Source organism: Dryobates pubescens, chromosome 19, assembly GCF_014839835.1.
Source record: "Dryobates pubescens isolate bDryPub1 chromosome 19, bDryPub1.pri, whole genome shotgun sequence".
NCBI lineage: Eukaryota > Metazoa > Chordata > Aves > Piciformes > Picidae > Dryobates > Dryobates pubescens.
In genome coordinates this window covers 22,674,973-22,796,868 of record NC_071630.1, presented here as the reverse complement: position 1 = coordinate 22,796,868, position 121,896 = coordinate 22,674,973, and the positions used below count along the sequence as shown (strand labels likewise).

The 121,896-nt window shown below is 51.0% G+C and overlaps 3 protein-coding genes across 4 annotated transcripts in view; 1 reads left to right on the top strand and 2 right to left on the bottom strand.

Moving 5' to 3' along the window:
- The first annotated feature begins 2,507 nt into the window (after positions 1–2,507).
- On the top strand, positions 2,508–6,015 carry SLC38A8 (solute carrier family 38 member 8). The gene is made up of 10 exons (XM_054170167.1): positions 2,508–2,684; positions 3,167–3,365; positions 3,570–3,723; positions 3,860–3,964; positions 4,278–4,335; positions 4,574–4,688; positions 4,828–4,975; positions 5,057–5,253; positions 5,424–5,481; positions 5,919–6,015. Exons 1-10 carry the CDS (start codon positions 2,508–2,510, stop codon positions 6,013–6,015), a joined length of 1,308 nt encoding a protein of 435 aa, XP_054026142.1.
- Positions 6,016–6,703: 688 nt separating this feature from the next.
- NECAB2 (N-terminal EF-hand calcium binding protein 2) lies at positions 6,704–100,404 on the bottom strand. The gene is made up of 13 exons (XM_054170015.1): positions 100,173–100,404; positions 90,910–90,934; positions 58,628–58,736; positions 33,582–33,607; positions 29,443–29,540; positions 13,156–13,292; positions 9,423–9,541; positions 9,186–9,265; positions 8,344–8,400; positions 8,134–8,246; positions 7,501–7,578; positions 7,054–7,145; positions 6,704–6,903 (listed from the first exon to the last, which is right to left on the bottom strand). The coding sequence occupies exons 1-13, from the start codon at positions 100,368–100,370 to the stop codon at positions 6,875–6,877; spliced, it is 1,161 nt and encodes a 386-aa protein (XP_054025990.1). The 5' UTR covers positions 100,371–100,404; the 3' UTR covers positions 6,704–6,874.
- An 18,485-nt stretch (positions 100,405–118,889) lies between these two features.
- The window catches only part of OSGIN1 (oxidative stress induced growth inhibitor 1), a 5,668-nt gene continuing 2,661 nt past the window's right edge, over positions 118,890–121,896 (bottom strand). Inside the window, exons 3-5 of one of the 2 annotated variants that reach the window (XM_009899142.2) lie at positions 121,728–121,896; positions 121,313–121,404; positions 118,891–120,700 (exon numbers count right to left, since the gene is read on the bottom strand). The exon at positions 121,728–121,896 is cut by the window's right edge and continues 23 nt beyond it. In XM_009899142.2, coding sequence (XP_009897444.2) covers positions 119,707–120,700; positions 121,313–121,404; positions 121,728–121,896 — 1,255 coding nt within the window. In that variant the 3' untranslated portion in view covers positions 118,891–119,706. Of the gene's footprint in view, positions 120,701–121,312; positions 121,405–121,727 lie in introns of both variants that reach the window. The other variant, XM_054170195.1, reaches the window with a different exon arrangement.

Below are 121,896 nucleotides of genomic sequence, written 5' to 3'. Positions count from 1 at the left end.
CTGTCCCTGACCACGGGATGTTGGTTAACATCATCTTTGAAGCAGCTTCTCTCTTGCAGCAGAAGTGCAAGGTTTCCCTGGCAGCTGCTTTGATCACGGCTCCAAATAGAAGTAGCTTCACCCAGGAGGAGCAGGGAGGTGGTGGCTGCCTCTGTGGGTGGCAGAAGTGACAGGCAGGGGAGTGATCTGTACAGATCCTGTTGAGCTCCCTCACTTGGCATCTGACTGCACCCATCCTGTTCAGGGCCTACCATCGTGGACAGGGCTTGCAGGCCTTGGGAAGGGCACTGCAGGAGAGAACATTTCTCCATGTAGCCTGGGGCAAACCTTCCAAGGGGTGACCATGGATAGGGTTTTGCAGCACAGAAGTATCCAAACCCCATCTTCCCTAACCTGGGGAGTGGGTGGCTTTGCCCAGCCTACCTCTTCCCTTAGGAAGATGAGGATGAACTGGAAGAGGCCACATCCTGCCGTGGTGCCCAGGGAAGGCACCAAGCACTCACTTTGAAGCCATTTTAGTGTAAGTTCATCAGGACTGAGGAGATGGACCCGAGGTGGGGCTGCTTGTGCCATCCCAATGAGGCTGGAGCTCCTCTTTCTGGCCATGTACCTATGCCAACAGGGGGGGGATTTTGTCATGGACTCAGAATGGTTTGTGTTGGAGGGGACTTTGAAAGGTGATCTAGTTTAATCCCCTGCAGTCAGCAGGGACATCTTCAACTAGATCAGGTCCATCTCACCCATGGCATTGGGGGTTCCCATAGGACCAACTGACAGCTTTCACAATGAGAGTGAAGGTGTAAAATCTCAAGGGTCTTACTTCAGAGAAGGGACTGCAGGGAGCAAAGTGCAGTTGTAGTGTGGGTTTTCATTGCCCAAAGCAAGGGCTGTCCCTTTGCACCTTTGTACCTCTGGCTATCTTCAGTGATAATGATGAGGAAAATATATCAGCATCCTTTTTTCCAGCAAATAGAAGGTAGGAGGGCACCAAGCAAGGGGACTCGGCAGTGCATCAAGCTGCCAACCCACAGGGACCCTCAAGTTACAGCTTGGGCCCCAGGGCTGCTCACATAAATGGGAGAAAGGGGGTGGTGGCTGTGTGTGTGGAAATGGAGTGAGGGAGCCTAGACCCCCTGAGCAGAGAAACCACCTGGGGCTGCTGTGCAGTGTGGGAGGTGGTCTGTGTCCCTTTGATTTCAGGGAGCCTGGGAAGAGTTGGTGGTGCTAATGAGAGATTACAGCTCCACCACAGCCTCCAAACCAGAGTCAAGCTGTATCCAAGCACCAGTCCGAATTAAGAGCCTTTCCCAGTGGCTGGTATTTTACAGCCCAGTGGCCAATTTCTAAATTGTGGAGGCCAATTATTTCCAAAGCCTTTGGTGTGCAGCTAATGAATGCCTGGAAGGGGCCAACTAGATGGTCATAAGCCCTAGAGGCGCTGGAGATGTAATGGAGGTGGCAGGCACAATTAGCTGTCCATAATTCCTCCTACCAGCTGATTAAAGTCTCTTTATCCCTCTTAGCCAGATCAGAAGGCCACATATTTGGGAAATAAAAAATGCATTAGGGGCTGTAAGCCAGCCTCAGGAGCCTGTGCTCGGCGTGCTGGGGCAGTGCCACAGAGCTGCTGGGGGGCTCCTGCTGCGTAGGGCATGGCCCCCTTGTCCCCACGGGATGTAGCCTCTGCTGGGCAGCACCACTCACCACATCCTGTTATCCTGGCACCTCCTTTCCCTCGATGGAGCAGGGGAGGGGATGGGACAGCATGGCTCCTGGTTAAGCTCTCACCACAGCAGGAGCATCCTGGTGGGCTTCAGCCTGCTGCAGAAACACCCAGGGGCCCTGACCTCACCCTGTGCCCGAGAAAGGGTGAAGCATCCACCAGCCAAATACTCTGAAGGGCTGCAGCTGCCTCTGCTCACCCTCCCCACCCCAGCACGCTTGAACAGGTCCCATGGTGGGAATTTCCTGTATGGAGTGAAGAGGAGCCCTCAGCCTGCCCAGCCCGAGTCCTGTACTGGGAGCTGCTGGTTTTCCTAGGGTCTGGCCGAGCGCTGTGAACCTCGGGGCTGCCCGCACAGAGCAGGAGGGCTGGTGCCAAACCACGAGGCTGCACAACCCGCGGTCCCGCCCCGTGCCCCACACCACTCGAGCCGGAGTGGGAGCTGGAGTGCTTGGGTGGGGGAGAAACTATCCACAGCCGGCTCTGTCCCCGTTCCCGCGGGGGCCGAGCGGCCCCGGCCTCATCTGCGCCCGCCCCCGCGGGGCCTGGTGGAGGGCACGGGGGGAGGAGGGGCTGCGCGCCCCCTGCCCGCCCCGGCGGAGGGAAGGGAGGGGGCGGCGGAGGGGCTGCGCACCCCCTGCCCGCTCCGGCGGAGGGAAGGGAGGGGGCGGCGGAGGGGCTGCGCTCCCCCTGCCCGCCCCGGCGGAGGGAAGGGAGGGGGCGGCGGAGGGGCTGCGCTCCCCCTGCCCGCCCCGGCGCAGAGCGCTGCCAGGGAGGCGGCGGGATGGAGCGGGGCGAGCGCCGGCCCCTGCTGCCGGCGGCGGCGGGGCGCAGCGCTGGGCTCTCCTCCGCCGGCGCCGTTTTCATCATGCTGAAATCAGCGCTGGGCGCGGGGCTGCTGAGCTTCCCCTGGGCCTTCGGCAGGGCCGGCGGGGCCGTCCCCGCCCTCCTGGTGGAGCTGGTAAGGGGAGCACCGCGGCGGGACGGGGGCGAGGGGCTGCGGGCAGCGGCATCCCCAAAGGGCGAGGGGAACACTTCTGGCTTGGGGAAAGGGATGAAGGGACGGAGGGGTGCACCTGCTCTGGGGTTTGAGGGTCTGGGGGGAATCCTCCTCTTCGGGCCCACCCAGGCTGAAAGGCAGAGCAGGGCTGCCAGAGCCAGTACCGCTCCTGGGACCCTGTAGGCATCGAGAGCCACACTCCCAGCTCAGCCTAACGTGAAACTGGTGACTGGTCCCCTTCATGCTCTCAGACCCCAAACGAACCCCGAAGTGCCACACAGGGCTGCTTCTCCATCCTTTCGCTCGTCCCTGTTCATAGTGTTACCCGTGCCACAAGGTGACCCAGCCAGCAGCCTGCCCTGGCCATGCCCCGCTGGGTGTCCCTGGGTCCAGGGGGTGTTGGAGGGTCAGCGTGGTGCTTCTGCTGGGTCCTGTCCCCACAGGGCTCGCTGGTCTTCCTGGTGAGCGGGCTGGCGGTGCTGGGCTACGCTGCGGCGCTCAGCACCCAGCCCACCTACCAGGGGGTCGTCCGGGCAGTGTGCGGGGCGGCGGTGGGGAAGCTCTGCGAGGTTTGCTTCCTCCTCAACCTCTTCATGATCTCCGTGGCCCTCCTGAGGGTGGTGGGTGACCAGCTGGAGAAGTGTGAGTTGTTTCCCCTCATCTCATTCGGGGCTTGCTCAGGGCTAGCGCATCCTGCCAATAAGGGGAAGGGTTCCCATGTGGGCTGGGGACTGCCCCGGGGTTTTCTTGTGTCCCCGAGGACACAGGGCTTGCTGGTCTGATGCTTCCAGCCCCCGGTGGGCCAACTTTGGGGATGCAGCTGACCCACCCTGTTCCCCCTCACAGTGTGTGACTCCCTGTACCCCAACGGGACGCTGAGTGAGACTCCCTCGGCTCCCCCCTGGTACGTGGACCAGCGCTTCACCCTCTCGGCTCTCTGCGTCCTTGTCATCTTCCCGCTCTCTGTCCCCAGGGAGATTGGCTTCCAGAAGTACTCCAGGTACTACCTGGGCTGCCCCCCGTGGTGGCCTGTCCCTGGGCACCCTGTAAATGAACCACACCAGCTCCTCCCGGGTGCCTTTGGGACCTCCAGCTGCCGGGGGTCGGTGTGCTGACGTTCTCTCATGCCCTGGCAGCATCCTGGGCACGCTGGCCGCCTGCTACCTCACAGTGGTTATCATCCTGAAGTACTACCTGCAGGACAAGACCTTGGGCTCCTCTGAGCCTTCCCAGACCTCCAGGTAGTGGGGGTGGGGGTCAGCCCTGTGTCCCTCCCACCCCATCCCCCATGGCATCATCAGTGGCATGGGGCAGGGCCGGAGGAAGTGCAGGGGTGGGGGCTGAGCTGGGGACAGAGCTGGCACATTGATGGGTGGGTGGCACCCCCAGCCCCAGCTTACACCACAGCAATCCTCCCTTCTCCCAGAATCGCAGGGTGAGAGATTCCCAGGGTGAGAGATTCCCACAGTGGTGCCCAGGCTTCATAGTTTATGCCACGGTCCCTTCTGCTTCTGGCAGCCTCATGCCCTTTGCTTCTTCCCACCCATGCCACAGCGTCTCCTCCTGGGCCTCCATCTTCAGTGTCATCCCCACCATCTGCTTTGGCTTCCAGGTAGGTCACCCTGGCCCCCCTGGCCCTGGCCCCCTGGTAACAGGGTCATGGAGCCAACATCCCTTGCAGGGGGGTTTGCAGGCAGGGGGACCCATCAGCGTCACCAGAGGTACCTGTGGGGAGGGACACAAGCCCCTGGGAACGGGGGAGAATGGGACAGGGCACCCATGGGTGGGAGCCAAGGCATGGGGGGTGGGGGCTGTCCCTGCACCACCCCTCCTCCCGCCATGCCTTGCAGTGCCACGAGGCCTGTGTGGCCATCTACAGCAGCATGCACAACCAGAGCTTCTCCCACTGGGTCGCCGTCTCGGTGCTCTCCATGCTCATCTGCCTGCTCATCTACTCCCTCACCGGTAACCCCAGCACCGGAGCCCTTCGTCCTCTCCTTGCCCTGGGGGGGTCTCCTGTCCCCGGGGCTGGTCCATCCTCCTCGAGGTCCCTCTTGCGGGGAGGATGGGGTGGGAGCATCCCACCTCCACGCTCTGCTGGCAGGGCTCTACGGCTACCTGACCTTCGGCAAGGCCGTGGCCTCTGACGTGCTGATGTCCTACCCGGGGAACGACCCGGCTGTCATCGTCGCCCGCCTGCTCTTTGGCGTCTCCGTTGTCACCATCTACCCCATCGTGGTGCTGCTGGGCAGGTGAGGGGCTTGGCAGCGAGGCAGGGCTCACCCCCTCCCCCCGTAGCCCCTGTCCCATCAGCCCCCCCAAACCTGCCTCAGGTCGGTGGTGCGGGACGCCTGGGCACCCCCCAAGCGCAGAGCCAGGACGGCGCCCGCGGCGGGGGAGCGGTGGAGCAGGGTGGCCCTGACGGTGGCCTGGATGGGCACCACCCTCATCATCGCCCTCTTCGTCCCGGACATCGGCAAGGTCATCGAGCTCATCGGGGGCATCAGCGCCGCCTTCATCTTCATCTTCCCAGGCAAGCGTGCGCGGCGGGAGGGAGGAAGGGACTGCCGCTGCCAGGGGCATCGCTGCAGGAAGGGGCTGTGGTGGTGGGTGGCCTCTCCTGCTCCCCTTCTGAGGGTGCAGGCCTGTGCTGGGGGGGGCTGGGTGCTGGATGATCGTGGTGCTGAACCTCTGCCTTGGCGGCAGGGCTGTGCCTGGTGTGCATGACCGGGACCTGCACCCTGGGGCCACGCAAAAGGTGAGTGTCTGCGGCGGGCAGGGGCAGGGTGCAGCACCTCATGACCCATGGCCTGGGTAGGGTACCTGGGGGTCACACTGGCCCAGGTGGGAGGCCTGCGAGGAGGGGGATTCAAAGCACGTGTAGTCCCTGGAAGCAGGGGGCACTTGCTGTGGGACATGGAGTCTGCTGTGGGGCTGAAGAGTGGGCATGGAGGGATGCACCTGGGTATGGAGGGATGCACCTGGGTATGGAGGGATGCACCTGGGTGTCAGGGCTGTGCCCAGGTGATGGGGATCTGCCTGGGCACCAGAGGTGTGCTCGGTTATCAGGGATGTGACCAGGCAGCGGGGCTATGCCCAGACACAGGGGATGTGCCCGGACGCCAGGGAGTTGCCCGGGGGTGGCATGTTGGTGAGGCCAGCTCTGCCCCTGCGGCCCCTCTGGTGTCCCCGCAGGGCTGCTCTCGTCGCCTGGGGAGTGCTCTCGGTGCTCGTCGGTGCCTTCGTCTGCGGGCAGAGTGCTGCCCTGGCCGTGCTGGGGCTGCTGCGCTGAGGGGCCGTGGCACCTCCACCACGCTCCCCACCGTGCCCCCCACCCTGGCCAGCCCCCCGGACGCTGCCACGCCGCTGGAGCCCACGGTGGTTTTATTTGACATCACTGTGGCTGTTGCAGAGTGGCAAATAAAGACAGGACAGGGTATGGGCCGCGCAGCCTGAGCGGCCCCGGCAGGGCGGGCTGGGGGCAGGACGGGCCGGACAGACACACAGACAGACCTACAGACGCCAGGAACTGGGAGGGGGAGCCGTCACCCTCACGCCTGCAAGGCATCCACTGCCACCCCACGCACACCGAGGACGCCCCCGGGGACCACCCCCACCCCACAAGACTGGGAGCAGGGATACCCCTCTGCCACCAGCCTGAGCCCCCTCCCGGGGACACAGGCTCCTGTCCCAGCAGGGATGCACACTGGATGCAGCCTCACTGCCCCCTCCCAGGCCCCTGTCCAGGCTGCCCTGGGGGACTAGCAGGGACCCCCAGATTGCACCCCGCAGAGGGTACTCCAGCCTCCCCCTCCCATCCCTTATCATCAGCTCCCTCCCCATCACCTGCCTGCCTCCACCCTGGCTCCCCTCCATCCCCGCCTGCCCATGCCTGGGGGATGCCACCCCTCACCCCAAACCCTGCCAACCTCTCCCTGGCAGACCCCACGCCCCCCCAACCAGAGACCATCCCACAGGTGACAGGGTAGCTGGGAGAGGGGGACCCATGGGGTGCTGGGGACACACACAGGGGTTTCCTTCACTGCAGACAGATCACACCAACACCTCCCACCGCCCAGCCATGCAGGGGGGAGGTCACAGCCACCCTGCAGCAGGGACAGGCGCTGGCGGACCCCCCGCCCCCAGGGTGGTCACTCTCGGCTCAGGGTGCACCAGGCAGCTGCAGGGGAATGGCACCAGAGGGTCACTGATCCACCCTGTCCCTCCCACGCTGGTCCCCAGTCCATGGCCCCTGCTCACCAGCAGTGGGAGCAGTGCTGGCCACCCGAGGGTCCACGTCCCCCACCCTGTGGGGCTGCCACTTTCCTACCTGGCACAGCCACGCTAGAGATGGCCTCAGGCTGGCTCAATGTGTCCACCTTGACGTGCTGGAAGCCCTTGTAGATGGCACTCTGCAGGTGCCTGTGCCCAGCAGGAGAGAGTGAGTGACAGCAGCCACCTAAATCACCCTCCCAGCCCCCTGCAACTCCCTGGGCTCTGGCAGGGGCTGGGAGCCTTCTCACCCCTCCCTCGGGCAAAGCCCCCTGCCATGATTCAGGACAGTGAGACCTCCCATCCTCCATGTCCAAAGGCATCTTCAGGTGAGGGATGCACAGAGCCTTCCCAGGCCCCCCTGTCCCCTTTACAGTGACAGCCCCAGGACAGACAGATCCTTGCCTCTGCCATCAGACAGAGCCTGGGGCTCAGCAGTTCCAGCATCCCTCCATGCCTGAGCACCCCAACCAAGCGAAGAGCTTTTGTGCACCCCCTCCCCTACCTCTTCCAGTCCTCCTCAGTCTCCCAGAACTCATAGATGATGAAGGTGACCCCATCAGGCAGCTTCACCCCGGTGACACTGGCAGGAGCAGGGAGAGCAGTGAGCCTCAAACCATGGGGTATGCCTCCTGCCTCATCACCCCACCAAGGGGTGACCCAAACCCCAGCAGCCCAGGTGGGGTGGGACTCCCTCCCAGCCCTCCCTGCACTCCCCAGCCCATGCCAAAGAGGTTTTGTACCCCAAATCCTGGCTGGTTTGCCTCACACCTTCACTTGGTGGGGTACGTCTTGCTGCAAGGGCAGCTTAGCACCCCCTGCCCTGTGACCCCAGCTGAGCACCCCCTGCCCTGTGACCCCAGCTGAACCCCTCCTGCCCTGTGGCCCCAGCTTAGCACCCCCTGCCCTGTGGCCCCAGCTGAACCCCCCCTGCCCTGTGGCCCCAGCTGAGCACCCCCTGCCCTGTGACCCCAGCTGAGCACCCCCTGCCCTGTGGCCCCAGCTTAGCACCCCCTGCCCTGTGACCCCAGCTGAGCACCCCCTGCCCTGTGACCCCAGCTGACCCCCCCCCCCACCCTGTGGCCCCAGCTGAGCACCCCCTGCCCTGTGGCCCCAGCCCCCTGCTGGTGGTACCCACTGGAAGCAGTCCCGCTCCCCGGCCACGCTCTTCAGGTACTGCTTCAGGGAGCTGCAGAACTCGCTCAGATGCTTGTGTGACACGGTCATCTCATCCCGCACCAGGAGCAGGTACTGCCGGCCCCCCCAACACAGCAGCATGTGAGACACAAAAGCAGGGTGCCGAGCCCTCCCCCCCGAAGCTGGCGCCCAGGCTGCAGGGCGAGCTCACCGTGCAAGCTGCGCTCTCGCTGTCGGACAGCCGCTGGTGCAGGTCGAACCAGAGAGTCTGGAAAAGGCAGCACAGCGCTGGTGGGGCAGGGGGCTGAGCAGGTGTGTCCCTCCCAGGCCTGTGAGCTACTGTGCCCAGGGCTTGGCACAAGGGGTTGTGTCCCTTCTCTGCACGGGACGGCTGGGAGAGCTCTTTGCAGGTTCGTGTCAGGAGCCCCTGCAAAAGCTGCCCGAGCTCCCAGAGCAGCCAGCAGCCCCCACACCGTGTCCTTGCACCAGCCCCTGAGAGCTGTCACCTTTCCACAGTCCCCCTGTTGTCCCTGGGACGGCAGGAGCAGGGGTACCCAGCCCCTCTCGGTGCCCATTGTGCCTTCCCAGCCTCAGGCCCGGCCCCGTTTCCTCTGTCAATCATGACTGACACCGTCCTGCCCTCGGGCTCCCCAGCACCCCTCTGCCTGCAAGCGAATCACTGCCTTGCCCCTGATCGCTCTGCTCCGAAGGTGCAGCCCAGGAGGTTCCCAGGAACATGGCCTGCACTGCAACATCTTCTCCATCAGTCCCTGGATGGAGTGAGATTGCCTCTGCAAGGGATGCTGCCTTCCTCCTTCTGCTGCTCCTTGTTTAAACCCCCTCACAGCTGTTCCCCACCCAGCAGCTGCTGCCAGCTCTCTAGATGCTCCAACACCGGCAGCAGCCCAGCTCCCACCCACAGCCTGCTCACACCACCGACCAGGGATGGGCATGGCCACCTCTGATCACCTGCCTCCCAGCCAGGGCAGGGAGGTGGTGGTGGTGCAGGGACAGCAAAGGGACAGCCCCATGTGTGGAAATGCTGACCCTTACCTTGTCCTCCAGCCTGCCAATCAGCTCAGCCAGCCTGTTGATCTGCCCCTCCAGCCCCTCCGCCTTGGCGTCAGGGGAGCCTGTGTGGAGGACGCGATGGCATGAGAGGCGCCGCGGGAAGCGCCAAGAGCCCTGCTGCCCCACGGGGAGCTTGGGCATGGCTTCTGCAGCCCCCTCCCCCAAGCTCCCTGAGCCAGCCCAGGCAGCCAGCACAGCCAGGGAAACGCCATCACTTACCAGTCTGGAAGCTCTTCCCATGCTCCTTGGGGACCACCCAGCTGGTGGGAGGGTAGCTGGGCATGGGGCTGTCATACCAGGGATCCACCTGCCCATGGCCAGCCTTGCTGGGGTAGTGCCTGCAACCAGGGAGCACAGAGGCCATCAGGGAGGGCTGGGCATGGCCAGCCCAGCTTGAGCCAGAGCCAGGGAGCTGACACCAGAGCATCCCTTTGGCAGCTCTGCCACCAGCACCAGACCCCTTGGAGAGGGGAAGCTGGCATGGGGAATGGGGCAAGATGAGAGCACCATCACTGGGCTGCTCCAGATGTCACTTTTCTTTCCTGCTTCTGAAACACCCCAGCAGCCCCCCTGGCATCTGCTGCAGCCCCCCTGGCATCTGCTGCAGCCCATGGAGATCTTTTCTCCCCCAGCCAGGCACAGCTAGCATTGGGCATTTGGGCACTGAGAGGTGTGCCCAGCTGAGTGGCTGCACCTCAGCAGGGCTGGTTTTGCAGTCAGATGGCTTTGGAGACTAGCATGGGAGAAGTTGCCATCACTTGGACAGCACATGAGCTGCCCATGCCCAAACTGCTGCCCAGAAGCAGGGAAGGCCTGCCTGCCCGCCTGGCAGCCTGCCCATTTATGCCACCAACAGGCTGTGGTTCTCCTGAAGAATGGAGACACATCCACTGCAGCATCTTTTCCACCTTGGCTTCTTCCTCTGGGGCTAGGAAGTCCATCTGGCCTGCAGCACCCTTTGGAGCATGCATGCACATGAGGCATCAGTGACCATCCAGCTCCAGGCCCTCACTCGTTTGGAAGACAGAGACAAGGGTTTGCAGCTGCCATCCATGTGCAGTGAGATGGGAATGAGCTGTGGGAAGGATGAACCTCTCTTTCCTTCCTCCTCCACTGGTGGGAAGCCTGAGCTGCAGAGGGAGAGGCTGAGCTGCCCAAAGGGCTTCCAGCATTTCCTTCCAGTGAGAGCAGCTCTGTTATGCCTGTGTGCTGACAAAGGTTATCCAAAAGCCCTGGCTCCCCTTGGCAGCTCTGGCCAGCCACACAGCTCCTGGATGAGGGCACCATGCTGAGCACTGGGGAGCTGATGGGCATGACACCAGCCAGCATCAGCCCTGCTCTCCTGTCCCTCCCCAGGCACTCAGCTCCCTCTTTACCCTTCAGCTCTTAGACTAGACTAGACTAGACTAGACTAGACTAGAATTAACCAGGTTGGAAAAGACCTTTCAGATCATCCAGTCCACCCTATCACCCAGCACCATCTGATCAACTCAACCATGGCACCAAGCACCCATCCAGGCTCTTCCTAAACACCTCCAGGGATGGGGACTCCACCACCTCCCTGGGCAGCACATCCCCATGGCCAATCTCTCTTGCTGGGAAGAACTTCTTCCTAACATCCAGCCTGAACCTCCCCTGGCACAGGTTGAGGCTGTGTCCTCTTGTTCTGGTTGCCTGGGAGAAGGGAGCAACCCCCACCTGGCTACAACCTCCCTGCAGGGAGTTGCAGAGAGCAAGAAGGTCTCCCCTGAGCCTCCTCTTCTGCAGGCTAAGCAACCCCAGCTCCCTCAGCCTCTCCTCACAGGGCTTGTTGCCCTTTACCTCTCTACCCTTCCCAGCTACTCCAGGTGATTTCAGCTGACTTCTTTGGTGCAGAAGGAGCAATGCCTGGTGAAGGGTCTAGAGAAGAGGTTCTGGTGAGGAGCAGCTGAGGGCACTGGGACTGTTCAGCCTGGAGAAGTGGAGGCTGAGAGGAGACCTCATTGCCTCATTGTAGTTGTGACTACCTGAGGTGAAGGTCAGTCTCCTCTCCCTAGTATCAAGCAATAGAATGAGGTGAAATGGCCTGAAATTGTGCCAGGGGAGATTTAGGCTGGAAATCAGCACAGATGTCTTTGCTGCAAGAGTGGCCAGGCTTTGGCACAGGCTGCCCAGGGGGTGGTGGACTCACCATTGCTGGAGGTGTTCCGGAATGGTGTGGACGTGGCGCTTGAGGACACGGTTTAATGGCCACGGTGCTCTGAAGCTGATGGTTAGGCTTGATGATCTCAGGCTTCTTTTCCAAATGAAACAATTCTTTGATTCTAGTCTATGATCCTGTGTCCAGGCTGCTGCTCTCCCCCCAGAGCAGCCAGCGTGGGCTTGCCTGTGCACACGGGAATGTGACAGGAAGAGCTGGTCCTGGAGAACATCTCCAAGATAAGGCAAGAAGCACAGCGATGGAAGATGGCAGGAAACCCCTGGCTGCTGCAGGCTGTGCAACAATCCCACTGCCAGGGCTGAATAATCCCCTGGCAATAGGCAGGAAATTAGGCAAGAGCACACAGAGATTTCTTTTTAATCACAGCTTAATGAGGTGTCTCGGGCTCGGGTGCTTTGCTCTCCCACTTGGGTTTACAGCCCTTTATTCTGGTGCTTTTCAGCTCACCTCTTTGTCTTCAAACAGAGGCACCAAATCTTTTTGGTTTTTTTTTCTGCTGGGGGTTGATTTTTTTTTTTGCTGTTGTTGTTGTTATTAGCACCCTGAGAACCCAGCTACAGTGCTCCTCATTAGGGACTGGGCCCACATGGCTGCAAATGAAAGCCTGCAAAGTCTTTCACGGGCTCTAACTGCTCCGTCTGCTCTTGGGCTTCTTTCACCCTCTTATTTTTTCCCCCAGGTGTTTTCTACAAGGTTTGCCACAGGCCAGTGGTTTCCTCCTAAGATGGGAAGAAGGCAGGGGTGTAGAGTAATGGAATGCAGAGCATTCCTCCTAGGAAAGCTGATGAGATGTCACCAGAGCTGCCCAGGGGCTCCCTGTGTCCCAGCCAGCCACAGCTCCTGGCAGGCCCAACCCACTGTCACCTGGCCTGGATGCAACTGCTGCTGCTGTTCAAACCCAAACCACCAAGGTCTGGCTGCACTGTGGTCCTTGGGCTGTCCCAGCAGGGAGCTGGGGTCTTCACTCTCTGTGGTCCCTGTGCCTGGTCCCCTCTGCCTACCCACAGCTCGGGGAAGCCGAGGCATCCTCCTGAGCCTCCCAAGGCTTCCTGATTTGTAGGGATGGCACGAGAGAGAGCATCGCTTCATGAGCATCTAATGAACGGTTTCCGTGGCAACCTGTCCTGGCCACAGCTGCTGCTGGTGGTGCTCTGGGGAAGAGAGTGACACTGTGACACCAAGAGGGCTGTGCTGAAGTTTCAGCCCTGGTAGCACTCAAGAAATCTCGAAACTGTCTTCTCCAAGCTCAGTAGCACCTGCTCGGCTGCGGGGACGGTGAGTCCACTCACATGGGGCCAAAGGAGGAAGCAGCTTTTGCCTCTGTGGATGACTTTGCCTCGTGGGTGCCCCAGCAGGAAGGGCAGGGCAGCATCCCCAGCACTGGAAGCCACACAACATGGGCTGTCACCAGCACACCCCAGACACAGCCACCCTGCTGCTGGTGCCCATGGATGGGGCCAGCAGCTTTGTGAGGTGTGAGCCCTGAGCTCACACTGCCACCCAGCCTGGCTTCAGTGTGCTGCCCTTGTTTGCATCACTTGGAGAAAGAGTCAAGAGGGACCTTTAGGTCTGTGAGGGAGTAGGGGACAGGGCAAGACAGGGAGGTAGAGGAAAGCTCCTAAGCTGTCAGGAAGCTGGGAAGGGAGGCAAAGAAAAAGCAGCCGCTTGCTCCGCTGCGTTTTAGTTCATCGCAGGTAAGCATCCTCCCCCTCCACCCCCCAGGCAGCAGAGAGGGAATCAGGTGTGGCAGACCTGGCAGGGTTGGTTTGCTCATCAATGGCATCCACAGCACTCTCCACAGAGCTCAGCAGTGACTGGGTCTGGTTTGCAGTCTCCTTCAGCAGGAAGCGCGTCACAAACTGGTCCACGTTGCTGCCACTCTCATACACCTGCCAAGGCAGACAGTGAGCAGGGTGAGAGCCTGCACCCAGCCAGGGCAGCATCCATCCAACATGCCACTTGCAAGCTGGTCCCCTCTGTGTGCAACAGGAGGGCCATAGGAGGAAGGAACACATGCCCTCCCACCCCATGGGAAGCAAGTAACTCCTCCAGCATCTGTGGGTCACCCAGCACACAGCCCTCCAGCATCCATCAGCTCTGGGCCAGACTTGCAGAGGCTGTGCTGGGAGGGAGGTCACACTAGCACTGCTCTACTTACAGCAGGGCAAGGAGCTTACCCAAAGCCCTCAGCTGAGCTCTTTACCCTGGGCTTAAATGGCTTTGCTCTTGCCTGGCAGGGAGACAGCCAGCAGGTGCAGGTCTGAAAAGTGTCCCCTCCTGTGCTTTGCAGCCCCCTGCCCAGAGAGCTTCAGCATGTTATCCAGTGCCTTCATCCACAAGAGTATGGCCGAGCCAGTGCTCAAGCAAAAGCAGTTTGGGACAATCAACATGACTCTCAGCAGGGAGCTGCAAGCTGAGGATGCCTTCAAGCCAGCAGCAGAAGGCTCTGGCCGTCCCTCCCTCCTATCCCCCCCTGCGAGATGAGAGCCTCAGGGTTTCAGCTTTAGGGGGTTTCTCTGAAGAGGAAGGAAAGGAAAGCTCTGTCCATTTGGGCCCAGAGGAAGGATGCAGACAGCCTATAGAGAAGAAATGTCTTCAGCAGAAGACAGGCTGCTCCCAGGAAGCTTTGGTGGAGGAGGACAAGTTCTCCCAGTGACAGAAGCTCCTGAGGCAACCCAAAGGTGGAAAACAATAAAAGGTTTTACCAGCACAACTGATCTACCTGAAGAACCCCAGGGCCCTTCCCCAGCACAGTCCTGCTGTGCCCTGCCCAGGGCATGGTCCTGCTCCTCCAACTCCTGGCAGCCACTGGCAAAAGTGGGGCACTGGCACAACCACACAGACACTAGTACAACCAGAACACTGCCAGCACCACCAGAACACTGCCAGCACAACCAGTCCAGCACTGGCACAGCCAGTTCAATATTGGCCCAATGCCACTCCAATCAGTCTAACACCAACCCAGTTGGTCTGACCCCACCTCCACAAGCCCAAGCCCAGCCCAGCCAGGCCACTGACCACACCAGGTTTGTCTGAAGCCAACTACTCAGCATCAGAGCTCAAAAAAGGTGCAGTGATAAAACCATCTCCTCTAAGCCCCAAATCACTCCTATCCCTTTTCATTCCAACCCACCAGTGCCTGCTGGGACAGGATGTGGCCCAGGCAAACCCCTGCCAGGCAGCCTGGCCCTGTGTGCCAGCACCTCCTGCCATGAGGCTCCTGTGGGACTCAGGATTCTCAGCGCTGTGGCAGGAGAACAGCCACTCCCAGCTGCCTGCATGCCACCAGCAATGCCCGAACTCAGGGCTGAGACCAGAGCGGTCACAGCATCACCAGGTTCCTGGGTATGCAGAGGCACAACATGAGTACTGCAGGTCCCCAAAGCAAATGGCTCCTGGTTGATGGTGAAGCTATTAAGAAGGGTTATTTCCATGGCAACTGGAGCAGCTCTGCAGGAACCCGGAGAGCCTTTGTCTCCTGTTTTAAATCATAAAAGAAGAACGAGCTGAAGAAAAACACTTCTGGGGAAACTGGTGGCAGAGCTGATTTCTCACCCCTGATTTGGCAGAGGAGAATGAGCTTCCTGAAGGCTTCTTGAGCATCCAGGTAGGGCAGGGGTTAATGGTTTCTCCCTGATACAAAACACTCGCCCTCCTCCCCACCCCAGCCAGGGCGCTTGCGAGGGACACCCGTGGCGCGGTGAGCCTCACTGCCTGCTGCTGCTGGAGCAGACTGCCATGCAGCGTGCTGGATTCATGACCTCCTGACACACCTCTCCCTGGCACCATTGGAGACAGAGAGGGCAGGGCTCGAAGCATTGCTTTGCCCTTTCACCAGCACAGCTTGTCCCAGGAAACAGAGGTAGGACCAGCTCAGGGCACTCCACCAGCTGCAGCAGACCTACATGAGGACCTTCACTGGGATTGGGGTTGGGGGCGGGGGGGAGTGTGTGCAATCAGCAGCACACATGGGACCCTGCCACCTCCTGAGCCTTCCTCCAGGCAGGACCATGCTCCCTTCCATAGTCCCAGTGCTCCCCAGTGTGCTCCACCAGCAGACCACTATTCCATAGCCAAGGCAGAAGGAGAGCAGCGAGCACCAGGGCAGGGTATGGGGAGGTGCATCAGAAGACCAGGTAGGAGAGGGAGGGGGAATCTGCCTAGCTAGGGATCACCAAAGCCTTACAAACACAACCCTTAACACGGAGTGATCATCCCCAAGTGCCCTCCTCCTCCATGGCCTGGGGACGTTTGCAGACAAGGTCAGGCGATTTGGCAAACCCTGGTCACCAGCAGGTTGTCAGCAGTGAGATCTGCAGTGCCCCCAGCCCGGCGTGGCGCTGCGCCCCCAGGCGGCCGAGCACGGGACAGCGAGGGTGCTGCGGCAGTGTCCCCAGCCAGGCTGCCTCACTGGAGGGGCACTGCAGGTTGTCCCCCTCCCTCCTTCTCTCCTGTCTCCGTCCCTCTCTTGGACATCAGGAAAAATGCTTTCTCCAAAGGCCCTGGGAAGAGGCTGCCCAGGGCAGTGGATGAGTCCCCATCCCTGGAGGGATTTCAAAGCTGTGTAGATGTGTGCTGAGGGATGTGGTTTGGGGGTGACCTGGCAGTGCTGGGTTAACAGTTGGACTTGATGATCTTAAAGGTCTTTTCCAGCCTAAAGGATTCTGTGGTTCTGCTGGGGATTGCATCTTAGTCTACCAGGGAGCAGAGCAGCAGGTGCCACACCATGAGACTTCTGGGGCTGGCTGCACTGTCTTGCCTGATACAGAGCAAGGGCTGCTGGGCTTTTTGACCAGGAGCCCAGGGTCATGCTGAGCATGGACATTCCTGACAAGTCCTGCTGGTTTCCCCTCACCCTGTGCAGGCAGGGAGAGCAATAAAGAGGCAGCCTGGGACGATGGATGTGGCAGCTGGTGGAGCACGGCACCAGCTCCCCTCTGTGGAAGGCACAGGCACCACTGCAGGACAAATAAACAGCAGAGCCGGTGGAGCGATGGGAAAACATTTGCTGGGCTTTTGGATTGAGGGAAAAGAGAAGTAATTTGAATGCAGCCACGAATACTCCTGGACAGCTGGGAGATCTCTGTTCTCCCTAGCAAAATACAGCAATACATTGCATGTTCCAAGTGAGTCACAGAGAGAGACTCAGGAGTCTGTGATCCCAGAACATGCAATATCCCCAAGATACATGTGTGTGTCCTTTCCAAGCACCATATCACACAGCTCCAGGGAGGTTCTTCTCCCCCTCTACTCTGCCCTAGTGAGACCACATCTGGAGTACTGTGTCCAGCTTTGGGCTCCCCAGTTCAAGAGAGACAGGGACCTGCTGGAGAGAGTCCAACAGAGAGCCACAAGGGTGCTTACAGGACTTGAGCATCTCCCCTGTGAAGAGAGACTGAGAGCCCTGGGGCTGTTTAGCCTGGGGAAGAGAAGGCTCAAAGGGGATCTGATCAATGTCTACAGATATCTGGGGGGTGGGTGTCAAGTGGAGGAGGCCTTGTGGTGCACAAGGGACAATGGGTACAAACTGGAACACAGAAGGTCTCACCTCAACATGTGAGAGTGACAGAGCCCTGGAGCAGGCTGCCCAGAGGGGTTGTGGAGTCTCTTCCTCTGGAGGCTTTTAAACCCCACCTGGATGCATCCCTGTGCAGACTGCCCTGGGTGACCCTGCCCTGGCAGGGGGGTTGGACTGGATGCTCTCTGGAGGTCCCTTCCAACCTCTAAGGTTCTACGAGTCTATGCTATACACACAGACATGTCACACCTGAACAAGTCTTTGCAGACAGTATGTTCATTGTTGCACCACCTCACCCTTCATCTTCCTCTGCCAGGGAGGAGCCCCATACTGGGCTGGTCTCTTCTCCCAGGTAGGCAACCAGCACCAGAACAAGAGGACACAGTCTCAAGCTGTGCCAGGGGAGGCTCAGGCTGGAGGTTAGGAATAAGTTCTTGCCAGCAAGAGAGATTGGCCATGGGGATGTGCTGCCCAGGGAGGTGGTGGAGTCCCCATCCCTGGAGGTGTTCAGGAAGAGCCTGGATGGGTGCTTGGTGCCATGGTTGAGTTGATCAGATGGTGCTGGGTGAGAGGTTGGACTGGATGATCTCAAAGGTCTCTTCCACCCTGGTTAATTCTAGTCTAGTCTAGTCTAGTCTAACCCCACCCCTTCACCCAGGCAGTTATGTTACCATGTAATCCTCTCCCCACCCTGGCTGAGGAGGGTGTATTAAACCCATAAATCTCCTTGGCAAAGTCATGTCGTTGCATTTGGGATTGGAACAAGTTCCTTGGCAGTTCCTTCCCTCCATGGCAGCCCCCCCTGCTCACAGCCCTGCCTGCAGCCAGCAGCCTGCCCGTAACAAAGGCAGCAATGTATTAATCAGGAGCTCAGACAGGCTCTGTTCCAATTACAGCTAGGTTTTGATTAACTTTCACAGCCAGCCCAGCTCTGATTGCTACCACTAGGGATCTGATTGCTGCCTCGGGGTGGGGGGGGCTATTCCATGGGCCCTCGTGGTCTCCTCTGGGACCTGTCACCGATGAACATGGAGCTGGGGGGGGTGTGGGGGTCCTTCAAGGGGCTGATTGGGTTATTCTTCTAATTGAGTGCAGGTTGTCTGGGATGTGATTTGCCCTGCTGAGTGTAGGAGCTCAATGCAGGCGTGGGGCTGGCCAGAGGGGAGGGCTGCGCTTGTGTCCCCATGCCCTGATACCCCACACTGCTGCTCCAAGCACTGCTGCACACAGCAGCTTCTCATTGTGGTCCCTCCCCAGTGAGGTCTGCAGCACCCCTGCATTGTCCTCTTCTCTGATAGTCATCCAAGCCACGTGCCACATCCCCCCCAGACGCTCCCAGTCCATCAACTGATTCTACACCCACGCCACGCTGTTTATCCCACGCTCCTTCTCTGCTCCAGAGGTGCAAAGAGCACTCTCCTGCTTTGCCATTCCAATCCATGCCTCACATAAAGGGGATAATGTGCTGCACTTATTTACCTGCACTTCCCTGCTGCCTTCCAAGACTCTGTAGCTAAATGCTGGGATTTCATTACCCACCTACACCTAGAATCTTGGCTCAGCTTTAGGGGAAAAAGCCACATACAGGTGGTTCCCACACTCATTTAAACCAGGTTTAACTCCTGACCTGGAGATTTGTTGGATGGATGGATGGATGGATGGGTATTGGGTGTGAAGCTACACCAGCCCATGCAGAGGAACATTGGGCTGTCCATGAAGCTTTGATGCTTTTTGGCAGGCCAGTGAGTCCAGTGTATCTGAAATACAAACAACAGTGGGGTTTTAACCCTTGCTTAGCTAACTCTGGCCATTTGCCAGCCCAGCTGGCTCTCAGGAGCCAGGAATGAAACATTTGCTCTCAGAGGCTTTTCAGCAGCCCCTCCTGATCTCCTCTGGCAATTCCTTATTTAATGGTACAAAAACAAGTCATTAAGAAGATCAGCTCCAAAGGAATACTTCCCATCATCTTATTACAACATTTGTCAGTCTGTCCTAGGGAGATTTAATGAGGTTTGGTCTTATTAATTCCACCCTGAAGAGTTATTTCCTCCTTGCTTTGCTTGAGAAGTTGAAATATTTATGGAGATAATACAATAATTGCTGCTCAGTGAAGCTGCTTTGTGCCAGAAGCTCTTGGAGGGGCACATCTCCAAGCCTTCTCTTTTAGAATCATAGAATCGTTAGGGTTGGAAGGGACCTCAAGGCTCAGCCAGCTCCAGCCCCTGCCATGGGCAGGGACACCTCACACCACAGCAGGTTGCTCACAGCCACCTCCAGCCTGGCTGCAAACACCTCCAGGCAGGAGGCTTCCACCACCTCCCTGGGCAACCTGTGCCAGGCTCTCACCACCCTCCTGGGCAACAACTTCTTCCTCACATCCAATCTGAATCTCCCCACTTCTGGTTTTGCTCCATCCCCCCCAGTCCTATCCCTCCCTGACACCCTCAAAAGTCCCTCCCCAGCTTTCTTGCAGCCCCCTTCAGATCCTGGAAGGCCACAATTAGGTCTCCTTGGATCCTTCCCTTCCCCAGACTGAAGAGCCCCAGCTCCCTCAGTCTGTCCTCATAGCAGAGCAGCTCCAGCCCTCTGCTCCTCCTCGTGGCCCTTCTCTGGACACCTTCTATCACCTCCAGATCCTTCCTGTAATAGAGGCTCCAGAACTGGACACAGTGCTCCAGGTGGGGTCTCACCAGAGCAGAGTAGAGGAGGAAAATCACCTCCCTCGACCTGCTGGCTCTGCTTCTCTTGCTGCAGCCCAGGCTCTGGTTGGCTTTCTGGGCTGCAAGTGCACACTGCTGGCTCAAGTTGAGTTTCTCATCCACCAGCACCCCCAGGTCCTTTTTTTCAGGGCTTTTACATCCAGCTAGCCCATTAGTCCAAGGCTAGAATGACTCTGGCATCACAGACACTGCCCTGCTGCAGGGTGTTTTGCTGGCAAGCCTTTGTTGAGGAAGGTGGTCACCACAGAGGCAGAGGAGGGTGAAAAATGTCATCTCCAGCATCCTGGCCTTGATGCCTGCTACTGCAAATGGGTGGCTGTGTGCATCTGCAGTGAGGCAGCTCTCAGGAGAGCCTCAGAAAGCTTAAACAAACCAGGGCATGAGCCAGAGCCTGAGGAATAGGAGAAGGGAGAAGTGGGAAAAGGACAACGTGCTTTAGCCACGGATAACTGGGGAAATATTGCCCAGGGCTGAGGTCCAAGCCCCAAATCCCACTCCTTTCCTCACATCACAGACCTTTTGTGTGCCTGTGATGCCCTTTCCCAAGCACAGGGGGTGCACACCTCAAGGCACAGGCTGCCCAAAGCTCTGCCTCAGCTCTTCCAGCATCCCATTTCCATATGCCCCTGCCCCAAATCTGCCCAAATTCTGCCACAGATTATTGATGTGATTTTGGAGCTGTTGAGAGCTTGGACTTGCCCATACCAGTGCTGAGCAGCCCTCAGTGAGCATGGTAAACTGGTGTCCAACCCTGGACGATCATGGCCATGTTCCTGTGGGTATCAAGGGACTGGAAAAGGAGCTTCTTGATGCTGCTGAGCATCTCAAAGCTTCTTTGCTGGCATTTTGAAAGGTCACTATTTAGCTTGTTAAGCCTACAGGATGTAAAATATGAATGATTCTGTGCCACCCACAGACTCAGAGACCCCTGCTCCGTGACAGCCCCACACCTTGCAGCACTGCAGCCGGACCAGCCAGGCTTCCCAGCACTGCATTCCAGCGAGACTGGCCAAATTGGCTGACATTTACCAAGCCTGGGGACACTGGGAGCTTCTCCAGTATTTATTAACTCCAACCCTGGCCAAAGCATGCCCACACAGCAGCCAAACTGAGCAGGCTTTTCAAACAGAAACCAAAGACAATTCTCTGGCACCCACACCTTTCCTCCAGTTAAGAACACGCACACACCCCCAATAACAAACTCACTGCCATGCCATGAAACATCCCTGTCAAACCTCATCCTGAGAGGACAGAGAGAGGCTATGGAGAGGGACAAACCTCACTGCCATGCCATGAAACATCCCTGTCAAACCTCATCCTGAGAGGACAGAGAGAGGCTGTGGAGAGGGACAAACCTCACTGCCATGCCATGAAACATCCCTGTCAAACCTCATCCTGAGAGGACAGAGAGAGGCTATGGAGAGGGACAAACCTCACTGCCATGCCATGAAACATCCCTGTCAAACCTCGTCCTGAGAGGACAGAGAGAGGCTATGGAGAGGGACAAACCTCACTGCCATGCCATGAAACATCCCTGTCAAACCTCATCCTGAGAGGACAGAGAGAGGCTGTGGAGAGGGACAAACCTCACTGCCATGCCATGAAACATCCCTGTCAAACCTCATCCTGAGAGGACAGAGAGAGGCTGTGGAGAGGGACAAACCTCACTGCCATGCCATGAAACATCCCTGTCAAACCTCATCCTGAGAGGACAGAGAGAGGCTGTGGAGAGGGACAAACCTCACTGCCATGCCATGAAACATCCCTGTCAAACCTCGTCCTGAGAGGACAGAGAGAGGCTATGGAGAGGGACAAACCTCACTGCCATGCCATGAAACATCCCTGTCAAACCTCATCCTGAGAGGACAGAGAGAGGCTATGGGGAGGGACAAACCTCACTGCCATGCCATGAAACATCCCTGTCAAACCTCGTCCTGAGAGGACAGAGAGAGGCTATGGAGAGGGACCTTTCATAAGGACAATGGTTTTAAACTAGAGCAGAGTCGATTTAGATCTACACAGTCTCAAACTGGCCAGGGAAAGTTTAGGCTGGAGGTGAGGAGGAAGTTCTCCACAGAGAGAGTAATTGGCCACTGGGATGTGCTGCCCAGGGAGGTGGTGGGGTCACCATCCCTGGGGGGTGCTCAACAAGGGATTGGACGTGGCTGTTGCAGCCATGGTTTAGTAGTCATGAGGTGCTGGGTGACAGGTTGGACTTGATGATCTTGATGGTCTTTGAGGTCTTTTCCAACCTTATTGATTCTATGATAGATTAGACATTAGGAGGAAGCTCTTTACTATGAGGGTAGTGAGGCACTGGAACAAGTTGTGGATGTCTTATCCCTGGAAGTGTTTAAGACCAGGCTGGTCTAGTAGAAGGTATCCCTGCCCATGGCAGGGCAGCTGGAGCTAGATGATCTTTAAGGTTCCCTCCAACTGAAGCCATGCTATGATATCTTCCACCCACTCACTGCTTTATAAACCAGGCATGTGTTGCACTGTAACATCTGAGTGGCTGATTCCAGCTCATTACTCACAATTGCCTGTTTTCTTCCAAAAGATATTCTCTTACCATTAGAATAACACTCAGGCCTGCCTATCCCTCCTTCCCCTCCCCTCGACTCTTAACTTGCTTCAAAAGCAGAGCCCCAAAACTGATTGCCTGGCACATAATCAGTAGAAGAAACCTGAAGAGAACAGACACATCAAGAGTTGATAAATGAAAGCATTAACATATGAAAGACCCTCAGCCTTCCCTAAAGGACACCAAAAAGCAAATGAGACACCTGTTCAGGCAAAAAAAAAGTATTATGGTGGCCTCACTTGGGTTTTAGAAGTCTTTTGCTGTAAACCCTTCCTTTCATCTCAGTATTGGACCCTTCTCAGTGTTTGCCTTGTCTGGTCCTGAAGGTCTCCTGCCACAGACCCTCCCCACGCAACTCGTCACACAACCGCTCCGTTCTCCTGTTCTCATCTGGAGAGCCTCTCCTGGCTGCAATGGAATCTCATCATTTCTCATGTCAGCCCTGTGGGTGTGAAGGGCCCATGCCCATGCTGGCCCATGCAGGACAGCCCTGAGGGCACTTTCACATCCTGCCCTCTCCCTCAGACTTGGAAACAAAGTGTGGTCTCTCACTTCTGAACACTCGGGCTACAATCAGCCTTTTCTTCAAACAAGTTCCTAATTAGCTGCCTTTAGAATCCACAAGATAGTAAATTAATATGTGTTTTATTTCCCTTCAGCCAAGGAAACTACAGATTTTGTTTGCCAAACAGGACCTACTTAAAAGACCTTACAGATGCAACGACGTGGGATGGTCAAGCTGCTGAAGGCTCAGCCTGGTTGTGCCAGCTGGTTGTGTGTTGACTTGGGCCCTGCTTCTCCTTTTGGTGGTTCTTCAAAGCTCCTCTCAGGCTGTTTGGCAAGACCACAGCACTGATGGCTGGTGGAATTTACTCCCTTCACCGTGCAGTTTATCCAATCCCAGTAGCATTGGCCTTACAGCAGGAGGAAGGAGGAAGAAAACTACATCCTCCTACAAGAGGTCCATGAGAGCTGGAGCCAGGGCAGCATAAGCAGGACCTCTAAGAGATGTTCTTCCTTCTGAGAGCAAGAGGAGGAACACGAATTTTGCAGCAACAGAGAAGCAGAAGAGCAGTGAATAAACATCTTTGTCTAAAAATAAGCTCCAAGAGAGACCTTCTTAAGATTCATCTCCCTGCCAGCCCCGCTGTGCTCCCCAGCAGTCTGGCAGCCCGGCTGGATCGGGAGGAAATAGCTCCGGATGGCAATCAGCTTTGTGGTCCAGAGGCTGAGCAGGAAGGCTGGGGGGAACTCTCTTCTAGCACAAGTGGAGGAGCACTTTGTACTTTAATTTGCAGCTTGGTATTTTCTTAAATGAATGTCAGGGAAGCGTTGCAGAGATGCTTTCAACAGAAAGCGATGCTGGAATTGCTCAGAACGGTGTCATTCAAAATACATGGGGAGGATGACTCAGCCCTCGCCCATTCACCGCCCCAGCGCCACTCCTTCCTGCGCTCAGCCAAAACCATTCACCGAGAATGCAGCCTGAACTGTGCTTCAAAGCTGGGGCTTCCACGGAGCAGAATCACAGGATTGTTTTGGTTGGAAGAGGCCTTTAGGATCGTCAAGTCCCAGCGTTAACCCAGCGCTGCCAGGTCACCGCTAAACCGAGTCCCTCAGCACCACATCCACACGGCTTTCCAGTCTCTCCAGGGATGGGGATTCCACCACTGCCCTGGGCAGCCTGTCCCAGGGCCTGGCAGCCCTTTTGGGGAAGAAATTGCTCCTCATGCTCAAGCTAAGTCTCCCCTGATGCAACTTTGAAGCCATTTTCTCTTGAACTGGTGCTTGTGACTTGGGAGCAGAGACTGACACCCACCTCACTCCCACCTCCTTTAAGGGAGTTGCAGAGAGTGAGAAGATCTCCCCTCAGCCTCCACTGCCAGACTGAACAACTCCAGTTCCCTCAGCCACTCCTCACCAGCCCCATTCTCCAGACCCTTCACCAGCTTCATTGCCCTTCTCTAGACACATTCCAGTACTTCAATGTCCTTCCCATAGTGAGGGGTCCAAAAAAACCATACCCCTTTTCTTGCTCAAAGAAGAGGTTAAAAAGCTGCTAACAAGCCCTAAACCAATTCCCACCCTGTCAAGGTAGATCTCTGTGCTGCAAAGATGAGGATGCATGATGCTCTGAGCCCCCCAGCCAAGGCAGACTGGCCACACACTTCCAAGGGGGAAGATGATGAGAAGGTGTGCAGGATCCCCCAGGGTTCAGCCAAGCACAAAGTCCCAGAGGAGAAGCTGCTTCCCTGCTAGGTAGCAAGGAAGCCCAAGGCATGCTTCTGCAAAGAGAGCCTGGTGTGTGGGAAAGATGTGGCAGCAGATGTGCTGTGCAGCAGTGGCTCTCCAGGGGCCTCTAGTCCAGACCAGGACACCTCAGCTGATGTCTGTGTAACCCCCACAGCTCGGTGTGAGCAAGGCTACGACCAGACCATGATGTCAATGGGAAGCCCTGAGCAGCTCACCTTGCCTGGGGTGGGCACTACCCAGAGATGCTGCCACCGTGCTGCTGTTACACCCTGGCATGGGGCCAGCCTCCAACCACAGCAAAGCATTGCTCCAGGAGCCTCAGAACAGCTTGGTATCACCAGAGCAGGAGCAAACCTGCTCAAGCCAAATGGGAGGATGAGCTAAAGGATTAGCTGGAGGGTGGGAGGAAAGGATTATTTTTGAGGATTATTTCTACTGTTTTATCTTGAGGTGTCATCATTCAGAAAAAAGAGCAGTCTCATCTTTGGCAAGGCTTAATTTTGGCAGGTAGGAATGCAAATGTGAGCTTTCTGTATTGCTGTTCTGGACTCTGCTGTAAAACCATCCATCATTTTTAGCATCCAAGACTGGTGGCAGTTGGTGCTTTCTCCAGGGCTGTAACTGAGCTGCTCCAACAAGTACTCCTTTGCAGCTTGCTGCTGGTGGCTGAAAGCTGGGCAAGACCCACAGGCATGCCAGTGTGAGCAGTGAGGAGAGGAGGTCTGCTGCAGGAGCTCCATCTGAGCCCCAGGAGCCTGGCACCTCCTGTTCATTGTTGACAATGTGTCATAAGGCAGAGGCAAGAGGGGTGGGTTGTAGCAGGAACAATCCAACTCACAGACCATGGAATGGGATGGAATGGAATTAACCAGGTTGGAAAAGACCTTTGAGATCATCGAGTCCAACCTCTCCCCCAGCACCATCTGATCAACTCAACCATGGCACCAAGCACCCATCCAATTTCTTCCTAACCACCTCCAGGGATGGGGACTCCACCACCTCCCTGGGCAGCACATCCCAAGGGCCAGTTCCCCTCTGAGCTCCTGAGCACTGCTGGAGCAGCAGCAGCTGTCAGTGAAGGTCAGTACATCCAGTGTTGCCTTTGTGATTTACATGTAGGATGATCTATGTAAATCATAAAGGAATTTAAAGGTGATTCTGCTCCTCTGCTCTGATAAGACCTCACCTGGAGTACTGTGTCCAGCTCTGGAGATCCTCAACACAGGAAGGGCATGGACCTGATGGAGAGGATCCAGAGAAGGGCCACAAAGATGATCAGAGGGCTGGAGCACCTCTCCTATGAAGACAGGTTGAGAGGTTGAGGTTGTTCAGAAGAGAAGGCTCCAGGAAGACTTTATAGTTGCATTTCAGTATCTGAAGGGGACCTACAGGAAAGCTGGGCCCCCACTGAAGTGGAGTGGCCCAGCTTGCTCTGCACCCTGCCCACGGACACCAGACAGATCTGCCCCATTTCATTCCAGTATGAGCATGGAAAATCGTTTTGATTTCAGCTCCAGCTTTACCCTCCAAGCCCTCCCCTTCCAGCTGGGACAGGCCACATGTCAAAGACAGCCCCTAGCACGTCTCAGACCCAGCTGGTGGCCAACAGGAGCCTCTCCAGGAGGAATGATTTTGCTTTAATTCTGAGCTGCATTGTCCTTGAGAGTGTTCCTCACTCAGCACTTTTGGACCTTCTTTGCAGCTTGCTTTCAGTGTTTGTCTCACCACTAAAGGTCAGCTGAGCTCATGTTTCCAGGCTCAGCAGTGCAAAACACTTATTCGGCAAGAGCAGGGAGCAGGAGCAACCCCAGAACAGTGGGAATGGGGTGAATTAATCCTCTTGGCTTCAAATCACCAGATGTGCTTCCTTTTTATACCAAGGCAAAGCACATTTCCTGGGCTGTTTGAAGAAGGGTCTGTCCAGTGGTAACCACCACCCCAGCACTGGCCCTCTGGCCCTCGGGGACTGTCCCTTGCTCCTCAATCCCCACCACTCCTGGAGGCTGGCAGGGATGGTGGTGCCATTGCCTGGGCACTGACCCACAGTGGGAAAACCCAAGGCAAGTGGATCAGTAACAGAACAGGAGGGACAGCAGCCAGCTGGCTGTGCTCTGCCATACCCCACCCTTGGCCACCACACACACAGAGCACATCCCTCCCTGTCACGTTGGGTTGGGTGTTTACAGACTGCACTGGGAGACAGCGAAGGAGAATGCTATAAAAACATCTCCCATCCACAGCTGCTTTTTTTAGAGCCTGAAAGTTCATTTCCTCTCTCTCCAGTGTAACTTTGCCTTCCCCACCATCACTGGCAATCTCTGCAGCGTGCTATGGACATCTCCACATCAGAGAACAACTCCAGTGACAGATTTTGGTTGGCTGTGGGAGACCTTCCACTGCGGAATCTAATTACTGCTGGTACTTTAGGAGCTCCTCCAGCACGAGATAATTGCTGCTCTCTCTTTTCATGAGCAAGAAATAATCAGTTGTCTTTTGAGGTGAGAAATACAAACAGCAATTAAATACCAGAGGCTCTCCAGCCCCTCTCATCAGCAGGCACCTCTCGTCACAAAGCCAGCACAGGAGAAGGTTAGACTTGAGCTACTGTTTGTACTGGTAGTGGGGGGGGAGGGAGGGAATCAAGACCACTCCTAAATGATCAATAGTTCTCTCCATCTGATGAAATTCTTCTTCTAATGCAGAGCAGCAGGAGCATCTCACAAGCAAGCAGTTTGCTCAGAGTCGCAGCACTCAGCATCAGCACCAAGCCCTTTGCAGAAGCCAGCCTCAGGGAAAAGCTGCAGAGAGAGCAACAGGCTCAGGCACTGGGGGCAGCAAGCCACGTTTGATGGCTCCTACCAAAACCTGCAGCTTTGGCACTCTTTGTCCTGACCTGAGGTCTCTAGAAATCTATTTCTGTGTTCATGCCTCCTGAGCTCCCTGACATCAGCTCAGGGCCCTTGGTTGCAGCATCACACTGTGTGATGGAGCAGGAGAGCTGCATGGGAGGACCTAACAGACAACTGGGAGCTCACACTGCCTTTTGCAGCCCTGGGGCTGAAGCCTCGGCCTGCAGGTGTGGTCCCAGTGGAAACACAACACCCCTGTGACGTCCTCCAGGCTGGACTGGGCCTGGGAACGTGCATCATCTGGAAACTGCTGAGAAGACCTGGGTCAGATCTGTTTGGGCTGTGAGAAGCTGCCTTCTGACTCTCTGTTTTGGCAATACAGTGGGAAAGGAATATCATGTCCCAAAAGAGACCACTCATGGTTTGCAGTGGGGAAAAGCTTCTGAGGCTGCCTGAGTCTGTCCTAGCTGAACACTGGAGATAACTTTCTCCACCACCTACAGCAGCTTATTTTGGGGTTTGGGCTTTTTTTTTTCTCCCCCCCCCCTTCTGTTCTTTACTTGAACAAAGCACCTGTGTTTGAATAATTCATTGATGAGGTTTGTACCATTTTGTTCACAAAATCACAGCAGGGAGCAATGTTCTTCATGAAATGCTCCTCTGCCAGCTCCTCTCTGGGAAGGAGGCTTGCTCTGTTTGCTCACAGGCCAGAAGTCTGACAAGCAAGGAAGAGCAACACAGCCCCACAGGCTAATAAGATGGGGTGATGAGGGGATGCTGGGGTGGCCCTTCCTCATCTGGTCTTAGCCATCTAGAGAAGTCTGCATTTGAGATGAAGAGTGCTGGAACTCTTCGGTGTCACATGAAACAGGCACCTCCAGCACTCTGGATCTCCACAAGATCACGATGGAGGTGACCAGCTCAAGCTTAGGTCAACAACCTTTACCCATTACAACCAAGGCAGGTGAATCCTGCCACAAGTTGCTGGATCAAGGAGGGAGAAAGATGCTTTTCTTGTTAAGTGGTAGGGAAGGACAGGAAAATGGTTTCAGAGGAAGAAGAGTTCTTCTCCTGGTCAAACACCAAATGAGAGGTGAACCTCCCAGCAGGGATGTTCATCAGGCACACCAGCTCACATTTGCTAGGTATTCATAAACAAACTTCAGTGTGCTTCTTGATCAGCACCACTGCCAAGCAGCACATGTGAAATAGGTCATTAAGTTTGGGGTTGGTGCCTGTAGTCCTTTAAACACCAGCTAGAAGCTTCTAACACAGCATCTGCACACAGGAGCAACCATACTTCGGAATCCAGGATGCTCTCCAACACAGACTCTGCATTTAATGGCCACTCTATAATATGAAGCTTCCAAAAGCACTCCCAGTGGTGCTGACGAGAACTCATGCATTCAAATCCCATCTGAGACCCCCACAGGCCATGTAATCTGAAGACAGCTGAACCACCTTCACACTTCAGGCAACTCATAGAATCAATAAGGTTGGAAAAGACCTCAAAGTTCATCAAGTCCAACCTATCACCCAAGACCTCATGGCTACTAAACCATGGCTTCAAGTGCCATGTCCAATCCCCTCTTGAACACCTCCAGGGATGGTGGCTCCACCACCTCCCTGGGCAGCACATCCCAATAGCCAACAGCTCTCTCCTCACCTCAAACCTAAACCTCGCCTGGCACAACTTGAGTCTGTGTCCTCTTGTTCTGGTGCTGCTTGCCTGGGAGAAGAGACCAACCTCCTCGCTACAACCTCCCTTCAGGTAGTTGCAGAGAGCACTAAGGTCTCCCCTGAGAGCCAAGGCCACCTGTCAGACTTAGGATGGATGGTGTTTTGCCACAAAGCCTCCATGCCTGCACCTGCTACTGCCCATGACGTTGGCACAATGGTTCACAATCTGGCCAAGACTTTCAGGATTCATCTTCCTCTACTACAGAAAGAATTCTCTGTCATCGTGCTGCTGCTGTCATCCACTTACCACACCAATGCAAAAGCACAAGGAGACAACACTGCTGAAGAAGGTGGGGGCCTTCAGGTACAGTTAAGGTGATGCTTGCACTGTTTGCTCCAAGCCCATGGAGCACAAGGTGCTGTAAGGGGACTCACCCGCTTGGTGTAGTCCATCGCCTTCAGGATGGAGAGGTTGAGGGTCTCCAGTGAGGCCAAGACGTCTTCATAGTCTCCCATATGGTCAGCAAAATAGTCTGGGAAAAGCAAGATGGACAAGATGGGAACCACTGATGTAAGTGGAGACTTCAAGGCTGCTTGACAAAGCAAAGCCTGTTCATTGCTGCAAAGAACAACCTGAATGGGTGGGTTCAGCTATGTGTTTACATTCCACATCCTGAACCAAAGCCATCCTGCAGGGATGGGAAATGGTGCAACTCCTGTGAAGTCTGGGGCCACTGTAAAATAGAGCTGTAAGGCACAGTAGTTCCCACTGAAAATAACTCAGCAGCTGCTTTAGTTTCATGCCCACTTCGGTGTTTGACCACAGCTTGGCTCTCTCCCTCCTATTGCCAAGACAGAGGGAGAAGCCTCTGATGAAATCTCCTCTCCATTGCCTTGCCAGGCTTTACCACTCAATGCATTAAATAGCTGCCAGGCCCACCCCAATTTATGCAAGCTGGGACTGGCCTTACATCTTTCCTTACATTCCCACCACATTTGCACCTCAATGTGCAGGTTGCACAGGCTTCTGAGAGCAAAATACACCTCTTAAGGAAGTGAGCTACAAGCTGGGCCCAAATCCACACATTCCCCATGGAGAAGGAGTCCACATTTTCTCCATGCCATCCTCACTCTTCACTATTGCTGAATCCCAGACGACTTTGAGCTGGCCACACTGCTTTGGACGCAGCCCAGGACATGGGTGGTCTCTGGGCTGTCAGTACACATTGCTGGCTCGTGTCCAGCTTTTTACCCACCAGCACCTCCAAGTCCTTCTCCACAGGGCTGCTCTCCAGCCTGGAATTGCCCCAGCCCAGGTGCAGGACCTTGCACTTGGCCCTGTTGAACCTCCTGAGCTTCACACAGACCTGCTCTTCGAGATTGTCTAGGTTTCCCTGGCTGGATCCCACCCCTCAGGTGTGCCAACTGCACCACTCAGCTTGGTGTCATTATCAGACTTGCTGAAGGTGCAATCAATCCCATTGCCTGCATCCCTGATGAAGATATTAAACACCATTGGTCCCAACAGGGGACCAATGTCCATTTGTCACACATCCCCACCTGGACACTGTGCTATTGATCACTACCATCTGAATGCAACCATCCAGCCAATTCCTTATCCACCAAACAGTCCACTGGAGCCACAGCTCTCCAATTTAGAGAGAAGGATGTTGTGGGGCACCACGTCAAAGGCTTCACAGAGGTCCAGGTAGCTGATGTCCATGCCCCTCATCCACTGATGCAATCACTCCATCACAGTAGGCCACTAGGTTGGTCAGACAGGACATGCTGAAGCCATGCTGGCTGTATTGAATCACCTCCCTGTCCTTCACAAGCCTTAGCACAGTTTCTAGGAGGACCTGTTCCAGAGGCACAGAGGTGAGGCATGAGAAACGAGGTGTGGTGGTGAGGCTTGAAGTGAGCCCTCAGCCTGGGTGCAAATTCACTCCTCTCCTGGGTGACTGACACACAGCTGCTCCTTGAAAGCCACCAGTGCCACCCCGGTGGGTGCTGAGACGCGGAGCGTCACGCTGAGGTGACATCGCTGCAGCATGCAACAAGGCAGCAAGTCCAGGAAACAATCTCCCTAATTAGGTTCTCTCAGCTTAATTAGAAGAGCCTATAGCTATTTACAGCCCAGGAACATATCCAAGGGGAAGAAGATTTTGGCAGAAAGCAGAATGTCAGAGCGTGATTGACAGCAGCTGTTTGCTGCTCCACGCTAAGCCAGACAGCTGATTCTCACCACGGTGTGTTTGTTTGTGTCATTGCTTTCCTTGGCAAAGGAAAACTGAGCAGATCTTGAAGGCAGAGGCTTCCTCTGAGTCCTGGAATAAAAGGCTGGGGCCACACACCTCAGGAGAAAGGAGCTGCTGTGGGCAAAGCACAGCCCCCAAGGCTGACCAAGCAGCGACTGGGAGGAGAATGGCATTGACAACCAAAGAAATCAGTTCTCCTGTTGTAGCCTTATTTCTGCATGGGGACCTCTGAGATCAGCTCTTCCTGTCCTTCATGATTCTTGCTCCTGGCTCCTACACGTTTGCAGAGGGCAGTGGGATCGATGCTCAGGAGATGAGCATCAGCACAGCCCAGGGCTGGTGTGGGAGGAGGTGAGTGCTCCCCTCCAGCTCTCCCCAGCAAAGCCAGCACCCACCACGCTGGCTGTCCTCATGGGGTCGATGTGCATCTCCTGTTTGTTGAGCACACCTCAGTTCTCTGGACACCTTGCACCACTGCATGCAATGCCTGTGGTTCATTTCAACTGCAAGGCAGCAGGTGTAATCTGGCAGCTGTGCCCACGTTTTCTGGGCATATTAAGTGCTCCCAGCCATGACTGGGAGCTCCTCTGGGGGTGAGGACTGTGTTTCATTCAGTTTAGATGCTGGTGATTGCTGCATTTGGTGGCAGGGAACAAAAAAAGAGGCAGCCAGAGGTTTCAAAGATGCTGCCTGATATGGATTAAGCCATATCAGATTTCTCACATAAGCTGCAGGGCTCACAAAATCTCTTCTAAGATGCTCTCAACATCTTACAACACACAACTCATTTCAAGAGAGAGAGAGAGAGAGCATAGCTTCCATTTAGCCCAAATGAGGTTTGGTATCTAAACTAAGGCTAGGAAGAGTAGAAAGTAAATAAGAAACTGCAGGCAAGGGCAGGTATTCAGCAGATAAAGGATCCAGGCAGAATCTCATGCTGCTCAAGCCTTCCTCCAGCTTCCTGCGTGAGGTGATGAGTTTATCTTCCTCTTCTCCTGGCAGCTTCACCCTCAGATGAGGCAGTGAGGTGGGATCACACTGTGCTTTTCTGGTTTTATCAGACTGATGTGCAATCTGCAGTCCAGAAGCCAGCCAAATCCTGGTTGCATTCCCAGCACTGTGGGCAGCAGGTAGAGGGAGGGGATTCTGTCCCCCTGCTCCGCTCTGCTGAGACCCCAGCCGTGGCGCTGGGACCAGCCCTGGAGTCCTCAGCACAGGAGAGACACAGACCTGTTGGAGCAGGGCCAGGGGAGGCCACAGCACTGCTGGGAGGACTGGAAGTCCTCTGCTGTGAGGCCAGGCTGAGAGAGTTGAAGTTTCTCAGACCAGAGAAGGCTCCAGGGAGAACTTCTGGTGGCCTCTCAGCACTTAAAGGGGTCTCTAAGAAAGCTGGGGGCAGACTTTTGAGCAGTGCCTGTTGTGACAGGACAAGGGGTGATGGCTTGAACTGAAAGAGGTTTAGACTAAACAGAAGGAGGAATTACTTGACACTGAGGATAGTGAGACCCTGGTCCAAGTTGACCAGAGAGAAGTAGTAGTGGCCAATGTGCAGCCCCTGGCACTTGGATGTGTTCCATCTCCTGCCCTTGGGCTCTGCCCAGCCTGGCAAGGTCCCTCTGCAGTTAGTGGCAAAGTGATGAAGGTAAATGGTTAATGACTTTCCAAAGAGGCATCGTGGTTGTGGAGGGGAGAAGGGATGGGTGAGCCCTCTGCAAGGCCACACATCTCCCCAAAAGGCTGGGTGCAGGAAGCATTTCCCAGTACCAGCACACATGGGAAAATGCTCCCAAGGGAGCAGCAGGAGCCCCCTGCACAAGCCACCTCCCAGCCAGATGAGGCCCTTGAGAAATCCCAGCAGGAAATGTTCCCTTTCTAGTCAAGCTGTGGCACAAAGCCTTATCAGAGCTCTTCTTCCCCATCTGTAATGTCTGCAGTTCAGGGGAGGTGCAGAGAGGTGGTGCCTGCCTTTGGGAAGCACCCAGCTTTGCCTGAGGAGAAATAGGTTCTGGGTGCTGCAGAGGATCCTGGTTCACTGAACCTGAGAGCGGAGCTGGGGGCCATGACATCTCCAGAAATTGAACTGCAGCTTGTTACTGAAGGGGAGCCAGGCACTTGGCTCAGCTCTCACCCTCTCTGTGCTGCAAGAAACTGAAGCCAATTTGGAAAGCTTTCCTGTGGACTAAGGGGCAAAGCAGCAGAAGTACTGAGACCCACCCCAGCTCCACAGCTGCCAGCTGTGTGATGAGTGCCATGCAGCCTCTGAAGCACCCGTGCCTGCAACACCTGCTTGTACCCCAAGGGAAGGACCACACTTACCACACAGCTCCTTGGTGTCCACATTGCTGCAAGAGGCAGGCAGGGAGGAAGCGGGGGGGGTGGGGGAAAGAGAGAGAAAGAAAGATTTTAACATGAAAAGCAGACTAAGAATACAGTTAGGATTTCTCTAGGCTTAACCCCAGCTGCCCACCTGCAACGTCCCCAGGCACCACTGGGACGGCCTGAGGAGAAGGCAAAAGATGCTGCCACTCACACATTCACACACCTCTGCATCTCCAGTGTCTGCCCAGCCAGGATGGGCTCACACCTTATTTGGGCTGTTCCACTAGGGGGAAATGGGCCCTTGTGCACCCCCTCCAAGGGTGGACCCTGCACAACTGGCACAGGAGCTCCTCTGCCTTCCTCTCAATTACCCACCAGGGTACCACAGCAGTGAGGACCCCAGTGTGACACAAGGATGTGTTTCATAGCATCATAGGACCATAGAATGGTTTGGGTTGGAAGGGACCTTAAGCATCAAATTCCAACCCCACTGCTGTGGGCAGGAACACCTTCCACTGGAGCAGGTTGCTCAGCATGGCCTTGAGCACTGCCAGGGAGAGAGCATTCACCACCTCCCTGGGCAACCTGTTCCAGCATGTCACAGGATAGGATAGGATGGGATAGGATGGGATAGGATGGGATAGGATGGGATAGGATGGGATAGGATGGGATAGGATAGGATAGGATAGGATAGGATAGACCAGGTTGGAAGAGACCTTTGAGATCATCCAGTCCAACCTATCACCCAACACCATCTGATCAACTAAACCATGGCACCAAGTGCCTCACCCAGGCTCTTCCTAAACACCTCACTACTCTCACTGTCAAGAATTTCTTCCTGATCTCCAGTCTCAGTCTCCCCTCTTCCAGCTCAAAGCCATTGCCCCTCATCCTGTCACTCCCAGCCCCTCTCAGAAGTCCCTCTGCTGTAGCACTGGAAGGCTGCTCTAAGGTCTCCTTGGAGCCTTCTCTTCTCTAGGCTGAACAGCCCCACCTCTTGCAGCCTGTCCCTTAGTTTGTTATCCTTTGCTCAGAACAAAAAACCTGCAACATTTGCTTTCCTAGATGGACCAATCCTCCCCACTCTGCCCCCACGATGCATCCCTGGGGCCATGCACAGTTCCCACTTGGGACTCCCTCTGGGCAGAACTGCACAACTGCTGCTTGAACCTCTCAATCCCTGAACATCTGGTTTATATAACAGCATCTCACTCAGGGAGAAGAAAAGATTGCTGCTAATCTCTTTGTGCTTCAGATTCCCACACAATCATTAGAGCCATTCAAGCACTGGAATGATCTCTTAATAGAATTATGCTTTATCAATCCATTTGTGCTCTGGCAAGCTATTTCTTTGACTAAACTCACTGCTGACCTGTCAACATAAGCAGATTATGGGAAGAGATGTTTTCACTACTGCTTTCATTAGCAGCAGCAGCATCCTGCAGCCCTGAATCCAAAACCCTCCTGACCACTTGCCCATGCCTTGACCAGCAGGTCCACAGCACCTGGGTGTTTCCCTATCTCCATGACCTTCAGCTGTCACTGTCAGGGAGCTATCACAGAATCCCAGAAGAGTGTGGGTTGGAAGGGACCTCTGCAGACCATCTAGTCCACCCCCCTGCTAAAGCAGGGGTACCCACAGCAGGTTACCCAGGATCAGAATGTCCTGGTGTGCTTGGAATCTCTCCAGAGGAGACTCCACAACCTCTCTGGGCATCCTGCTCCAGGGCTCCAGCACACCCACATGGAAGATTTTCCTCCTGTTCAAGTGGAACTCCCTGGGTTCCAGTTTGTGCCCATTGCCATTCTGTCACTGGGCACCACTGGAAAGGGTCTGGCCCCATCCTCCTGCCCCCCAACTTTCAGCTCTGTGCAGAAACACTGCACTGCAGATGTCTGGGGAGGAAGCTCCCCAGATCCACAGTGCCATCTGTGCCCAGGCTCTCCCTAAAAGCAAAGCCTCAGGTGGTGGTACTGGGGACCTCTTCACTGCCACTCCCAAGCTGTTGGACCTGCTGGCTTCTGGAAGCAAACAGAAACATCTCAATCCCATGGGATGCAGGCTGCTGAGAAGGTGCCACCCAACCTGCCTGCTGCTGTGAATGCACAGTACCAGATCACACACCCTTTGGGGTATCTGATGCCTGCTATGGGATAAAAAAGCCATCTCTCACCTCAGACACCTTCCCTGGGCAGGATACATGGCACAGCAGCTGCTGGCAGCAAATGTGCTGGCACAGGCCCCAGTGGGAGGTGCAGGCAGCACTCTGCAGAGTGAGCTTTCCCTTCATCTTCATTCCCTCAGAGGTCTAGCATCTTTCTCAAACCCTAGAATTACTTCACTGTATCCTACAAAACTCCCTGGGGGTGCTGCAAGCTCAGATTCCCTGACTTGAGCTTCTCATGCCCAAATCCACTGGACACACAGATGAGAAACTCTGCCACAAGGACTCAGCTGCCAACCACACACACACAGAATCACCAAGGTTGGAAGAGACCTCAGAGATCACCAAGTCCAACCTGCCACCACAGACCTCGTGACTAGACCATGGCACCAAGTGCCACATCCAAGCCCCTCTTGAACACCTCCAGGGATGGGGACTCCACCACCTCCCTGGGCAGCACATCCCAAGGGCCAACAACTCTCTCTGGGAAGAACTTTCTCCTCACCTCCAGCCTAAACTTCCCCTGGCACAGCTTGAGACTGTGTCCTCTTGTTCTGGTGCTGGTTGCCTGGGAGAAGAGACCAACCCCCACCTGGCTCCAACCTCCCTTCAGTCCACAGTGCTTTGGCAGCATGGGGTTGGGAGCACCTCTCCTACAAAGACAGGTTGAGAGAGTTGGGGTTGTTCAGCCTGGAGAAATCGAGGCTCCAGGGAGACCTTAGAGCTGCATTTCAATAACTGAAGGGGACCTACAGGAGGGCTGGGAAGGACTGCTCAGAAGGGGCTGTGGTGACAGCACAAAGGGCAATGGTTTGAAACTGGAGCAGGGCAGATTCAGGTTGGACATGAGGAGGAAGCTTTTTGTGATGAGGGTAGTGAAATACTGGAACAGGTAGCCCAGAGATGTGGTGGAGAGCCCACCCCTGGAGACATTGAAGGTCAAACTTGATGGGGCTCTGAGCAACCTGAGCTAGTTGGAGATGTCTCTGCTCACTGCAGGCTGAGGGTCCTTACCTGCCCCATGAGTTCTCTGATTCTGTGCCTGCCAACACAGAGCCTCAGCTGAGCAGCTGAGAAAGAGTCACAGGCTAAGAAAATTCAAGTGGGAGACAAAACCCAGCAGATACATTTCCAGCACAGCCCCATGCCTACCCAAGGTCTGTGGCTGGTCCTGTACAGAGCCTGGGAAGTCCACCCATACTCTCAGGCACATGCACATGAGTAGTTTTTACACCAGCATCACCCACAAATTGCTTAAATAACCTTTCCCAGACCCCAGTGAGCATTTACAAACACCTCCTGAAGTGGTTCTGGTTTTGCACCTCAGGCACATTACCAAGGAAGAAAATCTGTTCTGTGTTCCAGGTGGGTTTGCATTGTACTACTGGATCTGCTGCTTCCAAAAGGGGGGGTGCTATTTCCTTACATCCCATCATCAGATTAATTTAACTTAATTGTGCTTGAATGCTAATGTGGCTGAGAAGCTGGTTTCAATTTTAAGCCATCTTGCATTAAGGATAAGCCCAATTAAAGAAATCACTGGAGTCATCTGCAGACTCAATAAAAACATGATCATGTTCAGAGGGAGCTTTGTAAGGAGAAACCAAAGGCTGCAAGAGCACAACCCAAGGCTTCCCTCAGAGCTGTGCCCACTGGGAAGGTCACTGTCACATAGCCATGCCCCCACCACTGCTAGGGGGGGGCTTATGGCCTGGCAGGGGCACTGCACAGCTGAACACTCAGCACAAAGGATGTGCAATACCCAGCTGCAAACCCATTTACCAGCTGCTCTGCTAGTTTGCTGTGTCAGGCCCTAACCACCCCATGGGACACTCCAGCAGGATGTTTTGTGATTCAAATACTCAGGATCTGGCTTTCAAGCCTCACAGAAGCATAGAATTGTTTCTGTTGGAAAGGACCTCTAAGATCATCCAGCCCAACCTGCAACCTAACACCTCATGGCCATCAAACCATGGCCCCAAGTGCTATGGCCACACATTTCTTGAACACCTCCCTGGGCAGCACATCCCCATGGTCAATCTCTCTTTCTATGAAGAACTTCTTCCTAACATCCAGCCTGAACCTCCCCTGGCACAGCTTGAGACTGTGTCCTCTTGTTCTGCTGCTGCTTGCCTGGGAGAAGAGACCAACCCCCACCTGGCTCCAACCTCCCTTCAGGGAGTTGCAGAGAGCAAGAAGGTCTCCCCTGAGCCTCCTCTTCTGCAGGCTAAGCAACCCCAGCTCCCTCAGCCTCTCCTCCCAGGGCTGTGCTCCAGACCCCTCCCCAGCTTTGTTGCCCTTCTCTGGACACCTTCCAGCAGCTCAACCTCTTTCCTAACCTGAGGAGCCCAGAACTGGACACAGGACTCCAGGTGTGGCCTGAGCAGTGCTGAGCACAGGGCAGGATGAGCTCCCTGCTCCTGCTGGCCACACTCTTCCTGATGCAGGCCAGGATGCCCTTGGCCTTCTTGGCCACCTGGGCACACTGCTGGCTCCTGTTCAGCTGCTGTCAACCAGTACCGCCAGGTCCCTTTCTGCCTGGCTGCTCTCAGCCACTCTGCCCCCAGCCTGCAGCACTGCCTGGGGTTGCTGTGGCCAAAGTGCAGCCCCTGGCACTTGGATGTGTTCCATCTCCTGCCCTTGGCCTCTGCCCAGCCTGGCAAGGTCCCTTTGATTAATGCTGAGCAAGAGCTAAGGGGTGAGGTGTGAGAGAAAGGAGCCAGACTTTTCAGGGCTGTTCAGTGACAGAAAAGGAGGCAATGAGCACAGTCTCCCAACGCCATCATAAACGAAAAAGAGAAATTGCAACAAGTTGTCCTCAGTTCTTCAGAAAAAAACACCACAACAAACCAAAACATCGAAATGAAACCTTCCAGAAGCCTTGGCTGTGAGTCAGCATTCCATTTGGAGCATCCTTACATTAAGAGCAGGACTAATTCCATGATTTAGTGAAGCCATAACCCAGCTAAGCAGGATGTAGTCATGTCCAAGTCCAGCTTTAACTGAAGGAATCATCAAAGCTGCCTGTGTTACAGAGTGCTTTCTGCACAGTAGAGGCCACATCTATTTGATCTCTTCCCAGAGCAAAAGTCTTTCTTTCACAGCAGAGAAAACAAAACAAAACAGCAAATCCAATCTGTTTGTTCCTTTGTTTGTTTTGGGCCTTTGACTTCACAGCCAAGGAAGCTGCAACATGGAGCAACAGAACCTCACATCCCCAACCTTGCTGTGGATGTGCAACCTTTGAGACTACTTTCCAAGGCAATTATATACTTGGGGGGATCCTCTGTGTTGCACTCAGGAAAGAGTGGGTCAAAGATGAGAGCTCAGCCTTGGACCCAGAGCATCCTCTGGAAGATCAGCGTTCAAGCCAAAAGCGAATGTGGACTCCAGAAGGGCTGTTTATTGCTCACCACCCACCACCAGTCAGACACACTGGGATCATTTGACCAGATGAACATCTTGGCAGCAGGGAGATAGTTTTCCCTGCTGGCTCACATCCAACTATTTCAAACCAGAGAAGTCCTCAAAGCATGACACTCCTCCCTTGTACAGGGGAGTTTGAAGAGCGGCGACCATGCTGTGAGAGCATCTCCTCAGCGGGCTGAGTTAATTGGCCCAGGGCGTAATTGCTGCCACATGCCCAGCCAGAGGAGCTCGCCCAGGAGTAATCACTGTGCCTCCTGAGTCCTCCAGAGGATTGCATTTCTGCCCCCAAAGCCCCACCCAGTGTCAAGATGCAGTTTGATGAGCTAATGAGGATCCCTGGGAAGCCACATCGTTGCCTTGCCATGTCCCTGATTGCAGGCTCTCCAGCAAAAGGGCTTTTATCAGAGCTGTCCCTCTACTGACTTCCTGCTGCTCTTCCATCAGTTCAAAGCACTCCTGAGGCATTTTTCTTCTCTGCCTGCCTTCCTTGTTGCCATCCTTGAGACTGTCTCCCATGGAATGGTGAGGTGACAGCACCAGAGAGAGAAGGCATGTTGCAGGGGGTAGCAAACAGCCCAGGGACTATGAGATCAAGCTGAGCATCACTGGATGCAGTGAGAAGAGTGTGGTCAAGGGGGATTCTCTTTCCCTCTACTCTGCCCTAGTGAGGCCACATCTGGAATACTGTGTCTAGTGCTGGGCTCCCCATTTCAAGAGAGATAAGGAGCTACTGAAGAGAGAACAGGGGAGACTGCAGAGAAAATGAGGGGGCTGGAGCATCTCTATGAGGAGGAAAGAGCCCTGGGGCTGTTGAGCCTGGAGAAGAGAAGCCTGAGAGGGGATCTGATTAATGCTCAGCAAGAGCTAAAGGGTGAGGTGTGAGAGAATGGAGCCAGATGCTTTTCAGGGGTGTCCAGTGATAGAAAAAGAGGCAATGAGCACAATCTGGAACCCAGGAGGTTCTGTTTGGACATCAGGAAGAAATTTCCTTTGAGGGTGCTGGAGCCCTGGAGCAGGCTGCCCAGAGAGGTTGTGGACTCCCCTTCCATGGAGAGATTCCAAGCCTGCCTGGCCATTGTGATCCTGGGCAGCCCTCTGTGGGTGACCCTGCTTTAGCAGAGGGGTTAGGCTAGATGATGTCCAGAGGTCTCTTTCAACCCCTACCATTCTGTGGTTCTGTGATCCCAGCAGCCAGGTCTCTGGGTGGGTGCTGATCTCTCACACAGCCCTCAGGTTTCAGGTCAGAAGCTTCAGCTATATTGATTCAACTTAGACCAACACTTTGCTTAAGCAAATGATCATTTTCCACCAGGAAAAAGGTATTTCCCCAAATTTCCCACAATGATTATTTGCTTTAGCTCTTACCAAGCAATGGCAGTGCAGCACAGCACTGCAAGGGTTTGCCCAGAGAGCAGCCCAGGAAGCCTTCAGGGCAGTATGGCAAAGCTAAAGCTGTCCTGGCCCTGTATTGGGACCCAGGGTGGGACCTGGATGTGCTGCCCAGGGAGGTGGTGGAGTCCCCATCCCTGGGGGTGTTTAGGAAGAGCCTGGGTGGGTGCTTGGTGCCATGGTTTAGCTGATCAGATGGTGCTGGGGGAGAGGTTGGACTGGATGATCTTTGAGGTCTTTTCCAACCTGGTTAATTCTATTCTATTCTACTGGGTCCTAGAAGTGGCACCATCCAGTGATGATCCAACTACTAATGACAGGAGCCATGCAGAGGTCCCTTCCAACCAAAATGTCCAAATATCTATGGCCCAGCACTTCTCCCTCTCTTTCCCAGCACCTTCCTTCCCTCACTGCCCAGCTGCCTTCAATGTGTTTCTCCAGGCTTTTCTACAATTCATAGAGAGGAGCAGAAAAGTTGTTTCAGAGTGGGAAAGATAAGGTAGAGGAGCAGAGCATAAAATCTCCTTCTTGTGTTCCAGCTCAGCCAAGGTGTTCCAGGCCCTCCCAACAGGGGATGCAATCAAAAGCATAATGGGATTTAGGAAGTTGCAAATACATCAAAGTCTCATCTTCACAGTGTATTTCTCATGCAAATAACTGCCTGGATGTGCTGCTCAAATACCACTCAACACCTGATCAGCTTCAGCTGAAGATAATAGGGCTTTTTCTTGGGCAGATGAAAGGTTTGCATCAGCAGCCACACAGCTTAGTTGCTTCACCAGCACAGAAAATGGAGTTCTGTCTGAAATCATGCTCTACTTTTATTTCCATCTTCTATTCATCACTTTAGCTTTGCTACAAGGCTTCAAATGAGCATGGAAACAAATTATCCTCTAGCATTAGACACCTGCAAAACTCATTTTCATTTAGGAAAGACTAAAAACCAACATGTGCAGCTGGAAAGTGTCGTTATATCTGATGATACAGCTTCTACTCCCAGCACTATGTTATCTCTGCACCTCAGAAGTGGAAATGTACATCCAGATGCTTACTAAGGGGCCACAGATGGTCACTCTTGATCATTAGTTTTGGAACTCAAAGAAACACTTTCACACAAACCCAGAGTGAGAGGAATAATCCCAAGCAGGGCAAGAGAAATATCAAACACTGGATGCCAGCCAGGAGCTGAATGACTCTAATTCTAAAGAAACTAAGCAACTTTCCAAGCCCATCCTCATATTCTTCTGCAGGACCCCAAAACCTTCCTGAAGCCTACCCAAGCACCTCCTTCACCTACCCACTCTCTTTAAAAGGAGCCCCAAAAAGGACTTCCAAAATCTGAGATTCCACATGCAAGGAAAGAGCACAAACCAGATGCCAAGGCTGGCCACAGCAGAAGGACATCCAGCCAGATACAGCTTCCAAGGACATAGGCAGACAAATACTCATAGCATATGTCTGCTTTGGCTCTAATTTCTTGAGCCATGGCAAGCTGGCAGTCAGGCCTCTGCAGCCCACCTTGCTCTTACTTTAAAGGATGGTCTTTGTCTCCTGACAAATGTCCCTTCTTTGGGGTCAGAGTGGCTGAGAGCAGCCAGGCAGAAAGGGACCTGGGGGTGCTGATTGACAGCTGCCTAAACATGAGCCAGCAGTGTGCCCAGGTGGCCAAGAAGGCCAAGGGCATCCTGGCCTGCATCAGGAAGAGTGTGGCCAGCAGGAGCAGGGAGCTCATTGTGCCCTGTGCTCAGCACTGCTCAGGCCACACCTGGAGTCCTGTGTCCAGCTCTGGGCTCCTCAGGTCAGGAAAGAGGTTGAGCTGCTGGAAGGTGTCCAGAGAAGGGCAACAAAGCTGGGGAGGGGTCTGGAGCACAGCCCTGGGAGGAGAGGCTGAGGGAGCTGGGGTTGCTTAGCCTGCAGAAGAGGAGGCTCAGGGGAGACCTTCTTGCTCTCTCCAACTCCCTGAAGGGAGGCTGTAGCCAGGTGGGGGTTGGTCTCATCTCCCAGGCACCCAGCACCAGAACAAGAGGACACAGTCTCAAGCTGCACCAGGGGAGGTTCAGGCTGGATGTTAGGAAGAAGTTCTTCATAGAAAGAGAGATTGGCCCTTGGGATGTGCTGCCCAGGGAGGTGGTGGAGTCCCCATCCCTGGAGGTGTTCAAGAGGGGATTGGATGTGGCACTTGGTGCCATGGTTTAGCTGATTAGATGGTGCTGGGTGATAGGTTGGACTTGATGTTCTCAAAGGTCTCTTCCAACCTGGTTAATTCTATTCCATTCCATTCTTCCCACATGAAATAAGTTGTATGTTGTGGTGTGGGAACAATCCCTGCCCTAGCCATGCTGGCCACATTAGTGCTGGTACAAGCCTGAGCACACTGTTGGCTCATCTTCAGCTGTCTGTTGACCAACACTCCCAGGTCCTTTTCCACCAGGCAGCTTTCCAGCCACTCCTCCTCAAGCCTGGAACATTGTGTGGAGTCACTATAACCCATCTGCAGGGCCTGGCACTTGGCCTTGCTGAACCTCATCCAGTTGACCTTGGCCCATCAATCCAGCTTGTCCAGATCCCTCTGCAGAACTTGCCTACCCTGGTGCAGATCAGCAAGTCCCTCCCAGCCTGGTGTCCTCTGACCTGTGAGAAACTGCATGGAAGACAACCAATTGCAGAAGCTGCTACAGGGCTCACCATTCACTCCAGACAGAGGTTCCTCCCAAAATCCAAGTCACATGGAACAGGTGCAGTTTTGCAGAGTCCATATGGTAACTGGGACAACTCCAGCACTGGAGCACAATGATTTACATTCAAAGACCTACAGGGAACAGCTCCCATGGGGGCTTCTGAAAAGGAGAGAGCTGCTGCCTTCTCCAAAGCAAAATGAATAACTTTATTCTTCCCTTGGCATATGCTCCATCATCAAGCACTTGGGGAGCACAGTGAGGGGTTCTGGAAGCCCAGCAGTGAATCATGTTCTCCTCTGAAGTGCTGGCACCACAGAGAATTAAAAATAGGGACAGAGAATTGCCCAGAAAGAGAAGCCAAAGGAGGAGTTTGCATTAAGTTTTTACATATAGATTTTGGGTTCTTAAAAGCCTCAACACCTTTGGTGTGTGATTTGGGATTGTAGCAGACTCTAGGTACTCTGGCAGACAATCTCTTTCCTCCTACTTGCCCTTGCTCTCAGCACTTCACCAGTTTGAAGGATGAATTCTAGTGTCCTCAAGGATGGGGAAACCTAAACCCAGGGTGCAGCTCCTCCCTGCTCCTTGCACAGCCTTCCTCTGGGTTTAGGCAAAGCAGGACCAAGACAGGGATGGTTTCACTTCTTTTCTACGCTGCATGGTCACTATGGTTAATGTTGTTCAGCAAGACAAGGTGGTGAGCAGCAGCAGAGCTGCACAGCCAGCCTCTGTCCAGACTCACTGACCATTACTATTTTTCCATGGCTCTGTCTGCAGCCCCTCACCTTGCTAAGCCATCTGCATTCTCATTAATGGAGACACTGCCCAGATCCAGTCTTTGAGCCATAGGCCTGTGTTCACTGGAGATGCCAGTGGCCAAAGCTGTGCCCTTGGCTCTGGAGCACTGGGGCAGGAGACTCCTCATGGTGAGCCAGGAACATGAAAAACACTGATTTCCCAGGATAAACTGAACTGACCTTCAGTACAAACAAAAATGGTGAATCTGGCAGGTTCAGGATAAAACACACTCCTTTGCTCATGCTGCTTCAAGGCTCTTCCCTTCCTACACAAGAAGTCCCTGTGAAGTTCAGGAATGTCAAGATGAACCTCCTCTGCCTGCAGAAACACAGAGAGAAACCATGAAGTCCTGGTTCCTCTGGCAGGTAGGACTCTTGCTGCCCAAACCAGACAAGAAGTGTCTTAGCTATGCACATCTGTGGTTTCAGCATCACCAGAGATGGTCCTTTAGGTGACCTTCTAGTATGGGGGTTGGAGAAGATTACTTTTGAGGCTCACCTTCAATCCCAGTGTATTCTAGGATTCTATGTTTCTATGATGGAGAAGACCAGCAGGAGATCTTCACTCCTTTCTTCTCCTCCTTGATATGGAAGCCCCTTGGTATCCCCATGAGACTGGCTGCTGGCTCTCCCAGGGATAGTTACACCCTCAGCAAGGTGCCACATTTCCTTACAGCCACAGCACAGCCCAGGGTATAAGGTTTACAAGCAGATCTGCTCACCAGAACCCCTCTTACCATGCTAGAAGACATGAAGTTCAGCTGGGAGCAGCCTTCACCCCTCCACAGTATGGTGTCTGCATTGTAAAGGCTACTCCAGCTCTGACTAGGAAGGAAAAAGGGGGCTGGGGACGGGGGGGAGAGGGCAAATCCAGGATGGTGAGCACTGAATACTAACTCCTAATGGATTCACCATGACGCTGAATCCCACAGGTGGGCAGCACAGCTTGGGAAGCAACAGGTCCAAAAAACCTTGGACCCTCTCCAGAAAGCTTGTGACAGCCAAGTGCAGATGTCCTGCACGGCAGCGCGGTGCAGCCAGGCAGCTGCCACAGCCCCCGGCGGGAGCGGTGCCGAGAGCCGTGATGGGAGGAAGGCTCTTCTCTCTCCAGGGACCTGCAACACAATTGTGTTGCCCTGGCAGCAGTAATAAACCTCGTTAAAATGATGCAGAGAGGCTGTTACACTTGCTAAAGAGAGTCTCTGAAGGCCAAAATCACCAAAGCTGGGGCATGGATGCAGCAGCCAAAGGCATCTCTGCCAGCTCTGATCCCATCTTGGCTGCTGGTGTTCTCCTAGGGGATCCATCCCCATAGAATCCTAGAATCAATAAGGTTGGAAAAGACCTCAAAGATCATCAAGTCCAACCTGTCACCCAACACCTCATGGCTACTAAACCATGGCTCCAAGTGCCACAGCCAATCCCCTCTTGAACACCTCCAGGGATGGGGACTCCACCACCTTCCTGGGCAGCACATCCCAAGGGCCAACAACTCTCTCTGGGAAGAACTTTCTCCTCACCTCCAGCCTGAACCTCCCCTGGCACAGCTTGAGACTGTGTCCTCTTGTTCTGGTGCTGGCTGCCTGGGAGAAGAGACCAACCCCCACCTGGCTCCAACCTCCCTTCAGGGAGTTGTAGAAAGCAAGAAGGTCTCCCCTGAGCCTCCTCCAGGCTAAACACTCCTGTATCCCCTGGCAGAGCATCTTACCTCCACCATCAGTTACTATTCATCATGGTCCTTGAAGAAAGGCTTTTCATGGGAATTTTCCTGAGTTTGGAAAAGAGAAAACTCTTCTCCCCTGATAGCTCAGGCTCAGCAGCTCCTGAGAGTGACCCCAGCAGCCCCCATGGCCCTTGCTCCTCTGCACAGGGCATGTGCACATGGCCCATCAGTGCCTGCTGGGGCTTCCCTTGGGGGTAACTCCTGCTAACAGCAGCACTCCTGCTTTTGCTCATGCAGCCAATAAAACCACCATGGATGCTATGTCTGGGCAGGGATGATTAAAGCCCCTCATTTGCATGGCTCTCTTCCTGCAGCACAACCCTCAGGGAATCCCTATCTACCATAAAGATGGAAGCCATTACAACATCACACATCATTTGCCTGGTTTCTCATTTTTAAAGACTCCCACTTGCTGCTGTATTTCAAGGCCAGTTCAGCTCCTCTCTCCCTTGGCAAACTGATTTGCTCTGCAGCCACAGCCAGTTACGAAGCACAGCTCCTACCCAGCTCCAGCCTGCCCTGTGCAAGCCTCCGTGCAACCTCATTTCCTACCTACCAGTGCAGGTGTGGCTCAGAAATAGCCATGCTGAAGACCCTGCCTCCTCTGAAAGTCCCAATCTGCAAACCAACCCTGATGCAGAGCAGATGCTTTATTTCACCAGGGGTTTCAAAACAACCCAAATAACTTCCACACAACAGAGGGTTTGACAGAACAAAACAGCCAGCTCTAATCACCAAGGGCACCAAGAGCAGCAACTGAACATGGATAAAAAATGAAACAAATAAACTGGATGCTGCTGAAAAACCCACTCTGAGCTCTCACTAGTTAGAAATGAATGTCACCTTGAGGAAAGGGCTGGGGCAATAAACTGGCACCTGTAGAGAGCCACACATCATCCATCAGCAACTGCAATAGGGCATCTCAGGCTGTCAGCTCTGCGTTGTCACACAGCTCTGGAACTGGGATCCAGGTACTGCCCATGAGATGAGCTGAGCACCACTGAGGCTCACAGAATCACAGAGTGGTCTGGGGTGGAAGGGACCTCCAAAGGTCATCCAGTCCAACCCCCTCTGCAGTCAGCAGGGGCATCCTCAACTAGATCAGCTGGCACAGAGCCCTGTCCAGCCTCACCTTGAATATCTCCAGGGCTTGGGCCCCAACCACCTCCCTGGGCAACCTGCTCCAGTATTCCACCACCCTCACAGTAAAGAACTTGTTCCTAACATCCAATCTAAATCTGCTCTGCTCTAGTTTGAGGCCATTGCCCCTTGTTCTATCACTACAGGTCTTTGGAAACAGACTCTCTCCATCCTTCTTGTAGGCCCCCTTCAGGTACTGGAAGGCTGTTATTAGGTCTCTCTGGAGCCTTCTCTTCTCCAGGCTGAACAACCCACTGACCATTTTCCTGGCCCTCCTCTGGACCTGCTCAGCTCTTCCTGCCCTAGCAGTTAAAGAAATTAATAGCAAAAATGCACCATAAAGGTGCAGTGCCCTCAAAGTGTTGATTATGAATCACAGAACTGCTTCAATTGGAAGAGACCTTTAAGATCACCATGTCCAACCAGCACTGCCAGGTGACCACTAAACCACGTCCCTCAGCACCATATCTATACAGCTTTTCAGTCCCTTCAGGGATGGTGCCTCCACTCCACCACTGCCCTGGGCAGCCTGCTCCAGGGCTTGACAACATTTTGAGGGAAGATGTTTTTCCTCATCTCCAATATAAATGTCCCCTTGAGGCCATTTCCTCTTGTCCTCCCCCAGGTCCTTTTCTGCCAGGCTGTTTCCAGCCACTCTTCCTTAATCACAGAGTGTTCATGGGGCTGTTGTGGACCCAGGTGCAGGACTCTGCACTTGACCTTGTTGAACCTCATCCCATTGGACTTGACCCATTGATCCAGCCTTTCCAGATCCCTCTGTAGAACCTCCCTGCCCTCAGGCAGACCAACACTCCTTCCTCCAACACACAAGCTCTGAGGGTGCCCTCAATCCCTTCATCCAGATCACTGATAAAGATATTAACCACAACTTGCTAGAGCACTGAACCCTGGGGAACACAACTAGTGACTGGCCACCACTCTTTGAGCCTGGGTAGCCAGATGGTTTATCAACCAGCAACAAAATCCCCAAATGCCATGGAGTACAGGAGAAGCCTAAGGCCGAGAGTCTGTCCTCTGCCACGGGGCTCAAGGACACTGCAGCCTTCTGCAACTCAATTCTGGACATGGGGATTATTTCCCCCCCCCCCCCTCTGTATCCAGCTGAGCCAATGGGTGGAGCTGCTTCTGGGGTGGTTAAGGCAACCTAATCAATGACTTCTCTGCTTTGTCAGAGATGGATGGAACCTCTAGCCACGTATCTGCAAAAGAAAAGCTCCTTGGAAGCTCATGAAATCCCTGACCAGGATGGCAACACAGTAAAATGTCTGTTTGCAGTGCAACTGATCTGCAGCACACTGATTTACTGAGCCTAATCCAACAGTTGGTTTCTAAGCACAGACATCACCTTAAATAAAACAGACATTTAGTGCAGTACTAAACATTTTCAAGTGCCAAATCCTTAATAAATGGCATCTAAACCCTCAACTTTTGTTGCCTTTTTTTTTATTGAGAGGGAAAGATGGATGGCTTGATCTTGAAAATATCACTCTGCCCACAAGTACATTGAAGAAAAGAGAAGACAGGTTTAATTACAGCCTAACTCAGCTGCTGGGAGGAATGGCACCTCCAAATCTGTTAAGGTATCCACAAAGATTATCAGAGGGCTGGAGCACCTCTTCTATAAAGACAGGCTGGAAGAGCTGGGATTGTTCAGCCTGGAGAATTAAAGGTTCCAGGGAGACCTTATAGTGGCATTTCAATATCAAAAGGGGACCTACAGGGAGGCTGGGGAGGGGCTTGGGATGATAGGACAAGGGGCAATGGTTTGAAACTAGAGCAGAGCAGATTTAGTTTGGACACTGAGAGGAAGTTCTTCACAATGAGGGTAGTGTCCAGAGATGTTGTGGAGGCTCCATCCGTGGAGACATTCAAGGCCAAACTTTATGGGACCCTGAGCAACCTGATCTAGTTGGAGATGTCCCTGCTGACTACAGGGAGGTTGGACGAGAAGACCTTCAAGAGTCACTTCCAAAGTAACTCAAAATTCTATGATTCTGTGATTGGCATCTGCTAGATTGAGTGCCCTTGCCTCATTGAGCTGGAGTGCTGGTGTCCTGGCCCTCCTTGGGCAAGAGAATAGAGTAGAGTAGAGTAGAGTAGAGTAGAATTCTTCCCAGCAAGAGAGATTGGCCCTTGGGATGTGCTGCCCAGGGAGGTGGTGGAGTCCCCATCCCTGGAGGTGTTCAGGAAGAGCCTGGATGGGTGCTTGGTGCCATGGTTGAGTTGATCAGATGGTGCTGGGTGAGAGGTTGGACTGGATGACCTCAAAGGTCTCTTCCAACCTGGTTAATTCTATTCTATCCTATCAAAAGAAGTAATTTATGCAGGTTTTTAACCTCATGTTTTTTCTTCTAGTCCCATTTCCAAAGCAAGCCATTAAAACAAATACTCTTTGCTTTTCTGGGGAGGAGAGAGCCTCTCAGGTGTTTTGGTTGGGGCTTTTTTTTGCACAAACTGCTGGCAGTGTGAAGCACTCAGACATGGCCCTTTTTAGATGAAAGGATATTCACCTTCTGCTCATTTCCTGGACAGACTGCACTAATCTGATTTCTGTTTGTAGTCTCTGTAATATTGAGCTCCTAGAGAGACAGGGACAAGCTCGCCCAGCACTCGCATGAATGATTTGCTAATTGCCAGAAGCAAATGGTAAGACCTCGAGGGCATGAGCTGAAATCAAATAAGCTTCCTCCTCCTTTCAGATTTTTGCAAGTATCCTGGTTATCACCACAGTCATGTGTAGGAGAGGGAAAAATAGAGCACCAAATGAGCAGGTTTGGTTGTGTGACACAGCATGGAGAGGGAACTAGCAGAAGGATAGTAAAGTCAGAAATCCCTGTTCTCTGTTGCCTGTATTCTCACAACCCCCTTTGTTTCTTGTGTATTTTTACCTCCTGCCACCAAAAAAGGCTCTCCCCAAATACAGTCCCAAGGCAGGCAGCTTGTTCTGCTCACCTAGCAGCAGCTGGGCACATCAGCTGCTGGATGGTGGTGTCCAGTTACCCAGAAAAAAAGCTACACAGATGAATTTGTACGACTGGAAGTTAACCAAAATGCTACAGCCTCTTGGCCTGCCTGTATGACTCAAACACAAGTGGCTGATTAGAACTGAAAATCTTAGTCACTTCTCTGTGTTTAATCAATGATTTTAGCATCATTTCACTGCCTAACATTTCATTGCCTTGAAAAGAAAATCTCTGCTACTTGTGTCACACAGACTGGGTTGGGTTGAAAGGGATCTTTAAAGATCATGCAGTCCAACCCCCTTGCAGTCAGCAAGTACATCTGCAGCTAGAGCAGGTTACTCAGAGCCCCAAACAACCTGACCTGCAATGGTTCCAGGGATGGGACATCCATCATCTCTCTGGGCAACCTGGGCTGGTGTTTCACATCCCTCAGTGTCAAACATTTCCTCCTTCTCTCCAGTATGAATCTGCCTCTTTCAGTTTAAACCATCACACCATGTCCTCTTCCAACAGGCCCTGCTAACAATTCTGTCCCCAGCTTTCTTAGAGGCCCTTTTAAGTGCCAAAATGCTGCAAGAAACTCTCTCTGGAGCCTTCTCTTCTCCAGGCTGAACAACCCCAACTCTTTCACCTTGGCCTCACAGCAGAGGGCTTCCAGCCCCTGCCATCATTGCTGTGGCTTTCTCTGGCCATGCTCCTGTCCTGAGCACTGCAAAGCTGTCCCCAGCACTGCAGGTGGGGTCTCAGCAGAGTGCAGCAGAGAGGCAGAATCCCCTCCCTGCCCCTGCTGCCGGGGATCAGCCCAGGACACAGCTGGGGCTGGGCTGGCAGCGCACGGCACCAGCTCAGGTCCAGCTTTCCATCCACCAGCCCTGCCCAAGTCCTTCTCTACAGAGCCTTCATCCCCCAGAGCCTGGATTGATACTGAGGATGAAGAATGGCCTTGCACAATCTGAAGAATAAGAAGATAAGACCCAGTTCCAGCTAGAAAATTCTCCAGCATGCTCTCTCTCCTCTCTGTTCTCCCCACCCCCACCGATCTTTGTCCTCCTCAGCAAACACCTAGCTCCAATCTGCCTTGCTGCCAGTATCAAACAGGCTCCCTCCAGGGAGCCTGCCAAGAGGCTGCCTGGGAAAACACCTGGGAAATATGATTAGAAATAGAAAAATGTTCTCAAATGTTCCTTCAAACAAGTTTCTGTGCTGTTTTTCCCAACTTTGTGTTTCTGCCAATGACCTTCCCAGCGAAGGATTTGCTTTTAACACCCTTCCCTTTGTTGAGCCTGAGATGTTTTGTAGCTCTAGCAGAGCACAGCAGCTTTGGCACCGAGCGTTTCGGCACTTAAATGAGAAGTAGAGCAGAGGGTAGCGCAAGAGACGTGTCAGCACGGAGGAGATTAAGCTAGGACTCACAAAACATCTTCCACAGAAACAGAAAGAACAAAATCCACCAAAAGCCCACACTCTCGAGAGCCAGAAATTAAAGCCAGACATATAATTTTTGTGCAATCATCTCGTCCCTTTCATGAGGGGACAAGAGCTATCTCTTGAATCATTTAATCAACATCTCAGCTGATTATACCATCCACAGTTTGTTTCCTGGAGAGCTAATTGAGAACATTCAATGCTCAAAAAATTCAGTTGGTTTTGGTGGGCACATCCATCCCCACTGTGTGGGCTTCAGCTCTCAGACGGATCCAGCACTTCAGCAGATCAGGTTTGCAATGCAAATAGGCAAGATGAGGGAAGGGGGGAAAAAACAGGAGGGAAAAAACCACACACACACACAAAACCCCAACACACACAAAGCCAAAAACCTAAACTCTTGATCTTAACCATCACTGTTTCTTGCCCAGGAAGTGGAAGCAGGATCTGTTCGACTTTGAGAGGACTGAACTGCAGGAGCCTGGAGAAAAATCATGGGCAGCATGAGCTAGAGCCCACAGCAGATCCCATCACAGAAACTCAGAATGATAGGGGTTGGAAGGGACTCCTGGAGATCATTCAGTCCAACCCCCCCTGCTAAAGCCAGGTCACCCACAGCAAGTTTCCAAGGGTCACAATGTCCAGGCAGGTTTGGAATCTCTCCAGAGAAGAAGACTCCACAACCTCTCTGGGCAGCCTGCTCCAGGCCTCCAGCAGCCTCACACCAAAGAATTGTTTTCTTTCTGTTCTGTTCAGATAGAACCTCCTGGGCTCCAGTTTGTGCCTGTTGTCCCTTGTGATATCACTGGACACCACTGAGCCCATCCTCTTCCCTCCCCCCCATTTTGATATTGATAAGCAGTGGAAAGCTCCTCCAGCCTAAGGAGCCTGTTTGCTTCATATCCCTCATTAGCACTATCACTGTCAACAGCTTCTCCTGCACAGTGAGCAGCCAGTGACACAGAGACTTGTCCCTCCTTGTTTGCTCTGCTTCCACCAACTTAAGTAAGTGGTGCTTGGAGCTGGGGCCCAAGGAGCAGCTGTCCCACCATGCCAGACCAGGGCTGGGACTCATCTCAGGCAGCTTCACTTTGCCCTTGTGAGCAGCTCCACTTGGGATTGCAGCTGATTAAACACCCTGCACAGGACCAGCTATGCCCCATCCCCCTGCAAAACCCCAGAGCTCCCACCCTGCCCACACTGGCACTGCAGGTCTCCTGAAAGGCTGGAGCTGGACCCACAGCTGGAAGCAGCAGTGCTGTACCAGCATGGTGCTCTCCAGGCTGACAGGCTCAGCTTCACAGTGGGACTAATTAGTGCAGACAGAGAAGCTCATCAGCATCATTACCTGCTTCAGGAGTGGCCCTGCACAGCCATACCTCCCCTAGCTCTGGGGCTGAACACAGGTACCTGCCATGGCTGCACCCACTACAGCTCTGCACCCCAAAGTGACCCCAAATAATTCTCTCTGGTATCTGAGCAGCTGGGGGGTCTGAGAAGGAAGGTAGCCCCATGTTTCCAAGAAGAATGTTGCTCAGCATCCAGTGGTACACGATCAATTTTCCCATCTACTCCCCCTCATCATCCCCCTGGCCCAGCCCCCCCAGGTAAGTGCCAGGGAGGGCAGGAGGTGGCACACTGCTGAACACAGTGCAGGCTGCAGAACCTCATCGTCTGCAGCTCTCCCTCTGTCACAACCCTCTGGCAAAAGTGACAGCCTGGGGAATGTGTGAAGGGCTTCTGAGGAGAGATACCACTTCTGTTCCTCGTCCTACACACACACTCCTACCTTTCCTAGTGTCTGCCACCAGAGAGAAGAGCTCATTTAAAGGGGAGGGGGGGAGGAAAAACTGAAGCAATTAACAGAATAGCTCTAAGCCTAGGGAAGAGATAACAAACGGCAGAGCAGCTGAATGCTAATGCCACGGTCCTGGCTCCTTGGGAAGGGACCTGCACAGCTCGTTGGAAAAGCCTTGCTCCAGTGAGCAGATCTCTCCCCAGAGGATTGTCCTCAGCAGCTATGGAAAATGTACAAGATGGAAAAGGATTATTTTTTGTTTTAATCTCCTGCCAGGACTAAATTTGTTTGGCCAACAGCCACATCTGACCTCCTGCTGCTGTCACAAGGACTGAGAAGTGCTCATCCCTTCCTGCCTTCCTGCCTTCTGAGGGCATGCAGAGTGACTCTAAGTGGTGGCCCAGGGAGCGGGAAGAGGATGGGAGCTGTCTGTCAAACCAGCCAAGTTTCACCCAGTGTCACAGTCCCACTGTGAAAGGGTTTCAGTCAGTCATTTGCAGCCCTAAAACTGGTTTGACTTCCCATTTGCAATGATCATTTACTTGCAAAACTTGTGCCTATCATTAGAACAGCCAAGGAAAGGTGTAGATACCTCTGCAAATAGAAGAGACTTTCCCAGCTGAACATCACCCCAATGTTTTCTGAAGCCCTGTTCTGCCACTAAACCAAACCAGTGTCTATTTAAGTACCTGTGTCTGCATATCACACAATTTGTGATTCCAGTAGCACTGCTATTAATAGCTGCACATAATTACCTCCACATTAATCTTCAGGGGGCTCCCCATACAGCCCTGCTAAAACCACTAGTGAGAACTCACCACACAACATCTTGCTTCTGCCTCCTGCTTCAGCAGGGAGGAGGGCAGCCAGTGTGAGCAGCAGGGAGAAGCCCACCACTTGATCCTGGTTTTGAAGCAAGCAATCCCCAGTGAAACAGGTGACACATTTGCTTGCCAGATGAAATAACCAGCAATAATGGGACTTACAGCACAGGCTTTGCCCCCCACCATGGATGGCAACTTCTCTTACCTGGTTACAAAACCTCTTTGGAACCCAAGCCCACCACTCCACATCATGAACCTCCAAGAGACACTTCCCAGGCAGTCATGAAGAAGGAGCTAGATGGCCTTTAAGGTCCCTTCCAACCCAAACCGTTCTATGAAGGAGCTCCATTAATGCCCCCAGGCTATCTCATCTCAGATCAGCATCCTCCTGACCACACCTTGCCAGCAAGGCAGGTGTTTCCCTGGAGGACTATGATGCCTAAGAAGCACACACTAGCACCAGCAACACAGCTGCTCTTGCAGATGTAACCAGCCCCACCTCCCCACTCCTGTGCCCAACTTTTTCCCCTTTCCACCACCTTCTCAGCTCAAGGCAGTCAAGAAAGCAGTATAGACATTGATTTTATCTACTCCAGCAAGGCAGTTCCCTGCTCCTAAAAATACTCCAGGAAATGGAATCAACATTTTGTAATTTGGCTGGTAACAGCAATTACTAATAACCAGCAGGAGCATCATTTCCATCGTTTTCTGCTCTAGCTGTAGCATAACTTCAACAGCAAACTGTGTTCTGCACATGAAACAAACACAACAGGCAATAGGAGGAAAAACACAGAGGTAAAAAAGGTTATCAAAAAACCAGCCCTAAAAATAAGCAAACCTCTATCAAATAGGAAACAACTGCCATCCAGACAGCCTTTTGGCAAGAAAAAGTTAATGTGCTTCCTCTGTTTCCTTGCAAAGGGGGGAAAAATGGCAGCTCCACTCCACTCCCCTGGTTTGGTGGCAGCAGTGCTCAAAATTGCCACCTTGGAGCTCAAGCAGGCTGGAGGAAGCAGGAAGCATCCTTCCTGCCCAAGCTCCCACCAGCCCAGCAGTTTACTGCGTGGAGAACTGAAGACAGGGCGAAGGGAAGCGAGGAAATGCAACCTGTAGGCACATACTAGATGCAAAACTACAGCCAAGCAGATCACTCATTTCACTGTGAGGAGCATGGGAGGCAGCTCCACTCTAAACCAGCGGTTTTTTTTGGAGACTGAAAACTCTTGCAGAAAAAAAACCAACCAAAAACCCCCAAAAGATGAATATTTTCTTCCCCCAACTTGATACATTTGCTGTAGCTGCCTGTGCATTCCAAATCAATAAACAAGTGCCAATTCCATGCCAGGATTTAACTTGGAAGGGTGACCAACTCATTGCTTTTCCTTCCAGCCAAGAACAGCAGATGCTAGGCTGCTCTGTGCAAGCTTCAGTCCCTAAAGGGTATCGATGACTGGATGAAGCTAGCTTGGCAAAAGAAAAACACTACTGATTTGTGGGAGCTCTTGCCACGCTCAGGGGCTGCTCAGTGACACCCCTCTTGCCAGCAGCACAGTTGCATGACATTTAGAAGTGGCACATTTTGGAACTAGATGATCCTTGAGGTCCTTCCAGCCCTAACAATTCTGTGATTCTGTGCACCCCCCTTACAAAGGCTCAGAGCTGCAGATTCTCTACAATCCCCAAGCAAAAATGAACTGCAGTCCCATTTCCCGTTTCAGGAAGGCCAGAAGAAACATCCCCCACACACCCCAGGGGGCTGAGTCCTTTCAAAGGCCAGAGGAAAGCTGATAAACTCAGGCAATGCTATCAATTCTGTCAGTGCAGAGGCAGGCGAGCACACAAGTCCCAAAGCCTGTAGAAAGCCCAAGTGGGAGCATCACTAAACAGACCCACCGAGGATGGGGCAGCATCCAGCACCTGTTGAAAACAAACCATAAGAAGGGGTGGGCCATTCCCAGCTAATTTTAGTAACAGGGTCACTAAAGCTCCTAATTATGCAGTGAGTAGTATGCATCAAGCTGGTCTTTGACCTATGTTGGAATAAAGTTTGAGAACTGGCAACACTGGGATTTTGAGAAGCCTCACAGCTCCTTTGCTTTCAGAAATGTCTTCAACAGCAGCTCCTCTACTGGGGTGAGGAGGTTTCCATCCTCTGCTTTGGTGCCACTGCACTCTAAAGTGCTCACTGCTTTCCAGGCAATCTTTTGAAAGGGTGGCAAAGCATGCACTGCACACATGGGCAAGATTGATCCACCTGCTGCCAGAAGGCTTTACAATTACAGAATCACAGAGTGGTGTGGATTGGAAGGGATCTCTAGGCATCATCTATATCAGAGAGGATCTAATCCCTCTGCTAAAGCAGGGTCGCATCCAGGATCAAAATGCCCAGGCAGGTTTGGAAGCTCTCCAGAGAAGGAGACTCCACAACCTCTCTGGGCAGCCTGCTCCAGGGCTCCAGCACCTTCTCAGCAAAGGTATTTCTACTCATGTTCAGGCAGAACCTTCTGGTCTCAGGTTTGTGCCTCTTGCCCCTTGTCCTGTCACTGGACACCACTGAAAAGAATCTGGTCCTATCTTCTTGCCTGCCTCAGACTCATTAGCTCTTGCTGAGAATTGATCAGATCCCCTCTCAGGCTGCTCTCCTCCAGGCTAAATAGCCCCAGGGCTCTCAGCCTTTCCTCCTCACAGAGATGCTCCAGCCCCCTCATTTTCTCTGCAGCCTTCCCTGTACTCTTCCCAGTAGTTCCCTGCCTCTCTTGGGCTGGGCAGCCCAGCACTGGACCCAGTCCTCCAGGTGTGACCTCGCTAGGGCAGAGTAGAGGGAGAGGGGAACCTCGCCTGACCTTGCCTGCTGCTTGACCTTGTCTTCTCAATGCACCCCAGGACAATGTTGTCTTTCTTAGCCATGAGGGCACACTGCTGGCTCATGGTGAACCTGTTTAACAAGGCTGTTATTTTTTAAGCACTTACTGCCAGCTTTCTCATTTGAAATTGGATTCTTTTTTTCACCTGCTTTTTGGACAGATTTTTCCTCTCCAGAGGGCTAAGAGTTACACAGGGAAATGACTCAAAGCTGACTTTTGACTGTATTTCCAAACAGCCCAAACCAATCAGGCTTTTGAAGGCATGCTCCTCTTAGGTAGAGAAAACCCACCAGTGGGCTAGGTCCTTTGTACAGGTGCCCAGTGCTGTCACTAGCTGCTGGCAGGTAGGAGTCCCATGGAGCCCCACACATCCCTTGGCTTCATGACAATCCCACTGGTGCCAGACACTTGTCCTGGAGCTCATAACCACCTCAGAACCCATCAAAGGCAAAAGCAGAAGAGGTGCTGAGGGATAGATGGCAAAGCAGGTGGAGGGGAAGGAAGCATCAGCTGCTAATGAGTTTGTCACCTTAGCTTGACAGCTTGGCACAGCCTGCAAAAGCTCAGTTCTCAGCAAGAGCGGTCAGGCATCATATTTAGTTTCAACTTTGATGTAACATCCAACTAAAGCATGCCCAGAGCCCTTCCTTTTCCCCTGCACTGTGGGAAGTGCAGTGTGGCTCATGGGTCCAGCCCCTTGCTGCCTTGCCCAGGCTTTGTGTGGGCAGAAGTATGGCCACAGCAGGCTGCTGGGATCAGAGCAGAGGCAAAGCAGCTACGACAGCAGCTGCAGGGCTTGGGCTGGCCTCCCTGCCACTGAACATCACAGAATCATAGAACTGATTTGGTTGGAGAAGACCTCTAAGAGAACTGAATCCAACCTTCAACTCTATAGCACCATGGCCATTAAACCAGTTTTCAAAGCGCCGCACCCACACATTTCTTGGACACCTCCAGCTGACTCCATCACCTCCTGGGCAGCCTGTTCCAATGCCAGACCACTCCTGCATGAAAGAAGTTTTTTTCCTAATACCGAGCCTAAACCTCCCCAGCACTGTTTCAGGCCATTTCCTCTCCTTCTATCACCTGATACTAGGGAGAAGAGACCAACCTCACTGCAACCTCCTGTCAGGGAGTTACAGAGAGCAACCAGGCTTCCCCACAGCCTCCTCTTCTCCAGACTGAACAACCCCGGTTCCCTCAGCCTCTCCTCACAAGTCCTGTTCTCTAGGCCATTCCCCACATTTGTTGCCCTTCTCTGAACATGCTCCAGCAACTCAGTATTGCCTCACCTTGGAGAGAAGGGCACTCACTGCTATGAAGTGCTAGAGCAATCACTGCACTGGGAGGCTATTTTGGGTGGAAGGCAAAGCAGGTGTGGTCCCAGTGCAGGGAATACAGAGAGATCAGAGAGGGACATGCCCATAGGTCATTCCAGTTTGTTGTATGGAAAATAGATGGGTAGGACTACTAGTACTAAGAGCCCCACCATTACCTTTTCTAGAACAGTGAAGCTTTTAGATGAAATGGAAGATTGGAGGAGCCTTTAAATGCCCTTGAGGCAACATGAACCATCATTTCAGAGGCCATAAAGATCAGGTTGCACTAAAGAGAATGGCCTGAAAATAACCACCAAGGTTTTATACCAAGGATTCCTAATGGCCATCACAATGAGCTACAAACCAAGCAAAGACAGAGACTTTGCAAAGTTTTGCAATGCCAGCTGCATCCCTGTGGTGTTGGCTCTGCAGCAGCCCTGCTCCTGCACACCACTGCCACAATCCAAAGGCTCTGGAAAACAAGGGAGTGTCAGCAGAGGGAACTTACTTGGTGTTGTCCGAGTCAATGGTATGAAACAGCTTCTCAAGTTCTTCTTCATTCAGTGTCCCATCAGAAAAAAAGGCCTGGAACTCCTCCAGGGACAGCTTCCCATCATCTGCAAACAGCAACACAGTCCCCATTAAGGAATGGGCAAAACAAGGGCACAGCCACTGGAAATCAAGAGTTATGTTTAGATGTAAAGACTCAGACCAAAACTATCTCAAAGTGCTTCTGCACATCTGGCTCTCAGCTGATGCAGAGCTCACTAGTGACAGGGCGAGACCTGGCAGCTCTGGTGGCATCAAAGCCAGGTGAAGCTCCTGGCTATGGATGCACTGGCCATTAGCAGCTAACTGAGCTACCAACCCAGAGCACGACTCAAGGCTAAGGAGGTGAAGCCTACAAGCTTCATCCTACAACAGAATTCCATCTAAGAAGTTATGGAGCATGTTGTGTACTGTATATTCAGATGATGCAAAGTGCTAATTAAGCAATGTGTAATAAGTAGAGGACACAGTCTCAAGCTGTGCCAGGGGAGGTTTAGGCTGGAGGTCAGGAGAAAGTTCTTCCCAGAGAGAGTTGTTGGCCATGGGGATGTGCTGCCCAGGGAGGTGGTGGAGTCCCCGTCCCTGCAGGTGTTTAAGAGGGGACTGGATGTGGCACTTGGTGCCATGGTTTAGTAGCCATGAGGTGCTGGGTGACAGGTTGGGCTTGATGATCCCTGAGGTCTTTTCCAACCTTATTGATTCTATGATTCTATTCTATGAAGTAGACAAAGACTCCGGGCTGGAATGAATGACAGACCCAGCAGTCTCTTTGATCATCTCCATCCAGCTGAACCTTCTCCAACACTGTGCTCCTCCCAGCTCTGGGCAGAAATGCAGGACAGCAGCTACCAAGCATAACAAGGCACATCTTGCTTCAGTTGTCAACTGCTTAAGCACACAAGGACTGTGTCACCTTAATGCTTTGCCTTTGCTTCTGAAGGGACCCGATGACGCACGGAATCCATCTGCCCGGCCACGCAGGACACAGCTTGCTGGGTGCCTTCTGACAAACCTTCCAGCATGCAAAGGTTTAATCATGTTCTCCTGGGCACCTAGAGATGAACCTGCACTGATTTCACCAGTAAGCTCACCCTTGAACATTTGTTTTGATAGCAGCTCAGACCAGAAGTACCCAGCTCCTTTAGGAGCTCATTTTGGACCTTGCTGTATGAAGTATCCCTGCAGAGAGTCAGTGTTCAAGGGACAGTGTCTCCAGTCTCAACTCACAGGTTGAAGAACAACATCCAGGTTTGAAAATCTGGCCATACACTTTATTGTACTTAGCATTTTATATACCATCCCCAGCATTAATTAAATACTAGGCTTGCCACAGCCTGCTTAGGTGATGAAGAGAGGAATAAAGGAGCAAATTCACATACAAGGGGATGTAAGGAGGACTTCTTTGCAACTTTTTCTGGCAAGGTGACATAGGCTTACACCCAACTGTTAAATCTGGAGCCTTTCTCTGCACGCTGTGGACAACATGTCTTTACAACCACACCTGGAGCCAAGAACCATAGAATTGTTTTGGTTGGAAAAGACTTCTAAGCTCCTTGAGTTCAACCATCAAGCCAAACACTGCCATGGCCATTAAACTATGCCCCAAAGTGCTGCATCCACACCTTCTTGAACACCTCCAGGGATGGTGACCCCACCTGGGGAGCCTGTTCCAATTCCTGATCACTCCTGCAGGAAAGATGCTTGTCCTAACATCCAACCTAAACCTCCCCTGGCACAATTTCAGGTTGTTAGAGGAACCACTTCATACTAGGGAGAATAGACTGACCCGCATCTCACTTCAACCTCCTTTCAGGGAGTTGTAGAAAGCAATGAGATCTTCCTTCAGCTTCCTTTTCTCCAGGCTAAAGAACCCCAGTTCCCCCAGCTGCTCCTCATAACTTTTGCTCTCTAGACCCCTCACTAGCTTTATTGCCCTTAAATGAAGAAAGCCTGGAGAAAGCTCCAATGAAGAAATACAGCTATAAGGCAACAGGAGAGAGAAAAAGAAACTTCAATTGACCTCAGGTTTTTCACAAACCATTGAAACTGTGCTCTGGTAAGCAGCAGTGCCTGGCTGGAATGGCTGTCCTTGGTCACATACTACTCACAGCCTCTCCATTCATACCCACAGAAGACTCGCAGATTGGAGATGCTGCCTGCTTTGCAGTAGGAGAATGTATCATTCATTATTTAATCAATTCAGTTATAAACCCTGGTGCTTCTCTTTCAGGAAATGATGCTAGAGGACAAAATTAGCCAACTTACCATCATGTGTCAATATTTCTTCCCTGAGCTCAGTGAGTCTGCTGCTCCCAAAGCACACTTGCATTGCCAAATGCTAGCCCAGTTTCTTTTCCCAACAGAAGAAGTTAGACCAGTGATGAATCGAGTCTAAGATGTCCATTTAATTGGCAATTACAACAGGAACACAGAACAAAATCTGCAGCAACACTGGGTGAAAAGGGTCCCTTTGTCAGAGCCCCACAATGGCTACAGAGAGTGCCCAGCTGCCTGCATTGTTTCCTCCGTCCCTTCCCCGAAGCCTGAGATCCTGGCAGCAGGCAGGGTGCAGAATACCAATGCACAGCTCAGAGGATGGATCCCAGATTTGCTGCCTGGTCATAGAGAACAAAAGCATCTGCACTCCAAGTCCCTATCACCTGAAGCATCCCACCACTGTCACCAGGAGGCTACCTTACTGGTACCACTCTTGCTGAAGGAGATAAAACAACTGTGCCCAGAGCAAGAGATCCATCCATTCCCTCCACCTCTGCACTACTGGATGAGAAGCTTGCCCCCAGCACTCCTGTCTGTGAAGGACCCTAGCTAAAATCAAGGTGTGGTTTCTCCTGATCCTGACTGGCAATGAATATGGATCTTCAAGCATCAAGATCAAAAGGATAAAGGCATTTCTAGCCCACAAGGTCTAAACAGTTCTTTACGTGGGGTACAACTCCTGTAAACCTTAAATCACTTCATATTTACCTTGACATTGTCCTTCCTCTCAGGGCTGCCAGAATTCATAGAAACATGGAATCATGAAATGCTTTGGGTTGGAAGGGACCTTAAAGATCCTTCAGTTCCATCCCTCCTGCCAGGGACAGGGACACCTTCCACTAGCCCAGGTTGCTCAAAGCCTCATCCAATCTGGCCTTGAACATCTTCAGGAAAGGGCTATCCACAATCTCCCTGGCCAATCAGTTCCAGTGTCTCACCACCCTGGACCTGCTGGAGAGGGTCCAGAGGAGGGCCACAAAGATGATCAGAGAACCTCTCCTATGAGGACAGGCTGGAAGAGTTGGGGTTGTTCAGCCTGGAGAAGAGAAGGCTCCAAGGAGACCTTTTATATCTGAAGGGGACCTACAAGAAAGCTGGGAAAGGACTGTTCATAGGGGCTTGCAGTGAGAGGATGAGGAGCAATTGTTTGAAGCTAGATCAGGGCAGATTTAGGTTGGACATTAGGAGCAAGTTCTGCACAATGAGGGTGCTGGAACACTGGAATAGGTTGCCCAGAGGTGTGGTGGAGGCCCCATCCCTGGAGACATTCAAGGTCAGACTTGATGGGGCCCTGAGCAGCCTGATCTAGTTGGAGACATCCCTGCTCACTGCAGAGGGGTTGGACAAGGTGACCTTTGAGGGTCCCTTCCAACCCAGTGCATTCTGTGATTCTTTGGGTTGACCACTGCAGGAATTTGAACGAACTGTGTCGGAGACTTTCACCTCCCACCAGACAAACACCATGAAGTGTCAGTCAGCTTAAAGCTGATCATTGTTTGAGACAAGCTGGAATAGCTGCCTGCAAACACACAGTGTGAAAGCCTTCCAGAGGAAGGAGATAATGCTTGAGCTGCCTATCTCTAATTGTGAAACAGCCTGAAAGCTGCAGGCTGCTGGAGCTCAGCATGAAAGGAAGCCTTCAAGTCGCTCGGGTGATAAGGAGAAGCAGACCGGGCTGGGATGTCGCAGTCAAAATTAAACTGGCAAAAAAATCCTGGGCAAGGAGGATTGACCACAACATTGCTGACACCAGGTCCACCTACTGATGTGTTCTGTGATGAGCTGATGGAGATGCTGTGCTTCAGGAGCAGCCTTATCAGGACAGACACCGAAGAACAAGCCATGGACAAGACTTGAAGGACCCTGGGGGGGTTTTGCTGAATGCTTCTGGGCTCAACAGATACAAATCCTCCAAATTCACCTCTGGGGAGCTGCTTCTGATAGGAAGGATAACAGAAAAATTGAGATTCCACACCAAATCTCTCTAAACACAATCAAACTTTCATCAGCTGTAAAATCTAGAGAAGACTTTGTGCCTTTCATCTGGATGAGCACACTGGAAGCAGACAATCTTCCTTCACTTTCTCACCCTCCTCCTCCCTACAAGCCCAGTACCTGAAGCCAACACCAAAGCTGGCAGCAAGGACAAATGCCAGCAACTAGAAGTTGCCTATGCTGGTGCTGATCAGTTGAGAGAAGAACTAATCAAGTCACAGCTATTTCACCACCATTTCCCCCTCAGACAGTAATCTCCATTTCACTCTAGCTCTTCCAGATAATTCAATCACAGGCAAAGACCAAAGCAAATTACTGGCCAAAGAGAGTTATCAAAGTTAAAACTAACTGAAGAGAGGAGGATATAACAGAGAACATCAGAAAGCCCCAGCTGGGGTTTTATTATTGCTCCACTTGCAATCTGAGGAGGGTAGAGGTGGCTCTTACACCTTCTAACCTGCACAATCAGGCAGGCTAATGAAGCAAAGGGAGGGAGATGTGGAAATCAGATCATAAATCAGCCAAAACACAGAAATTCTGATGGCTGAGCTTTGGGAAATTCACTCAGTGATACAAAGAGCTTAAAGCAGCTATAAAATGAAGTCACTGCTCTGAGCCTGGGTTTGCTAAATCCATTTTCAATTACATCAGGTGGAGACATCTTATATTTTCTAGCTATATTAAGAATATATTTCATTACTTATTTCATTACTTATTTTCATTGCTTTAGGAGTCCTAAAATGCTTTAAGCCCCACTTAGTGTGCAAGTGCCACCAGAGATATGGCTAAGCAAACGGGATTTCATCTTTCCTTCTTCCTTGGGGGTGTCTCTGTGCAAGTGAGCACAAGGACTTGCTTCTACCCTGGACCCCCTCATCCAGCCCCCTCAGAAGGCAACAGGAAGAACTTTATTCACTTGGATGAAGCTGCATGTGGGCTTGGAGTTTTCAGCCCTGGGCTATTAGGAAAAACTAACTCCAGGTCCACAGGTCTGATCAGTGATGGGTCTGAAAGATGCAGACTCATTAAATGCAAACCCTCAAAACACAGAATCACTGAATGTCAGGTTGGAAGGGACCCCAAGGGCCACCTGGTCCAAACTTTCTAGCTAATAGTATAGTTGAATAAGCTGGCTCAGCACCCCATCAACCTGAGTCTTCAAACTGTCCAGTGTAGGGGAATCCACTGCTTCCCCTGGGAGATGATTCTAAGGTCTGACTCTTCTCATGGGGAAATATTTTCTTCTGGAGTCCAACCACAATCTCCCCAGCAGTAATTTATCTCCATCACCCCTTGGCTTTACTGTGGGACCCCTTGTAAAAGGGATTCCCCATCCTCCTGGTAGCCACCCTTTATGTACTGGCCCATGGAACACTCCTTTTAATGGAGGTTTTAAGCTGCAAAACCTGCCCCAAAAGCTGGGTGTTCTCCAAGTTCAGGCAGCTGGACACACCTGGGGGTTTCTGCAGTGGAACTGCACCACTGAAGATGTCCTGGACAACCATCACTTATCATCTCATTTCCCTGTGCCCGGGCTCCAAGTGTAACACAGATACAGCTAGATACTAGGAACTGCACCCCCAGAGCTGGCCGCCAGAGGAAGTCACAGTGAACAGGGGAGAGGATGAGGAAACAAACCGGACGGTTAGGCTGGTGAAAGGCATTTCCCCTGCTTATCTAAAGGGTGGGAAGCAAGAGGATGAGGCCAGACACTTTTCAGCAGTGCCCAGGAATACCACAAGGAGCAAAAGGCACACACTGGAACACAGAAGGTTCCACCTGAACATGAGGAAAAAAATCTTTCCTGTGAAGGTGCCAGAGCCCTGGAGCAGGCTGCCCAGAGAGGTTGTGGAGTCTCCCTCTCTGGAGAGATTCCAACCCCCCCTGGCCATTGTGATCCTGGGCAAGCTGCTGTGGGTGCTTTAGCAGGGGGGTTGGACTGGATGATCTCCAGAGGTTCCTTCCAACCCCCTACCATGCTGGGATTCTGGGATGTTCAGAATTCCATGTGGGGACTTTTGGATCCTTTATGTTTACCTAGATGTCTGTCAGGACAGGGTGAAGGTCTTCATCTCCATCATTTTAAACTGTGGCTGTGGGAAGGCTGCTGGAGGACCCCAAATCAAGCTTGCTGAGCTGACACTCTCCTGTGCAGCTCATGGGCCACGTGCCTTGCACCTTGTGCAGCACTGCACAACCCTTCTGCTGGCTGCAGTTCAGGATCCACTCCCAAAGTCATCTGCAGCTCCTCTGCAACCAGCTGAAAATTACCCACCCACTTTGACTCCGACAGGCAGGAGTAATGAAGCACATTTTCTACTAGTCTTTTATGAAGACTCTACCTTCCCCCCCTCTCCAGATTCCCAACTAATTCTCACTCTGCTGCAATGAGCTGGTTTAAACAAGGCTGGGCTTTTGGCATTCACCCACTGCATTGGGTTTGGATGTTTCACTACAGCTGTTTAGGAATGACTTCCAAAGAAGTCGTGGGGATCAGACTTCCCCAGGGGGCAAACAGCCTGGGCAGGTTCAATGCAGTTGAACAAAGCAACCAAAAATCCCCCAGGGATTTAGAAGAGGGTCCAGGCAGAGATGCCAGTAGTCCACACAGCTTTCTCAAGCCACAGTTTATCCTACAGAAAAGAGGAGGTAACCTGTTTCAGGCTTCCTCTTGCCGCTGGTTAGATTTCTTTTCTTGCAGGTGTCAACAGTTGGTTTCTGAACATTTGTGAACATTTGTGGTGGCACAAGGGAAAAAAAGAGTCAGCCCCTCCATGTGCTGCCTCTCTTAATAGTTAGCAAAAGGCACAGGTGAGTGGGAGCCTCAGACACTTTGCACAGGGGCACACGGCTCCGGCTCGGGGCACTCGGCTCCGGCTCGGGGCACACGGCTCCGGCTCGGGGCACTCGGCTCCGGCTCGGGGCACTCGGCTCCGGCTCGGGGCACACGGCTCCGGCTCGGGGCACACTGCTCCGGCTCGGGGCACACTGCTCTGGAAAACAATCAGGAAAAGAAACCATAGCTTGCAGTTTGAGGGCAGAGGGAAGGCAGCCCAGCTGGACACACACCAAGGGCATTTATGTGTCGGAAGGTAGAACACAGGAGACCTCAGGGCTCCTCTAGGCTAAACACCATAAATATATTGCACAGAATAAATATCTAATCCTAAAGAGACTGTGGGCATCCCTTCTCTCACTCTCCTCACCAGCCACAGCAGGGATCTCCATTTCCAAGCTCTTGCAGCCATCAGCAGCCCCAGCTTAGCTCCAGACACACAACAGCCACAGCCTCTCAGTTGTTTTTCATCTTAATTGACCTCAGCCTGTCTCCTTTATATTGGCTGCTATTAAATGGTTGACTGACTTTGAACCACCACAGCTTTTTAGGGCCTTTGATCGATTTGCCCACCCAAACCATATCCCCAGCAAGCAGGAGCCACCACTGCAAAGCAGCACACTCCTGGGCAGAGCTTGCAGCTTCTTGACCCAAGGAGCCCAATTCCCTATCCTAAAGGCTCTGATGCTCCATGTATTCCAACATCTGCCTTGCTCCCTCCAGAGTTACTCAGCTCCAGCTGAGTTCCTTCTCCATTAAAGTGCCTTCAGCATCTTCTCTCCCCACACTTCTCCATCTTCTTTTCCTTTTTGAACCAGCATAGTGGGTGCAGCCATACAAAACTAGGATTTCTGCTTCAGAGAAGGTTGTGTGGAGAGAAGTGGTTACAACATCACCAACCTTTGATCCCTGCCACACGAGCCCCAAAATTGCTGTTCCTCACTCAGGCAGCCTTGTTGCAGACCCCTTCTTCAGTCACCCTTCTGAAACACCGTGTTTCAAACCCACTAGCAAGCTGTCCACCACCAAACCCCTGGCCAAAGCACATGAGCCTCTCTAAACATTTGCTCTAAAGGGGAAATAAAGCACCAAGCCAGCACAGCTTGTCAGTAATATGAGAACACTTGGTGCTCCAGGGATCCCAGAGCTGCTAATCCTGACTTCAAAACTTCCTCCTGCTATTTAAGGTAAAATTCTCCCAAGGAGACCTTGTTAAAAGAGAAAAAAAAATTGCCTCCTGCAGTGCCCTAAAAACAACTATTCTGCATGGGGGGGAAACAGGAAAAATATGTGAAAATTAACAGTGGGAGGGGGGGAATGTATTTGGATAGGGTATATTAAAATATTAAATAATAGAGCTGCTGTTTTTCTTATGCAACAAAGAGTTCATTCCTATGCAGCAGCAAAGCACAGTGCTAGCTGTAACCCCCTGCAAGGTTAAGCATTTCTCTGTATGCACAGCAGAGGTGGCCTGGGAATCACAGAGAGGTATTTAATTCTGCTGCTGAGCTCTGGCACCATCATCAGAGGGGGGTTAGCTGGGAGCCTTTTCTGCAGTTCCCCACATGTGCAGCAAAAGCTGTGCATGATTCCAGGCTGCTGCAAGGCTCTTGCTCCTGCCGTGCCATCGTTCTTCTCCAGGTGCATCACACTGGATACACTGAAAGGCAGAAAGCCAAGTGTGATGGGCAGAGATGAAGAACCAAGGCAGCACTCATAGAATCATAGAATTGTTTTGGTTGGGAAAGACCTCTAAAACCATCAAGTCCAATTGTCAACCCAATACCACCACGGCCATTAAACGTTGGGCTGCTCTCTTTGGGGCAGCACCACCCTCAACCTGGACACAGCACAGCTCCTCTGGCAGCAGAGCCAGTGTTGCTGCCAGCTCCTTGGTGGCTGGCTCGGGGGGATGGCTGGAGCCATACCATGGTGCTTGCCTCTCCCACCCGAGGGCAGCTGGGGCAGGGGTCGTGGGTGGCATTTCAGCTGCTGCCCTTCCTGGGGAGTCAAAAACATTGCCCTGAACGCAACTCTAACCTCTTGTTTGGTTTCCTGTCTATGAGAACAGAACTTGCGTTTCAGTCTAAATGCAGAGTTCAGTATAAAAGTCAGAACCACCCTCCTGGGTGCAACAGCTGCACCAGGTCCTCATGGGATGGAGGGTCAGGGCTGAGTCACCCAGCTACGGGCAGGTCTGAAACCTCATCTGTCGCTGGCAGCAGTTACACCATGATTTTGTTTCCCCCTTGTAAAACAAGTGTTATTCTGTGTTTAGTAAAACACTCTCAGCAGATGGAAAGCTCTAAATGGCCTTTTCCTCCCATTGATAAGAGGAAAGCAGTGGCACTGGGGCTGCTTTGATGGGGTAGCCACTGGAGCTGTTGACTGTTGACAAATTAGCAGCAAATTACCGTGGATTAGAGAGCGACAAACTCATCACTTTCCACAGCCCTACAGAACAATATCCAGGCTGTGCTGGCAGCAGCAACAGTTTCCCATTCAGCTAGCAAGCTGTGCAGAGATGAAGACAGCAAATTAAACCAACTTGCAAAGCAGATTCCTCATTTGCATTCTGAGAAGGAAGAAAATATTACCTTACTGCCTTATCATGTGTAGCACGCAGGACAGCCAGCTCCTCGTGCCAGGACTGACAAGAAGGTAAATCAGGATCTGTGTAATTAATAACTGGCTTCCTTGTCTTAACCCCTGGGCATTTAGCTCAGGCATAATCCTACAATGCTGATCTCCTGCAACATGAATGTTCTGTTTCTCAAGGGTCAGCAGCCTCAAAATTCCCCCTGAAAAAGATTGCAGGCTGTAAACAAAAGGACTGCTCCTGCCCAGTGGTCCCTTTCTGAGAAACTTCTTTGCCAACAGATAAATTTCCTCCAGAAACTTCTGGTTTGGGGTAATCTGTGCTTCAGGACTTGGCATCAACGAGAGCTAGAGCTGTCTCTGCACCAGGGGAAGTTTAGGCTGGAGGTGAGGAGAAAGTTCCTCACAGAGAGAGTTGTTGGCCCTTGGGATGTGCTGCCCAGGGAGGTGGTGGAGTCCCCATCCCTGGAGGTGTTCAAGAGGGGATTGGATGTGGCCCTTGGAGCCATGGTTTAGTAGCCATGAGGTGCTGGGTGACAGCTTGGACCTGATCATCCCTGAGGTCTTTTCCAACCTTATTGATTCTATAAGATGCTCCTCTGAGTCTCAAGCACTGCCCAAGCTGGCTCACAATGGGCTGCACAGGAAGAGCAGCCAAGCAAAGCCTGGCTCTTAATTTTATGCTTCTTCTTAATAAGCTTCTCTAATTCTCATTTATTTTCTCAGGGGGAAAAAAAATAAGGAAAAAAAAATAAAAGGGGGTGGGGGGAAGAGTAAGCTCTGTGCTGAGTGTCCTCAGCTATTTGGCCAGGGCAGGATTGAGCTTGTTTGGAGGTTCTGTCCTATCCTATCCTATCCTATCCTATCCTATCCTATCCTATCCTATCCTATGCTGAGTGTCCTCAGCTATTTGGCCAGGGCAGGATTGAGCTTGTTTGGAGGTTCTGTCCTATCCTATCCTATCCTATCCTATCCTATCCTATCCTATCCTATGCTGAGTGTCCTCAGCTATTTGGCCAGGGCAGGATTGAGCTTGTTTGGAGGTTCTGTTCTATTCTATCCTATCCTATCCTATCCTATCCTATCCTATCCTATCCTATGCTGAGTGTCCTCAGCTATTTGGCCAGGGCAGGATTGAGATTGTTTGGAGGTTCTGTCCTATCCTATCCTATCCTATCCTATCCTATCCTATCCTATCCTATCCTATCCTATCCTATCCTATGTGTCCTCAGCTATTTGGCCAGGGCAGGATGGGCATCTTAGCCCTGTCAGAGATATTTAACATCTCTAAACTGAGCAGTGCAGACCTTTTCCACCCATTTCCTCCAGCAGATCAGCTGCACAGCACATAAGTAGAGCAAGCCCTGCAGGGGAGGTGCATCTGCTCCAAAAAGCTTGCAAAAAGGCAAAAAACCCAAACCAAAGCAAAGCAAAACAACCCCCAAAAACCTGAAGACATTTCTCTGCTGCAGTGAATTAAGCAGGCACAGCTTCCACCACCTACTTCTGCAGCCCACTTCTAACAAAGCTGCAGCACTAATATCTTTCCTTTGTATTTTTGTAGCTGTTAGTTTCAAAAGTAGGTTGGGGGGAAAAAAGAGAAAAGAAAGGAAGAAAGAAGCAGAGGGCTCTTACCAAGCTCTCTTGTGTTCGGGAGTTTAGGGGAGGGGAAAGGGATTTTGCTGCATTCTCCACAGCGCTGCACGCCGTAAAGCATCGAGGATAAAGCACAAATGACAGCACACAAACTTCAGCAAACGAATCAAACAGCAACAAGAGCCACTGCAGCATCGAGCTGCACAGCACCGAGCAGGAGCTGGTTTAGCAAGTAGGTCACAGCCCTGCAAGAGGCTGAGGCAGAGCATCCCCAAAGAGCCCCTCCGACGTGCTCCACTCAAGATGTAATTGCGAAAGCAGCCAGGGCCCATTAGCATCAGCGTGCAAGGCAGAGGGAAAGGTGTGTACCAACTCCTGAAGCATCCCCTGACCTCTCCATCTCGGCATCTCCCAGTCTGTTCCCCAGATGGATCATCCCAACCGCGTCTCTCTGGTTCAGCCCAACCAGCTTCAATAGGATTAAATCTAAGATGGGGGGGGGGGGGAAGTATCTGAGGGGAAAATTCACTGGGAAGATGGCCAGGAGTTGTTATTTTGTTTTCAGTGGGGTTGGACAAGATGACTTTTCAGGGTCCCTTCCAATCTGATGCATTCTATGAGTCTGTGAAAATGGGGGTGCCTGGCTTCTCTTCTTCCAGAAAGTTTTCAAAGGAACATCTGAAATCCCCAGATTCAAAGTATTTCATTTGAGTGAGTTTCATCCTGATATTTTCCCCTGAACACTGACAGCATCCTCTCAATTTTTCATCTTACTTTTCCACAGCCAACTTCACTAAGATGTCACTGAGTTGCTGGGGAGGGGAGGGGGAGAAAAGGGGGGGAAAGAGAGAGAGAGAGAAAGCTTCTGATGTAGTTTTTCATTGAACATTGAGACCCACAGATGCATAAGCCAAAGGGGTGGAGCAGTGCATGAGGCTGGGGAAGGGTCCCCCCACTCTCTCCCAGCCCTGCTGCAGCTCATTAAAATGCTTCTCTGAGAGACTGTGCTTCAGAGCAGCCTTTGTGAATTTTTAATGCCGTGTGCTACTTAGCTTTTGCTGAATCCACATTTCCCCCACACCATCTCAGCACCATCCTCTGCAGCTCTGCAACCTGCAGCAGCACACAGCCTTTCCTGGCAGGACTGATATACCTCAGAGCAGCTGGGTCCCAAGGGGATGGCACATGGGCAGCACAGGCAGATGCTGCCTGTGATGCAAAACTCCCTGAGCCAACACTCAGGTTTAACCCAGGTTGGGATGATGTACCCATGGGAACACACAGCAGCACTGCTTCTATCAGTGTGTCCAAACACACCAGCAGAGCACTGGTTGCAGCCTCTGCACAGGCAGCCACTGCTCCCTTCCCTTCTTGTCTCTGTATAGTCTTATGCCCAGGGAAGCAGGGAAATGGTGGCTGGAGAGCAGAGGGGAAAGTGCTGGAGGCTGGCCTGAGCAACCAGCTGAGAAACCAACACAGGAGGAGGAAAAGAGGAGCGTGGACCATGAAAGCCATACAGCCATAGAAGTGTTTTGGTTGCAAAAGACCTCTAAGATGATCGAGTCAAGAGACACAACCTGTTTGGCACAAGCATGAAGCATGAATCAGGTTCTGCTTCTGGCAGAGCTAATTTTCTCGAGAAGTGTGGCAGCACTGAGGGTGTCCAGCATTCATGGTGATGCCCAAGAATTTACAAGATAGACCACACCTCCACACTTTCTGTTTCCCTAAGCTTTGATAGCAAAATCAGTTTAAAAGATCACCACCATCAAAAGCCAGCAGCATCTGAATTTCTGCCATTCCAGGAAATGTTATACAGGATGCTCATATTGATTATATATATATTGCCCCCCCCCCCACTCAAAGCTGAAGAGCCCTGAGGTGGGGAGCACAGCCCTGTTTTGTTCAGCTTGGAACACAAAACAGGAGCAAAGATAACCAAGCAACCAAGCAGGCAAACACTGGAGTCACTCTGCACATGGAGGTATCAAGTTGCCTGGTTTGGTGATAGGAACACCTGAGGGAACATTGTACTTCTCTGAACTACACAGCATTACAAGCTTTGGGCAATGGAATAGAAAACGTTGGATTTAGCCCTCAATGATATCTCCTGTGATGTTCAATCAAACCCTCCTGGCATGGAGGAGGTGATTTATTAGCAGAGATTGGACCCATTTGAAGCAGCAAGCATCCTGCTGCGGGAGAAGGCTCGTCTAAGAGCTTCATCAAAGCACAAGTTTTACAGAGATGTTTTCTGTCTCCCAGTGCTGTTAGCTCACATGTCACTGCCAAGCTTGTCATGGAAAAGCTTTTCAGAAAGCAGCCTTGGAGGAGCTCTCCAGGCTCTCCTGTGCCTGCAGGAAGCCCACTCAATTTACTCACATTTCCAAACTATTAGCACAAGCTGCATTTCTTGACAGGTTCAATGCACAAGGATAAAGGTGACATTAAAAGCCACCCTCTGTTCTTAGAAGCCTGTTTGCCTCATTGTACACACCTGAGCTTGAAATGTTCATGATTGACTTACATAGAGGGGGGAAAAAAACAAACAAACCAAGCAGAAGTAAGAATAATATAGGATCTGGGAAACAAAGCAGAAACACTGGTGTTGGTAAGGGTCATGGTGCTGGTCAGACCAACTGAAAAGCCTCGAGCAGAAAAAGGTGGCACTGGCCAAGCAGGTCACAGGTTCTGCACCGCCCTCTTCATCCCAGCAAACCCCACTGAGCACATCTGAGAGGGATCAGAGTTGCATTTTGCCTTCCTGGAAACCTCAGCAAGCCTCCTGGTGAACAGAATTCCAACCAAGGTAGACCAGGGTGCTGCAGGGCTTGGTGCTATGCGTTCTTAAGAAACCTCTGACTGAGAGCTTGGATGACATTTGCCATGAAGGATAACACAACATTTGCTGTCTCCTGCTATTTCCACCCTAATTAAAGAGAAGCTAATTCCAAACCTCATCCATCTCTCTCACAAAGAGCACTTAATGTGCTTTTGCAGGGACAAAGGCACTTGCAAATGATCAGGTCAGTGACTGCCAAAGTCCCATGGGATGTTTGTGCTGCAGAATAACTTGCCTCCTCATCCTGGTTCTGGCTGGGGAAAAGTTAATGTTCTTCCTAGTAGCTGGTGCAGTGCTGTGGTTCAGACTTAGGATGAGAATCGTGATCACACACTGATGGTCTGGGTGTTGCTGAGCAGTGCTTGCACTAAGGCAAGGACTCTTCAGCTTCTCAAGCTGTCCAGCCAGTGAGAAAATTGAGGGACACAAGGAGACAGGAGGGGACACAGCCAGGACATCTGACCTTAACTGACCAAGATGATGTTCCATACTGTACGATGCCATGCTCAGCATATAAACTGGGGTAAAGCTGGCCAGGGCACACCACAGCTCAGGAACTGGCTGGGCATCCGGCAGCAGGGGGGGAGCAATTGTGTTGTGCATCACCAGCTTTCTACATTCTAGTATCATTTTCCCTTCCTTTTCTGGCCTATTAAATTGCCTTTATCTCAACCCACACATCTTACCTTTTTTTGCCCCAGTTCTCTCCCCCCATCCCACTGGGGTCTGGGTGAGCAAGCAGCTGCTTGGTGCTTCATTCCCAGCTGGGGTTAAACCACGACACTCCTCAGCCTCCAGCAGTCTCCGCAGGGTGCTGCAACAGCAGCGCTGGGAGAAACATCTAATCCTCATTCTTGTTTTGTGGAAGGATCACAATGCTCAGTGTGTTGGCAGTGCAAAGCTTTAGCAGCCCCAACATTCAAATCAGTGCACAGAGACACACAGTGCAGGCTTAAACCTCCAATACCAAAATTGTGGAAGACAGGAGGGCAAAGTGCGACACTGCAGCAGCCCAGGCCTCCCCCGTGGGGATTTAGGAACACAAGAAAACTGTTTTCTTCACTGGTGCCTTGGTCATTGGGTCTCTCACAGTGTCAGTCCCCAGTGTGCACCACCAGGATTCACCAGTGATGAGAACAGAATCCCCCAGCCCAGAGGGGTGCAGCCTTTCCTGGGGTGGGGATTAAAAAGGGGAGTGGGTGGGGAGGGCCAAGTGGCCACACCTGGGGTGGGAGGAGACTCCAATAGAGCATGGGAGCTCTGGGATTTGAGGGGGGAAAGGGGGCAGGTGAGGGACTTCTGGGGTGTCAGGAAATGAAAGGACTTGGGGGAATGGGAAAAAAAAACACCCTAGAAGTGGGTAGATTCAGATTGGATGTGAGGAAGAAGTTCTTCCCCATGAGGGTGGTGAGAGCCTGGCACAGGCTGCCCAGGGAGGTGGTGGAAGCCTCATCCCTGGGAGTTTTTAAGGCCAGGCTGGATGTGGCTCCGGGCAACCTGCTCTAGTGTGAGGTGTCCCTGCCCATGGCAGGGGGGTTGGAACTGGATGATCATTGAGATCCCCTCCAACCCCAACAATTCTATGATTCTAAAACGATTTTGGAGTTTGGGCTGGATGTTAGCATGAATTCTTCCCAGCAAGAGAGATTGGCCAATGGGATGTGCTGCCCAGGGAGGTGGTGGAGTCACCATCACTGGAAGTGTTTAAAATAAGACTGGATGAGGCACTCAGTGCCATGGTTTACTTGATTAGATGGTGTTGGGTGATAGGTTGGATTTGATGATCTTGAAGGTCTTTTCCAACCTGGTTAATTCTGTGATTACATTTGCTCAGTTCAGCCTGGGGCTCTCAGCAAAAAAAGGCAGGGAGTGTTGGGGGGAAGCATGAAGGAAGGAAGCAAGTGGTCCAGCAGCCCACAGGTTAAGGGGTTTGATGTTTGAAAAAAATGCAGATGCTTGCCCAATGAATCCTTTCTCTGGATGCAGCCAGCCCCCAGCTGGGTTTTGCCCTGAAGAGATGGGGCTTTGAGTCACAAGAGGCTGTGGCTGGGGAGGGCTCAATCCGTTGGGATGAAGCAGGGACATGCTGAAATGCCACCACAGCACACATTGCCCCACAACCCTCAGGTGTTAGCAAGGCAAGGCATAGCTCTGCCTTGGTCTGCAGAGAGCTCCTTCCTGCAAACTGACACCTTCTGCTTCCATCCCCTCTATCCAAAGCCACTGTCAAACTCTCATGAGGTCTTTCTCTGCCCACCTCTGCCTCATCAGCTCTCCTAGACTGAGGAGACATGGGAAAAATACCAGGTATCCTCCCTGATTTGGGTATGGCATACCTGCCTTTTTAGGAACCATCTCCAGAGATTGGCTGCCCAGGCAATAGGCAGCACCACACCCTGATGGGAAGGACATGGCAAGCTGGTTAAGTACAGTCTTTGCATTTGCTTAGAGGGGTCACCCTCTTCCTGGCTGCTGACCTTTAAAATGTCAGGCTCCTCATTTAGAGAGCAACAACTGGTTCAGAAAAGTTTTAAGTGTCTGTGCTCTGCTCAAGACACATTTGCAGATGATCCCCCACTGCCCAGTTTCCCTTTCCCTTGCTCTCCCCAGGATCTCAGCATTTATCACCTTGCCTGCTCCCAGCCCTGTTGTTCCTCCAGGGCTTAACATTCTTTACGCCGCAGAGTCCCACTTTTATCCTTTTGGTTTAGGTTGGACATGAGGAACAATTTCTTCCCAGAAAGGGCTGTTAAGCCCTGGAACAGGCTGCCCAGGGCAGTGGTGGAGACCTCATCCCTGGAGGGACTGAAAAGCCACGGAGGTGTGCTGCCGAGGGACTTAGTTTAGTGCTGACCTGGCACTGCTGGGTTAATGGTTGGACTCCATGATCTTAAAGCTGGACATGGTACCTTGGGACATGGTTTAATGGCTAGGGCACTCTTGACAGTTGGACTCAGTAACCTCAGAGGTCTTTTCCAATTGAAATGATTCTATGATTCCAACCAAAATGATTCTGTGACTCTATGCTACAAAGCCATTTCCCGCTCTGGTTTCCAATTTAGGAGTTCCCTTTGCAGGACCTAAACTCTGGGGTTCTCAACAACTAGAACACTGGCTGCAGGGCAAGGGGGACAAGTCTGGCTTCCCTCTGGAAAAATAGAAATATTTAATCTTATTCTTACAGACTTGTGCAAGCACTGCAGCTGGGGGGGAGGAAGGTTCCCCACCATTTAACACATACAGAATGTATTGATACTACTCTTGCTCCAGCTACAGAAGTATAAGAAGACAGTGTAGCATGGGGCTGTGTTTTCATATAACCAAGACCTAACCTCCATAAAACCCAGGGAGAGACTCACATCTTCCATCCCCTCTTCTTGGCCTCCAGCTTGAAACTCAGCCAGGCAAGCTGTGCTTTCCCATCATTCAGTTTTCCCAGGGAGAAGCATTTCAAATCCGTGCCTGGTCCCTAACCCTGCCCCTCCGCCCTGCCCTTCCCCTTATCCCACCCCCCAGGGAAGTCACAGGAGTTGGTGAGTGTCACACATTTGCTATCAGCAGCCACTCCTGGCATGGAGGAAGACAGCAGCATGCTGCCATGGCAAGCCTGTGGCTGCTCCTGCCTGCCAGGAACTTGGATTGCCCCATTTATTTCCTGCAGAGCCAAAAGTGTTCCTAATAGAGCATGAAGGGATTAACAAACCTCTAAGTGGCATCAGATATTAATTCCTAACAAGTGTGTCTATTACAGATTAAGAAGGCAAAAGTGTATTGTACTGAGGAGCCTGCTAATGTAAATACATTGAATTTTGGCTAATCTTCAGCTGCCTGTCAATGTTAACTCAACCTTTTTTAGAAACTGGGGAGGGAGGTGTAAGGAAGCAAAACAAGCAAGTGGTGGTACCACAAAGGCAAGGAAGAAAGAGCATCCTTGCTTAGCAGAGGGTAGCATGTTTGAAAGCCAGGAAACCAGCCAGCTGGAAGAGAAACATCTCCCTGATGAACAGAAAATCCTTTGGAAATGAAAATAAATCTCAGCTTACTCATTTTTATCAGTGGACCAGGAGCAAACCTGTGTTCCAGCGCTGGCACTGCAGCACAATGCATAACTCAGCCAACATGTGCCTAAAGAACACCCAGGCTCTGCAGTCTCCTGGAGTCAGTTACTATGGCTTAGGGAAAAGAAATCCTGTGTTTACAAGCCAAGCATCAGGAGCACCCCAAACCCACCAGCTCTGATTGTTGCTGACACTGGTGCCCCAAAATCCGTCCCCTTTCACAGGCTGAGGGTAGGAAGCAGTGAATGCTAAGAGGGCTGAAAGCACTTGTGCCTGCACTGGGTCAGGCTGAGAGCCTCAGGACCAGTGTCTAAGGAGATTGGCAGTGGGAGCCAGCCTCAGATCCAAATCCAACACCCAGGCTGAGCTGTTTCTCGGTGCCAAGCCCAGCATGCACCAGCCCTTTAAAGCCAAGCAGCGGTGGGAGTGTGGCCAGAGCATCTGCCCTCACAGCTGAGCTCTGGCTGGGACTTGGACCACACACAGACAGGTTTCCCCCTCTGCACTGAGGCTGCAGCAGGGCCACAAAAGAGATGCTTCCACTCTGAAAAGGCTTTTTAATTACTTCCAGCAGTTACAGTCCAAAAGCACTGCAGGCTCCTTCCAGAGCAACGTGCTACTGTCCCACGGTGAATACAGCCAAGCATAAGGAGGGTGGTGAGCCACTGGCCCAGGTTGTCCAGAGAGATGGTAGAAACCCTGTCCCTGGAAACATTCCACATCAGGTTGGCCAGAGCAACCTGATCTATAGAATAGAATAGAATTAACCAGGTTGGAAAAGACCTCTGAGATCATCCAGTCCAACCTGTCACCCAACACCATCTGATCAACTAAACCATGGCACCAAGCACCCCATCCAGGCTCTTCCTAAACACCTCCAGGGATGGGGACTCCACCACCTCCCTGGGCAGCACATCCCAAGGGCCAATCTCTCTTTCTATGATGAACTTCTTCCTAACCTCCAGCCTGAACCTCCCCTGGCACAGCTTGAGACTGTGTCCTCTTGTTCTGCTGCTGGGTGCCTGGGAGAAGAGCCCAACCCCCACCTGGCTCCAACCACCCTTCAGGGAGTTGGAGAGAGCAAGAAGGTCTCCCCTGAGCCTCCTCTTCTGCAGGCTAAGCAACCCCAGCTCCCTCAGCCTCTCCTCATAGGGCTTATCTAGTTGCAGATGATCCTTCTGACTGCAGAGGTGTTGGATTAGATGACCTTCAATGGTCCCTTCCTATCTAAACTATTCTGTAACACCAAAGACATTTGAGCTCCTTCATGTCACCATCCATTCTCACTCTTAGCTAACACATCCTCCCTGGAGGAAAACGAACTGTTCCTGTCCCACAGATGGTCCCTGCTCAGCATCCCAGATCTGTGTGCATCATTGTTTCAGCTTCAGACATCTCTTTCCCTGCTGCACATCAGGAAGGCACTTCCTCCCCTCTCTCCAGTGCATGCTGTCAGGTAACCCATGGATTTTAAAAGAGTGAGAAAGGTAATAGGAAGGAACAAATGATTTATGCTGCTCCTGGCCAGTCACCTGAACACAGGCTGCCAGAACATATTCTCTCTCCATTGTCTGCAAAATTTGCTGCTGAATGATCAGGATTACTTGTGGCAGGGTATTTGTTCTCCATTCAATTTTTGCCTTCTTTAATTTTAACAACTATAATAAACCATCTTCAATAAATACAGCTGACCCACAGAAGACAGCTAATTAAAAGTGAAGCCAGAGCCTGGTACTGCCAAGAGCAGAGGCAGACGTGCAAGCACCAGGGCAGGAGGCAAAAAGCAGTGATTTTCCTCCACACAGGGTCTGCTCTGCTGCCCCTGAAGGGACTTCCCAGGGCTTAAACCAAAAGGCAAACACAGGGAAGTCCTCCTAGTGAGAGAGACATGGCGATGGAAGCCATCAGTGAGATTTCAGTGAGGTGGCAAGAGAAATGACAGAAGTTGAGGGTCACACAAGATACCTGTGGTGGTGGCAAAGGCCTTCTAAGGAGTTCCTACATGCTGGTCACCTCCACCCAGGAGTACATTGCCACTGCCACACTGGAATACATAATTCATATCCACACACTCATTCATAATACACTGAGAGCACACACCAACTGAATCACTGATGCAGTTTAAAGCAAGTTAAAACATCTCCCTACCAAAGGCAGAGAGCTTCCAAGGGAAATTCATTGAGCACCAACAAGAAGCTTTGCATAAATTCATCTCACATCCACCCCACGCCTTTGAGAGCAGTTTAAGAAACAGCTTGGGGTGGTTACACCCTGCTACCAAGGGAGCAGGACAAAAACAGACCTTTTTTTTTTTCCCTGAGCTTAGTCTTAACAGTGGAGCTCAGATTTTGCAAGGAGAATTTCAGGGCAGGCAGATGTAGAGTGTACACTGTTGGCTCCAGCACCTGGAGAGGGCCTCAGTGAGGGACAGACACATGCAGACAGCAAGGATGGTAATACCCTATTTTGGCTTTCTCTGCCCTTTCTCTGTTGCTACCTGCTAATGCAAGCACTCTGGGTGAGCCAGACCACAGGGACACTCAGCACCTGGCCCAGAGGAGGAGCCTGGAGTCTGTTTGGAGCCTGTGTCATCTGCTCAGAGGGCAGGGCAATCAGGGTGGGTTTGACCCATCAAGCAAGGAAAATAAATGAGTACAATATTTCACCTGAAACAGCCTCCAGGATGGATACAGCCATGACTCACTGGTTCAGTTGGCAGCATTTGGCAGTGATCTCCATGCTCCAGGAAAGCCAGGGCAAGAACCAAGGCATTATGAATAAAGCTCACGGGTTTTGGTCAGGGATCACAAGTAGGTAACAGCTCCATAAATGTTTCACAGTGCCCTTCACTGGATGCCATCATGCCACATAGACACATCTGCTGCACAGCCCCTAATTAAACCTCTCAACTTGAGCTCTGAAAAGAAATGTCTTTAGAAGTCTTCTTGGCTAATTGAGTGGCTTTTCAAAGTCTCTTTGGGAAACCATGATCCCTTGTTTCCACCTTCCACAACTTGCAACAAGGCCATTAAATCTGCTACAACAACATATCCCATTCACTCCTGTCCAGCCTGAAGCCTCTAATGAGGTTTGCAGAAGAAAAATCTTCTGTGGGTTGGGAGATGTGGGAAAAAAGCCAACAAAACACCCTGTCTTCTTTGGGTTATGTTGCATGTCAAACCTTAATTGGTGCTTTTCAAAGCAAAGCAGGAGGGTTTGGAGAGGCTGCCCTGCTGATCAAACGTTCAGCCTCAAATTGCCAGGCTAAAACAGTGACCCCTGCTCGATGTCCCCTCCTCATGTCTCCTGGGAGCCACCCCAGCGCTGCTGTTCATCCCTGACTCTTTGTATTAAAGGAATTGAAAGGAGCAGCCAAGAGACAGAGCAGATCCAGCAGAAGAGCCTCACCTAGAAGAACACTCAGGCTGCATCACACAGACACACCAATCCCACCTCAAAGGCTGAACACAGGTCTGCTGCCCCACTGCTCGGTGCCACACAGCTAGTTAGATCTCAGACATGAGCATCTCTTTGCTCTGCCAGACCTCCATTCCCTAAGCATGGGGAGCAATGTTTCCTGAGGGTGAGAGTTTTGATGAACCATGTGAGGATGCCCATAGGCAGGCAGGTCTCAGACCACCCTGGACCTCCAATAGTGATAAACACAGGCAGGAAGAATGCTTGGTGGATGAGTTAGGCTGGAAAGTCAGGCGCTGTACCAGACAGAAAGATGGTTTCCAATGCAAAAGAATTGATCTAGCCTTCTCTTCCCTGTCTGACCCCTCTGAGTGGGGTCCAGCAAAGAGCAGAGGTCAGCAATGGCCCAAGGGTTGATACTTTTGCTCAGACAGTGCTTGTGGGAAGACAACCCTTTGGGTCAGCATCACCAGCTGAGCTTTTGATGGACCAAGGTATAATCTAGTAAGGAAGTGGGAAAGTGTGATTAGGTACCTGACTGTCTTTGAGGTCCAGATCTATTTATCATCAACACAGAAATGTCAGGAAGCCTTGAGGGTTATGCAGTTGTTGACTTTTACCACGAGTTTAGTCCAGCAGCTGAATTTTTGAGAGGGAGAGGAAAGAAGGGGTCAGCAGCACTGAGAAGGGAAGGTGCTGGGCAGAGAGGGCAGGAAGGAGCTGCTAGCACAGCCTTGGGGTGGACCAACATGTAACTATGCTTCACAGCCATGAGGCAGCAAGAGCTGCAGACTGCCAAGCACAGCTGAAGAAGGCCAAATACTAGGTGATGCTGATTTTTAACACTTTTTATTTTCAGTTTGGCTTGCCATTCTAGCTGCAGCTTTTGCAGCACAAGGTACAGCTAATGGTGGAGGGCATGTGTGATGGCCACCGATACTGCAATGATTTGTACTGAAGAAAGGGCATTCTGCAGGATACCAGACAGGCACCTGAACTGTCACATATCAACTGAGGTGTCAGCAAGCCAGTTGCAAGGAGGGCCATGCACTCAGTTTAAACAGAGCAACTTTCCCAGCTGTGGATAAGCCCCCAGCTGCATTCCCCGACCACAGTCACGTGCAGGTCACATTCACACCGACAGTGCTTACATTGCCTGCCATCCATGAAGGCTTTCATGGGACCTTCTATTTTGGTAGCCTGCCCTCTCAGCAGGGAAAAGCTTTAGGAACAGGACAGGAATAGCCATTTTAGAGAGTGATGGGTCATAAACTGGTGCTGTGTAGAAATAGGTGGGATATGGACACCTATGTTGTGGAAAGTAAAGCTCATGTGCTGGCTATGTCGTTGGCTTAAGTTTCTGGACCAGATTCAAACCTTGCTCACCTCAGATCTTCTCTGGCTTACATCTTGTACTAGGCAAACCACACACAGGCCCAGATTAAACCACTCTGCTGCTTAACTGTCAGCCTGTAGCACATGAGGCTACAGCAGTGAATGAAGTCCTAACCCTGTGCAGCTAATCCAGGGTCTGCTCTACAGAATTCAGGTGGTCCAGGTAAAAAAGTACAAACCCACCCCTTGATTCCAAACCCACCCCTTGATTCCAAACCCACCCCTTGATTCCAAACCCACCCCTTGATTCCAAACCCACCCCTTGATTCCAACATTCATTTGCCAAAGAAAAAGTGGCATAAGAGGAACAGGTCCTAAAAACTGTCAGTTCTTCAATTCTGTTGCACACAGTGTGCAGCAGCACTTGAAGGTGTCTTCATGCCTTTGTGGGAAGGAAAAAGCAGCCTTGAAAAGTCACCAGGAGCTGAGAAGTGCCCTCTCAAGCCACGATCATCAAATCCTAAGTTCATGGGTTTAAGGGGTGAAGAGAAGCACTGTAGACAGCTGGTGACAGCCTGCAGAGCACAGCCAGCAAGCACCTTTCACAATTTCTACACTATCTCAAAATCCCTCATCTGGTTGATAGGTTTGTTTGTTGTTTTGGGAACAGCATGTCCCCATTTAAACAGATGTCATCTCTTCAAAACCATGTGCTGTGAACTTTGCAAGGACTTGGAAGGATACCTGAATATACAACAGAGAGAGCCAGGAAATTATACAGGAGCCCAAACAACTGAGAAACAGATCCAGACTTTCTCCTGGTAAACAGTTTTCAAGGTGCTGGGTTTTTTGACTGTCACGTGAAAACTACACTCTCTTAATGCAAAGCTTTGGGTTTTTTCCTTTCTTTTTAACCAGGTAGATTTAGGCTGGTCCTCTGGTCATGGAAGAACCTGCCAGATTTATCCAGACTTAAGAAAACCTGATTCATCACTGCATTTCTCCACTTCCATGTGGGTGGCTGCTAATGCTGGGTTTGTTATGCAAGAATTATAAGTATTCTCACTTTGACCTAATGACTTAATTTGGGTGCATCAGTGAGACATGAATAGCTCCAGGTTTCCCCCGGGTGTGAGGAGCAGTAGCCACACAGAAGGTAATTACCCAGGTCTGCAAGATAAGTGGGTTTGATGAGTGATAGCCCATTAATGCAGGGACTGCCAGGCTCATAGTAAAAGCGTGCTTTCAAACCAGGTGCAGAGTTGTGGCTGTGGAAGGAAGAGTTGTGTGTGCAGCAGGAGGCTTATTGGGTACTTGGGATCCTTTTATTCTGAAATATATGTGGAGGTATCATGGGCCTAACTTGTCATCATTGTAAGGTCTGGGAAAAGCATCCACAGCCACAATTCCCTCAGTTTTTCTTTCTTGATGCCCTGGGTGTCACATCAGTGAAGCCTCAGCTGGCTACCACCACTCACGTCCTGTGCAAGTGTATTTTCCAAAAGGGCCTCAACCTGACAAGCTAAGGTGTGGGAAGAAGTACTTTAAATCCTAAAACCACCTTGTGGGCAAGCACCCTGCTGAATTCCAACCAAGCTCTTCTTAACAAAATGTTTGCACAAATTAACAAGGTCATTAATGGCAGGTGCCTGCTGGTGTAAAACTCAGGACAGCTCCAGAACAGGGACATCTTCAACTGGAGCAAGTTGCTCAGAGATCCATCTCATCTGACCTGAAATGTCTCCAGCTGTGGGGCATCTACCACCTCTCTGGGCAGCCTGGGTCAGCATCTCACCACTCTCAGTGTGAAAAAAAATAATCTTCCTTTATATGTAGTCTAAATGAATCCCTTTGGGGTTTAAAAGTACCACCCCTTGTCCTGTCACAATAGGACCTGCTAAAAATATTGTCCCCATCTTTATTACCAGCCCCTTTAAGTACTGAAAGGCCATAATAAGGTCTCCTGGACCCTTCTCTTCTCCAGGCTGAACACCCTTAACTCTCTCAGCCTGTCCTCAGAGCAGAGGGCTTCCAGTCCCCAGCCCTTGAAACTCTGACCACATCGCTGTGGTCTCTTCTGGCTCTGCTCCAACAGCTCCAGGTCTCTCCTGTGCTGAGAACTCCAGAGCTGGACCCGGTGCTGCAGGTGGGGTCTCACTCACCTTGGTGTGTAAACCAGCGTCTCTTGAATTTCTATCTCTAGTTTTTCCCAGCTTTTGAAGCTTGCAAGCTCCACAGCCCAAGGGGACAACTGGGGCACAAGCATTCCAACCACAAAGCCATCAAACAGAGCAACACTGCTGGTTGAAGTGAAGGTGGGAAGCAGAGCTCGTTCTGCTCCCAGGAGCACAATCCTGCTGCCAGCTAACCAGGCTCCCCAGCCAGTCTGTTATGATGCTGATGTCTAAAGACATTCATGTTCCTCACGTGCCAGGGGCTCTATATCTGCCCCCACTGCCTGCAGTGCAGTTTGCTGCAAGGATTGCAGAGATGTTCAGAGTTTGCTTACAAAGAATAACAGCATAAATCTCCTGTAATGAGCTCTTAAGTGACTAACAGATATCTGTAGGCAGCTATTTAAAGGCCAGGCCCTGCTGGGATAGGAATGGGCACAATTCCATTGCCCTAGGTGGCTCTTAACCAAGAAGCTCTTTCCACCCCCCTATCCCTGCTGCGCTCGTGTTTCTCTCCTTTATCAGCTCTGCTACGTCCTCTGCAGGCCTTCAGCTGATCAGCCAGGTCAGCTGAAAACCAAAACCTCCTCCCAGCACTTGCACTTGAGATCACTGTGTCAAATTTATAACTTAAACTAGCTTAATCCATGCTCACACTTCATTGCATTTCATTGTAGACAACAGCAGAAGCTATCCAAGACAGCATGTGTTGAATGGCTTCATTCCCATCTACGCCTTCTCTAGATACGATACATCCAACTAATGGTTTGGGCCAGTTCTTGGGGCAGAAGTCACAAAGGCAGCAGCAATGGGAAGGTGACAACTTGACCAAACCACGACACTAACTCATCCCTGGTCACTGTCAAGTGAGATACCATCACCAGCTCCTCTGCCATTTTCTGCAGGGGCTTTGTCACCACGTGCTGAGTTTAAGGCTTATTTTCTTTTCCTTCTCTCCTCTTCCATGGCAAAGGTCCAGAGGAATCCACATCACCTCCAGTGCCCAGCCAAGCAGCCCCTTGGATGGGGCAGACCAAGGGCCATTTCCATGAATGAGAGCTAATAATTATGACAGAAGAGACTGAACTAAACCACGAGCACCCCACGCTCAGTTACACGCCAGGCGCAGGAGCCGCAGTGGCTGGAGATTTCAAGACAATACCATTCCCGTTTGCAGGCAGCAACATTTCTATAATGAATCATTAGCAATTAGGCTGCTCAGTCAAAATAACACCATCTTAATCTTTCCAAGAGAATCCTGGGCTATTTAACTTATAATTGATTAGCAGCTTTCTAATGAGAGGATTAAAGTACACAGTCGATAACTCGGATGATTGGCAGCTCTGCTCCACCAGCCCCAACCAGGATGTCTCCGTTTCCCTACCGCATGCCAATTAAACGATTAAGTATTGTTTACTGGGACTGGGAGGATTACAAGACAGTAGGTGGATTTATTAGCAGGGAAAGGAAAAACACTCCTACACAGAAGAAAAAGATTATTTTGAATGACTAACAGCTGTGCCCCTCTGCAAAGCATGACTACAGCTCACTGAATTGTGCACTGCCAGAAGGTTGTGCCCCAGCCCTTCTCCCCTTTTTTTTTTCCCAGACCATTTGCCAGGGTACTTGGATGGCTCCAAAGCATTCACCATTTCAGGGTGTGCCAGACTGTTTGTTGAGTTTATCATACAGATTGTTGTACATCCAGCTGCTTGGGATCATTGATGAAAGGAAGGCTATGGAGTTAGGATCATAGAATCAATAAGGTTGGAAAAGACCTCAAGAGATCAATCACCGAGTCCAACCTCTCACCCAACACCTCATGGCTACTAAACCATGGCTCCAAGTGCCACATCCAATCCTTTTTTGAATACCTCCAGGGATGGGGACTCCACCACCTCCCTGGGCAGCACATCCCAATAGCCCACTCTCTCTGGGAAGAACTTTCTCCTCACCTCCAGCCCAAACTTCCCCTGGCACAGTTTGAGACTGTGTCCTCTTGTTCCGGTGCTGATTGCCTGGGAGAAGAGATCAACCCCCATCTGGCTACAGCCTCCCTAACAGGTAGTTAGCTCACATTAGAGACAGAATCTCACTCCTCTGGGGCAGGAGACCAAGACATCTTTTAACAAGCAAGGGGTGCCTTCATTAGCAGTCTCTTAGTATCTGTAGGCACTGAACCAAATCACTTTGATGCAAGCACTTGAACATGGCAGGAACAATAATCTGCTTTAGCATCTTGCACCGAGAACATCTGATTTTACATGAATTAACAATTTATGCCAAGGAGTTTTGGAAGGAAGGGGAGGAGGGGGAAGCTCTTGAATTCACACAATCAGGCTCCATAGTTACCGTGCCTGAACCAGCCCCGTTGCTCTAACACCATGTGTGGCATATTTACTGGGCTGAGGAAAAAGCATAAATCAGGATGCTGGAAAGGTTTCCAAATTCATGACCTCTTGCCTGCAGGAAGCTGCACGTTAAATGAGACCATTCCTGAAGCTTACAGCCCCCCTTTGTCTTTCAGGTGACCCTTGAATCATCTGATCTCTGGACAGCAAATGTTACATGAGACGTTCTACTGAAGACAAGAACTGAAGATTTCTTCAGATCACCTCCTTCCTCCCCATCTCTGTAGGGCTCCTGCACAGGTCATGGGGTTAGCTTTAGCACAGCCAAAGGAAGCAAGAGCTGCCAGTTCTGGCTAAAGCTGCCAGAGCTCTCTGCTCTGGAAACTGTCTCCTCCAGTATGCCATCAGCACACAGTGCTGGATAATGACTCGTCTCAGATGGTTAATTAAAAAGAGCAAAGCCCCTGTCAGACCAATACCTCTGCAGGGTTGGACACAGCAGAAGCATGTTAAGAGAGCAAAATATTTTTGGAGCCTGTGAGCTTGTGTTTTCAGCAGCCTGTCCAGGGCTCTGGGCCCCTTCCTGGGATTCTGACAAACATCTCAAAGTGGAAGGTTTTCATTTTCCTGTGGAGGGCTGTGCACAGCACACGGGCCACCTGCAGTGAGACACACAAGCAGCTGGCTGATGCTCACACTGTTCCTTGGAGCTGTACCAGGTAAATGACTGAATTTCAACAAATCAATAAATTAAAGGCCAGGATGTCAAAGAGAAAATTGTGAAGAAGAGATCCCTGAGGATATTAAATACAGAGATATTACCTCTGGCTCTGGAAACCTCTGAGCCACGCTTTGTGGGGAGGCTGTACCAAGGTAAATATCACTGCATGGCTCCCAGAGCAGCTGCCATGAGCTGCAGTGGGATGGAGTGGCTGTGAGAAGCTGTGACCCCAAAAAGCTGCAGAGGAACATACTGAGCTAATCACAAGGAGTAGCAGGCTCTGTTATAAAGAGCTAAGCAATAGGAATGGCTGATGAAGCTGGCCACCATGACTGACAGATGTTGTCTCAGGAGGAAAAGCAGAACCTGGAAAAATGCAGGGAAAACCACTGCAGGGAATACAGCCCCAAGATCATTGAGACAACCCTACTCTGAGGGACTGCATCTGACATGTGCTCAGCCACCTCACCTTGCAGGATCCAACATGGGGATAGAGCTGCCAATTAACTCCAGACTACTTTGTGACAGCCTGTCACCTGGGTCATAAAAAGGAAAAGGCAGCATCCTGTTTGCCTGGCAGCATTAGTCCCATGCAGAACACCACATGAGGGTTGTTCAAACAATCTAGTTGTAGGTCACCTGCATTGCAAGCAGTGACCGTGGAAGCAGAACTGGAGAGGACTCTTTCTTCAGAGAACATCTGACCTTTATTAACAGAGCCAGCTGTCCCCCCTGCAGTGCCCTTCCAGGGCTGGGAAGAAGCAGGACACGTTTCAAAAGAGCACTTGCAGCCAGCAGCCTCACCAAGTCTGAGGAGCACCCTTTCTTCCTATGCTGAGAGGTGTTGGTGTCCTTACCCCACAAAGGCTTAGCACCCAGACCTGCTGCACCCTGGCAGTGACATCTCTCACCCTTAGCAGTTCTTATTCCTGCCCAGCACCATCTTTGACAATGAACCATCAATTTAACTGCCAGACATCAGTGCAGGGCTTGTGCTGGTGGTGCCTATCCATACCACCCTAATCTGATGAGGGGTCTTGACAAGCCAGCCCACCACCTTTACACCCAGTGCATTAACAGCTACTGGGTGGCAGACATGTCCCTGGCAATCCACACTCATTTTGTCACTTGGTGACCTAGACAAGAAGAGCTTTAGTCCTTCCAGTCTGTACAAGCATCCCTCATTTGAATTTTACCTGGACTATTACTGCCAAAAATGGAATAAAGATGAGGGGATGTAGATGTGGTGCTAAAGCACCTGGTTTAGTGGTGACCTGGCAATGCTCCGTTAACAGCTGGACTTGGTACTCATAAAGGTCTCTTCCAATCAAAATGATTCTATGACTCCATAAGATGTTCAGGCAAGCAGCATCCAGGGGGATATCTGCAAAGGGGTGAATACCTTTTCTTGTCTGCACAGCACAGCCAGCCAAAGAGACCACTCATCTATGAGCAATGCTCCCCAGGAACATTACAGGCTTAAGGGGTACCTGGCCTCCAGGAGGCAGCTCCATGGAGATGTGTTTGGCTGGGCAGAGTGGCTGATGAGTACCTCAAGGTCAGCTCTGGGGTATTTATCTCTGCTTTTTTGCTGAATCCAAATTCCCTTTGGATGGGTGAACAGGACAAGAAAATGCTTTTAAGTGTCACATGGTACCTGATCTGCTCACTGTCTTCCTGCCCATGTGCAGTGGACTGATCCAATCTGTTATTTGCCTGGATCACTTACTTTAGCCTTACAAAGGGAAGACCATGGAGGAGCTGGGCAGATCTTTCCCAGGGCGAAGGGCAGAGGTAAACACAAGGAGTTTGTTCTTGCTGATGCAAGCCTCTCTTTGGGCCCTCACCTGATGGTCATGTGGAAAAAAATGGAGTTGTTGCCCATCACTAGTAGCAGAGGTTGCAAAACCAGGATGTGTGGATGGGTTTCAACAACAGCGAGGGAACTGGTCTGCAATGTCCCTAGCTTTCCAGAGCTACCTCATGAGTCTCAGATACCTAACACCAGAGCAGACCAATGGGGTCCCAAAGTTCATCATCTCTCCAGCTTACCACCCACACCACAAGACACAGATTCACAGTTTGCCACTGGCACCTACCAAACACACCAAGAGAGCTGGCCCCATGGTGAGAGCTGCACTAAAATTTAACCCACATGACCTTGTAACCTGGTGAAATCAGCAAAGTTACAGCTTTGCCCTCTTGGCTGGGTTGGAACGACAAGTCTGTCTGGTCCTGGCAGGCAGCACCTCCTGACCTCATGCTGCAGGGAGAGGGCAATGCTAAACCTCCAAGAGCGACTTCTGAGCAGCTCCACTCACCCAACCTAGAAAAGCCTTGATATTGGCACAAGAGCTGAGGCAAGACTTTGTACTTGGAGTTCTGACTCTTTAGCCCCATCACAGCTGTTAGTAAATTTAATTGAGGCTAAAACAAAAGCGCAGCATCCTTTGGCAGGGCTCGAAAAGCAGTCACTGGAAATAACTACGTCAAGACCAGTATGTGAAAGTGCATCCTTTCAAGCTTTGTTCAGCAGAATAACATTTGTTGTTGAAAAGGAAAAAAAAAACAACAAATCACTGCTGTGGATTTCAGCTGCCCTGCAGAGAGGCTGTCCTGGAAAGTGGAAGGATGCTCTGGCAGGAGGAAGGCTAAACACAGGCTTTGCAAGGAACAGTTGCACAGATCAAAATCTGGAGTGGCATTTTCAGCTTCAGACTGAGGTGGGAATAACTAAGGGCAGTGTCTGTATGCACCAAAGACATTGACAGCTGTAGTCCAGAAACTTCACCAGGCTTTTCCTGATAGCAAGTGGCAGCTAAGACTTCATTACCAGCTGGCAACCCTGCCACTCAGCTCCATGGGGGCAGGCACAGCAGCCAGCAGAAAGCAGGCAGCATGTCTCAGAGGCAGCATCTAATATTTCATCAGATAAAACCTCCAAGCCTCCAATTAGGCAACAATTAAGGGCTCAGGAGGCTGTGAAGTATGACAGTTGGGGTGTCAAGAGCACAAATTCATGTTTCCCTGTAAGCAGCACTTGGAGACCTCTCCTCCTATACCAGCCCCCCCCTCCCTTTCCCCCGGCCCCCAACACTTCCATCACACTACTGCTCAGCAACAAATTTGAATGTCTTCTTACTCTGTCAGCTGCAATACTCAAATGCCCATGTTAAGAGGGCATTTACTCCTTATATACCAGCCAGCTCACACCACCCCTCACTGCCTCACCTAACTGCAGTGATCACACCTAGCCACAAGCTCTTGCATAAGTCAAGCATCTCCCTTTTAAATCTGGTAGGGATAAACCAAACTCTTCCCTGTGCTCCTCTGCACAAACCTCCCACATGTCTTTCTGCAAACACACAGAGTTTTGATGCATATTTAATTTTCTTCTTGTACAACAGGGAAAGAACAGATAGCAGCTCTTGGGATTTTAGCTAGGAGCTAAAACTAAATTGCTTTTCAGGGTGGAGGGAGGTCCTGGGACTGGACCCGTTGTGTCTTTTTCCCATAACTGTATTATCTCACAGCAAAGCAGCTCCCTCCTTGCAGGATCTTAAGTCATTTAATGAAAGCACCTTCAAGTTGTTCCACACCTAAGGACAAGATTTGGCTCAGAACAGTTGTTCAGCTTTCTGCAAGCACAGGCTGAGAACACGCATCGACACAGACCGCTCCGCACGTGTCCAGTGGCCATGCCTGTGTCCAGTCCTCCAGGAATCAAAGGACTGATATTCACAGGTTAGGTCTGGTTTCCAGGATTACCAAGAGGTGGATCCTCACATATCACTTAATTGTCATTATTTTTATGCTCTTCTTTGTGAAAGGGCCCCAAAATCTGGTGGGACTTCAAACCATGCTGACTTGCACTCTAGTATCACATCTGCTCTAAAAGTCTTTCAGCCAAAGAAACAACAACGCCTTTTCTGATGGCCAGACCCTGTAGACTGCAGGGCATTTGTGTGTTACTGCCAGGAGAAATGGAAAGACTGACACAAGTTCAATCAAGAAATGTGAAACATGAACGCACAGACTTACCATTTTTGTCAGCTCTTCGGAAAATCTGGAATTGAAAGAGAGAGAGAAATGTTTTTACTATGATGTTGTTCAGCTTCAAAGGGTGAAGCTCTTGGCAGCAGGACAATGTTCAATCCCTATGCACAGGGTGGGAGCCCTCACCCCAACCCCACAGGAGCCAATTCAGGTGCTTTTCTGAGCTCACCCTTCCCAAGACTCAGCCCAGGAGCCTCAGCTCCACATGACAGAGTATCACCGGGGTAGAATATCGGTATGGCTGCCTTTGGGACACCTGGTGAAAAGAAGCTAGCTAACCAAAGGCAGATTAGATTAGATGCTCTCAGGAGGTGCAGCACCTCTCTAGAAGAAGTAAGTAGAAAACATGGCTCTAACACAAGGAAAACAGCCATTAAACCAATTTCCACCAGCAGTGCAGCCAACCCAGCTGATTTCTCTGTCATCAATAATATCTCTTAAGCCACGGTTCACAGTTCTGTACTTCTGCAACAAGTCCTCTACAATATTATTATTATTATTATTATTATTATTATTATTGTTATTTTTAAAGCAGGTTTCCTGCGTGGGAAGGAGATTATATTTGGACTTAAAACTACAGCACGGTGGAACAGCCCACAGAGAGGAATCCAATAGCCCTTTCAGAAGAGGAAAGAAAAATAAGTGAAATGCAGTAAAGTGTAGGACAGGAGCATTTGTCAGGGAGGAAACCAGCAGCACCAGCCATGATTTTCCTGCCTAGTCTCCTCTCAGGAATAGTCCCCTGAAACAATGCAATTAATAGCAAAAGGCTTGTGCAAGGGTTGAAATTTTATAGGTTTCTGCCAAAAATAGCCCCCAGCACAGGTTTGGCCATAAATTACCCCCCAAACAACAACATGCTGATAAGCTAGGCAGAAAAGAGAGAGCATTCTCGTCGTCTCTCCAGGCCTGACCCTGTTAATTTAAGCAAGAGCAGAGATTTTTGGCTGTACAAAGACATTTCCCTGCGGAGGGAATAAAAGCACCAACAGGACAGATCAGAGTCAGCCATGAAATGGAATCTCTTCTTTTCTGGGTCATAAAATTATTACCGAAAAAAAAAATACAGATGCCAGAAGAGAAACTGCTGCATGAAACAAGAAACCCAAGAGACCACAGCGCAGTGCAGAATGTGGCATTTAAGCGAATATGACTTAATTAAAGAGTATTAATCATTCTTCTGGCCAAATTTCCTCCAAGGCTGCAGAAGGCAAAGTCAAAGCTGGACTTTCTGGTGTACTCTGCTTAGGCCATACCCAAATGGTAGGAATTACAGTCCCAGCTTCAACAGATGGTCATCAAAGCCTTACAATGATGACAGCTTGTGATTGCTCCAGAATTGCTTTATTTCTTGGGCTGACTTTCACTTTTTTTTAGACCAACTAGGAGAACCCTACCTATCTCCATAAATGTGGACTTCATTGAGGTTAAATATGAGTTTGGAAAGGCCAGGCAGTCATGGCTTGTCTATGGGAAGAAAGAATAAAGTCAGGCAGGACCCCAACAAGCCCTGTGGCTCTGGCACACATCACCGAGCCGTGACTAATACACCCTGCCCAGAGGATGAAGTAGTTCTCTTTTCCTGGTTTGGACACCCCAGTTCCTCATGAGCACCTCCAGACAAGGTGCTGCTTGTTCCTGGGGGTTTTATTCCATTGCCACATCCTTTCCTTACTGCTTTCACTGTTTTGACACAAAGACGTCCAGCCTAACCAGGAAACGGCAAGGTCTGCTTTAGTGTCCTGTGGCAGATGGCCACCACCACAGGCACAACTGGCAGAGGGAGAATGGGAAGAAAAAAAGAAAAGGGGAAAAAAAAGGTAAAATGTAACTTCAAGTAGGAGAAAGGCTCAGTCTGCAGCACTCTGCTCTGCAGAGCCACCAACCTTGCAATGAACACTTGGAGCAAGGGGGGAGGGGTGGGGGGGTGAATAAAGAAATGGAAAAAAGTGTTGAGAAATGGAAGTCTTTCTGTCCAGCCTCACTAAGTGAGCTTTTGAGGGCTTTAACTCTCCCAGACACTCCTAGAAAGTGTGACTGCTTGTTAATGAACACGTGGATGGAAGATCTCATCGGCTGTTTCACCTACCAAGTTTTATTCTGCTGGACCAAGCTGTTTAGTTCTTGTTGCTAATGAGCAAGGTTTACTCTTTCAAGTTAATTGGAGCCTCTTAAATGTGCACACACAGAGGGAACTTTAAAACAAGACACCTGGAGGGGAAGCAATTTTAGCTAAAGCCATCTTCCAGCAGAGGCAGGCAGTACATCAAGGCAGGAACACTGGGGGCTGACAGAGACATAATACACCCCATGATAGATGGGCAATGCAGCCAAATATGCTGCTTCTGTGAAGAGCCAGGATTTATGCTCTCACTCAGCAAACAAGGGTGCCCTCCCACACACAACAAGAGGATGCCCTCCATTCCTATCTTGAGTAGGTTGATGTGGTGTGCTGCCACAGAATTACAGAATGATAGGGGTTGGGAAGGGGACTTCTGGAGTTCCCCTAGTCCAACCCCCCTGCCAAAGCAGGTTCACCTAGGACAGGCCATACAGGAATGCAGAGCCTGTGTGCTGGCTCTCTGAAGGAAAGGTGTAAGATCTGGTGATGGAAAACCCCTCACAGCTCCCCTATAGGCCAGTGGGGCAAAGCCTGTGGGCAGCTCAGTACCAGACCCCCCAAGGAGCTTGGGGAAGGAAAGCTCCAGCGAGTTGCAGGAAGAAGGGGAGATAAAGGAGGATTCTGCATCATCTCCAGCACAGAGGCTGTGAAGCTGGCCCATCTCACAGGTGCTCTCTGCAGGAACTCCATTACTGCTCTTTTCAGCAGCCAAGTCACTTAGACTTAGTCAGGGTAGCAAAATGAGGAGGTCAATGACAATGGAGGTCATGAAACATTGATGGAGAAACCCTGTCCTGCCAGGCCCTCAGCAGTGATTGGCTGCCTCTGCCTCCACCCCAGCCCAGTATGGTCCCCAGTGGCCAAGGGCTTGAGAAACAGGAGCCGGCAGCACTGCAGAGCCTGAGCTGGGATGTTCTTTCCACTTCACCACCCCATCACCCCCAGTTCTCCAACCTCAGAGCAATGCACCACTTTCAGATGGTAAATGAGAAATTATCCCATCCAAAAAGCACTAAAGCAACGGTCTCCCCCTTGAGCCATGCTTTAAACCTCATCAGCAAGTCTCCTGAAGCACAGGGTGAGCCCACAGGACACCCACAATACAGAAACAGATCAACCCATTTAATCAGCTTTACCGAGGCAATGCATGCAGCTTGCTGTCTGCAGCTTCCTTGTTCCATTCACCAGGTGTTTAGATGAACAGCAACTCCATTTTCTTCGGGCCAAGGAGCCTCAGGATCTCCAACAGCTTTTGAAAATGTGCATTTTTGCTGCACTCTCAAATGGCTACTGCAGATATTGGGCTGGCAGAAGCAAGCAATGCCAAAAGCTGGTGGTAATAATAAACTGGAAAACAAATTGATGGCTTCAAATTTAAACATTCAGTTCTGCCTTCCCAAGGCTCCTGGATGAGAATGTGTGATGCTGGAGGCTGCTTAATGGAGGCTTTCTCTGAGACTTTATTAAATTCACTCCCTAACAAGCCCAAGAGTTATTACAGGCTTTGTAGAGTTTATTATCCTTTCAGCAGGTTAATATGATGCTGAATGCAACTGAGCTAGAATGTTCTTTTCCATCATGATCTTGATGCAGAACTGAGGATAAACAAAATCTAAGTCTCCCAGGTGAGGAAAGTGTATGGGTGAAGAAAGCATCCAGATAGCCAGACGTAGCTACAAACGCAATTCACCTGCTCAGTGCGCTCCTACATTCCTGTTCTTCCTTTCCCTTCCTCTCCCTGCAAGTCTCCACACCTCATTTGGAGACAAGACAAGGATTTATATCAGGTATGATGGCCTTTAGCTCTCTAATCCAAGCTACCATTAGGAATTTCCTCTCCTACAGCCTCTCTGTGTTGTTCTTTCCAGCCCTAACGTGAGAAAATAATGACCCAAAGCTTTGCCACTTTGGACTGCATCATTAAACATCATCAGGCTAATGAGCTTTCCCCCTGCAAGGAGAAAGGTTTGATTCAGGTGATTCAGTGACAAATATGCCAATGGTGTGGAAATACTCTCCCATCCAGAGTGGCTTCCCTTCCAAAGCAAGGATGTTAGAGAACTCCAGGTTTCATGGTATTTTTCCCCACTCCAAAGCAAACTATTTTGCTTCCCCCAGAGAACAGCAGTTAGCACCATGCCCTAGACTCTCCTTCCACTCTCATCCTCTCCTTCAACTTTGCCTAGATGTCCTAAATAAAAGTTGCATGAGATAGGGAAGAGTTGCATTTGATGTTACCACCTACACAGCACTAGAAGTTACTTCCCCATCAGCACTGGCCCTGGGTGCAGCTCCAGTTCAAGAGCTCTGAAGAGGAGGAATTTTTCCATGTGATATGTATCTTGCAGTGAGAAATTTGTGAATGCACAGAGCCCAGCTAGCCCCTGTCCCTGATTTTCAGCTGCCCCCTGCCAGCATGGCTCAAGGGGACAATTTCAAACTATGGATTTCATGTAGAGAGGATGAAGGAGGAGAAAAATAGTTTTCCCAGTTCACTCAGAGAAGTGAGAAAGTAAATGAGGACACAAGAAGGGAAGTGAACCAACCTTAAAAACAGAAGGGAACAAGTCAAAGCAGAAGGGGACTGAGAAAGGATCCCTGTGACTGCAATAGCTTTGTTCATTTGTGTTGCACTGGAAGCTTCATCACTCACAAAGCAGTCTGCAAACTGTGCCAGTTCTTGGATCTACATTTGGGGACATACCCTTGGCACAAACTAAATCCTTTGCATCTCCTGTCCAAGCACCTCACTCAGTCCTCTGGGGCTGAAGAAGTGCAAATCAGATTTGATCATGTAGGAGAGGGTGCAGGAGGACTCATAAGCAGAAGAGCTGGATTTGAAATGAGAAATGATCTTTCTGACCTTGTTGAAGAAGGTAGAAAAGGGATCTGAAATGAATGACACTGCTTCCCACAAGGGCATTTAAAACAAAGCCCAGGAGCAATGAATTACTGGCAAAGCCAGAAAGGCAGCAGAGATGTCACCACCCCTTGGAGATCACAGTCCTGCCACAGGGATGCTGTCTCCTACCCAAGGCTGGCCCTTATTTTAGATGTCAAGTAGGGGATGAGGTCTGCAGTGAGCTCTCCCTGGTGTACACCAAATGGGCATTTCTGCCTGCTGCTGCTGTGACTGACCAGGTTTTACCCAAGCTGGAGCTCAGACGTGAGTGCTTCAAGCAGTCCGGACAGCAGAGAAGGAAGGTAGCATTACCACAACCTCGCATCATAAACAGCTGACAGACACTGGTTAGCTACAGCAGATGGCACACACTGCCAGCCCTGAGCTGGTGGCTCTCACAGGTGGAGCAGCCATGTGCCATCCAGACCCAGGGAATAACCACCTCGAGACAGACACCCAAGGGCAAGCAGAGGATGGGTACAAATCCTTTGCTCCACTCCAGCCCCTCTGCTGATTTGAGTGACGTTGAAAGAGCTGACCATTACATGCAAAGTGAGGTTTTCCAGGTTCCTAGACTGACACATCACCTCTGAAGAGTGTCTGTCACTCCCTAGTTGGTTTTACCTGCTGCCTATTTTAGGCAATGGACTTAATTATCTTCTTCATTGGTTTTCTTCCAGGGTTTAGTTGATCTGCAGTTTTAACTGCTGCTTTACCCTTGGAAGCCTATGACTTTGAACTCAACTAGTAAACGTGAGTCAACCTTTTTTTAATCCCTTACCTAAAATGACACAGGCAAACTGAAAGAACAATGCTGAAACACCAGCTCAAAGTTAAGATTTATCCTCCAGGTGCCAGCAGCCAGGCTGAAGGAGGCCATTCTGGCCCTCTGCTCTACCCTGGTGAGGCCACATCTGCAGTATTGTGTCCAGCTCTGGGGTCTCCAGTTCAAGGGCGACAGGGAACTACTGGAGAAAGTTCAACAGAGCCTATGAGGATAATTAAAGGGAATAGAGCATCTCCCTTATGAGGAAAGGCTGAGAGACCTGGGCTGTTTACCCTGGAGAAGAGAAGGTTGAGAGGTGATGTGACCAATGCTTACAAATACCTTAAGGGTGTCAAGACGATGGGGCCAGTCTCTTTTCACTGGTGCCCAGCGATAGAACAAGGGACAACAGATACAAACTGGAACCCAGGAAGCTGCACCTCAAGGTGAGGAAAAAGATTCATTGCTGTGAGGTTGAAAGAGCACTGGAACAGGCTAGCCAGAGAGGTTGTGCAGTCTCTTTCTCCAGAGACTTTCAAGACCCACCTGGATGTACTCCTGTGTTGGTTGCCATAGGAGAACCTGCTCTGGCAAGGGGGTTGGGCTAGGTGATCTCCAGAGGTCCCTTCCAACCCCTACTATTCTGTGATGGTAAAGACACCTGACTCCCTTTCTCTATTTTGTTCTTCCTTAGCCTTGTTTGATTTCTCTGGTGGAAAGGGCATGAAGAACTTTGTACTGACCCAGCAGCTACCCACATGATCTGGAGGAGTCAGAACAAGCACATTGGCGATGGTCAAGACAAAAGAAAGCCAGAACAGAGGAGAAAGAAAAGGTGACTAAGTGACTTTACCCAACATTCATAACCACACACAAGCATGCCCCTCCTTCCCCAGCCCCAGTGAACTGCCTACGCAGCACAGCAGCTCACACAAACCTGTTGGCTAAATATACAACCTCCTAGGTCTTTGAATTCATCCACACCCACCAAAGAGCTGCACTGCTGCCTGGCTGGAGCTTGCTGCCTCCCCAGCACATCCAAGTAATGAAACATATGAATGAGTTAATTGGAAACTTTCCTGCTAACGTGTGAAAATTAACCTAAATGCATGTTCCTGTCTTTAGTCTTTGTATGAAAGGAGAGGGTCTGGCAGTGCACTTGAGGAGCCTATTACAGTGAAGCCACGGCTTCAATTGGTGTTTCAATTGTAGCTGGAGGGGGAAAAAGAGAGAAATTAGTTCTAAGGGAGGAGGGAAATAACTTCAAACCTCACATTTCCAGCATCCATTTCTACTTTCAGTAGGTGAGAAAGGGCTCCTGGTCCCATTGTGACAGGGAAAAAAAGATCAGGAGCTGCACAGCCAGCGCTATTGTATTTCCCTCCCTGTAAGCCATTCTGAAAGTTCATGGCTCATTTTCTCAGCTCAGACCTCGAAGTGGGGAGGGGGAAAAAAAAATCTATTTAAAGATGGTAACACTGAACAGAAAAGACACCATTATTGGGGGAATACTAGTCCTAACTCAAGAACCTCTTGTACAAACTTAACATTGTTTCCCAATTTCTGCTCTGAAGTTCAGATTCCAGATTGTTGTAAAACGTTTGTAATTTCAGGGGAGGTAAAAAACCCCAACAAACAACGAAACAAAAAACCCCAAACAAACGGCAACAGCAACAAAAACCCCACACCATCCTAAACAAAACAAACAAGTTAACTTAAAGGACATAGGGACACTAGTTGGATTTGTCCTTTCAGTTTCCCCTTGCAGCAGCATCTCCCACAACCCCACTGCTCTCCGTCTGCCAGCCCATCTCACCAGGCAGGACCATCCATCAAGGTTTCTGCTCCCCAGTCTGCCTTTGGTACCTCAATAGACCCAGACACGGTGGTTCATTCTGGGCCCAGAGATGCCTACCAGCCCAGGGTGCTCAGAGCTGCAACGAGGCTTGGGCTCACCAGCCCATGCCAACGCCCACCAAGGACGTGGGAGAGGATTCACCAAATTCTTCAGAAGACACGAAGGTGTGCCTAGAAAAAGCTACTACTGCCTAACTCCGAGGAGTCTGGAGGAGAGCCTGAGTTATCCTTTACTACAGCAAATGCCTCAGCAGTTTATTTTTGCATTCACTACTTTGGGGGGTTTTAAAGCTTGGAGATAGTAAAGCAGAGGGTCCGTGTGTTTAATTACTAGATGCTGCAGAATGACTGTGCTGATACATCCTTTGCTATCCGTTTGATTCCACCCCATTGTCCCAGTTCATTTAAATGCAAATAGCCTCGTTAGCTCCCTAATCAGGACGTCTGTAAATACCACAGAGCGGGCACTAAGCATCCCCCTGCCTGTCCCCGCCAAACTAGAATAGAATAGAATAGAATAGAATAGAATAGAATAGAATAGAATAGAATAGAATAGAATAGAATAGAATAGAATAGAATAGAATAGGAGGCAAGGGAGAGGAGCCCGGGTCCCACACACCCACAGGTATCCGGAACCACGCTGCCCAGCTCCTGCTAACACAGACCCTTACAGCTTCAGGGACTGGGGTACAGAATGCGGGGCAAGTGCAGGACCCAGGCTGCACCTTCATGCCTCACCACTTTCGGGGGTGCAGGACCCACGAAAGAAAGTACAGAATCCACACTGTACTTCTGTGCCCAGCCGTCCAGGAGATGTGGGACCAAGGTGCACCTTATTCCCAACTGTTCCAGAGCGTGCAGGGCAAGGAGGTGCAGGACACAGGCTGCACCCCTAGTGCCCACCCAGTTTAGAGGGTGCAAGAGCTGGACAAGTGAGGGCAGGATTCGGATTGCTATCCCATTCTTGACAAGATCAGGGGCACGTTATCTGCAAAAGTGTTGCCAGATCTGGGCACCACTGCGCCCAGCCTGCCGAGAGATGCAGGACTTGGGCTGCCTCCCATCCACAACCGGCCAAGGAATAACCCTGGTGTCAAGCCGGTTGCGGGGTGCAGGATCTGGCAACGAGGGTGCAGGAACCACAGCGCACTCCGGTGAGCCGAGCAAGGGGACACAGGAGCCGGGGTGCAACCTCGGGGCTGGTCCCAAGGATGCAAGACACGGGAAATTACACCGATTCCGAGCTGGTGGGATGGGTGCGGGACCAGGCAAAGAGGGGATACAGGCTCCCGGGCAGAGAGGGTTTGTTCAGTTGGGGGTTGCAGGACAAGTACAAGTACGAGCAGGATCGGATTAAGTCCAAGATTACCAGGATTAAGGACCTACAGTGCACCCCCATCCCCACCGGTCCAGGGGATGCAGGACCGGGAAAAGGGGTTGCAGGACCCGGGTACAACCCGCCCCCAACCGGTGCAGGAATGCAGGATCCGAGGAATAACCCCGACTCCGAGACGGTGTAGTATTCGGGCAGGGAGGGAGGCAGCAGCCGGCGTGCCACCAGCCGGGCCCCGGGGTGCGGGACGCGGGGACCACTCACTCACATCGAGGATGACGGAGGTGCCCTTCCTCTGCTCGGCGGCGGCTCCCGAGCTGAGCAGCTCCCTCTCGGCGAGGCTCTTGTCGCCCATCCTGGCCCCGACCCAGCGCAGCAGCCCGTCCAGCCCCCGGAGCGCCGGCGGCGGCTTGCGCAGCAGCCTCTGCACACCGGCCCGGCAGTACCGCGCTGCCTGCTCGCACATCGCTCAGCCCGGCCTCATGCCGGAGCTGGGGGCTCCCCCCTCCTCCCACCTCCTACTCCTCCCCCTCCTTCTCCTCCTTCTCACACCGCGGGCAGCGGGCGGAACCGGGCGGCAGGAGGACACCTGCCCGAAGAGTAAGGGAGGTATTTTTGGTTGGGTGGAGGTCAATCTAGAGCAGCCTCATACAGCCTCACCACAAAACATCCTTTTTATTTTTTCTGGGTTTGTTTGTATGCTTGATTGTGTGCTAAAAAGAGCATTCCTCTCACATGCCCTCTTCCCTCTGCAGCCCCCCATACCCCACAACACATTCTAGCAGCTCCTGAAAGGACAGCAGTGAATAAATTTCTTGCTAGGAAATGAAACTTGCCCCTGAGCTCCCGACCCCTACTCCAGAAAGTCTCTATATAATGACAAGCCAGTGATTCCAGCTGGGATACTACAGCAGTCCTGGCTACAGAGCTAACACAGTGCTCACCTGGGCAGGTATTTCTAATTTCTAATCATGTGTGATTCTCCTTTGTGTTTCTTCTGTGCTCAACTACACTCAACCACTCAAGATCTACATCTGCACCTTCACACTTGAGGAGATGCTCCCAGTTTGAGTTCAGACCCAGAAAGGCATCAAAGCCAGAAACCTCAGACCTAGACCCTCTTGGAGGGTCTTATCAGTGGAGGCTTCAGTAAGGACAGGAAGGTTGTTGAAGGCTGGGAGAGATCAGACCTATTCTCCTCACTATCAGCTCCGAGCCAGAAACTCAAAGATCCCAAGAAAAGGCTATTGCCATCCAGTTTCAAGCCTGATCTCAGCCCAGCAGTTTTTCCTGCCTGCTGCATGTGATGATGCTCAGCAAAAAGCATTGCTTCACCACCATCAGTGGTGATTGATGTTTGCTCTACAGGCTTTCATAGAAAGCTTATCCAGGTGCTATGCTCTGCATTCTCCAGCAGCTTCTGGAAAAGCTGCTGGAGCAGAGGCTCTAAACACGTGCTGTAATTTGAGATGAGAAGCCACCTAAAGAATCCAAGGGCTTCTCTGAAGGACAGGTCCGAGAGAGAGCAGAAGTCCTGCCTGCACCCTGGCATGGCAGGCGGGGAGCAGCTTTCATCTCCCCTTTGAATCCTGCCTTCTCCCCCCTGCTCCTCTGCACATAGCAGGGAGCTTGATTTAATTACAATCTTCCAACAGGCAGGACCTGCAGCCTCACTTAGTGCAAAATGTCACATACAACTTCCTAATGTCTCCTAATGGCCCAGGGATTGAGGCTAATCCAATGGTTCTGTGGCAGGAAGAAGCAATGGCAACCCTCTTACAGAGGTGGGAGTTATGCAGAGCAGCAGGCTCCAGCCCAGGCTGGAGGCTGAAAGGTTCCTTCAGTCCCTGCATTAATTTCTGTTTGTTAAAAGGCAACATGTGCTCACCAGGGGACTTTATAAGGGATCGATATGACAGCTGGAAAATGCCACACTGTCAACACCACCCAGGGAACACAGCAGTCTGAACTGAAGGAGACCTGAGGAGACCACACACGCCTGCAATGTATGTTAACTCCTGAAAACACAACAAACCCTCTCTCCTCTGCAGGCTGAGGGGTGAAGAACTCATGGTTTGGGGGACACACTCGATAAAGGGCTGAGTCCACTTCAGGTATTGAGAACTGGGAGCTCTGATCCGGGTCCTGCCGTGGATCAGAATCTTAAACCCCAAAGGATATTGTATTGTTGTTATGAGTTGCAGGGATACAGGGAAGCAGGAGGTAAAACCCCTCCTGCTGATGGCTGATAAATACATCCTGGGGGTGGTTTGGTTTGTTCTGGTTGGGTGTTAAGGGGATATTACCCTGCTCTGCATTTAACACCCAAACTGCCCTGCCTGGGCTTACAATTACAGGCCATGGAGTTGATAGAGCTTGAGATTGTGTAGTTGTAGGGAATAGCTATTGGCACATTTTTTCCTTGCATGTTTGTTACTCTCAGGAGTGTTGACGTAAAGTAGGCCAAAATATTTTTTCTTCACACATGTAATCTAGGTCAGAACTATTAAAGGCCCTTGGAATAAGCTAATCCATTTCTTGTGGCCTTTCCAAATGACCCTTGTTTCTCATGCCTGGTAGCTCTCACATCAGAGATATGAGATATCAGAGAGATGATCTAACAGTTCACAAAGCACAGAAATGAGGAACTGCAGAGTTTCATAAGCCTGTGTGTGGGCATCAGCACCAATTAAAAATCAATTGAGTTATTGCACCTAGGTAAATTAAAGCCTTTCTTATTGTTGACCTCATGTTCTTCCCATACAAATGTTAATTTACGTGATTTTCGATGGACAGAAGAGCCTGTAAATGTAGTGAAATTGGAGCTGTTGAGCTGCTTCATAGCAGCAGTAAGAGAAAGACTGGCATTTTTCCCATTGCTCATGCCCTTCATAATTAATTACTACAGCAATATCATAGAATCAATAAGGCTGGAAAAGACCTCAGAGGTCATCAAGTCCAACCTATCACCCAATACCTCATGACTACCAAACCATGGCTCCAAGTGCCACATCCAATCCCCTCTTGAACACCTCCAGGGATGGGGACTCCACCACCTCCCTGGGCAGCACATCCCAAGGGCCAACAACTCTCTCTGGGAAGAACTTTCTCCTCACCTCCAGCCTAAACTTCCCCTGGCACAGTTTGAGACTGTGTCCTCTTGTTCTGGTGCTGGGTGCCTGGGAGAAGAGACCAACCCCCAGCTGGCTCCAACCTCCCTTCAGGGAGCTGGAGAGAGCAAGAAGGTCTCCCCTGAGCCTCCTCTTCTGCAGGCTAAGCAACCCCAGCTCCCTCAGCCTCTCCTCACAGGGGTTGTGCTCCAGACCTCTCATCATGTGGGTCATCTGGGACCTTCCTTTGCCCAGCAGATCCTACCTCTGATCACATTTGTGGGAGGACAAGAAGATTTCCCCAGTAAAGCAGCTTTCTGTGTCAGATGGACTCCCTCTGCGGTACCCCACAGAGGCACAATGGTGAAGCCCTTCTGGCAGAGGCTGGGCAGGGTCTCTGGGCACAGCCAGGGCATGGATAGGACATTGGCTGAGAGCTGCCTGAGGGGATGTTCACTTTAAAGGAATAGAAAAGAAACCTTGCTTATTCTTAAACATATCTGGCCCATGGCTAAACACCAGGAGGTTGTTCAGAAGGGCACACTGACTGTGTCTTTTTGCATGCAGCATTGCTCTCTCTCCTCAAAGCAAGAAGAAGCTACAGGACAGGAGAAATGTTGGCACAAAACCTGTGCTGAGAGAGACTTGAACCTACAAGCCAGGCTTGCTTCACACAACCCCAGCACCACGCTGGAGCCTGAGGGTGGGAGCAACCCTGACCGGCTCTGTAGGTGGCCAGAAGAAAACTCGAATGTGGAAAATGCCAGAGGAGCCTGGCACACTGTGCTGCACTCAGGGACCCCTCAAGCAGCTGCCAGGTGGCACCTGACCCACTCTGGGGACACTCAGGACCATGTAGCTCCAGGGCTTGCTGGTGTAGTTACCTACCCAGGTGGATGTGCTCCTGCATGGGATGCCCAGGGGGGAGGAAGTATTGCCACAAGCTCACACCATAAATGAGGACCTGGGCAGGTCAGTGGCTAGTGGTGTTCACCAGGGGAACAAGACTGGGTCCAGTCTTGTTCAACATCTTCATCAATGACCTGGATGAAGGGATGGAGTGGACCCTCAGCAAATTTGCTGATGATACAAAACTGGGAGGGAGTAACTAGGACCCCAGCAGGCCCCAGGGTTCTACTGGGTTTCCATGAATCCACAAGTATCCCTGCTTCCTTCCAGTGGGCTCCTGGGTCTCTGGAAGCATCAATTTAGTAACACACTCAAGGCCACTCCTTACTGCTCCAGCACCAGGCACATTCATTTTACCCACAGCACTTAAGTTGCCCTTATTTGCTGTGGGGAAATTATTTACATCTTGCACCTCTCCAGCAATTATTCACCAAGAGTTTGGGTGAGAGACAGCTTCCATTTCTCCAGGCCTGCTCAGGGCTGGGCACACCCAAAAAAATCCAAAGTCACTTCATGAGCACATTGTTTGGTTTCCTGGCTGTGGAGTTGTCTCCAAACACTGCTGTGTTTGCCACTTTAGGATCAAACTCATGTAATCTAATGGGTTTCAGTGAGACAACAACAGGCCTGCAAAGCAGCTATTGATTTCCCACCACGAAGGGCTGCTCTTGACAGAATTTAATGGGGTCACCATTAAATGGCTTCAAGCTGCAGGTGCTGGGATGCACAGCTAAGAGCTCACTGGGATCTCACCAAAAGTGTTCCCCAGAGCAGGGCACCTGGCATCCCCAGGGAAGCATGAAGGTGAGCAGAGAAACAAGAGCCTTTCCCCCACAAAGCAGCCTTCATCTTGCAAAACCAGAGCTGGGAAAGGGCCACCAGCATCCCGTGGAAGTGTCACACCTGCAGCCTGTGTGGCACTGGAAGGCTGCCTGCCTGCAGCACGGCATGCAAGGACATCTAGTGCCTGACGCTGAGGCTGCAAGGAGGCTTGTGGAAAAGCATGGTTCTGGTCATTTATCTTCCCACAGCAAGCAAAAGCCTCCGTGGGCCCAGCACCAACGGTGCCCTGGAGATCAGGGTCCTGCGAGGCTCTGACATGCCTTTCAGCTGTTTGTGACACCTGTGGCTTCATCTCCTCAGCTGGAGCTCCCCAACAGCCCATGTCCCCTCGCCTGAAGCAGCTCCTCTCACAAGTACAGTCTGGGCCATTTCAGACCATTTCCCCAGCTGGGCTTCATGGGGTAATGAAGGTAAAGCAGCATGACTGAAGAGAATATGAGATTTGTGTCTCCACCTACTATCGTGCCTTCCTTTCTAGCCCTCTGTTTTGTGAGCTTAAAATCAGAATCACAGAATCATAGCAACCTGGTTTGGAAAGGACCTCGAGGCTCATCTGATCCAACCTTTCTTGGCAAAAGCACAGTTTGGACAAGATGGCCTAGCACCCTGCCCAGATGAACATTAAGAGAGTACCATGTTGGGGACTCCACCACTTCTCTGGGGAAATTAGTCCAATGGCTGTTTGTCTTTGCTGTGAAACGTTTCCCTCATGTGTGTAATCAGAATCTCCCAGGAGCAACTTGCACCCATCAACCTTCATCATTTTCAGCTAACTCCTTGGAAAAATACATAGAATACATAGAATAAACCAGGTTGGAAGAGACCTTCAAGATCACCGTGTCCAACCCATCAACCAATCCAACACCACCCAAACAACTAACCCACGGCACCAAGCACCCCATCAAGTCTCCTCCTGAAAACCTCCAGTGATGGCGACTCCACCACCTCCCCAGGCAGCCCATTCCAATGTGCAATCACTCTTTCTGTATAGAACTTTTTCCTAACATCCAGCCTGAACCTCCCCTGGCGCAGCCTGAGACTGTGTCCTCTTGTTCTGGTACTGGCCGCCTGGGAGAAGAGACCAACATCCGTCTGTCTACAACCTCCCTTCAGGTAGTTGTAAAAGGGACTCTCTATCTGCCTTGTAGTCACCCTTTAAACACTTCTCAGAGTCCAGCACAAATCCAGTTTCCTAACCAAATACTGCATCTGGGGGTGGAGCTGACCACACTGTCTGCAGTGCAAGAAACCAATCTTGTCTTCAAAGGACTGACTCTCATCCAAGCTTTCCAGAGCCAAGGCGGTGCATTGAAGCTGCTTGGGAACAAAGGCAGGGCTGGCCAAGCCCTTGTGCTAGCAGACACACCGTATCCCTGAAGATAATCTAAGCTCTGTGCTGTTGAGGAAGATGGACAATCAGGATTTCAAAACCACCTCATGGCTAAAAGGTCAGAGCATCACACATGGACATGTGGATGCATCAGTGCTTTGGGCACAAAGGATGTTTGCATGATACCTGTGCTGCCACTGTCCCTGCAGAGCCCTGGGACATGGGGTGGCAGCAGAGGTCAGTGGCCTGGCACACTGCAGCCGAGGTCAGGAGCTCATTGCACCAAGGTACTACCAGCAGCTGACCCTGCCCAAGGTGCTACTAGCAGCTGACCCTGCCCACCTCAGGCAGCAGCCCTCACTCTATGAAACAGATTTGCCTTAAATGAGACTTGGAGAAGATGGTTGGAGGTAGGGAAAGTCCTACTGGTCCATGCAGAGAACCTGAGATAATGCTGGTTATGGGATGTCTTAATCTATCCCATCTCCACAGGTGTTCCTTCATGTTTTAAGGGACCTTGACTCTACAAAACTGGACGCGTCTCAAAGCAAGCTTGACAGACTGTTCGTCTAGGTGCTGCTGAGCTTTGCAGTCAGCAGATGGAGCTGTGCTGCTGTGGACCCGTCGGGGAAGGCTGAAGGTCTGTCTTCCACCAGACCCTGCAGCGCAGCTTTGCCTTTCCTACATGAAGTGTTGATGTCAAGAGGTTTTGTTCAGTGCATCAACATTTTTCAAACTGTCTTCTCCTTTCTCCTTGGAAGTATAAACCCCACAGCTGTTCACAGAATTGCTGCAAGTTTATGAACAGCTCTGGGACCCCTGAAAGCCATTTTTTCATCCGGTTGGCCACCCCTGTCTGGGTGCTGCCCTGCTTGCACAAAGCCTCTGTGTGACACCTCGGCACACCCGGGCATCTGTCCATCTTTCCCCATCCCACTGCATCTCTTTACTGAAATGAAGGAAGCAGAGAAACATAGAATAGTTTTGGTTGCATAAGATCACTGAGTCCAGCCATCAGCCCAACATCACCATGGCCACTAAACCATGTCTCAAAGTGCCATGGCCACACATTTCTTGACCGCTTCCAGGGACAGCGACTCCACACCTCAGCCTGTTCCAATGCCTGACCACTCTTTCAGTAGAGACATTATTCCTAATATCCAGCCTGAACCTCTCCATGGCACAATTTGAGGCCATTTCCTCTTGAAAGAGCCCAGCTCTGACCTTTCTACCACCAACTGCACCCCCAAGTCACACACACCCTGGCTTTAACCTCTTAATTGGGGCTTGAATCATACTTTCGGAAACTCAAAGCTCTTCCATGGCAAAACCTGTCCTGACAGCTTTCCCATCCTATGCAAGTCCAGATTGGTGCTTCAGGACTGGCAAGACAGCTTGCCATCTCCCTGGAGACATGCCTGTACAGTCCATAACCAGATAATTACATAACACAGTGTCCAAACTATCGGGATGGAGATCTCCACATTGTTCCTGTGCAAACCCCTTGGCAAACCCCAGGCTCTCTGCTTCTGCTGCCAGGTCAACGTGCAGAGCACTCAGTTCTGTGACAAACAGCATCTTTTGGGGATTCTCAGGCACGGAATTCCAGAGAAACCCCTCTTCTAGCACCAGCAGTGGGTATCCAAAGGGGTTTACCCTGCCCCTGCTACTTAGTGATTTCGGCTAGCAGGACACATGGTGGCAATTAAACTCCAGGTAACTCCAACTTTGTAACTTCTGGAAGAATATGGACGAAATATCCAAAGTTAATCACAAATCCAAGTGGTAAAAGACCTGTTGTGATGTATGTCCAATAATGCCTTCATTCTTAATTTCCAGGTGCACCCTATGGCCTGTGTATTTGAGAAGGAGACAATCTATGAGGTACATTGGCAAAATCATTAAGCTAATCACTTAGCACATGAAAATGGGAGAAGTAGATACATGAAACTATGTAAAGGACTCCCAGGCCAGCCAGGTTCTCTGAGTTCATTGCAGAAAGCTGTGGCTCAAAAGGAGAGGTTTCTTTCTGGGGTTCCTCATCACCAACTCTCGAATGGTAGAAAGCCATTTTTCATGATGGGCACCCAGGAAGCACAAGCATCATGTGGGATGTCAGGTCCCAGGACACAAGGCTGTCAGCCATCAGATCAATCATCAGTTTTCTTCAGGTGTCCCTTTGGGAAGGTTTGGGAAGAGTGGCTGCCCTGAATAGCAGAATAAAGCTTATGTGCATCACTGCAGAAATACAGACATGTGAAATTGCGACGAGAGAAACACCTGAGTTTCTGGGTTTCTTCCAGGCAGAGAAACAGTGCTCAGGAGTTTCATCCATGGGTTGTTTCAGACTCTTGATTGGGTTCCCTTCATTTCTGGGCACTTGTAGGGGAATTGCTCCAGTGCACCTCACCTGCTGTCTTGCAATGATGTGCCTGATGGTTTCTCTGCCAGGTGCACATTCTGAGTCACAGCAGATTTACTGCTTCGCCTTCGCCTCCAGGATTACGGCAAGTGATTCCAGAAGGCCATTACAGACTTGGAAACCATTCCAGCCCCAGCAGACAGATTCTCCATGCAGTGCTCCTGTCCTGCTGTACATTCTTTATGGCTGTGAAGCATTTCTAGTATTAGTCACAAACCTGTAACAAAACCTAAAAATAACCCCAGAGCTGTTTATTTGATAGCATTACAGGGCACACCCTTCATGTCCTACTGCAAACATCAACTACATAAAGCCTTTGACTACAGCAGGGAGATGGGAGTCTCTGAACAACCTCTTCTGAGTGGCATGGGCACAGTTTGGTCCCAAGGAGCCAGTAGGCAAAAGGACACCAGGGATGCCAGCCTGAGGAGAGGTGGAGCTGGACTGGTGAAGCACAGAGCCTTGCAAACAACACCCGAGTGCCTGTGGGGCCCCTGGGCAAGGCCATCCAGGCTGGCATGGCTGTGCCTACCATGTATTGCTAGCACTAATCTCGTTGCTAGGAAATTCAGGGATCAGGGAGATAAATTATCAGTAAGTGCCAGAGTCATTTGGCTGGAATTACAACTTGTCCCATGTCACAGTCCTGAAGTGGCTGCAGATAAAGTCCCTGCAGGTAGCCATCTGGGGTTTTGGGAAACAGCCATCTGGGCGCTGCTGGATGCTAACCCATACCCTCCCCCAGCCCTAGTTTATGGCTCTTACTCAGATTGTGTCATGGCAGCAAGCTACACACTGGCAATCATGATGTCTCCCACAGCAGAACTGTCTCCTGCACCCCCAGTCACAGACACCAAGGCTCACCTGCCCTAGCAGGCTGCAGAAAAGCACTAGATGGAAAACACGGAAGTTTGGCTAGCAGAACAGTCCCATATGTCTCTAAGCTAAGAAGAGGGTTTCTGGGATAGAGTTATGACAACATAACTCCATCACGCATTCATCCTCCTCCTGAATGACTTGCTGCCCATGCTTGCTCCCTCATGATAGTTCACATGCCAACATTATAAACACAGCTCACAACACACTTATGTAACAGCCTGGCCCAGTATCAACCACGGAATGTCTAGAAGTATGGGTAGTGCCCTCCTCCTCTGACAGCCAGATTAGATACTGACAGGAGGCCTTACTTGTGGCTGTTCCTTCAACAAACAAACAGTGCTTTCCTTTCATATTTACTGAAATACAAGCAGCAGCTTGCACTGGTGAGTGTTTAGGTTTGCAGGCATGGTAGGAGGTAAGCTAGGCTCAGTGGTCCCACCCTGGGTGAGCAGGCTCTGATAAATCCAACACTGTGCTTCCTCAATCAGCATGAGGATGCTCCACTGAGCCCTGTGCTGCTGGGGCTAGTGGTGTGACCCCTTCAGGTTATGCTAGCTGAAAACAGAAGAGCTGTAAAGAACAAGGCCTCACCTGTGGCTCCCGTGAAGGCTGGTTTGAACACACCAGTCTGAGCACACTGTCTTTACCTGAGAGTGAAGAACAGCAAAGTGTCAGAAATCTCCTGAGAAACCCAGCAGAGGGTACCAGTCCTTCTGAAAACCCAGAAGAGTCCAGCTTGGCCTCTTCACCCCAGGGCTGCATGGGGCTGGTGAAGAGCATTCAAACATGCCTAGAAAATGTCTGCTTTAAATAAAAAGCAATCCTTTACCAACTCCCTGTAATAACCTCACTCCTCCACTCATCTAAAGGACAGCCTGAAGCACGCAGCACATGCCCAGCGAGTTTCTGTCTCAGTGCCAGCAGAGCTGCATGTGGAAGCATCCCTAAAAAGCCATCAGTGGCTGCAGAGCTGGGCACACCACCACCTTCAGGTCTTCCAGTCCAACTCCAAGAAATTTTCCTCAGATAGTTCATTTTCTATAAGCTTGTCTCCTGGCTTTTTACACCCTTGCTGTCCTGTTAAAACCTTTCCTTTGGCTCCCTGCTCTGGACAGCTGAACCAGGCACTGTCCATGCCAAATCCTTCCTGCAGACAGGGTGACTGCCTACCTGTAGCCACTGTATGGATTATGTAGCCAAACTTGTCTGGCAGTCAGATTTCCTGGGTGAACTGTTTACTGAGGAATAAAACAAGCAGCAGTTTTGAGGCATGATCAGGTGCCTCTGGAGACCAGAGCTGTCTGCATGGACGGTGAAAGGAGTTGCTTGATATGGACGCAAAACTGTCATAAACGACAGCTGAGGACAAGAGCCCAGATTCCTTGTGGGATCTGGGGAGAAATCAAAGGATGCAAGCTGAGAAATTACATGGAGAAATCAAGGCTCTTGGGTCCCCTGTGATCCGTTTAGGCAGCCTGCTCTGAATGTATTAAATTAAAGACTGACAGCATGAGGTAACCATACCAAGCAAACCACATCTCCGTGCATAAACAGCTACCCTCTGAGCTCAAACACAAACTGTGCTGAATTTCCATCAGCAAAGAGCCTGATGCCACATCATGAGATAGAAGAGACATGTTACAGAGCCTGAAGCACCTATCCCATAATCTGCTGCCTTGGACTAGCCCTGGTCTGTGAGGACCAAGATTTCCTTGGTGGTCTTGTCTTTGGAAGCAGCAGTGAACATCAGAAGAGCAATATTACCATTCACCTCTTGCCTGTGCTCACTTGAATACACATCATTAGTCCCAATCCTTCTCACTGAGCTTTTTCCATGTCACATCAACTTCAAAGTAGTAAATGATCCATGAAATATCATCCTGACAAACATGAATGTATTGGGGAATCAGAGGCTATGGAAGTCACATTTCCATGTGGAAAATCCTTAGTATGAGTTCCTGCACCAAGCAGGGGCTGTTAGGACCTTTTAGCCTTGGGAAGAGTGAGAATCTGGGGCTTAGCCATTCACCCCCTAACAGAATGAGCTCTTTTAGCCCATGCATTTCCCTTCTCTTGTCAGGGCAGTATTCAAAGCCTGTTGGGACTGCTCACGTGAAGTACTGGGGAAAGATGGTTCATGCATAATGATACTCAGCCAAGAGCAGGACTTCATTGTTTCAGCTGTGGGATTGCTTCCAAAGCCCCTTAATTTTCCTCACCTAATGCTGGGAAAGTGGTGCATGTTCCACTGGCTACTGGGACCTGCTCCAGTGGAGCCACATCACTTCCCCTAAAGCTAGCTGTTTCCCAGCACATGGATGGAGGAGTATCCATTATGTGGTTTAAAAGAAGGGGGGGAAAGTCTCGTGGTGGCAAGAGTATGAGGAAGGTCAGAGGGGGCAGGCAGCCTGGGAACAGGCAATTCTACCTCCCTTTGATTTGCTTTCCTTTGTTGCAGGGTGAGAACACTGCACTTGGCCAGCTCTCCTGTTATGTCATATCCAGATGACTCAATGAATGAGGTATTTGGAGGGTTACATCAGACAGATAACATTTGTTTACATAACTTCAGCTTTTTCTCAGACACTTCCCCATCTTCCTGAAGCATATTTATACAAATATTTATATTTTCAGGAATATGAACTCACATCAGCCTCAGGGTGACAGTGATCTTAGCTGCTACATGGTATAAGGGCTTGCTGCTCACCTCTGCAGCTCTGCCCAGGAGGGTTTGGGGGTTTTTTCCCACTTCTTACAAACACCAGTTAACCAAAACCTGAATTATGTAGGGGGTGGGAGGGAAATGTTCTGGTGAAACACAAATCCTTAGCCTTGGGATGGAGATGCTAGCCAAAAAAAAGGAGCCAAAAATCCACCCTAAAATCCCATGGTTACAACATGAACTGCAATGGCAGGATGCTGTGACTGAGGCTCTGCTGTAAATCCCCAATCAAACACTGGTTTCTGTCTCTAACAAAAGAATTCCAAAGGCCTTGCTTCCAGCTCTGTGTAAAACAGAAGGAGGATTTTAGAGCTTAGATTTTCAGGGGAGAAAACCTCCTTACTATTGCAGAGCAGATCAGGTCAATCTATGGCAGAGCATCACGCTGCCTGCTGTAACACGCTGCCTTGAGCCATCCTATTTTCGCTCCAGCCAGCAAAAATGCTGCCAGTTGTTCCTGCTCCTGCAAAACCTCTTCTGAATAACACTCTTTGCAAGTGCACTATGGGGGATGAGGTGTGGTTTTTGTGAACAGATTACTTCAGGCAGTGTCAATCAAGTGCAATTCATTCATACACAACACCACCCTTCCCTCTCACTGCTCACGGGTCTTACTACACATTAATTACCTTTATTTCCCGGGCAGCTGCCAGAGACGCTGTGACAAGTGCAGTGGTTACAGGAAAACTGTTTCAGAACCCCTGTGAAAGGGAGTGTGGCAAACAGGTCCTGGAAAAAGCTCAGGGAAAACATTGATTGCAACATCTGAGCTTGGGATTGGTGCTCCCACTGCAGTGCTCAGGACAGGCTCTTCCTAGCCATGTTAAGACCATCCTTCCCATCCAGCTGCAGCAAAACTGCTGGGCAGTGGATGCCCTCTATCTCCAGTTTCCCTCTCGTTGCATTTTCCACACAAAAGGTCAGACTGTCCCAAACCTCTCCCTTCCACAGAGCACCCAGACCTGTGGATGGCTGCCAGCTCTGGGCAGAGCTGCCACCCACCACCCTCGTGGGAGCAAGCCCACAGCATAACCCACTTGCAAAGCATCAGATCCCTGTAGCCCCAAGCCAGGACATGTCAGCATCATCTGCACTACTTCTTTCCAAGGCTGCAGTTTGATACAACAGCAAATCCAACACTGGCATCCCAGCAAACAGATTAAAAGAAGAAAAGAAGAAAATTCAGCTGCACAGCACAAGGGAGTCACATAGCATAAACCAGTTCAAATTTGCTTAGAAATGGCACTGCCAAGTTAATTTTGTGCAATAAGACCATCTTCTTTTTTGCAGCTGCTCTTGCAGCTTGGAAAGGAGAACCTCTCACTCCTTCACATCATGATGTCCACCAGCTGTACTCCTTTCTGCTTGGCTGGAGAAGGCCATACAGCCTGTGTACTGCCTTTGGTTCCTGAGCAGTATGCCCTGAGAGGGCTGGGTTGAATTCAGCACATCCCATGCTGCTCCCAGCACTGCAGCCTCTGGAGCATCCACATTCATCATCCCACTACTCAGTTTTGCTAGCCCTTAATACTTAAACTGAAAAGTCAGAATAACAGGAGGGATTTTTCTCTGACATACAAATTCCCTGGCTTTTTCAGCTGAGAGAACTATCAGTCAGTTTATTATCTCTGGAAGCCCTCTGAGTCCCTGAGCCTTCTGCTGACTCCCAGTTACAGTAACACTGGATAACGTGGGTATTGGTGCCAAGCTGCAAATGAGGTTTGCTCCTCTGGGCCAGCTCTCAAAAGGGATGAATATTTGAGGCCTCAAAATGTGTCTGTGGTCTCATTTTAAAAAATGCACAGCTCTCCTGGTTTTCCATTTCTTTGCCATTAAAGGAATAATTTGCCCTTTGCTTGTCCTCTGGTAAAAGTTTGCCTCTCTGGCAAAAGGTTCTGTGGCCTATAAAAGCATAACTCAGATTTGGGAACTTACCCAGTATGACACCCTCAGACCTGCAGTTGGTCAGCAACAGTAACCTTGCCTGCTTGGCCCCTGATGAACTCATGCTATCCCTGGCTGGCACTGAGCTGCTATTTCACCCAGCAAACCTCCTCTGGCCTGGCCTTGTCTAACCACAAGGCCAAACCAGGTCCATTTACCCCTGGAGATAGCTGAGCTGTAATCAAACACTCAACCCAGCTGTGTGGGGACCACAGCATTTTGGAGCTGCGACCCAGTTCACAAAGGTGGTTCCTGCAGTTATTTCATCAGTCCCTTCACGTCCAGTGAGACTGGGATGTGGAAATGCACCTGCAGGGTAAATACCTTAAATAAATAGTGGTTTTCACCTTGCAGACCAGGTTTCCCAGCTGGCAGTGGTACTGGCTGTGGAGCAGAGCCACACTGTCCGTCCGTTCGTGTTGCCTCAGGATTCCCCTCTTTTCCCTCGGTTCCAACTTGCTGCGGTGTAACCATAAAATCAAGCAGAATTGTCAACAGTGCTTCCAAGAAATGAAGGCAACCAGCAAAAGTTGGCCTGGAAAACAAAATCCATTCTGCTTCCTTCGCAGGAAGTTCGTGAGAGCTGCCCGCTCTGCCTCTCCTCAGACAGGCTCCCTTAAAGCGATACTTTAGTAGGTCCTGCTTCCCTGAGCCAGGCTTTGTGCTGTGGGTGTCCACAGGGATTAGAAGGACACATTCATACAGCCACAGGCAGGAATGCCGTCAGACACTTTCGTTCCCATGCTGGGGCAGAATCTTTCTATCTCTGAGCTGTGCAGCATAGGATCCAGCTCTTGTGCTGGTTCTCAGGGCTTGGTCCCCAAGGACTGCAAAGGAAACTTCCTGGGCATCTTCCCAGGCTCTAGCAGAAGGCAGTATCCAGCCAACAACAGCAACACAATTTGTGCTTCCTTTTCACAGAATCACAATTTACAGAATTGCCTACATTGGAAAAGACCTTTAAGATCATCATTAAGATCTTAAGTCCAATCATTAGCCTAACACAGACAAGTCCTCAACTAAACCAGGTACCTAGGCAGTAGGTCTACACAACTGTTTAAGACCTCCAGAGATGGGGACTCCACCACTGCCCTGAGCAAGTCATTCCAATGTCTGATAACCCTTTCAGTGTTCTTCCTAATTCCTACTCCCCATTCAGCCATTCTCTAGCCAGGAGCTTGCTTCAGCTCTCATGGGTTGCTTCAGAGCCTTGGTAGCCAGATGCTTTTTTCCCAAGAGTTTACCAGGCTTGGTTCTAGCTTGAAACCTCTTCTGCTAGAAGACCTTCTGCACTGTCCAGCCACACCAAGTGCCCCCCAGTTACACTTACTTATATAATCCCAGGATCCCAGAACGGTAGGGGTTGGAAGGGACCTCTGGAGATCATCCAGTCCAACATTCCTGATAAAGCAGGGACACCCACAGCAGGTTGCCCTCAGGACTGCAATGTCCAGGCAGGTTTGGAATCTCTCCAGAAAAGGAAACTGTACAACTTCTCCAGCAAGCCTGCTCCAGGGCTCTGGCACCCTCACACCAAAGTTTGTCCTCATGTTCAGATGGAGCCTCCTGGGTTCCAGTTTGTGTGTGTTTCCCCTTGCCCTGTTACTGAGCACCACTGAAGAGAGTCTAGCCCCATCCTCTTGTCTCAGGCCTTGCCCTTTAGCTATTGATCAACATTGAGAAGATCCCCTCTCAGTCTTTTCTTAGCTTAGCCCAACCTCAGGAGCTGCCCACTGATAGCTGCATTTCAGAAATAAAGCAGGTTAATTGAAGCCACCACAGTCTGCAACAATCTGACAGCTCCCCAAGGGGCCTCATAAAGTTAAGCCTTGGGCACTCATCAGACTTGCAATAGATCGTCATGCTCTGTAGAGCTGAACTCGGAGCGCTCTGCCCAAGACACGGCTGGGCTTAGTTCTGTGCTCAAAGACAGAAGTGTGGCCAGGGATTCTCAAGGCTATTCTGCTGCAATCATTTCAATCTGGATGGTATGTGAAAGATGGCTCTTTTTAGAAAGAGAGCACTCTCTTTTTTCTGTTCCAGAAGCAAAGCTCACAACAAACGTGCTCTGACATCTTAGAAGCCCTTCATCAAAGCAAAAAGTAGGAGCAGTAAGGTTGTACCTGAGTTGCACAACAGAAGGTCCCTGAGTTTAGACTTGTACAGTCAGTTCTGCCACACCCACAAGCATGTTTATCTAAAACACACCGGCCCTGACTGCAAGGGCTCCTTAGCACAATCAAGTCAGAAACCACAATTCTCTCTTTTGTCTTGCTGGTAAACTTCAAATCCTCCTTTCTGTTCGGGGGGCATAATTTTCCACTGATCCTGGCAAGTGCCAGAGGGTCTTAAAAGCTTGTTCTGTAAAGACACAACGTGGGGACTGTTTGGAGGAAACCAAAGGAGGATGGGAAGCCCTGAAGGACACAGAATGAAAGCCTGATGCGAAGCCCTTGTGGTGGAGTAACAAACACCACCACTTAGCAGCGGCCAGAGGTCTGAACACAAGTCAATCTGCTCTACCCAAATTGAGCAGAACAGGTTTTTGCTTGAGGCTTCCCAGAGGGACCTGCTCTGGTCACCATGGCTGCAGGATGTTCCAACTGAACAGCATAGACAAGACATCAAAGGATTCACAGGGAACAGAGAAATGAGGCAGAGTGCTTGCAGATTTTTAACAGCCAGTTAACTCACGCAGGTAACCTGCCTGGGTCCCACAGGCAGCACAAGAAAGGGTGGGGAAAGTGCTGAGTATCTCAGCTGACCAACGGCATCACTCCCATCAGTGCGGTGTGATGCGCAGAAGGACCAGGAGAAAACTATTTTGTCTCCCGGTCCCATCACAGGCTCCAGGCCAAGGTTATGCTGCAGGGGTGAATCCCACAGGGGATGAGAGTCTGCTGAATGTTTTGGAATAATAATACAGATTTGCCTCCCTGGATACAGAGAAGTGAATGACAACCTGGATTAGCACCATGCAGCCTTGCCCTGAGGACTCGGTGAGTAAACCACCACCCCTGTTATTGAGATGCTCTGCTTTGACGTGCCCTCAGGGCAGAAGGTAGGATATTTTCTAAGCATCACTTGTGAAAAAAACACTTCCCTTTCCAGTCCTGCACAGGGCAGACAATCAGCTCATCCCTCTTGGGCTAAGAGCATAGCCACCCGTGCTCCACAGGCTGCTGTTCTAGTTAGAAGCTCCCCAGTGCAGGGCAAATTAGATCAGCACGAGGCAGTATAGGGAAGAGGAATGACTGGCATGAACACGGTGACTTTGATCTCACTAATAACAAAAGCATTGCACTTGACACCCATCCTTTGCCCTTCTTCCCAGCACACTTCAAGGCCCCTGTTTTTTTAAGATACCCTTTGGCTTTTGTTCTCCACTTCACTTGCTTTTGATGTGGGAATTTGAGAGCTAGCCAAGCAGAGTATTTTTAGAAAGATGAACATCAATCAATTATTTTTCTTTCTAGCAAAGGTCAGCTGCAGGAGAGGAACAATCCTGCTCTGCTTGGGAATTAAGCTCCTAAGAGGAGCATAAGGCAAGCTGAAAGAAGTATCAGCTCCCTCCTGGGGAGTCCCAAAACCATGTTAGGTGATGTAGAACTACAGTATCCATACTCATGAATTCCAAGATTGCCAAGATAACAGATTCAGGGGAACAGCAGCATTGTTTATAGCAATGCTGCCAAAGAGAGCCCTGGAGGCAGCACCACTCCTCTGGCCAGTGAGCAATTACACAGACCAAGAAACCCACCCATGTCACAATTCTGAGCCCACAAAAGCCTGAGGGCCCTCCAGGCTCAGCCTTCAGAGAAGAGCAAGGATTAGTGTTTTAACAGAGTGAGCCAGACCCTTCTCAGAGCTGTAGGATGACAAACTGCAACAGGGATACTTCAACTACATAATACTCCAGAGTTACTAAAGGTGGTCAAATGCTGAATGGGGCAATCAAATGTCGACAGAGCAGTCTCCAACCTGGGACATACTCAAACCTTTTCCTGACAAAGCACTGAGTAACCAGGTCTTACATCTAAGCAAGACCAGAATTAGTGGATCAGAGACCTTCAAATGTCCCTTCTAATCTAAGTGGCTTTGTTGACCTACTGGACTAGGCTCCGATTTGGGATTCTCCAGACAAGGTGACAGTAAGGAAAACAAAAGACATCAAACATCCTCTAGCCAAGAACAAGCTCAGCAAACACCTGGGTGTCCTATTGTGGTTTAACATCACAAGAGAGGGATACTGCCAAAGCAGTGTCTGGGTCAGAGATTCAAAGGCAGAGTTAAGAAAACCACACAAACAAACAGGCCAATTCTGAAATCACTTTACTGGAAAATTTCATACAAGAATAGTCAGTGGCAAAAACAGTCAAGTGTGATTGAGCAACACCACAGAGAAGCTCCTTGCACACCTCACTGTCAGGGAGGCTTGTTCACAAACAGCCCACCTCCACATACTCAGCTTTCCAAAGACAGGTACAGCACCTGGTACAGACAGTTTCAGTGCAGCACAGGGAGCAAAGTCTGTCTTTACATCCAAGAAGATTAGCTATGACTCTTTTTTCTCCTGAGAGGTATGGAAGGCCCTGCTGAGAATGTTGTTGGTGACAGAAGGCATCATTCCCACCCACCCCAGCTCGTACAGAACGCTGACTGCAAGCCTGTAACAAAACATTTTGCCATTAAAAATCTTTTAGAAAACAAGTATAAAAAAGGAATTGCAATACACAGCATAGAAATATCAAAAGTGACTGTGCCAGTTTCCCCTGTACACAAAGAGTATTCTTAAGAAAATAAAATCCCCAAATCACATTACAAATTCAATACACAATATTGCATCTTCCTGACATTGTCTGTGCAGCAGAAGCTCCATACAGTATTGGGGCAGCTACAAGGCAGACCAGTAGCTCCCCATTAGTTCCTCTCTCTCTGCAGCAGCTGCCAAGAATTTGGCTATTGCAATTTTAGGAGTTAGGAAGCAGAAAGCTGCAAGAGGGCAACCCAAGGGTTTGTAAATCAGTACCTTTCCTTCTCAAGAAGGAGATCTTTTTAAATCAAGAGATTCCTGTGATACTGCACATTACTTCTTGCTGGTGTCAGTGAGACAGTAGAGTTTTGACTGTTTCTGTGTCAGTTTACTTGCAGAGTCACCACTCCATGGGCCAGAGATGGCCCATCTTTCAGTGATTTCTGCTCAAGTAAGAGCACACAGCTGAGCCCCAGAGGCAAACCAACCCATGTCACTCACTGTGTTTCACTGTAAAGACACTGGCAGACACAGGTTTGTCAGCCTTGCAAATAATTAACATACATTGTTCCTCAATTCAATTTTCAGCAGCCTGGAAGGTATCACACAAGTGCACTCTCTCTCTTGCTCCTTACTTCTCCAGCCAAGATTCAAAGCCCCCTCAGCTATGCAGGAAAGGGGCTGGATGCCCAGGGACTGAAGCTACTGCCGTCCGTGAAACCCACCTTGTGTTTTGGTGACTTAATCTCCTCAACTCAATAACTTAGTAACTCCCTGTAGAACCTTGGAGAATAGGAGGAGTGGGCTTTACATTTGAGGATGTACAAATCAGATGACTTGTTTCTCTACAAACACAGCAGTAACCCATTCAGACAGCACAGGATTTGTTGTTAGGGGGGATTTTTGTTTGCTTTCTTTAACAGAGAGCTGGCAACAGCCAGAGCCCCTCCCTGGACAAAGCGCACAAAGTTATCTCCAGCCAGAGGTCCCAGAGCGTAGAGCCCTTTCTCCTGAGTGCACTCATAGGTAAATGGGTCAACATCTATGGGATTCCTCTTTGGATTGACTGGTTGGCCATTGTCCATTGCCAAGTCAATGCCATTATTTGGCAGAAAGGAGAGGTTGGGGTTTGAGCCAGTTAGAACAAGAGCCATGGAAATCTTATAAACTTTCTGGCAGCCATTCTTGTCCTGAAAGATACACTTCTTGTCCTTGCCAAAGGATAGCACGTGGTGCTCAGGAAGGCTAACATAACACTCATAGGGCCCAGCACAAGCAGCTGTTTGTTCTTTCATCATCTGATGGACCTTGTGGTACTCAGGGTACATCATTTTGGGGAGCTGGTTAAAAATGAGACCTGGATCACTGACTCTCCTCCGAAAAACGTGGATTACTGGAATATTGCAATGGTGAGCAAAGAGAATTGCATCAGCAGCTGTCAGACCAGCACCTACAATCAAGACTGGATCTGATGTGATGCCAATGCAATTGTTCTTCACTGCTTCCTCTAGGGCAGACAACTGGTGATGGATATAGGAAAGGTTCTCTCCCTTCACTCCAAGCCAGGTAGGACTGTCGTACGTTCCTGTAGCTAAGACCACGCTCTCTGCATAGAGGGAAAAGGGCTCTTTGTCACCTCTCACAGTTTTGAAAAACCCATCTACTTGGAAGACCTCTGCACTTTTCTCATTGAAGTTCCAGAGTGAGTCACTGTTGACCTGCAGGCCTTTCTGTTCATGGTTGGAGACGTTCTCTGCACTCACTTTCCTCACAGAGGTCACAACAGTTCCACATTTGAAATTCTTCTGCAGTCCTTTCTTCATCACATAGTGTTGGTAATATTGAGCAATGTCTTCTGCTGTGGCTCTGTTGTTTCTGAGGCCTCTGAAATATAGTACAAAGGCGATTAAGAGGCTGGAATTTCTCCCTTCTTCCATTGAAAGTATTCTAGAGCCCTCTGTCCTTACACTGACAGAAGATTTAGCCAGATTCCCTGACCTCAGCAATGCTATTCCTAGTATACAGAGCTAACAGTCAGGTTCCCAAGCTGTTTGAGCAGAGGCACCTTGCTCTAGGCACAAATATCATTCATAAGAAGATGGTTGCTCCTTCATATACTTCTTTTATTTCATTTTTAACCCTTGAACATTTAAGACTGTTACACATCTCGAGTAAAAGCACCTCAGAGACTGCACAGTACTTCTCATTAGGGACAGCAGCAGTAGAGCCAAAAGTCAGATGACCACATCTTTTCCAGAACTTATGGTCACTGTGATCCATCTCCCCAGAGGGTGTTGAGAAAGACACATTCCAAGCAGAGCTGCAACTTTACCCAAATCACCAAATGCAGAATGGACTTTTACTGGGGGGTGGGAGGGTGTCCTTTCTCTCACTAGAATCATCAATAACAGATAGGTAGTTACATTCAAGTCCACTCCATCCTAGGTTCCCAAATAACTTCAGGATATCTGCAAATAACCACAACATAGGTTTTACCTTCTTTTTTGCTTTAGCCAATCTTTGAAGGGGAGATCTGGGAGACCCATCCATTCCCCTCTGCTCAGGGTAACCATAGAGCCCTCGATAGACTGGAATGAGAAGCACAGTACAATCACTCTCAGTTATTCAAACATAAGAAGTGAAGTGCAGTTTTATCACATTTCAGTACTGCACAGACCATGAAATCAATTATTTCCTCTGATGTGCTGTCATGGATGAAACCATCCTTGTTGTCCAACAAGAGCTACAGACTGCCTCTCAAGCTCTTTTTCCTTTTAAACTTTCGCTTCTCTCTATGTAAAAATCCAGCGTGGCTGATTGGTGCATCAGAGGAGCTTCTGCCTCTCCAGTCACCACATCTGGCCACCTTACAACATGCAAGATCAAAGCAGTTAGGCTTCAATTCACATACATGCCAGGCACCCCCAGGAGCATTTCTGCCAAGGACCAAGTGGGGAATGGCTCTGTCGGTCTCATGCCACCAAGTGAGGACAGATTCTGCTGTTCCACCGAAGTCTGTGTCTGGACGCTGAAGAGTATCAAACAGAAGAGCCACCGGGCTGTGGGATCGTCCCTCCAAG

Bases quoted from the DNA above. Each gene is read 5' to 3' on its own strand.
- SLC38A8 (XM_054170167.1), top strand. From the start codon at position 2,508: ATGGAGCGGGGCGAGCGCCGGCCCCTGCTGCCGGCGGCGGCGGGGCGC. The intron at 4,689-4,827 runs GTAACCCCAGCA...CTCTGCTGGCAG, and splicing joins GCTCATCTACTCCCTCACCG to GGCTCTACGGCTACCTGACC. The intron at 5,254-5,423 runs CAGGCAAGCGTG...CCTCTGCCTTGG, and splicing joins CGCCTTCATCTTCATCTTCC to CGGCAGGGCTGTGCCTGGTG.
- NECAB2 (XM_054170015.1), bottom strand. From the start codon at position 100,370: ATGTGCGAGCAGGCAGCGCGGTACTGCCGGGCCGGTGTGCAGAGGCTG. The intron at 13,293-29,442 runs GTGAGTCCCCTT...CTGCCTTGGCAG, and splicing joins CGATGGACTACACCAAGCGG to GTGTATGAGAGTGGCAGCAA. The intron at 9,542-13,155 runs GTCTGCCACACC...CCCTGGTTGCAG, and splicing joins GAGCAAACCAACCCTGCCAG to GCACTACCCCAGCAAGGCTG.